The 144,179-nt window shown below is 31.5% G+C and overlaps 1 protein-coding gene across 2 annotated transcripts; it reads right to left on the reverse strand.

The window, feature by feature from the left end:
- Positions 1-1,451: 1,451 nt before the first annotated feature.
- Positions 1,452-81,756, reverse strand: LOC143190427 (very long chain fatty acid elongase 7). 2 transcript variants are annotated; one of them, XM_076394692.1, is made up of 7 exons: positions 81,562-81,756; positions 28,224-28,291; positions 9,364-9,554; positions 8,216-8,296; positions 5,637-5,799; positions 5,438-5,574; positions 1,452-2,025 (listed from the first exon to the last, which is right to left on the reverse strand). In XM_076394692.1, exons 2-7 carry the CDS (start codon positions 28,270-28,272, stop codon positions 1,768-1,770), a joined length of 879 nt encoding a protein of 292 aa, XP_076250807.1. In that variant the 5' UTR covers positions 28,273-28,291; positions 81,562-81,756; the 3' UTR covers positions 1,452-1,767. The 2 variants fall into 2 exon arrangements, with proteins under 2 accessions (XP_076250807.1, XP_076250808.1); XM_076394693.1 differs by lacking the exon at positions 81,562-81,756 and adding an exon at positions 47,924-48,208.
- Positions 81,757-144,179: the final 62,423 nt, after the last annotated feature.

The raw sequence follows: 144,179 nt of genomic DNA on the forward strand, positions 1-144,179 counted from the left end.
TACGTGACAATGGATGAAACGTGAATCAAACTCAGTCACTTCACTCCGGAATCAAAACGATAATCATCTTAGAGGCAAAGCACCCGAAAACACAACACCATAGAAACAGTTAAAGGAAAGTTGCTGCTCTATTGGGAATCAAACCCACGACCTTCATGTGTAAGCTTAACGCTCTAACTATTACACCATAGAAACAGTTATAACATAGCAATCGGCTAGAAAGGTTATGGCCTCGGTATTTTGGGACGTGCGTTATTTGAGCATGCGAAGGTCAAAATTTCACATAAACCACCGTATATGGCAAAGAAAATTTTATTATGTCGCCAAGACAATGCACTATGTCACAAATCAATCAAAACAATGACAAAAGTACATGAACTGAACTTCGAATTGCTCCCACAACCACCGTATTCGCCAAATTTGGCTTCCAACGACTACTGGCTGTTCGAAGACCTAAAAGGAGTGCATCGATAAGAAATTTGGTTCGGATGAAGAGGTTATCGCTGAAACTAATAAAAAAAACATAAATCGTTCTACAAAAATAGTATTGAAATGTTAGAGCGGCAGTGGAATGATTGTGTGGCTCATCATGTATCATCAATAAAGCTAATTTTGAATAAAAAATAACGCGTTTTCTTTGTTGCGCGCGAGACTTTTCAGCCCATGTGGACGTACCAATGTTTCTTGGAGGAGGTTTATTGTTATCCAGTTATTTGCTCGGTCTCTGCTATCCCTTAGTTACCAAAAGTAACGGAATTTAATAAAACAGCTTGTTATTCGAGAAACATTCACACATTTTTAAAATCGCCTCACACCTCTTAATCAAAGTGTTGATGACGATCGTGATGATGATCTATCAAACTTTCAATATTATTACAATACGTCAATTCCTGACATACCAACATTTTTTCTATATTATTTTCTATATAAGCAGTTGATAATCCTTTTTAGAGCCTTTTTTACATATTTTTACATTTTAAAGTCTCCTTTTACTAACTATGGGTTTATCTGGAATGGACCTACTATTTAACATGGGCTCCGAACCACGGTTCTCGGTATTAACCCTACCATCTGGCAATTCACCACCTTAGAAATTATCCCAGAAGACATCCGGTCTTACCCAACGTGGTTACTGACGTGACTGTGATAATTTTCCTCGTCGGATTTTACACTTTTACCTAGGACAATTACAAATATTAAACAGCCACAAACATAAATGTACGACCATGCCCCAGCAGGATTCGAACCCACGGACCGTCTACCGGCTTTTTACTGATTTTTAACTGGTTTTTAGCTGGTTTCATTAACAAAAAAGGATAATATAATTGTAAACTAGGACATCGACTTGAAAATTTGAATAGCTTGATAGCGGCGAATACGTATCTCTGCACTGTTAGTAACCTAGTACTTTTAGAAAAGGTGAAAATTATGAAATTATAATAAAACACGTCTTAAATTTTGATTCTTATTTATATACAAAAATACAGTTAAACCTACATTTTACAGACTTACCGATAACTATAAACGAACCGTATAACAGTTTCTTTACTTTCAATATATTTTATGTCTATAAGACAATATTCCCTTTACTGAACACAGTATGAAAATATCATGGTGATACCTACTACAGTCCAGTTCCTTAAATACACATAAATAATCCAGATTACTACTGTTATTATCCGAATATGGACAATTTCCAAACCGATTTAATCGACTTATCACCACGGGTAACTGAAATAACCTACTATTAAGGATATTTAATTAAATTTACAAGGCCTTCTTCGCATCGCCGTTCATGTATCCGTTCATTGTACCATTTAATTTTGGTGGGGCCTCCTTCATGGTGGTGTCTTTAATTATGGTAGTTTGAGGTTTCTTCTCGATGTATGCCCTCACATAGAACGAACCGAAGAGGTACATGAAGTATCCGGATTGTATCACCAGCAGGATGTTGAATATCTTTGGATATGAGCAATCGCGGGGAATTACTTGAAGGTTATGTACAAAGATGATAACAAATTGAACCTGAAATATGAAAATATATTATTAAAATATCACGCAAAATAAACAAATTAAAATAGTAATTTTAATATAGTGTTAGATGATTGCTTGTATTCTGATCATTTTTAACTTTAAAAAGGAATTTAGTGGTGAATATTTTTACGAATAACAGGTCAATTGGAAACTCCCCGGCCTGACATATTGATGGCGCTATTAGAATTAAATTCATCTGTTTTTAGTTAATATTGACCCTCAAAAAATGCGTGTATAAATTTGACAGCTGTCGGATCATTAGTTTGTGAATTATAACATTTTGAGTCAAGCAACATTTGTTATTGTGAAAAAATGGATAAAAATGGATTTGGCGTGTTGATACGAAAAAATACAGTTGAAGCAAAAGCTTGGCTTGTTGCCGAGTTTCCGGACGCTGCCCTAGCAAAATCAACCATCCAGTATTGATATTCTACGTTTTGACGTGGTGAAATGAACACCGAAGACGGTGAATGCAGTGGACGCCCAAAAGATGTAGTTACTGACAAGAACATTTAAAAAATCCACTAAATTATTTTGAATGCCTGTAAATTGAAATTGAATGAAATAGCAGACATTCAAGATATCAACTGAACGTGTACATCATATTATTCACTAATATTTGCGTATGAGAAAGCTAAGTTCAAAGTGGGTGTCGCGCGAACTCACTTTTAACCAAAAACAACGACGAGTTGATGATTCGGAGCAATGTTTAAAGCTGATCAATCGTAATTGACACGAGTTTTTGCGTCGATATGTGACAATGAAATGAACGATGAAACATGGCTCCATCATTTCACTCCGAAGTCCAATGGGGAGTCATCCGAGTGGACTGCACACGATGAACTCGCTAAAAGCTAAAAAGCTTGGAAAAACGCAACAGTCGGCTGGCAAGGTTATGACTTCTATATTTTAAGATGTGCATGGAATAATTTTCATTGACTACCTTGAAAAATGAAGGACCATCAACAACGACTATTACATAGCGTTATTGGGCCGAAAATCGCCGAAAAACGGCAGCATTTGAAGAAAAAGAAAGTGCTGCTTCACCAAGAAAATGGACCGTGTGACAAGTGTGAAAACGATGGCAAAAATCCATAAATTGGGTTTCGAATTTCTTCCTCATCTACCGTATTCTCCAGATCTGGCCACCAGCAACTATTTCCTGTTTTCAGATCACAAAAGAATGCTCGCTGGGTAGAAATTTTCGTTCAATGAAGAGGTTATCACCGAAACAAAGGCCTATTTTGAACCAAACAACAAATCGTACTACAAAAACGGTATCGAAAAGCTGGAGGGTTGCTATAATCAGTGTATCACCCTTGAAGGGAATTATGTTGGATAAAAAAAATTATTTTGCTAAAAAATGTGTTTTACTATGGTAGGCAGGCGACTTTGACATGTTATATATTGACATGTTATATATTAATCAAAACTGTTTTCATCACATCATTCTACAACTTTTTACCATCTTCTGTTGCAACGTTGCCACATAGTTTCTAAAGAATGATGTTGTTTTGGCAGTTAGTATTCAATTTGTATAACTGATATTGGGAGATATTTGCAGTAACAGATCTATTCAGTTTTAGTACGTCAGTTATGCATCGTCAGCCATAATGTGTTAAAGAAATTCCTTCTTCTTGTCTAGCAGGTAATGACCCTGCAATGGTATGAAATGTCTTTTACAGTCAATGCACGTGGCAGTCTTTTGAGGTCTTTCCCAATGCTGAAGCTGCCTGGAAATAGTTGATTAATCAATTGCTAAGTTCTCTGAAAGTTCTTTGAGACTTTGAGCTGGGCCTTCGTTCCAATGTGTCTTACAATTCATTGTCTTCGAACGTTTTTTTTTTCTTACTGATATCGAAATCGTCATTTTTAAATCGTTGTAATCTAAGATACCAATAGGGATATGACAAACCAGCATCACCGTTTCTTTTAATGAAACAACATAAATATTCGCACCATTTTCATCTATAGATACCATTTGTCAAAATAGATTCAAGCACCTTGTAATTAGAAGGGCTAGTTAGAATATCTTCACTTTCTTCAAAATAGCTTTTATGCTACGGTGTATGGATTAAATATAATCATGGTCAAGAAGAAGAAGAAGAAGAAGTCATCAAAATCTCTTCTTCTTGAAATAAAACGGTCCAAATAGAGGATAATCTATACAATGCCTGTACAATAGTTTTGTTCCATATATAATTATTTATACAATTGTTTATTCGTTTCATAATCGGTTCAAACAATTGTTCTGTTAAGGAACGAGGCATATTTTCGACCGCTTTTTGTTTCGACTATTTCGGTACAGTAGAGTTGTAAATTTATGGTGTAGATACACTTTAAAGAACCAGTAATAAGAATTAACCAGTAACTTAGGTTACTTTTTTTCCGTCATTTGTTGGTATTGGTTTTCTATTAAAATCTTTGCTACTACTATATTTTTGCTGCATTTGCTATATTTCGTATATTCTATATTTTCTTCATCCTTTTACAATTTTTGGTTCGTTTCTCATTCTCCACATCTTTGAGACTTTATTTTCTCTTTACTTTCTCTGACTGTCTTTGTGTTATTCTTTATATTGTTTTTGTTTTTGATTATCTTCTCTATACTGTTTTCTTTTGATCTCTGTCTATGTGAGGCTATTATAATTTGTATCCCTCTCCATTAATGATTTCCTCTATTCAATTTCCTTGTTCTGATTTTACTTTTTTTTTCTTCACCCAGATTATGCTGAATTCATATCTTAGATCCTTTCAACTTTTTCTTATTTTTCACAATTTCTGTTGTACTTATTTTTGTAATAAGCATCAATAATTTTTAAACATCGAGTTACATTTCCTCCTTTCCCATTTTTTCTATTTTTTCCATTTCATTTCTTCTTTTTTCGTCTACCTCACTCTTCGCCATGTCCTTTGTCTTTGTCTGACCTGTGTCCTCTTGTGTTATTTGCTTCACCTTTATTTTATTGCTTTGTTTCCTAAGTTGTGAAATCTTATTCCTATTTTTCGCACGATTTGTTAGTTGTTACGACAATTACGACTCTTAATGTACGATCCTTTTTCAATGCCACCTTTCTTGGTCTCTTATTTTTTCCTTATTCCTTTCATTATTTTTTTCTTTTTTTTTCAATTATTCCTCAGACTTCATTATAAGTATTCATTATCTTTCATCATGACGACAGTAGATTTTTGCACATTGGGACCGTCATTTATAAAAATATCTTAATGTTGACTTCAAAATAGTAGTTTTTTCTTATTAGATATTTCCGAGAATAATAATAGTGATGGATGTATGGTTTTTGATATATATTTGATTAGTGTATATAATTTATATAAATAAATTTGTCTTAGAATAGGTGAAAAAAACTTTTTTTCCAATTCCTTAATATAAATATATACTTACTAGCTGAAGTTTGGTTACATATTTTTTCCACCATAAATATTTTTGAATTTCAGGTCCAAATGCGGCTAAGAAATAATACGTATAAAGGATGACATGAATGAAAGCATTGACTAAACCTAACAATGACCCATGTCCACCTAAAACACAACAATTACGTTGAATAACAAATAAAATCGATAGGATAATACAGCAAATTTACCTGGCGAGAACGTCACTCCAATATAAGCACAAAATGGCATTAGAGTATGATGGTATATGTGCAAAAATGTTACTTGATTATACTTTTTCCTCAATACGAAAAAGACAGTGTCCAGTAGGTCTATAACTTTTATCATGTAGTAAAGCCAAACAGCTCTTCTCATCTATAAATTGAGTATAAATATATCATTCTTCATAGAAAGTCTAGGTGAGTGAAAAAATTATCCACATTTTTTTACTTTATTTTTTAATGAAGTAAATTCCTATCATATTATATACATTGTATACTCAAGTATTTCACTCATTACCGTTAAAAAATCAATTGAGTGCAAATTAATTCTCACATAAAACTAACAATATTATGTGTTTAGTGATATAAATATATTGTGACTTATAGGACATGTAAGTTTACTTTTGGTCCAGTGTTCTGGATGCATTGCCGTCTATTCACTCTTTTATTAAGTATTGTTTAACCGAGAGGAACAACTTTAGGTATATCATCATGAAGAACAAGTCACGAAGAACATACTTTCTAGCCATGAAGCCAGCGTTCAATTTATCACGAACAGATTGTAGTTTTCCAGTTGAGCTCATGTGGCACAGCAAATGTGGCAGTTGTGAAATATAATGTTCTGGGGAGTTCACCTATGTAAAGAGAGAGCACTAGCCCAAACACACTTCTTTTGGCATACCAGTCCTTATCAGTTTGGGATCAGAACATGTTTCTTCATGTTTAACACGAAATATAGGTTAATTAAATAATATTTTAAGAGCAGATAGAAATGCTTAGTGATATGATGAATGGTAGTACATTGTCCACTTGGTTTAGATGGAGTCTTTCTTCCAGAGGTTCTGCAAATATTTTTGCTTTTTCAGAACTATTTCAGATCCACCTCCTATCGGGCTTTCTAATAATCGGGTACTTGGCCACTAGGATGCTTAAGATGTTTGGATTAGTTAGTTTGCTTGAGATGGTTCCCAGAGTGAATGCTCGGCACGACTATAAACAGAGGGTTCCGTGTAACGATCGTTGTGTTGAAGATGTCGGAGAGATAAATAAGGAAAAATTTTAATTATTTTTGTTAAATTCTTAAATATACGACTTTTATAATATCTGCATTTTTATAGATTTATAGTGGTGTTTTTGGTCTCTCCGGCATGTTGATCATTTTTTGTTACTGCTACCTGGTCTGAACCGAGATGTTCTAATCCTGTTTCACTCTTTCAGTCTTTCAATTAAGTTCGCTAAACTCTATATTCGCGATAATTCGTGGCATCAGGGTCGAGTAGTTTAGTTAGAAAGAACCATGTGAAAGACTTTTTAAAAAAGTTTCACTTTACTTTCAATTCGCAAGGAAGTCTAGCTGAAATCATCAGTTGTGAGCAACCAGGGCATAGAGTGAATTAGCAACAATAAACAAAGAAAAGTGCTCCAACGGTAGTCTACTAAGGTAGTTATCAAAGATGTAGCAAACAAAGAGAGAACTCGTTAACTAGTTAGAGTAGTCCAGTTAGTTTTTTCTTATTAACATAATGTTTGTTTGATGTTTTAAATTTCTTATTATTCATTGTTACCTTTGCAGCTTGAATAAATTGTTGTCAACTATAGTTGATTCAAATACCTAACATTTTTGTCGTTATACATTACTAGCGACCCGCCCCGGCTTCGCACGGGTGCAATGCTGATACTAAATTAAATACACTACAGAAAAAATATGAACGTTGTATATAAAAACATAGCGGCCCGCTCCGACTTTGCACGGGCATAAAATATATATGCCTATGTCACTCAATGAAAACATGATTAAAATCGATCCAGTATTTTTAGTTCATTCATTACTGCCCTTGGCCTGCACGCATTAAATTTGGAGTAAAACAATTCCTCTTCCCCTATACTTACTATGAAGATTTCCTGCTATCTTTGGAATATCTAAATTCATACAATTTTTATTACATTACACATTTTTAAACGCAAATTTTAAATTTGTAATATCTCCGGAAATATTTGTTTAATTTACATGCTGTAAGGAACCATATTGATCTATATTAATTGCACACTGTATTTAAGGTACTTAATTCGATAAGGATTAATGCCGTATTGCTTAAAATAGCTTCGTAAATAAGCCATTTTCTCACGTAAAAAGTAAACAATAAAAATGGTTAATGTGGTTTATCCCTAAAAGATAAGCATATACCATCGCGGACTTTTTTGTAGACCTTTTTGTGGTGTACAATGCTGTAGTACATTAATTTGATCTAACTGGTAGGGTTAGGCAGCGTTTTTGCTAATTGCTAAATAAGCCTAAAAAAATAGGTTAATTTACGACATCACGTTAGAAACCTCTAAAATTAGCAATGTTGCCTTAGTATATTATGCATGTATTATACATATAAACCTTCCTCTTGAATCACTCTATCTATTGAAAAAAACCGCATCAAAATCCGTTGCGTAGTTTTAAAGATTTAAGCGCACATAAGGATATAGGGACAGAAAAGGCGACTTTATTTTATACTATGTAGTGATGTGTTATACAAATGTGGATTATTTTTCAAACACCTACAACAATTTTAATTACTTACTCTTAAAGCAGCCTCCGAACCAGAATAATCAATAGGTTCACACGCGTAGCTATATGTTGTACCCCATCCGCATTTAATGCCCTAATAAAACAATAACTCTACAGTGTTGTTACAAAAGCTATATAATTTACATAAGATTTGAATTTTTCACTTAACAAGAAACAAAATAAGCTGACGGTACAGAATTAGTAAAATAGAGCACGTACAAATATAATGAACTTGATGAACCTTCGCATCCAACATATTCCTGGTTTCGTATAAAATATGGTCGGAATATTGATATAACTTCATCACCTGTGAGGTAATTAGAAGAATCCTGAAGACCGGACGAAATCTTGGTGATGCTAAACCCATTGGCTGTCCTATAATAAATATTCGTATCGATGCCATTTATGATAGTTTTGATGAAGGCCCGGCGATATGAATCCGACACCGTAGACTAAAATGAGAAATTTCAGGACCCTCTATTGAGCATGTGCTTCATACAATGTACGTTAACGGACAACAAACTTTATCACAAATTAATATAACAGCCAATATAATTATTTGAATGAACTATTGAACTTTAACAAATAGATAGACCTTTTTAGGTAAATCATCTTACATACATTAATAACTTCATTATTTGTCATTGTTATTGATATTAATTAAAATTCATATTTAGGATCTAGATAAGTATGTATAATTAAATCATTTCCCTCTAAATTGGATGGTAAAAGGTAGTAGAAGACTTGTTCTTAAAAAAAACGCCACATGCCATATACATCGCAAAACAATTGAATTAATGCATCATGCAGACTATTGTGTGGAATTGAACTATGTAATTTAAAAATAGGATCATTGCAGCAGCAGATTCATTCAGCAGCTTGATTTGGTTTCATGGGATCATTTGAAGTCAAAGTTGTACTAAAGGAAGAGATTCAACGCTGTATCAGCAAAATTCAACCACATTTATACCTAACAGTCATGGAAATTTTCGACAAAACACTGTTTATATTCCAGAAAAACCGCAGAGGTCATTTATCATATATTATGTACTTCTTAATCAAACAAAAACGAACATTAAAAAAGTAATAATATTTTCTATTTAATTCATAACTTATGTAAATTATAGGACATCTAATATAATATTTGTGTCGTAGTAATACCTCATGAACCAAATATCCATTGAGAAACACCTGTATAACGTCATATACTTGGATAGTCTTTGTGAGATGGAATGGTTTTCGGTCCTTCATCAGTCTGGGGCCAATTTTTGTACAAAACTGAACGTATGCGAAGAGGATGAGAGCTAGTTTTCCTAGACTGCCTACGAGAAACCAATCTTTCGTCCATGGATCTGAAAAATGCATGAAATATAAATTAAGTAAAGCTATGACAAAAAAAATATTAATATCAGATATAAAAAATTTGTTAAATGATTTCTATAACTCAGAATATTTTATGGATACAAAATGAATTATTATTTCGTACAATTTCTTTATATATTTATTGGAATATTTATTCCAAAAAGTTAGTAACTGTTGTAAGTTAGTAAGTGTTGGCTCGATATAGTTATATTAGTATGTATACAGGTATTAGCAGAATAAACTAAGGAGAAATATAGTAATATCAAAATGTTTTTACAAGAAAACACTATACCGAAGGACACAATAACTAAGTGGTACAGGTAAATAGGTTCTCTAATTAAATTAAAATATATTATTTTTTGTATGCAATTGTTAATCAGGTGGATACAACCAGGGGCCTCCAGGGGATACAACTACAAATGCGCCTAGAACCCTAACTCATAGGTGGTATGAAAATGATATCAATGTAAATAAAATCAAATACAACCCTAAATTACAAACACTACATACACAGACAGATCTGAGACATATTAGTATTCTCAACACAAGAAATTCGAACTATATACATCAACTTAGGAAGAGATCATATTAAGACCAAAAACTTATAATATCACCCGTGTAATTTAATTTAAAATGTTAAATGAATCAAAATTAACGATATATAATCAATTGCGACCTTAAAACCAGATACTTAAACAGTCTTATTTTTAAAAATATATCTCAGGGTGGGTTTCCTTTAAACTAAATTTAACTGTAAACAAAGAAAAGAAGGTCGTCAAGAACAAAATATATTCTTGATCGGTTCAAAAATGTCTCGATATGGCACGTGAAATCGAATATGGTTCAAGGTAAACTTTAAGGAAGCTGCAATTATGCATACACATGTAAAAAACATGTACATGATAAATTTTTAATAATGTATTTATGTTCAATTAATATTTGACATTAGGAAAGCGACCTTTAATTTATATGAAAATCCATTACTATTTGAATGTAAATATATGTAAATTGGAGTTTAACTTGCGTGAATTCTTGTAAACAAAGAATTGAAAGGAATATTATTTAAATATTTTTTTAACAAGACGCATATAAAGATTAATAATATAGTAAATATGCAAAATATACACAAAGAAGGCTTAAACGACTTCAGGTTCAAATAAACTTGAAAAAGTCAAATCAATTAATTCGTTCAAATTTCGAAGGCACGTACAAACTTTTCACATATTTTTTATCTAAAATACTCAGATATGGATATAATGTTATTGCTGAGTTGATGTGACGGAAAATTGAAAAGGCAATAAGCCCTTCAGTTTGTTTTTTTTTACTAACTCTAGCGTATAAAACTGCGTAGAAATACTGTAGCCAACTGCTTCTATGGTGTAATGGTTAGAGAGTTTAGCTCTCGCACAGAGGTCGCGGGTTCGATTCCCGGCGTGGACAATAACTTTTTGTTCTTCTAATTTAGTTAATTTGTTAATTTGAATATTTGTTAAGTGATCTAGGCTAGGTAGCGGACCCTAGGGGCTGAAGAGCTCCTTATTTTCAATCATTGTTTCTTTATTCCTATTTTTCATCATACGGGTACATACCTTTACTTGACCTACACATTGTAATACTAAATGAAATGAGTGCGTAATTTGTTGAGTAAATATCTAACACTAACAAGAGAAAAATAAAATATTTTTAACAAAAAAATTGAGCCGAAAAAAATAAATAAATAACTCACTAAAAATTTAAAAATAGTCATATCGGTGACGAATCCAATGAATACAAAAATAATAATACAATTTTGTGACATATATAAAAAACTAAATTAATAACAAAATAAATCTAAATTAATATAACCGCTTGGGTTGGGCACCAATTTCAAAGTGATGTGATCAGTTGGTAGTAATAAAAATAATATTGTAAATTGATAAATAGGTTTAGGTAGGTATTTAGCTAAATTGTTTGTATATAGTAGAAAATAAAATATGTGTAGTAGATAGGTTAAGTAAGGTTTTTCGTTATTTTTATTTATTTAATACAACCATTATTATTTACTTATTTTATTTTAGAAATATTTTATAGATTGTTAATGCTGAGTACGAAATCCTGATTCCGACGATTCCTCTCCAGTTTCTTCACTAAAAATTATCCATTATATAGAACGAATAGTTCAAATTGATTTTTTAAAACTTTTGGCCATTTGATTATCTACGTTTTTAAAACAGTGCCTCTTTCGAGCTATACCACTAACCTAGTTATTTTTAAACCTTACCTTACCTTTATTTTTACCCTGTCTATTTAAAAAGTTGGTAGTCGAATGTGTCAGGTATGGAGGATATGGCGAGTGCGATAAAATGTCCCATCCAAGTTTTTTTTATTAATCTCTTAGAACTTTAACAACCTGCACGTGCAGTATCTGCAGTTTGTTGGACACGAAATATGGGGCATCGACGATAACTCACAACACTTATTCTGGAACCTCTTGAGGATATCAATATTAGATTTGCTAGTAGTACCCTACAGTTCTATACCATAGGTCCAAAGGGGCCTAAGTATTGACTTATATAGCAGTACCTTGTTATCCATTGATAATGTAGATTTACACTCTATCATCCAATGCATTTGATTTACTTTAAGTTCAATCCACTTGCGTTTTGTCACTATATGTTTTTTCCATGTTAAACGTTGATCAAAATGCATTCCCAGATATTTAACGTTATCTGCTTGCGGGAGTTTATAATGGTTTATTTTTACTGAGGGACAAGTTCTTCTACAAAGGGTGAATGTGATATGGGTAGATTTTGTCTCATTTTCTCTGATACGCCATGTTTTCAAACATAATTCAACATTGTTAAGATGAAGTTGGAGGTTGCTTGTGGCTGATATTGAATCCTTGTGAGGATAAAACCGGTGTATCGTCAGCATATGTTTCAAAAGTAGTGTTTTTGAAATCGGTTGGCCAGCTGTATACAATAGATATAATAGTGGAACAAGAAGGCCGCCATGCAGAACACCTGAATATATTGGATGTAGGTCAGTGTATTCGTCGCCCTATTTCACAGTAAAATGTCTGTCTGTGAGGTAGGATTTGAGTAATCTATTTTTAATATTGAGCTGATTGTCTAATCTATGTATTTGTTTTTTGTTCCTTGTTTATTACGGAAGCCAAATTGATTATCTGGAATAATATTTCTCTTTTCTATGGTTATTTTGAGACTTTTAATGTATAGTCTTTAGAGGTCATAGGTTAGAGGCTTATACGACGTTAAGAAGAGGCGTCTTCTATTTTTTCCTGTATTAAGAATCATGATGATATGAGCCATTTTTCAAGGGCTAGGAAAGTAAATCCGTTAATAAAGTCCAAACCAGGGGCTATTTTATCATTGATTTCTTTAACAATAGTTTGTTTTACTGCTAGGAATGATAAAAATAAAGCTAAAGATTTCTCTGAACACTCAATAAAAGTATTTAATACGTACCGGTCTGAAATATCCTCAACAGAAGAAAATAACATAGTTAACTTTCTTAACACTCCGCTTCAAATGGATTTTCCACATGAAAAATTTACTGTTAAAGATGGCTAAGAATTAAATACATATGTGGTAAAATTGCAAACAAAATTTTGTTATTCCACTATTGCAATTATATTTAAATTTTACTTAATGGTACGTAGAAGCTGATTGTTTTGTGTGCGAAGCTACGACTAGACTTTATTATTTATATCCAAAAGTATGTACAAAACAAAAATTTAACAATAATTCAGATTGATACGATTGATAAGAACGAATATATATATATATATATATATATATATATATATATATATATATATATATATATATATTTATATAATATTCACTATAGTATATACAATATCACTAATAACTACAACATTACTAATGGATTTCTTTGAAATAGACACTAATTATTAGAAACCAAATTTCATTCGTTGACTTTTAATATAGTTATTTTGATAAGCTAAAATTACAGTGATTTCACCTTATGGTAAACGTTAAATCTATACGCATATTACACATTTTCTATTGCCGTTTCACTTCTGACATATTTTACTGTTGCGCAAACTATCAAATGACCAACAAATACTGTACTATAAATATAAGACAGGGTATACCATTTCAATCTTAACTGTTTACCTATAGTAGCTACAAGGCATTATAAAACATTTTGTTGTGTTTGCTATATATATATATATATATATATATATATAAATAGTATATAATTAATAAATAGTATATATAATAATATATAATTTTTTACAGAAAAGAAATAAATTCCTTCAGATATTTAACGTTTACTTGTTTAATTTTTTAATAATTTGATTGAATTCAATTAAGATTTACACTCAACTAATAAAGAAATATGGTTCTATTTTATTTCGTTTTTCTCATAGAAAAGCTTCCTGTCATAATGCAAACGTAACTATGACAGGAAGCTTATTATTTAAGATTTTGTTTTATAAATCACTAACACTCCTTGGATATATTTACACTGTATATTTTGATTTTTAAAATATTATTTATGAAAAAAATAATTTTGCTCTCCAAGAAAATATTTTCTCACGTTAGTACTTTAAACTAGTACTTTACTATATACTTTAATATATATATATATATATATATATATATATATATATATATATATATATATAAATATATATATATATATATATATATAAATAGTATATATAATAATATATAATTTTTTACAGAAAAGAAATAAATTCCTTCAGATATTTAACGTTTACTTGTTTAATTTTTTAATAATTTGATTGAATTCAATTAAGATTTACACTCAACTAATAAAGAAATATGGTTCTATTTTATTTCGTTTTTCTCATAGAAAAGCTTCCTGTCATAATGCAAACGTAACTATGACAGGAAGCTTATTATTTAAGATTTTGTTTTATAAATCACTAACACTCCTTGGGCATATTTAAACTGTGTATTTTGATTTTTAAAATATTATTTATGAAAAAAATAGTTTTACTCTACAAGAAAATATTTTCTCACGTTAGTACTTTATCTTATAAATTGAAGTCACAAGTAATTATGTTTTATTTGGGGTTGTTCTTTATTATCAAACCTTGAAAAGTGAGTCTTAAAATCAACATCGTGCAGTCGCCACATAGGCAGATACGGAAAACTTATTTGATACGTTTAAAATGTACAGAATTTACTCAATAATGCTATACATATATACAAATAATAGCAATTAATATTTATAATAACCAATTATAAGAGGTTCTGTAAAAGCCATTCGTTATTTTTTATTTAATTTTAGTATATTAGTATAGTATTTTAGTATTTAGAGTATTTGTAACTGAATTCTGTTTATTCCGCTAGGCTGAAAACGAATATAATATAGAAAGAAAACCAGGACGTTAATATTTTCCTCAAAATTATTATATTATTGAGGAATTTTTAAGAAGGACTTTTTCTATTACTATCAAAATATTTCATATTATTTTAAATTAAGTTTCAGTCAGATTTCACATAAATATAATTTGATTAGTGCATTTACAGATATACATATTGATATTGAGACCCTAACTATAGACAAATCGTCAAAGGTGTGGTATAAGCAATTCAAGCTTTAGTTTGCCTAATGAGTCTAAATGTATATTTTCTCCATTTCGACCTCGACTAATTTCCGGAAAATTTGGAAGTCAGTGGCAAGGAAAGCAAGCATTTTCATAGGGAAGTTAAAGAGACGAAGAAAAAGAGAACAAGAGAGAAGAAAGAGACGAAAGAAAGAGATGGAGAAAAGATATCAAGAAATAATATCAGACTAACGTTGATGTTGAACGCTTTATAGTCCTTCCAAATTCTTCCCACAAGCGAAAATGTACAAAAAGAAGCCTCACTGTTAAGGAAAAAGGCTTAAGTGGGTGTTAGTAAATGTATATTAGAAACAAAAATATGTATCGTTAATGGCTTTTATTTTAATGTAATAACTGGTGTAACTTAGTTAATCAAATTCTCAAGAAACACCCAAAAACATAAGAATTACGTCACAACATCTAAACAGCTCTTAGCATATTTAGAAAGAATGAATAGAAACTAGAAACAACGGTTAGCTACTAGGCGTAAGAAACAGCACTTATGTGATGGTCAGTCCTAGTTATTTCCATGATTTTATCGTGTTAGTATATGGTATATTGTTGAACTAAAAATGAAGCTTCTTATGGCTGTTGCAGTACTATAATCATAAACATAACCATTTAGAATTTCAGACACACGGATTGCGCGTCCATTTTACCAAAGATAAACCAAAAAATATAAATTATTCTCTCTTTTCTAATGTCCATCGTTGCGGACCAATCAAAAAACTGTTAAACAAAATATTTTTGTTTGTACGAGAGTATAAGACAGTCTAATTTATTCATATTTCCTTAATAATTTATTCTTCTTTAAGCACAAAGACAAAGACCATTCGAGGAAATCATAAATGGTTTAAAATATTTATGGTGCGTACTTTTCCATCTGGTAATTTAATATTTTAGATCTTTTTTATATTTGAGTCATTTATGTTTAATAAGGTTAGAACCATAACGTGAAGTGAACCAGGGGGGATTATCGTTTATTTTTTAATTGTGCGATTTGTCACCCTTTTCTTAGGACTGTTAGATATGATATTAATAAGAATATGAACATATCCAAGGTACATTAGAACTTTCTAAACGTTTATTTGTGAAGGAGGGACACTCAAAATCACTACCATTTTTATTATGTTGAGCTTTCTGTGATTTACTGAGTTTCATCAAATGTTGAGTTTGTCCACGGAGTGTCCAAGTCTTCTCTTTACTGTTTTTGTTTTTACTGTAATTGTTTTCTACTGTACTATAATAATTTATTGTAGACTAACAATAATTTTATAGTCGCAACTACAAAGTATATATTAAACTTTACTTATAAACGAGAAATTCTGGCTAAAATGTGACGTTATTAATTTACTGACAATTTTAAACATATATAAACCCCACCGAAAGTGGTTTCTTCTGGTGACGGTTTTTAATAGCAACGTATCTAGATTGTTTGTTCATCATAGTTGAAATTAGGAGAAATGTGAGTGCACAAGAAGAAGAGCTTTATTTATTTGAGACTTTGGCTTTACACTAACGTGGCTTACTAACTTTAGTAGCAGGCTCTCTTGTGTCTGCTTCTTGCGTGTTGCCTCTGTTGTATGTTATTTGTTGTCTATTACACTTGCCTGCTATGATTGTCCCTCAGTGTTATTGACCACCATTGTAAGTGTCTGTTATTGATATTTTCAATACAGTGCTATTATTTATCAATGCTCTGATTACCGATCAGTAATAGCTCAATTGAAAAGTCCCCGGCCTACCAGAGTAAAACAAATTTTTTTGGCAAAATTAGTTTTTTTATTCAACATAATTCCCTTCAAGAGTGACACACTGATTATAGCAACCATCCAATTTTTCAATACCATTTTTATAGTACGATTTGTCCTTTGCTTCAAAATACGCTTCAGTTTCGGCGATTCATTCAACGAAAATTTCTTCCCAGCGGGCACTATTTTGAGATCTGAGAACAGGAAATAGCGGCTGGTGGTCAGATCTGGAGAATACGGGGTATGAGGAAGCAATTCGTAGCCCAATTCATGGATTTTGCCATAGTTTTCACTAACTTGTGACACGGTGCATTGTCTTCAAAGAGCAGCACATTCTTTCTCTTCAAATGCGGTCATTTTTCGGCTATTTCGTGCTTCAAACGGTGCAATAACGCTATCTAATAGTCGCTGCTGATGGTCCTTCCTTTTTCGAGATATTCAATGAAAATTATTCCATGAGCATCCCAAAATACAGACGTCATAACCTTGCCAGCAGACTGTTATTCCCAGGCTTTGGAGCGGGTTCATTTTGTACAGGCCACTCGGATGACTGTCGATTGGACTTCGAACTGAAATGATGGAGCCATGTTTCATCCATTGTCACATATCGATGCAAAAGCTCGGGTTTAATACGCTTGATCATCTTCAAACACTGCTCCGAATCATTAACTCGTCGTTGTTTTTGGTAAAAAGTGAGCTCGTGCAGCACCCACTTTGCACAGAGCTTTCTCATACACAAATATTCGCGAATAATATGATATACACGTTGAGATTATATCTTTAGAATGTCTACTATTTCATTCAATTTCAATTTACGGCAATTCGAAATTATTTTGTGGATTTTTTAAATGGTTTCGTCCTCTTTTGGACGCCCACTGCGTTCACCGTCTTCGGTGCTCATTTCATCACGACTAAATTTATCATACCAATCCTTGATGTTTGATTTTCCTGGGACAGTGTCCGGAAACTTGGCATCAAGCCAAATTTTTGCTTCAACTGTATTTTTTCCTTCAAAAACCAATTTTTATCCATTATTTTCACAATAACAAAAGTTGCTTCACTTGATATTCTACATAACACACACACTAATTAATTCTTTTTTACCAAACCTCATAATTTTAGGTTTAGGTGAAAATAATTCCGAACGAATTATTTTCCTAAAAATTACGAGACAATTTCATTCAGGAAAATTCGTCTAAGTTAAAAATAGTTTGTTAGCGAATAAATTACGATATACCCGATATTTAAATGAATATTAATTAATATAATGACCACGAAGCAAATTAATGTACAAGATGGAACTACTTGAAGTTTTTAGTTAATTATAAAATCAAATTTCTTAATTAAATATTGATTCTGAATATATTTACGCTATTGAAGTGTATTTCTGATTTCGGAATACTATTGCTATTATTTGAAATACTATATTTGGGATTTGGCATTCATACGAGCAAATATATATCGGTATCTTATTAAGGCCATCTTTGTTTGTCTATATATGTCTAATGTTATTGTAAATATACGTAAGTAAATAACACATTATCAAAGGAATTTAAAAAAGTTTATACAAACTTAAAAAATACTGCGTTTTGTTTTGGTAATTTATGGCCAAAACGAAAAAAAAAATATTCATAAAAAATATTTTCAATAATTTTAATAAAAGCTTGTGTTCGTAAGCTGCCTCCATATATAATAATTAGCGTTGGGAACTATCGACTAAATAGAGTCGAGACAGTCGATGGTCGAAAAATAGTCGAAACAGTGAATAGTCAAAAAAATAGTGATAACTGAAACAAAAAACTAGAAAATAGTAATTACTATTTTCAATCAAATGTACGGTTCGACTGTTTTTTTTTTAAATTCGTGATGTCAGTCAATGATGTACGAATCCTTTCCTGTATAAATTGTGATAGAGAAAGGATGAAGATAATTGCTTGGGGCAGTTAATTTTATATGTGGTTATATTTTCCAACGGTAGTATAAGCGAGACGGAGGTTCCTTCACGAACTAACTATAAAAAAGAAAAGGAAAAAATAATTACTGAATACTATTAACATGCAATTATAATTTCATTTTAAACGAAGTAGAATTACTTTTATATTTGAATATTCTGCAGATATCTGTAAAAAAGAATGGAATTTTTCTATGCAATGAAATAATACCCCACGACTGTTTTATTGTATTTTAATATGTTAATTGCTATTTTGAAATAATATACTATAATAAATATAGACAGTGCAATAGAACTTAAACATATACCTAATTATAGAAAAACAACCAATTTATTGCATAATTAAAATTTATCGCACAAAAACTACTAGAGTTTTTAGATAAAGTACATGCTTTATTTACTATTGAATGGAAATATGTTTTAACAAAAATTGAAAGAGTAATCGAAATATTACCTATTATTGCCATAAAAACAGTCCAAAGTATTTTACTATTTATCATGCACAATTTTAAACTTTTTACCCTATTACATTAAAAATCTTGAAAAATATCGTTCCAAAATGCTGCTCTATTGATATACAATATATTGCCATTTACAACTACCAAAAAATCATAAAATTATATATATTGCATATAAATCTAGGTAAGCAAAATTGGATACATTTTTATCAAGGTCGTGGCTAGCTCCTCAGAGCGAGAACGTTAAAAATCAGTCGAACGAAATTAGTAGAAGCAAAAATAGTAACTAAAAGTACACGACTGAAACAGTAATACAAACAGTCGATAGTAAACAGTAAAAAATCAGTCGAACCTAAAATGGCGACTGATAACAGTCGACTGAAACAGTCACTGGTAAAAAGTAGTAAAATAAGTCCAACCAAAAATAGCGACTGAAGCAGTCGACAGTAAAAAGTAGTCAATTACTAAACAGTCGATAGTCGTGTTTAATAATTTATTTTGCCATTTTCTTATACATATTTTCTATATACATGACATAAATAAGAGTACGTTGTGCATTTTTGTATGTTTCGTGACTACAGTAGAGAAAGTAAATAAATGGGACATGGTTTTCCTTTCCAGAAGTTTCGGAATCTATTTAAAAACTACTGCTTCTTTAAATAGATTACAAACCCTAAAAATCGAACAACAAATTGTGGCGCTTGTTGTCTAATGAGCCTGAAAGTCTACTTCCTTTTCCACTAAGTATATTTCATTATTTTCCATTATGTCTAATTTCCCTTCTATTTTAAGTTTTCTCTAAGAAAACTTGTGTACTAGAGATATAAGAATATATAATATAAATAATAACAACACAAATAAAAGAGATAGCGACATTGTAGTAGATTACTGATGGTCATTTTACATAGAAAAATCCACTACTATCGCATTTTTTAATATTGATATTTCCTAAAATTAAATTTAATGAATCATTCTGGAAACGAAAATGAAAAATGTTTTAAAAAATTTCTTTATTTCCCTATACAATTCTGCTTAGCTATATTAACTGTATTGGCAGAACTACTAATTGGAAAGCTTTCAGATTGATTTATGGTATAGCATCATCAAGTCCAAAAATCTATCTAGAAAAACATACATACTTTCTATAAGAATTTCTATAAAAAATGAGCAAAAGGTAGAAATATTTGATATAGCTTTAGCCTGAATATAACATCTAGCCGAACTATATACCCCGATATCACATTAAATTCTCCTAAAATTTAAGAAGAGGAACCAGCAGATATGAATAAATCTGTAACAATATAAAGAAAGCATCGATATATCATCTTATTACTGTTGTTGTTAAAACAACTGCTTAGAAAAGCGTACCAATTTATTTAGTGCTCCATTTTATATTAAATAAGCACCTGAAATAAATTTAGTTTATTATAAGAATTAATTAATTATATTATTATTATTATTAATATATAATTATATTAATAATTAATAAATTAAGTTGCAGTAGCTAATATGATACGTGTAAACTTATTTCACTATTGACAATTGACTCCAAACTTTTGAAATAGAATTACTTGAACGCCAATAATAAAACTGCGAAGCACAAGTTTTCGTCAAAGTTTGGCAACAAGGCTTGAAGACTCTTAAAATAGGCTTTACTCATCAACGTAATCTCGATCAAGAGCTACACGGTCATTCCAGCGCTGCTCTAACCTTTCATTCAAGCGAAATTTCTTAACAGGAAGCATTTTTTTGACGCATGTGAAGTGGCTAAGAGCCAAATCAGGTGAATATGGGGGATGTGGAATCAATTCTAAGTTCAATTCATGTAGTTTTGCCATTGGACAACAGCGAGCTAACACCGCACCACCTTTGAAAAGAGCCTTCTCATAGTCAACTGCTTATGCAATATAAATCCAACACGTTCTTTTAATATCTTTACTAGGTTAGCTAACTCATGCAACTTCACTTTTAGATCATTCAATACGATTTTGTGGATTTTTTTGATGATTTCTGGTCTAACCTTATATGGACATCCACTGCGTTCTGCATCATCGGTGTCTCTACGACCACGTTTGAAGTCAGCAAACCATCGTTTTATCGTTGTTTCTGTTAAAACGGAGTCTTTATAACAATTTTCAGACCATTGCTTCACGTGAACGGTATTTTTTTCCTTCAAGAAACAGTGTAAAATTAAAACATGAAATAGTTTTTATCCATTGTTTTGAAAATAACAAAGGTAGTGTCACAAATTTATTAGAAGAATATCATTAAATTTTAACAGCTTTCTTTTGAGGATTAGTACTAACTAAAAAAGTGGTGATTGCCGTAAACTAGCACCATTTTTGTGTTAGGACTGCGGCTTTTCAACATATGTATTATATCATGGCAGTTGACAAAACTAAAATGTTGCTATAAAACACTAGTCCTGAATTTAAGTCAACCTACTAAATATTGAATTATACTTATTAGATGATCTAATATAGTAACATTTTTATTCTATTAAAATTCTCTTTTTCATAGGTACTATATAGTCGAGAGATTTTTACAATTTTTATTTATTCTTACATTTGTTTAGCTTTATGGTGAATAGGACATGAATAAACTTTTTAAATTACGATAAGAATTTTAGAAATCTGGAAGACTCCACCCTACATTTTTCTCCTATTGAAATATTTACTAAAAAATAATTACATGCTATATATATTCTCTTAAAACTCTTGATCGTAATCATAATTAATGTATTATGGTATAAACAGTGTAATATATTTTTATTATATTAGTTTTGCAAAACATTTCAAGGTTTCGTTCACTATTGGATTCGTTATAACATAACAAATATTTATATAGTAAATAAGCTATAGCTTTGAATGTTTTAATACACCTTGAAAATATTATGTGTAATAATAAAGTGCTTATCAATTCGATATATAAAGTATTATGACACATGAAGTGTGTTTTTTCATCTGCTTTTCTATTTTGCCTTTTCTAACTTGGGCAATAACCTTCATTAAATATCTTTAATTTCTTAAATTTTTATAATTATAAGATTAAAATGCCTCTCTCTGGTTTCATCATTTATAACTGATACAACAATAGCACGATGTTTTGTTCTAAAGGGCTTTCCAGGAGAGTCAGGAAATCTGAAACACTAGGTAGTACAATTTATATGACTTTTATTAGCTTATTCATAGTTGAAATCCATCAACAATCAAATTATTATTCAGCAGCCGGCAAATCTTATTTTTTATGCCCAGTACCCATAAATAGTCCCTGTCATATTATTTATTTTTCATAACCCGCTATACTAAAAGTATAAAATTAAAACCTCACCTAAATTTTTAAATACCTTGTGCATACTTGAATGTCACTGTAAATGTATGTTTTTAGATGTTCAGTACTACTATATTAATTAAATAAAAAGCTTCTAAAGCAGAATATAGAGTAGATCTTCTATCTACTAAAAGGTCAATTGAAAAGTCTTCGGCTTGAGACATAGATAGCGCTACAAGAATTAAATCCGTACATTTTTTAGTTAGCCCTAACCCTCAAAAAATGCGTGTATAAATTTGATAGCTGACGGTCACTAACTTTTTTATTGTGAAATGAATTGTTAAAAAGGAATTTCGCTTGTTGATAAAATATTGCTTTTTGAAGGAAAAAATAGAGTTGAAGCAAAAACTTGACTTGATGCCTAGTCTCCGAACACTGCCCCAGGAAAATCAACCTTCAAGGATTGGTATGCTAAGTTTAGACGTGGTGAAATGAGCACCGAAGATGTGAAGGCAGTGGACGCCCAAAAGGGGTTGTTTCCGACGAAAACATTAACATAATCTACAACATGATTTTGAATGACCATAAATTAAAACTGAATGAAATAACAGACACTCTATTCACGAATATTTCGGTATGAGAAAGCTCTGTGCAAAGTGGGTGCCGCGCGAGCTCACTTTTGACCAAAGACAATGACCAGTTGGCTAGCAAGTTTATGGCATCTGTATTTTGGGATGCGCATAGAATAATTTGCATTGACTACCTGAAAAAAAGGAAGAATCATCAACAGCGACTATTACATAGCGTTATTGGATCTTTTGAAGGACGAAATCGCCGAAAAACGCCCGCGTTTGAAGAAAAAGTAAGTGCTGTTCTTTGAAGAAAATGCACCGTGTCACAAGTTAGGAAAACGATAGCAAAAATCCATTCGAATTGCTACCTCATCCACCGTATTCTCCAGATTTGGGCCCCAGTGACTATCTTCTGTTCTCAGATCTCAAAATAATGCTCGATGAGAGGAAATTTTAGTTGAATGATTAGGTGATCGTCGAAACTAAGGTCTATTTTGAAGAAAATGACAAATCGTACTACAAAAATGGTATCGAAAAGTTGGAGGCTCGCTATAATCAGTGTATCACCCTTGAAGGTAATTATGTTGAATTAAAACAAAAATTAATTTTGCCAAAAAATGTATGTTACTATGGTAGGCGGGGACTTTTCATTTGACCTGTTATATATTAGTGATATACTAAATAACACATGGGCTGCAAAATAAATTGAATGTATACACCTTAAAAATATTATGTGCTTATTGCTGCTTATCTATTCGATATATAAACAAAGTATTATGATACATGAACTGTGTTTTTCGCACCTGTTTTCTCTCTTTTGTCTTTTCTAACTCTGTCAATAACCTTTATTAAATATCTTAATTTTTTTTAATTTTTATAATTATGATATTAAAATTCTTCTCCCTGGACAATATTAAAATATTTGCAGTGCACATTAAAAATAACGACAATGAGGCATTAAGCCCAAAGTGTCTATCATAGAATACATAGTTTTGTAATTTTTTAAACCATTGTGCGTTAGGATAAAAAAATTTACAACATTGTTATAATAAATAACAATAAAAAAATATTTGGTAGCTAAAAAGCTCGAATTCTAAAATATTAGACTGTTTATTGACAGATGGTAATAGATATATTGATAGGTATATTGATTAAAAATTCTTGCTGTATTTGCAAAAAAGAAACACGTTTAATTTGTAAGAAATTTGTAATTTATTAAAAGTGTGCACTATCTTTGATTTATCTTCCTAGCATCTCTCTAAAAATTCGTGAATACCTTTACAGAAAAACTATACATGCTTTAAGGTTATCAGCCATCCAACCATTTTGAACGTGAATCTTCATTAAAATCAGGGGTTAATTAAAAATAACTAAGTAAGGTTATTCACTTTATATATATATATATATATATATATCTATATACAGACATATATGTATATGTGTGAATACCACCACCCATAGATATTTTATATCTGATTACCTTGTCTGTATATGATTAGGCCTTCTAATTTTATTAATGCAATTTAGTCTGGTTATAATTTTTAGGTTTATTACTTCAGTTGTTATAACAAAACCTTTATTTGTTGCATAGTAAGATACCTACGCCACCAGTTGCTCATAGCATACGAGTATTTAAAAAAAATACATTGACTCTCTTTCTCGATATGTTTACCACTCGAAACAATAGACGAGTTAATATGTTTTGCCTGGCGAACAATGAAATGAAATTAATTCATATGTCATACATTTATAAGTGACTAAAAACAGTTTATTCAATAATTGTTAAGTAGACAACTAGAAGTTCTTTATGAGTTTGAGCTAGGTCTAATAAAGTTTTCATCCAAGTCTTGCAATTCAACGTCTTCATTAATAGCGTCATTAACATCAATATCACCAATTATAATCGTTCAAAATTAACAATATATAATAAAGAATAATTATTTAAATAAAACAACAGAATGTTCCATAATTAGCATCTGTGAATATTAAATAACACAATAATAATAAAATGCAAGCTGTTATTTTAGATAGATAAATATGGAAACCATCAAATTTGGCAGTTAAATTAGGTTGTTGTTACATTTATTGTCAGTTTTTTACAATGCTACTTTGAAAGTTTACCAGTGGATATCGCTAACCAAATAGAATCATGCAATAAATAAATTAAATACCTGCAAGCACCTAATATTTCTCAAGAAATTTAAAAATGTATAACCGGCCACACCTACAGTTTCAAAATAGCACGCTTATGTTTAAAAAGGAGATTCTAAGATTTGTGGGCTTGAAGATAATGACCTTGTTCATGAACTGAGACGACAAACCCATCCGGATATATTGCCTACTACAAAGATTACAGATCTCCACCGACAATTCAAACAAATTGTACAAATAACTAATTTCAATTAAACTTTTTGTTTGTTAATTTTTATAATTCGGCTAACGCAATCCAAGTTTTAAAATTAGATTTCATCAATTTATGAAAATTTTATGAAATTTTTAAAAATGTATTTGTCGTCCTCCAGCTAGCATTCCATTTATTAATGAAATTGAGAAAAATGGGAAAAGCTTCGAAAACTCAGTTAATAGGGAACTCTTGGTTTCTATCGAGTTTGTACTCCATGATTTTTTACTTTAAATAGAAGCTCGTATCTAATCTCATTGGGCCTATTTGCCTAATATGACATACCCAGTTGATTGATAACATTTAAACAACAAAAGGGAAACAGGTATACCAGAAAATGCATTTAATAATTGTTTCAAAGTCTGAGATTTGAAGCAATGATCAAAATTTGGGAAAATAAACAAACTGTTAATGTTTTTCTTCAAAAGCCTAGACCACAGGGTTATTGTGGTGAAAAAGTTGTATTTTAAGAAAAACTTGACAAAAATACACTGTCAAATATTAAAGAATGGGTCAAAACTAAGACCTTTGTTATTATTGCTTAATCAAAACTCAATAACAAAAGTACTTATAATGGTAAATGGTATATTAAAATAAGATAATTTCGAGGACAAGCTTAAAAACGTAAATATTTAACGCTTTTTTGCTAATAGATGGCTTTAAAGATGCCTATTTCTAGTAATAATTACTTAACAAAGTTATACAACTGCACTTTCTGAAGGTAGCAGTCCATAAAATATTTTAGATATAAGGCTGCGTCAACTGCTAAATCAGTCCTTTATTGCACCTTGAATATAAAAATTCCAGAAGATCACTTTTATCGTATTTTGCAATTTTTACTTTTCGAAACAGAAAAACGCAATACAGCCCTATCAAAAATTGAGTAGTTTTTATGGAATACTTAAATAGGCGCCAGCATCAGAATTGGTTTGCTCGTTTTCATTCCAGATTTTTCGATGATAAATATCTGTTAATTCCTTGAAAATTAGCCTCGAATAACAACACCGTTACGCCACTACATATCGACAATTCAAGATTTTTGAGCCATTTTCATAATAATGAACGCCAAAAGAAGTTCGACAATTGTGTTCCAAATGATTTAAAATCTAAAAATGTAATGAAATGGATGCCGATCTCATACGAAGTGAGCTCAAACGGCGATCAAATATATGAACTGTATAAAAATGTTGACTAGTTTTTTTCTGTTCTGTTGGTTTGTAAAGTATCCATAAAAAATTTAGAGATATAGAGCTCCTTGAAGGATGTTGAACATCCTTTAATTCACTCTTGGGAACATGGGATTTAAATGGTGTAAAGATCACCGACAAAGATCTAATGGAACTTCCACACATCGATTTTAAAAGAGTACAATTTTTAAAAGCATGTAATAAAACCAAGAAAGACTTATTTCAATTTGTGGAATTAGACGAGATTGGATGGATATTTCAAAATGATGGGTCGCTCATGGCAAGATCATAATAAAAATAGTGTAAAGACAACAGAAGTTGATGGAGAAAGGTAAACTTTAGAATAACATTTGATTTTGTTACGTTAGACATAATATTTATTAATAACTCATTGCAAATATTGTTCTCATACTGGAAACAGGAATGGAATGGTTTTATTCCTGCTACAGAGTTAGTGTTTTTCTATGAATCCAAGGACAACTGCTATGTAGAAATGAACCGCAACAAGTTGCTACTCTGATTTGAAAATCAGCTCTTAAAGAAGCAGCACACATCAGTGCAAATGTATTAATGAGAATGCAGTGATTAGATCTAGTTTTAATTATAAAGAGACACACAGGTAGTAACACAAACTACGGAGAAAAAACAATAATACCAAAATGACTTGACGAGAAACACTGCAACGAAGAACAAAAACTAAATGTAAAAAGGTAAATATGGTTTGTAAATATACAAATATTAATTAGGTAGATTAGGGCTCCAAGGGGTACTGCTACATAAAAAGGCGCAACCTTAACCTACAAACTATTGTCTATGTAAGTCTTTCTCTAATATCTACATTAGACGTACACTAATGTTAAAATAAATTATATTTGATAACATTATGTTTGTTTTATTGAACGAACTACTATGTTAGTAACTGGGAATTGAGGGATTATTCGATTTATACTTGGGCTTTCAATTTATTCTGTTCTCTATAAAACTCTGTTTGGAGTGAAGAAGTTGCAAATGATGTCCGTGAAAATGGCCTGAAAATGGTTCAGTTTGAAATTTTCTTTGAAAAACACAAAAGAACCGTTTGTCCAACCCACTTCTTTTTGATAAAATACAACGAAACTATCAAAAAAATTATTCATTCAGTTCCTAATTTGTAAATATTAATCATACAATAAACTGTATAAATACATGGACACGCTTAATAAGACAGTAATAACATTAAAAGCACCTTGACTTGGTAAAAACAAAACAGAAAATAAATAACATATAATGTTTAATGAAATAGAAAAAAGGAAACATAAATCCATAAATTAACGAAAGAATTGAGGAAAAAATCAAACGCAAGGAGACATCATAAAAACGATAATGTATGTATTATTATGTTTTTTCAATACATTTTGATGTAAATATTTAATGTATCTCAACTAATCAAAATATACCAATTGAATAACTGAACAGGCTTACCTTGATATTCAAGCATGAAATTGGCATACCATCGAGATAAAGTTGCCATTCTGTTGTTTGGTTGAGATCTACGAAGAAAAACACAATATAGTAATTACGCCTTAATTTCATATATGCTATAAATATTAATATTAATGTTTTAAAATGCAGTATTTATTGGAAAAACATTAATACGAGCGTTCAGAATATTTAATTTAAATATTTTGGAGGTCGGCTTGGTGGCGCAGTGGTAAAGACGATAGCACGGTCCTCCTACTGTCGTGAATTTATGTTTGTGACTGTTTAAAATTTGTGATTGTTCTAGACAAGAGTGTAAAATCCGACAAGGAAAATGGTCCCAGTCACGCCAGTAACCAGGCTGGGTAAGACCGGATGTCTTCTGGGATGATTTCTAAGTTGGTCACTCGCCAGTCAGTAGGCTTAATGCTGAGGACCGTGGTTGGGAGCCCACATTAAACCTTAGTCCTAGTCCAAATAAACCCATAAAAAGCACGGTTTAAAAGCACTTCAGTCCATATACAAATTTAAAAGCAGTTTCCAGGTAAAGCAATCGAAAATCGTAAACTCTTAATTAGTGTTTGTTTAGAATTAAATATGTACCTAAGATATGAAAAATAGAGGAATATGATACCTAAACATAGAAAGCTGCCAAAGAAAGTCCTATACTGGCCCATCACCTCATTGATGCTAATTTCCAAATTATTCAAAAAAAAATTTACTTAAAATAGTGATATCTCTAACTGGAAAAAAACACTCAACTATAGACCTAATCCATAAAATGACGAATATAGTTATATGGCTATACGCAGATAGAATAATTGTACCGTTTGTCTAGATTATTTTATTATTATTTATTATAATATAGCAAATTAACACTAATAAGCTATTTGTTTCTATCCTAATTTGCTACAGCATAAAATTACGAAGTACTTCTTCCACGATAGAAACTTTGGGCTTAACATCTATGTCACTGTCTTTAGTGTGCACTAAATTTTACTTATACCTTCACTCAATTAGATCAAATCTGTAATCTTCTGACTAAGCCATCATTATCTAAGTGCTGGAGAACCTCAATACTGATGTAATAGTCCTTTATAACACCCTTTTATATTATCGACAGTTTCTACCTTCAGGTCCTATGCAGATTGTCGTTACGAATATACCACGGAGTATCAACAATAACTCGCAGTACCTTATCTTGGAATATTTATATATTTCTATTGCTTTCGCTGGTACAACCTCAGAGTAGGACACCATATCATTACGTACACGCTGGTTTCAATAATTGTGACAGTGCTGAATATCTACCCAATAACCTATACATCCCTTTATACTTTAGCTTGAGTTCTTCATAATTTTTAACATGCGGCTTCCACCTGGAAGGATACTGGCTTGCGCTTGATTCTTTCGTTGGTGAGATCAATATACACTGATTTATTTTGATCTGTTTTTATACGCCATTTTTATGACTTCGTCAATAGGTGTTCCAACTTTCGGGTTGATCCATGGTTGTTATCTCCAATTGCTCATCTTCTAATGTAGCAACAACATTTTCATTGAGTGTAAGCAAGTCCCGAGTGTACAACAGATAAAGGACTGTCTCCAATACATTTCCCTGTGGTATTATAGATGTGGCGCAGTTTTTTTTTATGATGTAACAGGAGCAGATTTTATTAATTATTATTATTTTGGATTAAGCAAGTTTACGTAACATTTAAATCAAGCAATGGAGAATAATTTTGAATGAGATATCGGACAAGAAGCTGCGCTGAAAAGCGCCTAAATATGACGTATTAAGGAGAAGAAATATGAAATGGACATTCAATTTACAAGAATCCATTGGTTATATGGAAGAAAATGTTGCCATGTCAACATATAATACAGTACTGCTGTATAAGCAACTCCTCAATTATATGTAGAAACCGACATACGAAAAAAAAAAACATACTGTATAACATACATAATGAAGAATGAAAATTTGAGATATTTCGGAAAATTTACAGTAGAATATGGAAAGAAGAACAAACCTAGCAGAATTGGAAAGAGCATTCACTATATTGACATAAATAGGGGACAAAAGGGATATAAATTATTACAGAAGGATTGCTGCTGTACACAAAGGATAAAGATAACACAAGACTAATTATGAACGAAAATAACTCAAGCTCTTCGAAATCTTAAACAGGACTAATGCAAGCCAGTCTAATCTTTCAACTTTGGTTGCTTCTATTTTCTTTGTTATTTATGGATGAAGTAACAGAGAAATGTCTAATCATCATCAAAAATGTATAAGAATATGAAACAATGGAAGTGTAGAAAGGCGATTTTGCTGATGATACACTGATGAAAATTGATAGTTCAGGCTACCGAAAATCTTAAAAAGATGGAAGGAATTACTGAGGGAATATGAAGTGCTACTGAACAAAAGAAAAATGAAAATGATGGTGATGGGAGTGCTAAAAGAGATTAACATCCAAATTGAAAAAATTAAGATAGAATAAGTAAATTCATTTGTTTTATATTTTTTAATAGCAGCAAGTAGGTAATATAGCCTCAATCGTTAACACTTTCGGTAATTCTCTAATATGATCTGATTAATAGACAGTAATTTGTCGAGAAATCATTGACTTCTTAGATACATTTATGAAAGTTGAAACAATTGAAAACAAAGGGTAACCTGTACTTGATACGTTATATTGTTCATCTAAATTATTATTTTCTCCTTAAAATATTGGCCTATAAATTATAAAAATTTCTTGTATTGTCCATTTTCCCCTCTTTCAGGCAATTTAAGAATTCCATGTTGAATGAACGAGTTTATTTTTTGGTATCTTCATAAGAAGTAAAGCGTTGTACAGACAGATCAAGAAGCATATGTCGGAAAAAGTAGTAATTAGAAGGAGCACTTCCATAATTTCCATATCCATAATTTGCATATTCTTCTTGTGATTCACACGGATCGTCATCAAGTAATGTCGTCAAGTCCCCTTTTTTTTGTTTGTTTTTTGGCCTCGTAGAACGCTCTCGGTCTTCGGTGTCACAGTTACCAACTTGAAAACGTCGAAATGAGTATTCACGTATTGAAATCGATAGAAAGCCATAAGCTTCACACAGCATTCGATGACCTCCAGCCGCATTTTTCTTCAAACTGAATTAAAAAGTAAAAATTCCCGCAACTGCGATTGACTTGGTAGAAACTGAAACATTTTTAAACCACCAAAAAACATTCTTATTAACATTTCGACGAAATGACACATACTAAAAATTGAAACCTGTCAGTGAAGCTTCAGTATGAAGTTGGCTACAAATATACCCTATGCGATTTAATACACAGTAACAATATCCATTATAAATCCTTTAGAATTAATTTATAGACCGATAGATGCCTTTTATAAACTAACTGGTTGATTAAAACTGGGTACGTTAATAATCTAAAACAAAATGTATTTAAAAAAAATTGTATAAAACTTTCTAAAAACAGTTATTCAGCATTATTTAAGATTATAGGTCATATATAAACATATCTTTTAATAAAATACTCTCGAATTAATTCGTATTGTTTTAACATATTGTAACTTGTACCTATTATTTGTTTCAAACATATAATAAGTATGCCAAATGCCTCTTCACAACACTAAAAGATTATTTAAATAAACGTAATATGTTATATGCTAATACTATGATATTTTATATAATAGTCAAACCTTTATCGAAATATATTAATAAACTTATAACTAAATTTAGGATTTAGAACAAACGGTAAGTTTATAAAACTCAACAATTCTATAGAACCATCAACCATTGTGGTTATTAGTGATAATAAATTGAAACACAAATTTATGAGTTACATGGCTCCCATCTGCTATTTGTAGTCTTATTTTTTTCAGGCATAAATTATGTTAAAAACTAAAAACCAAGTAGTTCTTTGTTTTGATATTGTCTGAATGAAAGGCATATTTTTTAATGTAGCCATATTGTGTCATATAAACCTATTTAAAAATATATAATGTATGAAAAATAGTCTTTTATATACATATGATTTATATTAAACTTTACAGTACAACATATGAAAATAATGGAAGAAAACCTTTGGACATTATTAAGCGAATATATTCAATAGGCATAATTTTAATTTATAATATATTTATATTTTCTATCTTATAATAAATAATTTATTTATAATTTTATTTCTCACAAATACAAAGAGAGTTATTTTAGTAAGGTTCTGCATACCCCAAGCAAGAATAACAAAAGATAAATATTACGCTAAGGAATTCGTGTCAAAATATAACAAAATCTACTATACAGCAACTCATTCACTGGTATCAAACTCAATCAAGAACTATTTTGCTCCAGTCCTATGAAGAGTGGAAATAATGGTTTATGGAACGTATCTAAGGAGACTCCTTTATTGCCCGATTAATATCTTCATATTTCTTATAATATTTGCTCAATTTTATTTAAAAACAAAACTACGTTTTGTTAAAATCACGATATGCTAGCAATCAATTCCTATATTTAGTATATTCAATTTATGATTAGAAAAGCTATTATGGTATATCTAAAAGTTTTTGTATAAATTGTTTGTATATAATGCTCTATATAATAAGAAAATACAGATTGCGATAGCAAACAAATGGTAAAATAGGTTTGTAAATGATAGCAGTATACAACAACTACAGAACATCGCTCAATATAATTAGCCAATGTCTCTGTTTATCTTGATTTCAATTAAAAATGCATTTATGTAATAAACTTTCCTTTGAAAAATTTAAAATGTCTTTCTGTTTTCCAGAAATTAATATAACAGGGAAGTTTTTTAATTACGATATTAAAAATTCTTTTACGATAAAAAAAATTGTTCAAAAGACTTATATAGAGTATAACATTATTTTCGAAGATGTAAAATTACGACTCGATACATACAAAACCAGGCAGTTTTAATATTTCTTTTAACTCATATAAATAAGTTGAGAATTAGTGCTCAAACAAAAAGAAAATGTCTTCGCTAATGAGAAGAGAAATAGATGCGATAAAACTTTTGATTAATAAATAGTTTTCTACAATTACTTTTTTTAATGATTAATTATAAGATATATAATACTTTAAAGAATTTAGAATTTATAATATTTTGAGACTTAAACTTTCGCGATGGTCACACTGTAGAAGTAAAGGTATGAAGTAATGCTAAAATTTGTTCAGTTTCAAAAAATGAGCCAACTAAGACAATAATTATAAGAGATATAGGTTTTTCCGATGTAATCTATGATAAAAAGATAAAAAATAGTTGATAACGCAGTACAACACTTAATAATTTACTTATTCGCACTAAAGTTTTGAATTTACATAAACAAACATCAACATTAATACCCAGTTCAAGAATACAAACTAAGCCAAATCTTTAATTGTCGTAACTTTCTGTCATTCTTGCAAGGCTGTGAGACAGTAGTAGAAATAAAGCGAATCTAACTATAATACTTCAATTGCCGAAATTATTTTTTATACAGTAGAAGAGAATCAAAAGGACTATTTTTTGCCTTGGTTTGTCTCTTCTTGTTTAATTGTTTTTAATTCATGTGGTGAGAAAATGTGAATGCTATTATCACACATATCAAAAGCTAAACTAAATTGTAGTGTTGTTATCAACATAAATCATATATATATATATATATATATATATATATATATATATATATATATATATATATATATATATATATATATATTAATTACTTTCATTAAATCTTCTTCTTTATAACATCTAGTGAACATAATAATATAAAGAATGTCATCTTGTCTACACCACTGGCTCTTACAGTTTATTCTAAATTAAGGTGATGAAGACTATGTCGAGAATTCGTTTCCTGTACTGAAATTTTGCTGGTTCTTTGATGATGAACATCTGATAGTGGAGTAGGCATTGCACGAAAATCCGCTAGTTCACCACGGCCTGCTTATTACTCGCTATATAACGTAATTTTAAAATATTAAGTTTACTGCTTATTATATTCATAAGTGCCTATGATCTATAAAATTATATTTCAATATCACAAAATAACTACTATATTTTGCCATTTTATTAAAAATAGTTTGTATAATTTATTACACTATTAATGGCATTTCTTGGCAATAAAATTAATCTCATTTATATCAAATTTAGGAAATACGTTCTGATGTATTAATCCCCGACTCGTTTTGCTTGGGTATGAATGCAAGTACTACAGAATAATAGTAATAAATTAATTGTAAATTAAAAATGTACTACGCATATCAAATGTAAGACGTAATTAATAAAAAAAAATTATATCAAAGGCTTTCAGAAATCTTATGCTGAGGTTGTTCTGCCATATTCCATTTGACGGTTTTGGTTTCAAGGATTTAATTCAAGAAACAAAAAAATTGAATAGAATGATTTGCAAGACTTATTGAAAGAAATTCCTGCTCAAATTCTCAAATAGCCTTCAAACGGCTTGATGAATTAATGGTTGTAACTGAAAATGAGAAAGAGCGAGAAAGAGAGTGAGAGGGAGAGAGGGGGGTGGGGGAAAGTAAATAGAAAGAAAGAGGGAGAACTATTCATAGATGAAGGAATGGAGAAGGAACAAAAGATGTAACGGAATGAGAATAAAAATAAAGAAAATATTTGTTTCAGACTACACAAACGCCAAAAAAAAACTAACACAAAAGCTACAGTAAACAGGACAAGAATACCGAAAGTAAGAAGACCAAGAAAAAGCAAAAAATAATAAAAATGGTTCACAAGACCGTAGAAAAAATAAAGCAAAGATTAGTGATTCCTGACTACAAAAGCAAAACAAATGACGAACTATTCATATGGAGGAAAACAAATATATTTAAAGTAGAGGGACAGCAGGTGAGAAAATACGGACGCACCCAGAAAAAAAACGAGAGACTAGGCCTAACAAAAAACCAAAACAGTTATGGTAATAAAATAACAGGTCAAATGAAAAGTCCCCGGCCAGACACACAGATGGCGCTACTAGAATTAAATCCATATATTTTTTAGTTATCCCCAACCCTCAAGAGATACGTGATAAATTTGACAGCTGTCGGATCATTAGTTTGTGAATTATAGCATTTTGAGTAAAGCAACTTTTGTTATTGTGAAAAAATGGATAAAAAAGAATTTCGCTTGTTGATAAAATATTGCTTTTTGACGGGAAAAATACAGTTGAAGCATAAACTTGGCTTGATGCCGAGTTTCCGGACACTAACACAGGAAAACCAACCGTCAAAGACTGGTTATGCTAAGTTTAGACGTGGTGAAATGAGCACCGAATACGGTGAACGCAGTTCGGTATTCTCCAGATCTGGCCCCCATCGACTATTTCCTGTTCTCAGAATTCAAAAGAATGCTCCCTGGGAAAAAATTTTCGTCGAATGAAGCGGTGATCGCCGAAACTGAGGCTGAAGGACAAATCGTACTACAAAAATGGTATCGAAAAGACGGAGGGTCGTTATAATCAGTGTATCACACTTAAAGGGAATTATGTTAAATAAAAAAAACTAATTTTGTAAAAAAATGTAATTTACTATGGTAGGCCGGAGACATTTCAAGTCTTTATATATGATCTTTTACTGAAAATATTGTTAAAACAAGTGACAAGAATTATAATCGAACCTTGATCACTGTAACCTACTTTTTCGTAAATATCAACACGATTTTGGGGGTAGATAGATCCGCAGTAATATTTGCAATTGCCCTGTACGGCTTTGGTTACACTCCACTATAATTTTCCAATATTGTATCACCTATTGTATACTAATAAAATAAGAGACTGCAGCACTGATGAGTAATCACGACTACAGTGAAGCAAAAGGTGAGAGATCAATAAGGACAGAAAAAATAAATAATTATACAGACAAAATAAAATAAGATAAAAATAAAAGCGTAGATACTTTGGGAGACACGCAGAAATGTAAACCCAGGTGTTTGTAGCCACTAAATGAATGAAAATACACGAGAAACAAGGATTCCCGATTTATTTTGATATGCGTCCATTGACAAACGTTACACCACTATTACCACACACGCGGTTCGAACCATAATGATCTCAATTTTCCTTCCTTTCTCTTTCGTCGGCTGATACAAAAAAACCTTTTTGTTTAGGCTGCGATTATTATGAAAATCGTTAGATAGAAACGGCCGGATTTCGGTCACCGATTTCGTGAAACAAGTTTCGTTTCATTTAGCGCACCCATAAAGGTCATTCTTTTCACTACGAATGGTTGCCGGGTATTTTTGTTAATCATCACCAGCGATTGAGCCCGTATTTTGCAAGATGCAAAATGGAAATGTTATACCGCATCTTGAAACAGTATAACGGCTTAGATACTGCTAATCGTCCTTGACATAACGATGAGAAGAGAAATCTGTATTTTTGGAAGATGAAGAAAATTATCGGTCAAGCAATATGTTGTTTATATTGTTTTGTTTTGTTTTGATTCGATATGTTGGTGAAAAAAACAATATTGGTCTTTCCATATTTTGCAATGCATGTTTATTCATAAAAATTTGATCTGATCAATGATATTGTGTCGTTTTGACTAATGCTACTTTTTTCGGTAAAACTGTAATTCTATAATTGTTTTACTATTTCGGCGAGAAAAATTAAAACAAGTCAATACGGCAAACCTCTTTTGAAGTCACTTTTATATCGTTAAATTACTTTTGAGATCGGAAGAAAACAGTTGAGAAGAGAATCAGTTTATAAAAGAAATGCTCTGTTAAGCATGGCCATGATGATATACAAGAAAATCATTGAAAATCATTTAAAGTCACTAGAACATCCTAATAGAATGAGAAAGTGTATTTAAAAAAAGGGGGAAGTATGTAAGATCTATTGCAAAATTTAGTGCAAGACAAATAGTGGAAAAAGTTCAACTTAAATAAACGGATATATGATTTCCATTGAATTAGAAAAAGCGTTTTACAGAATAGAAAGAGAAACAGTGGTATATTATTGTACAGTTGGTATATTATTTGTTTATATTTTCTTAATAATTTTTTCCTAAAATACAAACAGAGGCATGTACCATTGAAGGAAATTATAAATCGTGCCGAATATCTATGGTACTTAGAACTCTTCCTTCCCTTCCTCATTTCCTCCCATTTTGAATGTTTTAATTTCTAGGTCGTTCAAGTGTTTTTTTTTTCAAGTCTGAACGATAACGTAAAGGAACAAGGCGGTATTGCCGTTTCTTTATAATTGTATGAGTTGTGACTGTTGCGAATACTTATTAAAAGAAATAATTACCAGAAGTGGCAACATTATTGATTTTTCTTTAGGGGTTGTATTGGCCTGATGTGATCACATCCTAGGGATATTAGAACTTCATAGAAGTCCATTTCTAAGAACGCGACGTTCAGAGTCACTATGTTTTTCGTACTAAGTTTATTTTACAGTTTCGTGCCGCCCAAACTGAGTTTCATCAAATGGTGAGTTTGTTTAATGACTATTCCAGTTCTATCTTTTTAATTATCACTCATTATTTATTAAATCCATTTATATTCTTCACTTATAAATTTCAATTTATTATTTTATACTTTTTTATTTATTCGGCTATGCACCGTTATATATATATATATATATATATATATATATATATATATATATATATATATATATATATATATATATATATACCCTATCTTATTATTTCTCCGTATCGTCATATATTCCCATAATTCTTAAATTATTGCAAATCAAGGAAAATAGTTTTATGGTTTCAACTATAAATATAAATTATAACTAGTTCATTATCCAGAAACGAACGTCAACGTGGCTAAAGCTACTGATTCGTAGTTATGATCTATGGATAACTTGATGGATACATAAACGCCATCGAAAGTGGTTTCTCCTGATTCTTGGTGGAAGCGTATCTAGGGTGTAGCTTTTAGCTTTCTCCCTAGTTCGCATTGCACGTCCATCCTGGCTGGAGCAGGAGAAGTGAATTCAGTAGTCAGAAGTAATTCTAGTAACCGTACTGTTCATTTATTTATTTATTTTAGCGAGGCCTATTAACGTTATTATTTATTATTGTTAGTGTTAGGACATAAACTTGTGCAACGTGCGTTATTTTCCCTTCGTACCGTGTGCACATATCATACTTCATCCTAGTATAGCTTATCATTCGTATCAGTTACCGGTATTGTCTATTTTAAAATGACTGTCTATCAATTATTGACTACTATGGTCTTGTTTGAAGAATATTGTTTATTTTATTTCCTACCGTTGTAATCATCTTTTATTGAGTTTATCAATAGCATCCTTTGGCAGTATTTGTCGATATATTCATTTATCGATACCATTATTATCGATGATATTATAACTACCAGTATTTTGATTGCCAGTAAGGTTATATTTTATTTACATTACAATAGAAGTATATATCTATGTATGTATCGATTATATTTTAATTTCACCCTTGTCATTGGTTGCGGTTGGTATATTTTATTATGTTTGCAGAATTATCACCCGACCTCCTCGAACATCAAGATCTGGCACGCTTATTTGCATAATTTATTTTGCCCTTTATTGAGTAAGTATTTGTTATATCATTTATTTTGATCTCTGCTTTTATGTATTTACGATGTCCGATTATTTTATATTGTTTTATTAAATATAATTTTGCCCTGGGTATAAAAACAATCCTACATAATTTCAGTTAATTTGATATCTGGTGAACATTTCAGGTTTTATTAATTTAATAAATACGTTAATTTTTGCATCTAGAGTTAAAATTATATAATGTTTTAATATTTCATTTATTGGTAAGTGTTTAGTCCTCATATGACATACAATGCAAAGTAGAAAGGAGTAGATTAACGAAACCAATAGAAGATTAATTAAAGATAAGCTATATGTAATGTTGAGTTTCCATAATATTATATAAAATATTATATAAATTTACGGACAGGAAAAGAATATGACTACTGTTTTAAAAATTAAATAGTAATATAGTATAAATAAATAAAGAACTATGCAATTTTATATAAAAATGCAAAGCAAATTATTCTTTGATCAAATAAGCCTGCTTTTTATTAAAGTTATTGTTTTTGAATATATATTTTAGGTCAAAAATTTGTATAACAGATAAAAATTATATTAATATTAATATATAAATGAAAATATATGAAGATACCGAATAGATAAAATGAAACTAACTACATAAATTGTCTAGGTGAAACACATGGGACCAATAGATCAAATTACGAATTTTTAGCAGTGATTTGGTAAATATTTTAATTTATAACGATTAATGTAATAAAATATGTAACTATATGATGTGATTTATTCTTTGAACCTTTTATCAATTATTTTATTTATTTACTTTATAGACCTAAGTTTTGAGAATTAAAAAGTTCATTTAATGAATATAAATACACTACTTTAATGTAGTTTCTATATAGTAAAAAATAACGTACCTAAATATGTTATTATTTTAATTAATATAAAGATATGTACTACTTCATTTAACATTGCATGTTTATGATTATAACATACAGATAAATAAAAATGTATTTTTGATCTTGTATGAATATTGTCAAAACAGATTGACATATCATTTAAAAAATTTTCTCAATGCTCTATTATGAGACATGATTAACTTTATAAATTTTGAACAAATCTTAAAAATAGAAAAATCGATAGAAAATCGAACGAAAATCCTGGTGATTGAAGAAGCCAGAAGTATAAATATCCAAATTGAGGGTGTAGAAATAGAACAAGTAAATTAATTTAACTATGTGGGTATAGAAGCTGAAAGTAATGAATGCCAGGAGATGGAAAGTAATTCGAGAATTGCAAAAAACATGAATTTAATACTAAAGTAAAAAGACGCGTGGAATCGTCAAAGTGAGATAAAACCAAATTGCGAGAAACAGAACGTAAATTCATTCAATCAAATTCAATTCAATTCATTCAAGCCTCAGACTGTAACTAAGAGGGACAAGATTACAAGTAAAAAACAATACTAGACCTCATTATAACAGTTATTATGAATTAGCGAGCGAATACATAAAGAAGACACAACTTAGATGGTGGGGATTATACTTTTTCCTGAGTGACTAAAGATGGGTATGGCCTAGTTTTATCCTGAAGTAAGGCAGCTATTAGTCAATTCAGCGATTTTAGGAACAATCGATATCTCTAATCCATATACGTCTTTACTTCTTTTATTAGATGTTAGCAAAGTTACACTAATTTAACACAGCATTGGTTAAAGTTTAAGAATATAAATAGTTTTTAAAATATGTTTATAAATTATTAATTTTTTACAGGTAAAAATCCAACGACAGTAGTTAATACTATTTATGTTAATATATATATTTATAAGAATAGCATATTTAATATTATATATTTTATACAAAATTTATATTCAAATTAAAAACTTCATTAAATATTTATGAACACGCAGTTAAAAAACAATACAGTCTTAATTTTTCAGAGAGAGACAGGAAAGATTTCTTAAAATTTATAGATCTAAACATTCTAATGACGTCAAATATAACTAACATTATCAATTTAATTATGTATTTAACAAGTTTTAATTGACCAAAAAATATGTTATCTTTTACCCGTTAAACTTTTTCTTGGGTTTTCTGAAGTTCTAGATCAATGACAAGTTGATACATTTAAAACCAACATAACTCAAGCAATTGCTCTTTTGACTAGCATTATTTACATAAATATTCTATTAATTATAAAATATAAAATATAAATAAGAACGTAAATATTCCCAATTTTAATACACAAGGAGGTTATTTGGTTCATAAGGAGACTTGATTATGTCTTGACACCGACCCTCCATGATTAATACAAATTGCTTAAAAATTAATCATTTTTTGCCTTCTTCCAAAAATAATTTATCTGAACTGGACCTAGTGCTTAATGTAGTCTCCGAATTAAGCATGTATCTGGCAACTGGCCAACTTAGAGATCAACTGAGAAGACATCTGGTCTTACCCAAGCTGTTTACCAACGAGACTGGGATCTTCTTCCTTGTCGGATTTTGCACTCTTGCCTTTTGAACAATCACAAACACAAATTAACGATCATGCCTCAGCAGGATGTGAACCTGCGACTATCGCAACAGTAGAAAGACCGTCCTGTCGCTTCGACCACTAAGCGAACCAAGCCCGCTATTCTAGTCAGTTGTTTATTATACACATAGTTTAAATAAAAATTATAAAATAAATAAAATATAATGTTAAAAACAGTTTATCATGAAAAACTTTGAGAACTTTAATAATAATTGACATAGAATAATAATTGAAGTATAGAATGATTATTATTATTTCAAATTAAATTTTAGTTCTTCTTATCAACTGAAAAAGGCACCTAAAAGGAATAATTTGTGACTTGGAAAGAGAGAGCTGTCTACCGGAGCCGTATCAAGTGAGTAAAGTGGCTGGTCGTTCAATTATTGATTAGATTTTTTAAGAGTTTTTCACTGGTCTGACCTTTGCCATCATACCTCGATTACTTTTCAATGTATTGTACCATTCACATACACCTCTTTATGGTAAAGCCTAATGACTGAAAGGTGTCTTCACCATTTTCGGCGACCAGGTTCAGATAAATCCGTTTCCAATGCAAAATTCATAGTCTTTTTTAGATGAAACTGAAAACTCTAAATAAACGACTCGACAGATTCCGTTCAAATACCTATAGATTACAAGAATCACTACCCTACCAACAACCACTGATGACTCAACGTCCTACTCTCATTTGTTAACAATGACAAGAATGTACCAAATCATTTTAAATAAATTTATTTTGTTATAACAGTCACACTATAGCAAAAAGATGTTCATTCCTTCAATAATAGCATGAAAATTAATTCAAGTAAACAACAATAGTATTTATTTTACAAAAAATAATAAAAATATCATGAATGACGTATAATGAAATAAACCTATTGAGAAAAAATACTACTCGCTCTATACATACATAACCAGTGAATGAAATGATTTGCATATATACGGGTAATATGACTAATCAACACCAAACAAGAAACAAAACAAATTAAAGGTAATAGCTAGTAATAACTAGCCATGAAACAAGGATTTGCTAGAGTAAACAGTTCTAATTTGCCAGGAATTGCTGATCTTGTGGCAGTTTCTGATCGAAAATGAAGACTTATTGAGCAGAATATGAAAATTTTAAAACTTCGATGTAAGTGTACTGGTAATATTATATGACTAATTTAGTATTCATTTTCAACCGACTTCAAAAAAGAGGAAGTACTATGTTCGGCTGTATTTTTACATATTTTTTTATGTATTTTCACATATGTTTTAACTAAAAATATCAGATGTTTATATTTGTGTATATTGTTATTGCAGAACTTATGTGAGGAAATGTCGGAAGTAGTTCAATGTAAAAGCCATTCAGTTTGCTTTTTAAGCTTAACCATATGATATGATAAGCCATAGAAACATTGTAAGCAACTAATTGTAAGTCGCAGGTGCGATTCCCAACGGGGCAGCAACTGTTTTTGTTATAGTTTGATTAGGACATTTGTCAACCCACCTAGACTAGGTAGCTGATTCCAGGGCTTGAAAAGTTCCTTATTACAATCATTATTTCTTTATTCATATTTTTCCTCATAAGGGCTGTACTTTTACTTGGACTATCCATTGTAACACTTAATAAAATAACTGGTTAATTTATTGAGTAAAAGTCTAACACTCAAAAGAGAAAAATAAAATATTTTTGACAAAAAATTGAACTGACTTTAAATAACAAATAAGGAACTCATTATAAAGTAAAAAATAATCAAACTTAGATTTTTAACACAAAAAAGTACATTTTAACATAAAATGTGTACATAATAATCGCTGTAATAACAAAATAAAAATAAACAAAATCTTAATAAAACTAAAATAAACAAAAATTTAAGTAATCTACTATATACTTTATTCTGAAATATTTCTAAGGTCTCACTCCACTGATTATATTATTACTTGCGTTTCTCATAGCTTCCTCGCCACTGTATCCAAATACCGCAGTGTCAGCAGCAAATATAGCCATAGTAATTTTTCATATCTATAGTACGTCAAAAAGCTCATAATTAACATACAAAATAGCCATTTGATGCTTTGGTTCTCCATGTTCATAGTTTATTTAGTGGAGACTGACATCAAATGATACGTCACAAAATATTATAGTTTGGCCATTTTTATATAGTATTAATAATAATAGAATTTGTTTATATAATACGTGTTTTTGAAAACAAAATTTTAGATTTAGTGGGTAGTGGGTGTTTAAACAAGTCTATTACGTACAAAAAAAAAGATGGCAAGAACTCAATAAAGTAATAAATTGTCTGAGTTAAAACTGACGCAACAAATATGAATTTTTTATATTCCTTATTGCCGATATTTAAGATGAATTAATGTCATTTCTAAGAAATATTTATTTTCAGTTATAGAGAGTAACAGATTTATGCCCTTGTATTACAAAATTAGACTAAAAATGGATCACTGTCAAATCAATGCATGAAGAGAAATTGTAGAAAGTGATATGTAACATATTTTATTTAATACATATTGTATTAATATTTCTTAATAAATCCTTTTTTTATGTGAAAAATTTGAGAGATATCAGATATAATTTAACGGAAATCATGTTAAATCATTTTCCGAAAATATTTTCGCGATAATACTACTTATATTTGTAGATGTTTTTTAACAAAATAATAAAGAAAGATTAATTTTAATTAGTTTTACTTGATAGACATCTAAAATTTTTCAAGAAAATAGCTTTACAATATTACTCTTTCTTAATGTCTTAATATTATGTTTAATTAATCTTTATATTAAACAAATATTGATAATTCTATCTTGAGCTCTGAAAATAGAGACATCCGAAAGAGGAAAAATGCAGGGCAGTTAGAAATAATTTGCTCATTTTCGTTTTGGAAATGTCAGTACTAAAAAAGACATTGTCCTAGTAGGCATATCGTTGAAAAAGTCCATCAAATTCCTTAAAATATCAAGGTAAAGCAACATACTTCAACTACCTTCATGTCCTCTAGCACACATGGAGAGCGCACAGAACTAGCAGAGACAACAACGCACCCTACTGTGCAAGTAATAATTATCGCTTAGTAGTAAAGGACTGGAAAAAGGAATGAGCTTCATAACTATGAATTGAATTAAATTAGCTATTAAATAGATTGGTTGATTTAATAGAATAGACTCATAGGTGACTAAACCAAATCAATTTTGAGGAAACTTACTTATTGTAGGATTGTTTTGTCCATTTTCTCTCAATGCTAAACAAAACGTAATCCTAGTAGGTCAATTGTGAAAAAGTAGAAGGAATTATTAAAAATATCGAGGCAGAGCAACATTCCTCTTTTATGGATGTCGTTATAGAACTGAACCTCAACCATAAAACAGTTTCAAGCCATATTCAGAAGACTGAATATTAAAAGAAGCTTCATACTTGTGTTCCACATAAAATGCACGGAAACATTTAATATATAATGTGTAAAAAAGATGGCTGACAGAACTGAAAAAGTTTTCAAAAGGATTTCAAATCTGACAATGTCATTGCAAAAGAATTGTTCATTATGAACTACCCAAACGTGGCTAAAATGTTTAATTAATTTCAAAACTGGGTAAAAATGATTTGCCGCCATGAGAAAATGAATAAATAAATGCGATAAAACAAATACGCGTGATGCTGAAAACCCACAATAAATCCGTTAAGTAAAATTTCATAAGAGCTGACACCTTATAAACATCCGAAGGTAATGGATTTATAATTTTACAAGAAAATATTAGAAATATTAAATTCAGTAGGTAGTAAGTGCCATTACAAATCCATGTATCAAATAAATTACACATTTTCCCAAGATATTAATATTATTTTAGTCTTTATTTCGACCATTTAATGAATGTTTGTTTCAGTTTATAAGTTTGTATCAAGTTTAATTGATATTCATATCTAAATTAAATTTTTATAATATCATTTATGTAGTTCATATTAAAATAAAATAATAACCGTTAGAATTATTGCATAACTGATAGTAATTTTACTGATAATAATCAAAATATCATAATTTATCTATAATTAAAAATGGACTTTCACATTAAAACATTATATTTTTTTAAACACGATAAACAAATACTAGAATCAACAAAATAAAACTAGCGTTTAACAAATTGTATTTAATTGGGTTTCACTGATTCAAACTTTTTGACAAATGAAAAATTCAATCTTGAATAAGTTCGAAAAAAATTGATCAACAGAAATTATTACAAAATATTACGTAAACAGACGAATCTGTTAAAAAAATAAAGTTATTTTTTAAGAAAATATTGTTACTTTGGAACTTTATATTAGATACATAGATGACTCTTTTATAAACTTGTTATCCAGTATTTACTTTTTATTTAAACAGTTTATGGCATTTTAAAACAATATAATTACTGAAAAAAAACTACTTAAAAATGTGTGTCACGTTTAATTGATATTGATACCTAAATTAACTTTTTTAGTATATGATATATGTACATAATAAAATAAAATAGTAAACATTAGGATTATAATATAAATAACCACAATTTTACTCCAAATAATCAAACATATCATAATTTATCTATAACATAATAAATCTTAAAAAATAAATTTTATAGAGGCTATAGATTCTAATCATCTTGTAATTAATATTAATTTAAATACTAAACAAATACTACAATCAAGAAAATATAATCCGCGTTTGACAAATTGTATTTAATTGAGTAGAATTTCCATCCTCAATTCTTGTTCCTGAAAATCATTGAAAGAAACAGACAAACTAAAGCGAGATTGACCACAGATATTTCCCGTGACAGTTTAATTGTTTGTTTAAGCTATTGACAAAGAGGTCTTTGTTTCTAAATAAGTTCCAACAAAAATTGATCCAAGTATATTATTATAAAAGATTCTCTAAATTCAAGAAATTCAAAAACTTAAAATTAGTTTTAAAGACAATATTGTTAACATAATTGTTCATCTGTAAAAACATTGGCCAGTTTCTCACTCACCCAATAACCAGTATTTATTTTTTATTTACACTGTTTATGAGTTTTTAAAACAATAATTATTGAAAAAAAATTATGTCAAGTTTAAATAACATTGATATCTAAATTAACTGTTTTACTACATGGTATATGTGCATAGTAACATAAAATAGTAAACATTAGAATTATTATATAAACAACCATAATTTTACTGAAAATAATCGAACATATCATAACTATTCTATAATATAATAAGTCTCTAATAATAAATTATATAGAGGCTATAGATTCTAATTATCTTGTAATTATTATTAACAAATTGTACAAATTAAATCATTGAGAGAAACAGACAAACTAAAGCGATTTATCTTGAAAGATTCAACACAATTAGAGCACTGTAGATATTTTCTGTGACATTTTAATTGTTTAATTAAGCTTTTGACAAAAGACCTATGTTATTAAATGAGTTCCAACAAAAACTGGTCAAAATATATTATTACAAAAGATTCTCTAAATTCAAGAAATTCAAAAACTTAAAATTAGTTTTAAAGACAATATTGTTAACATAATTGTTCATCTGTAAAAACATTGGCCAGTTTCTCACTCACCCAATAACCAGTATTTATTTTTTATTTACACTGTTTATGAGTTTTTAAAACAATAATTATTGAAAAAAAATTATGTCAAGTTTAAATGACATTGATATCTAAATTAACTGTTTTACTACATGGTATATGTGCATAGTAACATAAAATAGTAAACATTAGAATTATTATATAAACAACCATAATTTTACTGAAAATAATCGAACATATCATAACTATTCTATAATATAATAAGTCTCTAATAATAAATTATATAGAGGCTATAGATTCTAATTATCTTGTAATTATTATTAACACATTGTACAAATTAAATCATTGAGAGAAACAGACAAACTAAAGCGATTTATCTTGAAAGATTCAACACAATTAGAGCACTGTAGATATTTTCTGTGACATTTTAATTGTTTAATTAAGCTTTTGACAAAAGACCTATGTTATTAAATGAGTTCCAACAAAAACTGGTCAAAATATATTATTACTAAAGATTCTCTAAATTCAAGAAACTCAAAAACTTAAAATTAGTTTTACAGAGAATATTGTTAACATAATTGTTCATCTGTAAAAACATTGGCCAGTTTTTCACCCACCAAATAACCAATATTTACTTTTTATTTACACTGTTTATGAGTTTTTAAAACAATAATTATTGAAAAAAATATTTATGTCAAGTTTAAGTAATATTGATATAGATACCTAACTTAATTTTTATAACCTGTATGGAGTATATATTAAAATAAAATAATGACCATTAGAATTATTATATAAATGAGCATAATTTTATTGAAAATAATCGAACATATCACAATTATTCTATAATTATAAATGAACTTTGCATTAATTAATTATGCTATCTTGTAATTAATTATTATTAACATCTCGCAGATCACTTGGTAATTATTTTTTACGTATCGGCTATTATTTATGTTCTCAAGAAAAAATATATCTATTACCTCAATTATTATGATTCAGAAAATAATATTTATAAGAAAACACAGAGAATATTACAAAATTAAGCTTCGTAACTAACTTAAAACTAATTCAGTGTTTTAATTTACCTTTTTCTCAGGGAAAGTCGCCGCCGTCTTGATTGTAATCTACACCCGGTCGAGGAACAACAACTGTTTTTAACAATGTCTATTTACGAATAAGAATACAAAACACAATTATTTCAAAATTTTATAACCGTTAGCCGCAATGGTCTAACCAAAACATCAACACCCACTAAGGTATATTATTAATCATGTATCCTAGAAACCCCAATATCAACAAGATGGAATTTGTTTAGTTTATTAAAATATTTTGAATGAAACTCTTTCTGATGCAGTGATTCTATTAATACTAAATTCACCGCTTAACTTTCGCAATTTATTTTTATGCTTCTCCCTCTACTGGTATCAAGTTTTGCAATAAATTAACATTGAAAATATTATATATTTATATATTATACATACATATATATACATACATATATATACATATATATATATATATATATATATATACATATATATATATATAAAAAAGATTCTTGCACAAATTTTGATCAGCATTATCTGTTGGTGAAAATTCAAAGAACCCAAGAAAAAAATTACATTAAAATAATTATTACTTGAGACAATATGAAATTGCAGGTGCAGGTAACGGGGCTATTGTGGCTATAACCATAAAACTTAGGAAGACACGAGACCATTAAATATCTTCTTTTTCTTAGAAGTCTTCTAAGAGAATATCTTCTCTTTCTTCCCTTCCCTTCTCGAAGAGTCTTCTTCGCATCAAAAATCTAAACGAATCGGCATGCCGAAAATGATTTCATGAACCTTCTTACCCGCTACCAAGAAACCGAGAGAAGAGCTTTAGCGATAAAACAAGATATAGCCACAATTTTCAGTTTGTGTGTGAAACGGAATTAAGAACAGTTAGAACCGAACAAGAATGAATTGAGAACAGAAACAAACATCAGTTAAGAAACAGTCAGAATAATGAATCAGTCAAGAACAAATCAAGAAGTTAGGCGATTTTCGTCAGAAAGCAACTCGCAAAAGCAGAACTTCCGTTCAAACGAAGCTTTCACAGAATAAGGTTACATCGAACAGTATAGTAGAGTTCTTATCAGTCTCTTTGTATAACCAACATAAATATTGGGCCCATATGATCTGATTTAGTAAGTCATTTTCAGTTCATTTTATAATTATCTTCACCATACCAAGCGTACCGGAAAATCATTACCAACAGGGGTCGCTAGATGATTTGACACATATCTGATATTATTCTACTCATAGAAAGCTTCAAAGATGTACATGTTATATTGTGCGAAATTAGCACCATCATAAATTTATACCTCTTTAAAAATATGAAGTTTTATACCTGAAACAGTGCATTTGCAGCACGCATTACTCTTTCAATTTAATCAAAAAAAAAAGCCGCTGAAAGTCATCGTTTCCTGGTAGAGACTTACGGTGAATATGCTCTAAACTTAAAGAACGTCCTAATAGACCCAAAAAAAATTGAAAACACGAAAGTGCAAAGCTTATTGTGTAAAGATTCAACCAAAACTCAAAACAAATTTGCAGAAGCGTTAAATGACGGTCAAGAAACAAGTAATGATAGAAATCCAAAATATGGGAAAACCCACCACATCAATTGAATTCCAGGTAAATGAAAAATTGAAAAATACTCTGTTAAATGCCGCTTAATATATATTATCAGAAGCATTTTTTAGACACTTCCGTCTCTATTATAAACGAATAGGTCTAGGATACGATATAAGTTAAATTGGTTTTTGTTAAAAAAAAATTGCATAAAACTTTATGATAACGTTAAGGTGGTATCATGAAGGTATTTTGGGGTTAAATCTTATCTTCCAAAACGTATGATAAGATACACAGCTTATTTATTAAGGCTAGTTTTTGATGCTAGAACAGGTGGCAAAAATATTGTTAACATATAAGTTTAGCTGTTTCTTAGCTGCTAGTTATTATAACATTATTATTAACTAAACGTTCAAAGAAACTGGTTAACGTAAAACTAAAAAAAGTTTTGTTGTAAATTCAACACTTACATACTCGTTTATTATAAATGGAAATTGTGGCAAACTAAAAACCTTTTAAAAGCTCATATCAGTTTTTAGTAGATTTTAGCAAAATATATCGGTTAGAAGTTTAATTAGGACAACTATATTTTAAATATTACTTTTACTAAGCTAACAATAATCTATTTAAATACCATAAATGTGTAACAGAATAAAATATATGTTTTTTATGAATCATGATCATTTATCTACGAAAAAATTAATACTGATAAAAATGATGTGACGCATAATTTATATATCATTAATAAAGTATTATTTAAAAAGTATATAAAATGTATACCCATTTGTTATTTTTTCATATTAACTAATGAAGCAATTATATATGCTAATATATGCAAAATTAATCGATATCATTTTAAATTTTCGTTTTTACTTTCTAATATATCACGAGACTGCATTGAAATATCCATAATAGAATCAAAGAAGAAATCAATAAACTGTGTTGTATAAATAATTTATAAAATAGGTATATGAAGATATAATATATTAGGAGGTTGCATGTAGGCATATACAATAACCGTTATATAGAGTATATGAATGCTAATCTTGGAATGCTCAAAATTACATTTTCGACATTCCTTACTTTTGTTGTTTAATTTTAAGAAATCTGCTATTGAAACCCCTCTAATACTTTTAGAAAATAATGGCAATGTTGATGTTAGCAAAGAATTCATTATTTGATTCAAAATACTGCACCATCTCAGACTCTCGGAAAGATTATCAGAACATTTGTACCATCTCAGAATCACATTTGCAACTACTTCTCAAGGAATTACTCCTTAAGAATATAATATTGAGATATTTTAAAGTATTTATATAAAAGATGTGTAAATAAATGTGCCACTTCATGTTATATAACATATACCGTATTCCTGGTCGTACTCGATCCTCAAACACTTCGATATTTGTTCTAAGAAATTCAGAGATGTATTTTTTTTATTTATTGTTACGTTTCTCATCGCACAATGACGATTAATTTAAGTCTAATCAAATTTGTAGTGTAGTTTATTTTTGCAACACATTTTTTCTGACAGGAGAACCATTTAATTTTAATAATTAATATTGATGATTATGGTGATGATGTTAACTAAGTAGAGTTAAGATGCTTTTTGTGTTGTGTGTTTCAAGAGATATAACTTCATACTTTATAACTGATTGTTTAATAGATATTTAATTAGTTTATCAATAAAAAGGTCAATAGGTTATAGCAAATTCTAAAATATATAATACATAACATAAGATAAATAATTCTATCGACAAACTTTTTTAATTAATTACAAGTACGATTATTCAGTCTCTCTTACAACTTGCTAACTGCTTTTTTACTGTGATGTACTATAGGTACTGTGATATACTATAGGTACTGTGATATAATAATAAGTGAGTTAAATCCAGCGAATAAAGTGACTAGCAATAATTGATAGGTTCTAAACTCTATAACGTTGATTTGACGGAAGTTTATCCTTTGAAATAAAATTCTCTAAAAGTAGTTTTTTCTGATGATCTTTATGTTCAGTGCAGTGTTGACATAACAGATTAAAATAACAATATAGGCGTACCTTCTATCATTTAGAAAGTAAGGAAGACTTTTCCATAAGCCCTCTGCTCTGGAGTGACTCATTTATGATAAGAAACTTTCTAGAATGCATAAATACAACACCATTTCTGACGAATCCACGCTGTATTTTTCTCTTTGCAAAGGAAAATATGACATAAATTACCTTATAAAATCTACATTTACGAAGCGCAAGGCATTTGACTAACTAAAGGAATGACGCTATCATAATTTGATATATCTAAAATGCTTTAAGACCTTATTTGAAATACTTAGTTATTATAAATTGTATAGTTGCTCAACTTTTTACAGTAATATTTGAAAATAATATGCATTAGTTATAATAAATAATTATAAAATATAATTAATTCCTCCAATCAATCACCTTAATTCAAGAGTTTCGTCTCTTCATCTTTAGCATTTGACTTGTCATATCCAACTGCATTTTTTAAAATCACTAGATTTCTATTTTCTTTTAAGTCGCAACATTGCAGTCTGAATTACAAATCGGTGTAAACAAACCCAAAATTACATTCTTGCCAACCTAATCCTATAAATGCCTTCGATCTCTGTTATGCTCTGTTAAGAATCATGTTTTCGTTCACATATTGCATCAATTACCTAATGTGGTGGTTGAATACACAAAGAAATAACACGTGTGCATCAAGAAAATTATTGTGTATAAATGGAAGTCGAAAGAGATTACTGAACAGCGGAAATTTATTGAGAAATGCGATTTTCTATGTTTGTTATAAATTGAAACTTAAAAATAACGTTCAAATTCAAAGATGCAATACGTTTACTATATCGTAAACTCTATATGTCGGAAAAAATAAATAATAATATAATATAAAAAATAAATATAAAATAAATAAAATAAAAAAGACAGAAAACTTATAAAAGTTTAATAATAATTCTTAGCCTGGGGTAGTAGGTAGGGTTGATTTAATTGAGAAAAATTGTTATCAGTAGTTTCAAAGAATAGAATAAGAATATAGGATTCAGTAACCCCGTCATTCTAATTGAACATTTTCTTCTCTCCCCATATTTGCAGTACCAAGATAAGTTCTACAAACTAATATCTGAAGTCTCTATGGGTTATCCTGTATCACCTAGCTGTTAAACCTTATGGAATGCTTCTGATACCTAAAATAGTATCATAACATCATTTCGACTTCCAGCTCTTTATAAAGACCGAGAATACTTCCAAGATCTCTCTCTGCCTCTCTTCAGCTCGATGAAAGAACAATAAGGAGCTAAAAGTTAAGTTACAATAAGGCTTCTTAAGACCTCTGAGCTTACATCATATCTGAAACCAACTTATTCAAGAATCAACTCTATTACTTCGGACTTCCTTCTTTCACAGTATAGATATAGCATGTAACACAGGATGTGCATATGAATATATACCTAAAAAAAGCAACAAGATAGGTAGATAATAAGAATGCTGAAATACTCTAAAAATGGACACACAACAAGATAAGATTAAAGCTTTCCTTTAATTTACTTTTATCAGGAAACAACAGGTCTTATTGGCAGGATACTCTAACGGACAAAATTAATATCATCTTTAATTGACGCAGGAAGATGTCTCAAGTGCTCACTAACCTCAAACACAAAAGAGATATTCTGAAGGCAACAACGGCAGATCATATTTGGCACACTGTACTGACGAATTTCTAGTTCATTAAAAACCCATGAAAAATCTAAACAGCTTCTATTTTACAAAACAAACCGTTACAAAACAAGTAATTTTGGAACACGGCAACATTTAATTACATTTTGCATCTGCCAAAATCTGCGTGGAAATATTTAAATGAGACCTACACTGTCCACCGTATTTACCAGACATTGGCCCTTTTGATTACTACCTATTTCCATCAAACGTGTATAACATTCTTACTACCTTATATCCTATCAAAATATCGAAAATTTTGTCGCCAGTTGAAGCATTCTTGAGATTTCAGATAGAGGGGAATAACCAGTTACCAGTGCTAAATTGTTCGGTTTTTTTTCACAATAAAAACAACCAAATATGTCCAATATTAAAATAAAATCCTTATTATCAATACGCACAATTACTCGTCCTTGCAGTAGCATCAGTTCAAACCAAATTATACTACGTTATTAACACAGATGTAGAAATAAATGATTCAATAAACTTTGGTTTTACAGTTTACACTTGTTTAATATTAGCAGATGATAATTGAATAGGTGAACTTTGTCTGATATTTAACATAAACTTATTACTGCTTTCATAACATGCAATTAAGATATTTATATTTTTTTCAATGGTGTGTAAATCATAAGGAGGACATGGCCATAGTTTTCTCTATTTATCCGTATTCTCCTATGTGTGATTTTTCTAATAATCTTAAACCAAATACGGCTATACCCAAGATATACGTTATATGTTACTTTGATTGAATAATACAAACAATACGTTTTTGTAAAAGCAAGATACCTTGGGATTAAAATCATATATTCTTTTTATAACTAACAATAAGAGATCTGTTTGATTTTTTTTTAATACAGTCACTGAGTAAACTTAGACATACGAGGAATGATCAGAAAATAAGAACCAGATGATGTTTATTTTGATACGTTGTGCATAAATCTTCTTTAAAAAAATGCGGTGACAATAACATTATTATTACATGAGATAAAACTTGTATTAGTCTGGGTTCATCGATTATTCGGTTATAACTTTTGCCATAGGATGGGAAAAAATATATACTGCAATTTAGAACAAAAAGTCCTTTTGGAAGAAAGTAGGGTAATGATTTCATAGTCAGTTTGATGGACGTATTTTGCAAAAAAAAATTAACAATAATGTTAATGGCGTATTAACACGGATAAAATAATCGATATATGTACTGATGTTGAAGAAATAATTTTTAAAGTCTACAAATATATATGTAGTATATAAACTAAACTATCATCTATCCAAAATAGTAGTGAACTCGCGTCATCAAGATATACATTGTATTGTCTATTGCAATTTGTAAATTGGTTTTAATATCAGACAACAACAGGTCAATTAAAAGTCCCCGGCCTACCTTTACTACGGTACACAATTTTTTGGAAAAACTAGTTTTTTTCATTCAACAAAATTCCGTTCAAGAATGATACAGTGATTATATCGATCCTCCAACTGTTCCATTCTTTTGAGATTTGAGAACAGGAATTAGTTGCTGGGGGCGAGATCTGGAGAATATGGTGGATGACGAAGCAAACCGAAGTCCAATTCATGGATTTTTGCCATCGTTTTCACTGACTTGCGACACGGTGCATTGTCTTGGTGAAGCAGCACTTTCTTTTTCTTCAAATGCGGCCGTTTTTTTGGCGATTTAGTCCTTCACATGGTCCAATAACGCCATGTAATAGTCGCTGTTAATGGTCCTTCCTTTTTCAAGGTAGTTAATGAAAATTATTTTATGCGCATCCCAAAATACAGACGCCATAACCTTACCATCCGACTGTTGCGTTTTCCCACGCTTTGGAATGGGTTCATCGTGTGCAGTCCACTCGGATAACTGTCGATTAGACTTCGGAGTGAAATGATGGAGCCATGTTTCATCCATTGTCACATATGGACGCAAAAATTCGTATTTATTACGCTTGATCATCTTCAAACACTGCTCCTAATCCTCAACTCGTCGTTGTTTTTGGTTAAAAGTAAGTTCGCGTGGCACCCGCTTTACACAGAGCATTCTCATACCCAAATATTCGTGAATAGTATGATATACACGTTCAGTTGATATCTTTAGAGTATCTGGTATTTCATTCAGTTTCAATTTACGGTCATTCAAAATCATTTTGTGGATTTTTTAAATGTTTTCGTCGGTAACAACCTCTTTTAGGCGTCCATTGTCTTCACCGTCTTCGGCCCTCATTTCACTACGTCTAAACTTAGCATCGCAATTCTTGAAGGTTGATTTTCCGGGGGCAGTGTCCGGAAACTCGGCATCAAGCCAAGTTTTTGCTTCAACTGTAATTTTTCCCTCCAAAGAGCAATATTTTATCAACACGCGAAATTCCTTTTTATCAGTTTTTTTCACAACACAAACAAAAGTTGCTTCACTCAAAATGTCGTAATTCATAAACTAATGTTCCGACAGCTGTCAAATTTATACACACATCTTTTGAGAGTTAGAGCTAACTAAAAACAGATGAATTTAATTCTAGTAGCGCCATCTATGGGTCAGGCCGGGGGACTTTTCAACTGGCCTGTTATATTCCCTATTCTTTCATTCTAGTTAAAAAGAGACACATTGCTGTCTGATGCGTACGATCATGTAATTGAATACAGCTTTCAAAAACCGCCGGTTGTCTAATGTCTGCAAAATTATTCGAAACGTTGGTGATAATTACAGGTTATAAATCGGCAAGCATTGATTTGGCGCTTTATTTATTTTTGTAAATTTTAAATAGCTGCTTATTATTACTCTGATTGGAAATACGAAAGATGGCCATTTCTTACCATCAAGAAATATAACTTCGTTAAGGATATAAGTATTAATACTACCTAATATTAAGTTACTGGAGTTTTTATTGCAAATAATTTTATTGTGTTGCAGCTGCACACTTAGTACTAAAATCTCTCAAAAAATGGAAATAATTTATAACTAAGTGACAGAAATATTTCAGAGAGTTATATGATAAATATAAATAAAATGTTTAATTGCTTTTTATGTAATTTACTTTTTTAGAAATAGGCCTCAAAAAAGTTGCATAGTGTAACGTCATCCTCCCTATCGCTGCATATTAAATCAGAACGAATTGTTATGGGATATAGTAAATATTTACTACAACAGACATGCAGGACAAGAAATATATACAAACAAGAACTATTTAGATATGTAGAATGAAGGATTGTTTATAATAACACTTTTTGATTGAGATGAAATTATCAAATGGTAGAATTGTGAACTAGGTTCAGATTGGAAATTAACAGTAGTTATTGACCTGAATAGTGGCTCAGAAGTCACTGAACCCTTCTGGATATGGGATTGTGCTTCAGTGTTGATAATTACTAATATGTTTTGATTAGAGTGATAACAACTAATTGTAGAAAGTCGTACAGCATGAAGCAACAGATTTATGTGCGTAGATATGTGTGAATTTTTCAATATACACATGAGTTTATATAACTGTTTCGCAGATATAAGAAACGCATTAAGGAGAACACAATAACTAAATATACTTTTATCAACAAAAATTTACACAATAACAGAAGAAATACATTGATATTAGAACGACTTAACAAGGAAACACATCAACGAAGGAATCAAAAACTAAACATGAAAAGGTTAATATGCTTTCGAATGAAATTAAAATACATTACTTGGCTATACAATTGTTACTTAGGTGGATTAGACCACCAGGAGATACCATAGGTCGTTTGGAGAAGAGTTTAATGTAAATATAATAAAACAACTCTAACCAACAAACTGCTAATTAACTGTAGTTTAAGTCCTTTTATGATATATGCATTAGATGTATTATTGTGCTGAAATAAATAATATTTCATAAATTTTGTTTCATTATTTTAATTAAAGCCAAAATAAACCAAAAGTCAAAGATAAATGCGGCAACATTGCGAAGTTTCGACGTCACAAATTTAGATGAGGTGTGTTCAGTGCTATTTTGGATAGACCATATAAACTAAACACTAAAGTGTTATTATGACTTCTTATATATTGATTTATTGTAGATTGACTTAGTATATATGAAATTACAATTCCGTAAAATAATCCATCTTAATTATTTTATACGCACATTATATGATTCCATGTTTTCGGACCATTTCTTCACTGTAATAAGACACTTACTGGTAAAACTAATCAAAAAATTTTTCTACAACCTTTTCATATAGTTCAGGAAACATCGCGAAATAGTGTCGAAAAAACAATTTTGTTTTAACATTTTCACAATTCTTTAAGATTTCTAAGCTGTGTACCAGCCAAGCCACGCTATTTAGATCAATTCACTAAAAAGTAGTAATCAGAAAGCACTGGTGTCTGGTGAGGGCGCTAGATGAGTCAGGACTTCCCATTCCAGCTGCGATAGTGTATATTTCACAACTGTTGTAATGCGTGGCCGAGCAATTGATATATCCTTCAATTTAGTCCATTAACGTTGATAAAAAGATGCAGTAACAGTTTCATTCTTCGCACCTGCTGATCTTACTATATGCCTAACAGGCCTACTGAAGTATATTACCGCGTTGGTGAAGGACTCTTCTGGATTAAACCATACTGGTTTGAGGTTAAAATTGTAATAGATAACTTTTCATCGCAGGTTACAATGCACTACAGAAAAGTCTCCTTTTGCAAACAATAAAACCGAATGATGATGCATATGACAAATGAGCATCAGCTTCTAAAGATGCTTGATGAGTTTCGGAATCAGATTTCTTCAAAGGAAGCAACAAAACTAATGAATGTCGAAAATTTAATTTAATAATATTGATATTTTATGTGGAGGAATATAATGAAATACTATTAAATTTAACTATTAGATTAAGTTGTTTAAGAGCTGTCTATGTCGATACTTCGTATTCCATATTCTCCATCAAGCACACACTTTATAAATACCATACCAAAAAGAAACTTATTTTTCGAGCTGTTTCAGCCTCTCAACTGGATTTATAATGTCTAGATTTTAAGCACTTAGTAAAATCAAATTTATTCTCGTATTTGACGTAGACATTGATCCAGAATCGATTCCATAGTTGTTAGCATAAGCCGAACATTCTCTGACTTTTGGTGTGGTTTCGCACAAATCTTCCAAAAAATATGACGACATTTTGCATGAACTATTTTATAGTATGATTATATTCGTCAGATTTCATTTCATCTTAGTTTCAGAGTTTTTTTAACCTTTATAGATTGTCTCCAGCACTGACCTTCAGATTGATAGTTCTTGCCATTCTGCTAAACGATCCGAAAAATCTAACATTTCTTTGGTAATCACTGAACTTGAAAAAAAAGCGAAAGTTCAACATACAATAGCAGAGTTGTGATAAAACCGGTTCTATTACATTTTGCGGGTTTTGTTGTTCCTAAGATCCAAAGTTCAAAGATTCTGCATCTGGTATATATGAACAGCGTAGAAAATTAACCTCAAACTTTTAACCATTTTTAAAAATTCGTATCTGGCTTATCTGAATATTATATCATCATTTTTTTAAATTCCGTAAATGTATGCATATATTAAAAGGTTAGTATATTTTTCCAATGTTCCTGGTTTATATATTATTTTATAAAAAAAAACATATTTTTATTCAGTAATCAATATTGTATTAACTGTATGATGTAAATCATCAAGTACCAAGGTTATTTGTAGAGGTCTTAATGGTTTGCGTATTTATGTAATCACACCTAACGTTCATATATAGTAGTTTATCATTATATAGTTATTATATTGAGAAAGTATCCCACACTTAAGTGTCGGACAACAAGTGGCGTTTTCATTTTAATATATTTGACCATAACCTTGATAATACATAATTGCCAATAGGTGCAATAAATACAATATACTTCTAATTTGGACTATCAGAGACTAGCATTCAACAGTCTTGAATAATATCAATAAAATCAACTAGAACCACAGTTGGTGGTATGTGAAAAAACTTCCTATTCGACAGCGTATCCTTTGCAACTCTTGTAATATGTGGACGAGCGATACTTAAATCAATGATCCAATACATTCATGCAAATTGCAGATTATGATTCTCAATTATCGTTCTTAATTTTCTTAAAAAATGACTATAACAATACCTGTTCTATCAAACAAGTGGTAAGAAGTCATTTTATACCTTACTAAAATATATATAAACAATAGAAAAAGTGTAAGTTTTTAGTATTTTAAATTTTAAAGTGTTTTAACATTTAAATATGTTTTTATAATAACCAATGAATATTTCAGGGCTTTTTAAAAATATAATGCATAGGCATAATACCGCAAAAAAGCTAAAATTACTAATTCATAATAATCACTGCATTTTCAATGTTAGTATTAATTGCACAAAAACCATAAATACAGTCAAACTGCTAGTTTAATAACGACATATTTGTGAAATTGCAATCAAATGATAGAATAGTAATCACTCTCTTGTAAAATTAGATTAAAAAAATAATGATGCTAAAATAGAAAGAGTGAAAATACATAGTTATAATGGTAAAGCTCTCTACTAACAATATAGTTTGTAAATCTTGTTTAAGCTGTTGCAACTCAAGATTTGGATCGATTAAAAATACAGCTATTTTTACTAATTGAATTGTAATTACAGCAGACATAATTATTCAATAATGAAAATTGCGCTAATATACGCACACAATTCGTACATTCGCTAATTTACACAATTTAAAATTGCATATTATTTTTCTTCAAAAAAATAATTATCATTGTTGTATATCAACTAAACAAATATTAGTTTGTGATAACTATATGTATATGTATTAAAAATGTTTTAAATTTTAGATTTACCTCCATAAATAACCAACACATTTTTATTTAATTTCAGTTTTCTTGACATGTGATTTGCTCCATCCAATGAAGTTTTGCTTCAAGATTCATACCAAGATACTTAGCATTGTTACTGGATCGGATTATATTAAGCTTATACATTAAAGTTAAAGGATTTATAACAGATAGAGTTACTGTGTATAAATCCCACAAATATCACATCGGATACGTTCGTAACTAACTTCATGTTGAAGTGTGAATATGTCTGAATATGTTCCTAGGTAATCGCATACATCAATTTGAAGTGGGCGGTTGAAAGTCATCGAATGCTGTGTTATGGCAATTACGGTATGGTTAATTTAAATATGTGAATACTGGTTTGGACATTTTAAAAGTGGCGATTTTAATACCAAAGTCAAAGAGCGTTGAAGAGCGTGAATATTAGAATTTGAAGAAACTATTCGATTAAATTATCAATGAGAATCGCTATTAACCAAAATTATTGAGTTTAACCCGAGCACTGCGCGAAAAATGGACCGAAATACGAGCAAAGAAACGACAATATTATTTTTCAACATGACGACCCTCGACCACACGTTTCAAAACCGGTGAAAATATACTTGGCAACATTAAAATGGAAAGTACTACACTACACGCCGTATTCTCCAGACCTAGTTAATTCTGATTACCACTTGTTCCTATATATGGCTCGTGGTCTGTCTGATCAGTGCTTCACTTTTTACGTAAATATCGAAAATAGGTCGATTTGTTGATAGCCTCGAAAGATACATCGTTATTTCAACAGGGAATTTATAAATTACCTTAAAGATGGACAACACTTTGATTAAAATACATAATAACGGTTTTTCATAATAAAGCTTCAAATTAAACCAAAATCCTTCAAAACCAATTTTAATATGCACTGATTTACTCTATGAAAACTGGAAAACTGAAAACTGCTAAATTACATGATCGTGTAGGTCAATTTTCATCATCATCTTGTTGAAACCAGATATCATCCTCATCAATAGCACCTAATTTACACAAAAAAAAACTCCTATCTTCTTTATTCTATTTATCTTAATTCATAACAGTGTTCATAATATATCAATGATTAATATATACAAATATAATACCAAATATAATTTATATATCATAACATATTTAGTAATTAGCAAATCCGAGATGATTAAAATCAGTAGTCTGATGTGTTTAGAACATTTTTAAACTGTTGCTTAAAAACACCCTTTTGACTTGACTATTGATAGTTTAGTAAACAATCAAACTACACTCGTAAGTTTCCAAAATGCGAGATCTGAAAATAAAATGTCTGCAGTAAACCAGTGTGTGCAAAAAAACCCAAGGCGGTTAATTAACTCGTCTTGACCAAGAACTTGGATTGTCGCGGTCCTTAACTTGTCCAATTTTGTGTCGAGACTTAGACCTTCGCCAGTACAACATTCAATTGTCCTAGGAGCTGAAGGCTAGCGTCCATCTGTCGATGATTTCGATCTTAAACAGTTGAAAGTCGTGCAGTATAATCATAAATGACCGGATATTTCTTTACAGCGAGTTAAGTGAGAACATTTCAACTCAGATTGGGGACGGTACTGATAACGTAATAAAAAAGAAAACATGATATATTAAGAAATAATAAAATTAAAAGAAAATCTATTTTATAATATAGATACTGGACGACCTGGTGAACATCGTATCACCTGCACCTATGTTGTACTGATTTTTTTTATTAATCTCTTAGCATTCTACAATCTGCCCAATAGGCAATAAGTATATAATGAGATTTATGTTATAATTATTTTATGTGTCTATTAATCAGATCTACAGTACTTTTACACTGGTATTTCGGATTACACTCGCTATGGTTTCCAAGAGGATGTTGAGCTGAAGTAGGTTATTAGTGACATAATATTGAGAATTTATTTTAGAATCTCTGAAGAATGGTTAAGTTGGATTTATTAGTAGTGCCTCACAGTTCGATTACGATTTACGCCCTATAAGCCAACGCATCTAATTCAGTTTAATCCCAGGTTGTTTAGGTTTCATTAGTACATGTTTATTTCAATTTAAGCGTCGATCTAGAGGCATTCCTAGATATATAACATTATCTGCTTGCGGGAAATCATGACTTCTAAGATTTACCGGATGACAAGTCCTACTTAGAGTGAACGTCAGGTGAGTAGATTTTGAAACCAAATTGATATCCTGGAATAATATTTCTTTCTTCCGTGTTTACTTTGACCCTCTTCATATATAGTTTCTGGATATCACAAGTAACAGGCTTATAGGACGATAGGAGATATCATAATGATTTTAATGATAAAAATAAATGTTAACTTGAAGTACAACGTGGGCCAAAAGTCCCGCTACCATTGTGATTGCCTATAATACTGCTCAAAGAAAAGATAAGTAAGTTTGGTTTTAACAAAAAGTTTACTTGGTCTTTGTATTTTTATTTCGTTATGATTGAAAAATTACATCGGGTAAATGGTGACCGCAATTCTCTACGCTCTTTTTAAGGCACCTGTCATGCCATCCCGCAACATCTGAAATCGAATTACTTTTTTCGTGACGAATATTGCCTTTAAAATGTTGAATCGTTTGGGGCTTATTCATATTATTCATAACTTTTGATTTTAAAAAACCCCATAAGAAAAATCTGGTGCTATTTCCGAGATCCGGAGATCTGGCTGTCCATGCTAAGTCGCCAGTTCGCGAAATTAGTCTTCGTGGAAAAACGTCATTCAATAATTGAATTGCTGAACGAGCTGTATGTGCTGCAGCCCCATCTTGTTGTAACCACATGTCCTCTAGTCCATTTCAGCCACAAGAACATTTCGAATTATGTCTTGGTAACAGTCTTAAGCAGTAACAGTAACTGTAACATCTTGAATATTTTCAAAAAATAGGGACCAATGATGTTTTCAGTATGACATCACGCCATACATTTGTTTCTAGTGGATGCAATAAAGTTTAATGAATTAATTGAGGACTCTGTGTTCCCAAAAACCGACTGTTCTGTTTATTGACGTGGCCACTGAGAAGACATAGTATTACATTACTGTACTCAACTCGTTGATCAAGATCTCTCGGTTGCAATTTTGGTCTGCAGAAATGTGTAACTAGGATACACGACTGTGCAATACTAATGCGAACCAAAGCCTCATTTTCCGCGTTACAAGAGGTCCGTTGTCTTCCAAAACAAGGTTTATCTGCTGTCGTACCGTAGTGTCGAAAATTCGCGGTAAACGGTAAATTGTGGTTTTGTGAGGCAATGGGCGATCAGGGCATTTTTAACCCAATTTCCACTGAGTGGCAGTAATGGAACGATTATTTTCAATAAATACTATCACTATTTCTGGTCAAAGCATTGACATGAAGCATTGAAAATGGTTAAAGCGAAACTGAGCTAAACATCACATAACCAAGATGGCGTGCAATCAAAATGGTAGCCGGACTTACCCCACTTGTTGACAGCTGTAGCTGATTGTAATATTCTTGGGAATTAATTTCATTTTTTATTGGTCATTTTACTTCCCTATCAGTAATTTTTTCCTGTGCTAAATCTATTTGAATCTATTTGATTTGAATACGTTTTTTAGATGTTTAGAACATTCGGTTAACATCGGTTATTTTATTCATTTTTGTCCAAGGGTTATCACTATGCTTAATCGATGAATTATATTGTTGAGGCTTTTTTTTTCCTTGTTATTTCTATTCCTTACTTGTTGATCTTGTATCAATGTTAATATCAATATCATTTTCTCATCACATAAACCTTTACTGGACTTCTAGATATATTTCTAAGCCAAAATTAGCCAAATCGATCGAGCCATACCTAAGTTATAGTAACTAACAACAATTTAACTTTATAGGAGTATATAAAGATTAGTATTAGATAGAAATATTTCGTATACATATGCAACCTCCAATGTGTATCACAGCTTAATACTGATGTTAATGGAACTATGAACTTATCATTAATAAGCCCAAATTTAATCAGTTGTTTATCAACTGACTAGCAGCTGTTCGTCACTTTCTGCAAGGTCAATAATGTTATTTAATATATTAAGAAAGTTTGGTAGTTCTATATGCTAAGTTATTTCAGCACCAAAAAGCTAATTAATGATCAGATATATTTTAATTTCCAAATACTGTTTATTAGTAAGTTGAAGTACATTAAAATCAAACAGAAAGAAAGAGAATTGATATACAAAAAAATAAACTGGTTAATTGAAAGACATTTATAATAAATGATAGATAATAACTATACATAACAACAAACATAATAACTTATTATAAAAGCAAATTCTAAAACTTATATCGACCTACAGAATCCAGTTATGGAGATATTCCACAAGTTAACCCACATACTATATAGGCCCTCCAATACTCACCATGACGTCAAATGCATATTACAGTTTATAAATTCGTTCTAGAAACACACAATATTTTTTCTTCTTATTTTTGTTAAAAAGTGATAGAATGTAATCTGAAATATATAAAGGAATCAACCTATTAATTTCAGCTGGTTGTCAAATGTCTGCCAAATTCATATTAACGACAATACTTATAAGTTTTGCCAAAACATCTAAATTATATAATTAATATAGGATAATTGTAGAAAAACGTATTATATGTAAGATTTGTATACCCAGATATATGTGTAATTGTTCAAAATATACATATATGTTAGATGAAATCGGTAGAATAAGAATGTACACATATGGTAACAGAAGAAAATAAGGTAAAAATAACTCATATCAAAATGACTTAACAAGAGAAGATGGAAACGCAGCAACGAAGGAAGCAAGAACTAAATGTAAAAAGGCAAATATGCTCTCCAATGAAAATAAAGTACATCACTAGGATTCAATGTTGTTAATTAGGTGAGATTAGTTTGAAACAGAAAAAGAAGCAGTTTTAACTAACACATGACAATTCCTACGGCATATATTAAATAAGGACCTATAGAAAGTATACCTAGTTTTTAATTTATTGTAAAAACAAGTAGTAGGATAACATAACAAATTAACTAGGTATCTGATGGAAAGTTTTGTAGATAGCACACTGTCTCTCATTATCATATTTCAATTTTTAATAAAATAACCCATTTACACAACAAAATGACCTTTTTAATATTATTTTATAAGGTGTTTTGTTATTAACATATTAGCTTAACAAAAACAATAGTCATGATATTAAACAAAACAATACGTTTATTTTCGGTCTGCTCGTTATATTTACATGAGGAATTTTTAAATTTTTTAATTGTTTGTTAAAAAAATCAAATTTAAATTGCTAATGCTGTAATAGCAAGTAATAGGGAAACAATTTAACAATGAATTATAGTCAAATAATAATTATACTATATGGGTATTTAGATTTTTTCACTACTGATAGGTATAGATGATACTAGCTGTGTGTATTATGTATTTGTTTGAAAAGCTCGTGAAAATAATACCTTTTAAATGTTGGCTGAGATTTCTCATGATGGGATAGATCAAATCTTCAATACAAATAGGAGATAAAATAATAGAATATATTAGGTTTCTACAGTCAAGCAAGGGAGAGGTTTCGTCATGATTTAGGTGGCAATATATTCAACTGGTCCTCTTATTTCCATCATTGCTATTATATTCCAGGATGATAATACGTCCATACTCACAACCAAAAAAGTTCTGTCTTGGTTTGAGAAGCATCAGAATATTATCAGACATCTTCCTAGGCCAGAGCAATCGCCAGAGCTCAACATAATTCAGCCGCTATGGAAAGTTTTAGAACAGGGAGTGCTGAGATAACCATCGTCACATTATTGAAGAAATTGGCGGATGCCTTGATACAAGAATGGGTGAGCATTTCATTGGAAACTATTCAGATACTATACAAATATATTCTGCGAAGAAATGCAGGTATTTTAAAAGTAAATGGTAGTTCAACCCCTTATTAACAGATAAATAATTTGTATATATAAATATTTTGTCTATCCCTTGTAGATCTGATTGAATTTAAGCGTTAATTTTTTAATATAAAATTGGAGGAAAACCAATTTCGATTTTTCCCGAAAGATGGTTTTAAAAGATCTCGTAAATATGATTATAATTTCGTTAAAATATCTAGCAACATATACTCAATGAAGCCATACTACGGCACATTTGACATGCATCAGCTCTTAGAACATTATACATGAAAATAGGGTAAGAAATGCGTTATCAGAATGGCAAGCTAGACGAGGTAAAATTTTGTTCAATAAATAATCGAAAGCCGAAGCAAGGACCAAGTTAAAATTACTTACTGATGTGGCTCATATTACTAAAATGAACAGTCGATTCATCATTTGTAGTTATCATTCCATTTTTATATCTCGATTCAAATATAATATATAATGTAGGGTTTGTCTGGCTATTAAAAAAATAACTGTATATTGCTTCTAGATTAAAAATAAAAATTTACAGGAACTGAATTCCTAAAAGCCGATTTAAAATACGACAGGCCATAAAATATCATTTAATATCGATGAGGAACTGCCTTATTTATATAATATTCATAGCTTCTTCGGCTCAAGGTGAACAACAACAACGAAAACAACCAACAATTGATAACATTCTGATGAACACCTACTATTTAGAAATTAACATCTGACTTATTTAAATGCAAATAAAAATATTTTCAAAAAATTTATTCTCTGACAGTAAAAAATAGTTAAGTGGGATATAGTAAATGTTGAGTCAAGTTTAATGCTAAATATTTTTGTATGTATCTAAAACGACGCATAACCTGCAATAAGCACATACTGGCTAAACGAAAACAACTTGGCGCTACATTATATCAAATGTATTGGTTAATCGAGCGCAAGTCCAAGTTATTATTACATAAAAGGTATTGATGTAATAATCTGTAGCGACCTTGAGGCATGTCGAATTTTACATCGTGGAATAACGTTCTACAAAATATCCAGAAATATAATCCCAGATGTTGAACACGGGCGGGGTGCCAGCAGCGCCAACTAGGACCCGATAACGAATAGCCGGTGGCAACCACCAGACGTTTATCTGGGATGTGATTGAAGGGTATTTCGATTCATTCAGTGATCAACCCTCGTTTGGTTTAGACGTGCCACCATCAACTGTCCAAGCCTCGTCTCCAGGTAACACCGCTGCCATCCGTTTTATCTAATTGTATTTTTCACATTTTTTTATATAGCCAATAAATAACGGTCACATAATGTAAACACCACTGTTTCAGTTTTACCTCCATTCACTGAGCCACATCATTTACCCTAAGAATCAATGCTTAATCCTCCTTGATAGTAAAGAATTCAACTATAGGGTACTCCTAATAAGTCTAATATAACGAACACAACGTTCCAAAAACAAAATGTTGCGTGCCATTGACCATGCTCCATAATATATTTCTAACGAAGTGATAGAACACTATATCCCTCTGAAACCAATAACGAGTGTTATTCATACTGCTTGCGTTAAGTACTTTAAAGGAGTGTTAGTGCACCCAAAATTTAGAATAATACTAGCTAATTATGATAATACTTTACACAGAAGATCACTAACTGAAGTGATTTTCTACATGTCATGCATAAAATATAATCATACGGAATATTTATTGCCCACTGGACAGATTCTTAAACAGAGAGTAATAATTAAAGACCAATAATTGGAAAAATAAAATTAAAATATGTAATTTAATATATATGGAAAGTTTATTTACTATATTTCACGTGACATTGAGCACCCTTTGTCATTCTGTGACAAAACATCACAAAGCCAAATAAATCAATATATTATGTTCCGTATTGTCTTAAAATTAATTCTTATTGAAAATAAGTATATTTCCTGAATTGTTATAAAATAGTATGTATTTTATAACAATTCAAACTTTTATTTAAATACAATGGAACGTTAAATTACAATTAACTGAAAGAGAAAATAGAAGAAACGACATATATCTCTTTTAATATTCCAACGTTGTAATATCAAACATAATAATTGATTTCAACGCTTCTTTAAATATGAAGACACATAATATAAAATGTTCCTGCATAAATGTAAGAAGAACAATAGACAAACGTTGAGAATAACTAAATGTAGCACATGAACTGAAGTCCAGAGACGTTGAAAGCTGTAATACGCTGTTATTCTATATTTCTGTTTCGGTTCTAATTCGCATCTTAGTCGAATGACTCTAATAAATAATTTTGTAATAATACTGAATAAATACTGAAGGGATATATTACATGCAAGGGTCCGATTCAACTAATTACATCAGCAATAGATGCTATTTTCCTCTTCTGTATTACCAATCTCAAGTACCTGAAGAGCTATACTTGCTCTAACTGCCATATTATGCTCTAAACACTATCATAAAAAAATCTCAATGAAAAGTAATTTGGCCTTTCGCAAAATATGTTGAGAAGCAGTGAAGAAATTTAATAGTTTTTAAATGAATATGTTCTGATTCCAAACGGACTAATGGACTAACTAGAATGATTGGTAGGATTAGAAGTGTGTAATGAATGTAAGAGGTGAGAAAACCAAAAAAAAAATACACTAACTTAGAGCTGGACTAACGAGGAGAAAAAATAATGATAATGATATGAATTTCGAAAATATTTCTACTTTTCTGATATTTCTAATTAATAAATTAAAATATATTACTGGTCTCTAACGAACAGAATTTGTAAACAAGAGTAATAATTTAACAAGTATGTATTTACTCAGAGAAAAGGTTCGATACATTTTGTCAAGTACGCTGCTGTGTCATTTCTCAATGAAAACCAAAATATGCATCATACCCTACAACACTAATAAGAATGCGAATAACCAATAATGTAAAAGGAGTAATAACCCAACGCAATAATTGTAAAGAATATCCATAAAATCATGTGTATATATGCAAGGTTGTATATATTGATTTTTGATTACCATTTATTTAAAGCAAATGAAACAAATCAATAAAGATGAAGATATTTAACGAGTCCTATTTAAGTTTTTGTTAGAATTCTTCAAATATAAATTACACCATCTTTTGGTCTTGATTTTAAGGTACACATTATTTCGACATTGTTAACACAACGAAACTCGGCCTTGACAGATATATTAATTGTCAAACATCTGCTGAATCGATCTGTTTACTCTTCAAAAATCTTGAAAAATATTGGGTACAATACCATATCATTTTTATTATAAAATAAAAAATGTATTAACGTTGAGTTTCTCGAAAAAATCTGTATGTGTAGACACCACTATAATCTATTCAAGGTTTTTTTAGTAATGCATCGTGGATATTTGTGACGTCTAAACATTACATTGTTGCCGCATCAACTCTGAGTTTTAATTCAGTTTGGCTTTGACATGGAAAAAATTCTAATTTAAATAAACTAATTGAACAAAAATTTTACGAAATATAATTCATTTTAACATTATACTATATCTAAAAACTACAGTTAATTATACAACAACAATAATTTATAGGTAAGAGTTAAAACCTCTTATCGCTATTGCTTTCAAGAATTTTCTATACGTCTGACAGCTGATCGCCATCCGATTGTCAGATGTACACTAAATTATTGAAAATCGACTGAAATCGACTATCGACTGTTCAGTAATTGACTACTTTTTACTATCGACTGTTTCAGTCGCTATTTTTGGTTTGACTGTTTTTATTAGTAACTGTTTTCAATTGACTGTTTTCAGTCGCTATTTTCGGTCCGATTGATTTTATTACTATTTACTATCGACTGTTTCAGTCACTTACTTTTAGTTACTATTTTCGGTTCTACTAGTTCATTCGACTGATTTTTAACGTTCTGGCCTTTCGTCCTAACCGCGACCTTGAAAGTAATGCGCCGCATTTATGCTTATATAGACTTATATGTAATATATGTGCCTTTATGTTTTTTTTGTAGTTTGCTTGTGAATAACTATATATTGTAAATTAATATAGCAGCATTTTGGAACGTTAGTTTTCGAGGGCAAAAAAGTTAAATTGCAAATCATAAATAGTAAGATATTTTTGACTGGCATAATAGGTAATACTTTTTTGATAAACTTTCAGGATTTTTGTCCAAGCCTCCTGTTTGTCGAAACTTTTTTCCTAAAAACTTGAAAACTAAAATTAGGCTCTAAAGGTTTCAGAAATTGCATAGATCTAAAAGATTTGAAGAGTTTTCTACAGTAGCAGTTGTTAATTTTTTTTTTAATATTAACGATAAAGAGGTGAATAAAGTATATTAAATATTTGTCATAAATACATTTTCTGATAGGAAATCTCTACTTTCATATTTTGTTGGCTATTAAGAGTAGCACCACAGTTTTTATTTATTAACGAATGGACTATCTTAACAGAATGTGTTCAACTTTTAAAACCCATTGAAATCATGACCACCAAGTTATCTGGTGAAAGATATCCCAACGATGTATTTAATTAAACCGTTAATAAGAGGACTGCAACATTCCATCAAATCCAGGATTTTAAAAAGTGAATGGGGAAAAAGTTACAAAATTGTCTATTAGATGTCATCAATAAAAGACTGGCATGGTGGAATGTTGAACATGTTTTAGACAGATTAGAAATTAACAGCTTAATGATTGTATTGGACAGTGAGTCGTAAAGTGAAAGTGACTGAAGGAAACTTTCAGGATTTGTGATAATGCTCTGCTATGCTGGAAATTCCTGAGACAGAGTGATGAGAGTGGAAACAACTAAAGCACATAATTAATTGAATATAACTATAGAAAATGGTATTGTAGGGCGTGAAAGATTTGTGTACATAGATATGATTGAAATTGTTCAAAATAAAACATAAGCATCAGGTTATTCATATGGTAAATGCATTAGACAGAATTCAGTGATTAATTTTATCAATAATGGTTGTATACAGATAGTAGCTGAAGAAATAAAAATACAATGATACCAAAATGACTTGCCAAGTAAACACACCATCGAAGGAAATAAGAACTAAACGTAAAAAGTAAATATGCTCTCGAATGAAAGTAAAATACGGTTCTCAGATATACAATTGTTAATTAGGTGAATTAGGCTTCCAGAGGGATACCACTACATAAAAAAAACGCGCCTAGAAGCTCTAGCTCATGAATGGTGTGGAAAAGTAAATGTAAACAAAACAAATCTAACCTAAAAACTATTATATCTGTGTTCTTAATTGTAGTTTTAAGTCCTTCGATAATATATGTATTAGATGTATGTGTTTTGACGTCAAAAATATCCATGACGCATTACTAAAAAAACTTTGAATAGTCTATATATAGTGTGTTATATATAGTGTGTTATATATAGTGTGTATATAATTATATTAAGAAAATAGTTCATAAATTAGTCTAAACGTATTTTTTTAACATAAAACTTTAGTGTGAAAAGTCGGTAAAATGTATTTAATTCAAAGTATATCAATAGCCGCTGCTTTTTCTCATCTTTCAGCAGCAATTAAAACCCTCAGAATTGTCATTATTATTTCCTCAGGGCAACTATCCCAATATTCAAAATATCATTGAGGCATCTAACCCACGCAGTAGGCATCCCCGTATGTAGGACTTTTTATGTTCTTTAAATAAAGAAATAAAACAAATGATATTAAATTATCCTAATTATATTCTTTCTTAATAATTGTAAAATCCAACACCAAACTATAGAATTACTAAATGTTTGTCTTCTGTGTGTTAATCACTCGTTTCAGAAATATTGACATCTATGCCACATTTACCCTACTGAAATAACGCACTGTCAATGAGGCTTCAATAAGAAGTTGATTATAAATGTACCCGATGCGATTTAAGAAACAGTAACACCATCAGTTTTATATGCTTTAAATTAGATTTACAAACCTCATATAGAAGTATCACTAAATTTTACTAATCCTAATAAGAAACTATCTAAAATTATTCATAAGGAGCTAAAAAATTAATGATTCAGTACAGATGCTTTTGTAACATAATCTTAGACCGTATCAATTAAAATGATGAAAATAATGCATAATAACGCAACACTTAACTAGAAGAAAACATACGGCTCCACGCTGATTTAACAACGATGTTAGATTTTCTGATTAATTTTCTCGAAAAGAAATCTGATTTTACCTACATATGTTTTCAACATAAAATATAATGTCACGATTTTCCGGAGTTTTTTAATTTTAATTTTATATTGTCGTAAAAGTAACATAGCTACTTATTTATTAAGCAAATTTAAATAAGAAATATTTTACTACTTATTTAATTTCATATGGTGGGTTTAGTAAAAGGATGTCCAACATTTTTCCAATTTATAGCTTTTAATAAACTGTATTTCGCGCTATAGAAGTGCGAATTGGTTTATATCAGATGTTTTTACAAGGCTACAATTACATACTCAAAACTTATTTGACGGTTTGGTGAGTGGTTGAATCAGATTGTTTTAGTTAATTATTTAGTTAGTTAGTTGCGGTGTTATAAGTTCAACAAAGCAAGCAAGAGTCTTCAACTTCTATATTAGTTTCTATTAGACTATGTTGGCTATGATTAGCGTTGGGAACCATCGACTGAAAACAGTCGAAACAATCGATAGTCAAAAAACTAGCAACTGAAAAAAGTAATTACTATTTTCAGTCAAATGCACGGTTCGACTGATTTTTTTTTTCTATTAGTGATGTCAGACGAAGATGTACGAACCCGTTCCTGTATAAATTATGCGAGAGGAAAGGACGGAGATAATTGCTTGGAGCAGTTCATTTTATATGTGCTTATATTTTCTAACGGTAGTATAAGCGAGACGGAGATGTACATATTCCTTCACGTACTAGCTTTAAAAAAGGAAATGAAAAAAAATACTCAATACAATTAACATGCAATTAATAAAACATATAAAATTATTCAATAAATCATTTTAAAGAAAGTATAATTACTTTTATATTTGAATGTTCTGGTGATCTGTAAAAAGGAATGGAATTTTTCTATTTAATAGAATAATACCCCACAAACTTTTGTCGTATTTTAATATTTTAATTGCGATTTTTAAAGAATATACTATTATAATTAATATAGACAATACAATAAAACTTAAACAAAACCTAAAAATTAAAGATATACAATAACCATAAATACTAAATAAATATTAAACATATACCTAATCATAGATATAATTAAAAATGATCGCACAATAACTACTAGAGCGTTTTTAAATAAAGTCAATGCTTTTTTATTATTGAAGGGGGATATTTTTTATCAAAAATCGAGAGAGTATCGAAATATTACCTATTACTGCCATAAAAACAGTCAAAATTATTTTAATAATTATAATTCACAATTTTAATCATTTTACCCTATTACATTAACAATCTTGAAAAATATCATTCCAAAGTGCTGCTATATTAATATACAATATATTGTCATTTACAAGCAAAGTATCAAAAATGTCATAAAACTATATATATTATATATAAATCTATGTAACCATAAATTAGGTACATTTTTGTCAATGTCGCGGCTAGGACGACAGAGCCAGAGCGTTATGTTAAAAATCAGTCGAATGGAACTAGTTGAACCAAACATAGTAACTAAAAGTACACGACTGAAACAATCGATAGTAAATAGTAACTAAATAACAGTCACTAGTAAAAAGTAGTAAAATCAGTCGAACCAAAAACAGCGACTGTAACAGTCGATAGTAACAAGTAGTCAATTACTAAACAATCGATAGTCGTTTTCTGTAGGTAGTTCCCAATTCTAGCTATATAATTATTAAGGCTATAGTTAAGTAATTTCGTATGATAGAAAAACTAAGTCACAACTTCTTTAATCGATATTCAAGACTCATTTCCGCCTCTCCACTCAGCATTCAGCATCCAGCCATGAGCTGTATAGATAGTTTTCTATAAAATTATAATAAGATTTTCGTTCATATGGATATGGAACACAATATTTACATTATGTACGACTTTTTCATTATAATTTGCTAAACCAGGATAACAAATAACACAAGAATTAGTTTAAATTATTGAGAAAGTAGAAGATCAATGTTCAAATATCTTCGCATGCGAGAAAATTATGCTAAAAATATAGTAATATATGATAAATAAAATACGAAATAAATACATAATTCATGTTTCTACATCTGTTTGTCAAATACTCGTGGTATATCGAAAAAAATTAACGTAAACTTTATATTGTCGTTTATATAGTCCTTTCAATTTTTTATATTGTATTGTGTTTTACATATCAAACAATCGATTTTAAATTATTTTTAATTTTATATATTTTGTGTAGGAAAGGTTTACGCAATGTTTTTGTAGTCCATAACGAATTAATTAACTTTACTTTGAATTGTTATATTAGATAATTATTGTATACATACAAAGGTACGACTTTATAGCACATTATAAAAATTGACAGGAATGTCACATCCTATTGTTAAGTTTAATGGGAAAAGTTATTCATCTTATGTAAAATGTTAAGTCGCGATAAAAAATAATTAAGTATAATGACTAGCCACCCAATATTTTTTTATAAATAAAACCCTAATGAAATGGAACTATGTCAAATATTAAATATTTACAACTATATAGTATACAATTCTAATGGTTTTACAATTCTTAATAAAAAACATAATGGTGTTATTTTATAAAAATTCCGTTTTTTCATTTTTCAAAATAGATGCAAACCACTGATTCCAACAAATGGTAGTCAAATAGAGCAATATTGGGAATATGGGAGGTGGAACAAAGTTGGACAACAGCATTCAAGGTTATTCATGTAATAGCGTGAAAAGATTAAAATTGTTTTTATGGCAATAATAAGTAATATTTCCGTTACTCTCTCGATTTTTGTTAAAAAATATTTCCGTTCAATAATAAAAGCATCGATTTTATTTAAAAAGCTCTAATTTATCTAATTTATACAGGAAAGGGTTCGTACACCTTCGTCTGACATCACGAATTAAACAAAATACTATTTTTTATACTATTTACAAATAATAATTGAAAATAGTATTTACTATAGTATAGCTAGTTTTTTGACTATCTAGTAACTAGCTAGTTTCAATTGTTTCAATTGTTTTCAGTCGATAGTTCCCAATGCTAATTTCATTTATTATGAAAGTATTCATTATTTTGTCAATTTTTTATACTAAATTGTCAAAAAATGCCACTTGCTAGGTAGTTGGATCTATGGAGCATCAGTTGGTGCGGAATATTCCATTTTCGTAACGTTAACACCATCTCTTTTGGCAAACCAAGACTATGAATGGGATAAATCATCACCAATAGACTCAATTTATGCGATTGTTAACATTTTAACTTGAAATTCAGTTTTTTGGATGTTGAGCTCACTTCTTCCGCACCCTCTTCTTTTTTTACACCCTACTCATATATTTGGAGATTAGTTAGAACTGGCAAACTGTCTGAATGTGACGAATAATTTTACAGTATTTTTTTTGCTTTTCTCCATTTCACAGTACAATTGAAAATAAACTGCAATACCTCAAACAGTGTCAATTTCTTCACCAAAGCAACAAATATTGTTGACCCATATAGTAGTACATATTTCCACGACAACCTACTATTATTATCATTATTACTATCAACTATTATAACAAAGTAACCATGTCTAACCTTCAAGCAACTAGATGCTTAGTATTTTGACAGCTAATAGGTCTGTCAATATTAAAAAACGATGTTTAAACTTAGATTTTAAAATTAGATTATAGAGATTACGAAATATTACTTGTATATATAGAGATTATTGTCCACTAATACTTGCTATGGTGATTTTTGAAGATACATAAATATAACTTATTACTGAGTTCCAAACAGTTTCATTTTCAAACCATTATCAGCTGCTAAGGCAGCCAGTTTTCTACACCATACACCATCAACTACACCATGTTTTATAAAAGATTAAAAATTAATTCCAACACTATCCATTTGATAGTAAAGGCAATAATTCATAGAATCAGGTGAAATAAAAACAATATCGCTCATGCTTATTTTTATCTCGAATGTTTTAACTAATGTTTGGTATCAAGTTTTACCGAATACGTTGAGTCATTAATTTCTTTTAAAAAAACAACTTTAAATACCAGTCTTCTTGAATTGTCAACAATAGTAAATAAACGCATATTAATTAGTAATCTTATACAATTAACAAATCGTTTTTGTATCAAATTTTAGTTAATAATGCAATATTAGGTGGTAATTTTCATATGTAAGAATGTTCAAATATTGAGCGCTTGAAAAAGTAATTACTTAATTAAGTCACTTTTACCGTTCTGTGTCCATATCTTTAAGTTTTCTAAAAGTATCTTCCATAAATAACGCATAGATATAAAGCCTTGAATAAAACAATATTCCGTAAAAAATATATAAGTGTTCACTATCCATTTTATCCATAATAACAATGTAGATTCAAAAATATATATTAGATACTAAAACTGCAAAACGCAAACTAACATTAGTTGACAATTAAGATACAATTATTTTGTTCTACTTCTAAATAATATAAAATATTTTAAACATTCGATTTTTTAGATTTTATTAGTTATTTACGAGTTTTACTTTTTAAACTCATTATATATAATTAATATAATGTTTCTATTAACAAAAATAATTGAGTAATATTTTAATAAAATTACTAAATATTATTCAAGTAAATTAATAAATTTATCACTGTTTGTAACAGTTATAAATAGTGTCTTAAAACTCTGTAACTAGATAAAAATACATCAAAAAATCAACAATCAGAAAAACAATTTAATGAATTTATTCACGGTAATCTGATGTACTATAATTAAAATATGTCCTTGATAGAATAAGAAGAAATGAAATCTCGATTCCCATATACATATAACCAGATGTAAGGAAGGAGACGAGGGGGGGGGGGGGGGGGGTATTAATTGAATAAGAAGAAAATTTTATCAGTTAAAGTAAGACAGACCATTTTTGTAGAAACGTGTTAAACGGATTCATCTAAATCATATGTATGTTTGGTTGCTAAAACCGAATTTTAGATTTATTTATCACCTACAATGTTTTCAAAATCGATATTTTAAAAGTAAGTCACAATTTTTACTTATAATAAAATTTTTATTTTTTTATTTCCTTTGCTTTTTCTCTATAATGTTTCTTGTATAGCTTTTGCTCCGAAGTGATGATATTTGTTATTCTCTGTCAAATTGAGTCCTTCATCCATGGTGTCAGTTCCCCATCTTATTTATGTCCTGATCGAACTGTTTCCCTTGTCCTTTACTCATATATCTATGTTAATATCCAATTTCAATGATCACTTACACAACTCCAGTATTTCTTCAGATTTTCAAACTGATAACTAAGAGTTCTGAACTTTTCTTTAACGATTTCGGTTCGATACGATTTCCCAAAAGCTTAGTCACAAGTTTTGGAAGAATTTTCTTATTAATTGTTTTTTGGATCAATGTTCATTTCATTCTTTGTACTCATATGTAAAACACGGAAACTTTGTAAATCCTTTTTGTAGACCAATGAGCATGGAAAAATTCTATCATTCTATATCTCTACACATCATCCGATTATGTTAGCTCTAAAGTTAATTTGCTGTAATGAAAAGTTCCTTTGCTCCATATGGACTGAATAAGCAATATGTAATGCAGCACAACAAGCACATTTTAAATCTGCTTTTGATATTAAAATTAGTTGTAGATTGTGTGATAATTTTAATAAAATTATTATTCGTTATGCTAGTATTACTCAATCTCAATAATGAAGGCTTTGCGTTAATGAAAATCGTACCTTTGGATCAAAGGGAACCCGCGGTAACTTAAACAATATCTATACCCGTTGATGTAAGCAGTTCTTCGTATAGACAGCTGTCTATACCTACAGAGAAATTGTCACTACAATCAGAATTAATACAACAATTAATTCAGCAATAGACAAACAATATATTTCTGAAGTGGTTTAACAAACACTTTGCCCCTCAGATATTAATGATTTCGTAATCTCAAATATTTTTTCTAATCTATTCCTAATATAATGATATATGTATTTAATTTGTACGTAAAATATTTTCTAATAGAGTTCTTTCAATAAAACCGTTGTTACTGTTAAATAATGCACCTAATCTTCCAGAAAAGCAACTGAAGAGCGAGAATTAATCATTTTTTGTCATATATCTGCGAATCTAATGGAGTTACGATTAGACCGACCAATGAAACACAAAGTGCTACTTTCATGTGTCCTATAAAATAGCACTTATCCTGAACACTTATCTGAGATTTTGAATCTGGAGACACTACGAGAAGCTATTTTATATTTCCGATGTCAGAACAATCTTTGTTTTTACTAATGTTGAAGATGACAATATTGCCTTAAGAGTAATTAGTGAACAGTTGCGGCCAAATGCGGATATCCTTGTAAGTACATCTTTGAATGTCGTTAACTTATTGAAAATGGTTATATTATTATTATTATATTAATTACTGACATTGATTACCAGACAAATGATAATAAGGAAAAAGATATGGACAGCGAGGGCGTTTTCATTGGTGTTAGGAACGTAGTGAACGACTCGCAAGCAATACAAGCTTTCGATTTCAGATATTTTACCTCTTGATAAATTACAGGCAATAAAAGTTTTAAAAAGAAAGAAATAAGAGGAAAGAAATTAAACCTACTAAATATTTTAAGGTACAATAAGGACGGAATGGAATTTTATCCATTAGTGCAATTTATATGATTCAATCCATTGGAAGGCAGTTCTAACCGCCAACAACGGCAGATTAAAACTACAGATTATTTTACTTCTAATTAAAAAATAATAATCGTTGTTGGAATAAATTTATAGTTAATTATAATTGCATATGTATTAATCGGTAATTTTAATCAACCCTTTATACAAACTATACTTTGAATTTCTCTGTATATATCAATAAAATGTTTGTAAGCCCCAGGCTAATGTCTTGGAACCACTCCCGTATCTGCAGTACACTGCTGATATCCCAACAACAAAAGAAACAGTACTTTTTCCGGTGATAAAGTCATCATCGCAAAAGATATATCTCTATTTGAAGCTGTAGAAAAAATACAAATAGCAGTTAACAAAATTTATTAATGAACTAGAGACTGGAACTTTCTAGTTTTTTCATTGCGGCCAAATTACAAAAAACTAATTATATCACTTGAACCGCGGTATACCTCTCGATGGTAAGTTAAATTTAAAACATCATGTTAGACAAAAAGCAGAGCATATTAGACTCAACGTCAAACAACTCTACTGGTCAGTTGGAATAGTTAGTAAAACTCTCAACTTGACCTACTGTCAAAGTGAATCGTTTTTGAGTTAATCATAAAGGCAATTTAAACCTAAGGAGTTCAAATATAAAACATCGAACCAAAACGAAGCCAAAACAAAGTTCTGCCATTAATTACCAATGCTTATCTCTACGTAACCAACGAAGAGCTGTACGAGGACCTCGAAATCAAATGGATATATGAGGTGATCCAAGATTTCGCCTTAAAACACGAAATAAGGTTGCTAAATAACACCAACGTGGAAGAAATATCAGAAGATTGAAGCGAACCAAACCATACATTTAGATTAAGTAAGTAGTTTAGTTTTATTTAGATTAAGTAGCTTAGTTTTATTTTAATTTAGAAAATACATTCTTATATATTAATCCAGTACTCGTCTTATTTGTCTATTCATATAATTTGTAATATATATATATATATATATATATATATATATATATATATATATATATATATATATATATATATTAAAAATATTCCCTAGCACCCATGTAATTAGTCGGGAGAAACATATACAAACCAATAATGAAATGAATTAACTGTGATATATTTCATGGAATGAGTTTCCTATTTAGAATCGCTGCTGAAGTGCAATATGGATCTATTCTTGAAACCACTTATTATTATGACGAATTCCACTTTTACACCAAAGAACGAGATGCTAAAAAACGGTCAGAGTGATATTTCTATCAATCAATTCTTGATAGAAGTTTTGTTTACAACTGATTACGTTAATTGATCACGCTGACTGTGCATTTTTAGCCATTAAACAAAAGTAAGACCGATTGGCTGGGACATATTGAAATAACCACCGTATAGCTCGGACCCTGCCCCATTCGATTACTATTTGCTCAATTCTCCGCAAAACTTTCTTGTATATGCTAGATTCAGAAAAACGTCTGTGAATATCCCTTGGTGCACTTTCTCATCCAAAAATCTAGAGTTTCCAGAGTTCTACAACGAGACAATTATTGTTTCACCGAAGAAATAAATAAACCAAAGAAATATTAGTGTTTCAAATGTTTATAAATAAATGCACTTTGAAAAATTACTCCTTTCCCAATGCATTATCATATAGTAATTAAGTAATTTGTTGAAAATTCATATGACATTAAGTGATATCAAGGGGTTTTTCTTGTTAGCTCCCTAACGACACGTATTAAAAAATCAACTTGTTCTTTGTATTGATTTAACTAAGAGAACAAAATAGAAAATTAAATAATACATTTGCAAGAGAACTACAAATCATTGGCAATATGCTGATGGATACAGACAAAATTTTTAAATTATTTTTCTCCTAATAAAAAATAATTGTAGCTTTTGAAATATTTTTTAAATGTTTTAATGTCTCCTTTTTACCAACGAGGGTTTATCTAAACTGGACCTACAATTTAACGTGGGCTCCGAACAACGATCGTCGGCATTAAGCCTACCGACGAACGAATGACCAACTTAGAAATCATCCCAGAAGACATCCGGTCTTATCCAGCCTGATTACTAACGGATTTTACGCCAGTGCCTAAGGACGGCCATAAACACAAATTTACGACCGTACCCCAACAGGATTCGAACCCGCGACTATCGCAACAGCAGAAGGACTGTCACTCGCCTTTAGCACTGCACCAACCAAGCCGGCTTATTGAAATATTTGTTTAGTTTGTTATAAATATACCTATTCATATCAATAGTTTTGTTTTAATAAAACTTTAATTATATTTATCACTTTAACATTGTTTATAGTCATTATACAAATATATAACCGGCGTAATAATAGAAAAATAACAAAACAGGAAGGAAATATCAGCTGTTTCAATCAAACTATGTCCTTAACGCCCACAAAATATTATGAAACTTTATATATTTCATAGAAAGAAATAAAGTGTTGACTCTAATACATATAATAGAGCACAAAACCCACAAGAAGAAGAATATTTTACAGTTGGATGTTGATTTTAAGTTGTTGTATCATCAGAAGGCGTTAAATCTTATAAATTTTATTAAATTATTGTCATCTAAAGCTAGATTATTTAATCATATAATTAAATAGGAAATGGTTATAGAAATGACGGTTTTATACAAGAATATTGTGGAGATATTTAATTTTAATAAGCGGAAATTTCTATGGGAGTATTAAATATTAAATATTCGCTGGCACACATGTAATTAGTAGCGAAAAAAATAATAAACAAACCGACCAGAGTTTAATTAATCAGCATTTTTTTTAAATGTCGCGGTTATAGAAGTGTAAACATTTCTTATCTGGGTCACTTACCTAAAAAGGGAGCGTATGAACCGTGTTTCGTTTAGTCCTTAGCGTCCGCAGCAGCAGGAAATGTCGATTAGGCCGGCGATCAGCGGTATTGGTGCACTATCGTAGACGGAAAAGGACTGTTGAAGCACCGACGGTTTAGGCAAAAGGTGAACCGGCCACAATCTGGGGGAATTATAGTGTGTTATGGCAAAAAGCGAACTTGCTTCACCCGATGCATTTATATACCGAGAATTTTGACGTCATTACCTGTGTGTTTTTATTTTTTCCTGTTCGTTGCTGCAAATACTTTCAATCTTTTGTCTCGGTGCGCGTTCGATATATTCGAGCTTTTTTGTGCTTTTTTTCAGTTTTCCCCGATAGTTTAACAATATGACCAGTGGTCAATAAATATTTCTTTTGATAATTATTTTATATGTGTCTATGGGCAATTTTTTTTATTTACATTTTCTTTATACAGTTTCTAAAGACAAAGGAAAAGATGTATACTTGAAATAATAGATGGTGTCCAATATTTATTATATTTGAAATCCAACAAAGACCAATCGGTAATTGGATATTTCAGTTTATTATTTGTCTATTGTGTTATTTACCACTTATGTTTACTGGAAGAGTTTATGATATGAAATAAGCCGGATCGCTTTTTTCCTTTGTGGGTGTCCAAAAACAAAGACAATTAACATAAATGGCAACATCGTTTAAAAATGTATTACTGTGTAATTACTAGTCGTTGCTCATTAATTTATAATTTCTCTTTACAGTGACTTAAAACTAGCTACTTATCTAAAAGAGTCATAGGCTCTTACTTAGCCTCTAATAAAAATAAAAGGTAATAACACTTTTTATTGTTTTTACCATTGTGGCGATAGCCACGACCCTTTAGGCCACCACGAATTCATCAACAAGTACAAAGGTTGGCAACGCCGGTGGATTGATACCATGCAGTTCCAGGCTTTAAAAGACCATCACGACGACGTCTCTTCTCCGTCCCCTTGTAATAGTATCACTTCCACAGCGCTACCGTACTTCGTCTACCTAACTTAATATCCTTTCAATTCTCCCGTCGACCACATGTATCATTTAACATTGAAATAAACAGTATTTCTTCAACCAGTGTTTTCAGTTATCGTGCAGATTCCTTTAAAAAATAGTAATGAGTGTTCTGACAAATAATCGCAGCGTCAGCCACACATTTTGCCCGACAAATGCCCCACGACGAACATGCCTACACCATTAAGTACACTTCACTACCTAACTACACAAGATCGCACGCTTGGGTTCTCTTGAGTGCGCATCCTAGTTCAGTGTTATTCAAGAGTTGTAGCACTTGAGTGTTTAAATGTGAGCAGCGTCTTTCCTCATGCCTTGTTGCAGATATCTTAATTTCATCTATGACAGTTGGAACACGAATGTGCCAGTGTTAGTAATTGTTCCTGCAGTATCCAGATGCATCCACTATTTTTTTCTGATCTTTTTATTATAAAGTACTTACATTGAAACCACTTTTCGCAGAACATCCCCATAACAGCATGCTGTAGATCCATATAGGTTTTAGGATCTACTTGTACAGCAGCAACTTAGGTAATTTAGATATTATTCAAAATAACCAAATATTTCCTTCGGTTTTAATGTTAGCTCTTTTCCTTTTTTATATGCTCCTTCCGACAAAGTTATGCCTCAAGATTCAAACCAGGGTATTGTTGCTGTATGGGAAAATAGTATTTTTTATATTTATTAGTATATGAATAGTTTGGTTGTGGGTGAATTCAATATGCACTGACTTTTTTTCATTTACTTTTATTCTCTATGTCTGGGTCCAGTTATATTCTTATACGCATGTTACAATTTTTTAGTTGCTGCTTCTTCGCAATTATCACCAATAGCAATTATCGTAGTGTCATCAGCAAATGTAGCCATGGCAGCATTTCCTATTGGTGGTATAATCAAAATCATTGTCCACCTAAACGCAACAACAAGGCGAACAATACCACTGTTTCTTTAACACGCTGGGTAATAGATCCATTGCCGGAGGAGACTACAATGAAAAACATGTAATGTGGGGTTCTAGATTAATAACAGTAAGATGCAGAGAATTGGTCAAAGCAATGAAGGTACATAACTTACAGCATATCTCTACTGGTGAGCCAACATATTTGCCGTCAGATATAAATAAAATTCCCGATACCATAGACTTTTGTGTTACAAAAAGCCCTGACAACAAAACGAGCAAAGCTGAATCATGCTTCGATCTATCATCTGATCACTAACCAGTTATTTTAACAGTGAACTCAACTATTCTCAACAAAACAAAACCACCAAAGCATATCACCAAAACCAACTGGTCATTATTTAGAGGGAAATTAGACAGTTTAATATCTCTAAAGTTACCTCCCAAAACACAGAAAGATATACAAAAATAACAGCAAAAAATATAACAAAATCTATAAAGAGTTTAACACATGCCAAAATTTAATTATATTTCATCTATAAATAAACAAAAACTTTCTGAAAAGAGAAAAGCGGTAACAAATCAGAACAGAAGAAAACAAGAGAAAATTTAACAAGGCGACAAAAGTGCCGAAACTGCTAATAAATAAGGAACAAAATCAAAGAATTTAAAACTATTTAGAAATAAAAATAAAAAAATCTCAACGACATAATCCATCCAATAAAATTACAACAATACCTGGGCTAGCAATGATAAAGATAAAGCGGAAGTTTTCTCTAAATATTTAAAGACAGTATTTAATCCGTACCTGTCTGAAATATTCGCAAGAGAAGAAAATAACATAGATGACTTTATTAACACTCAGTTTCAAATTAATCTGCAACATGAGAAATTTACTGTTAATGAAGTAAAACAAACAATATTTTAAGTATCAATGATAAAAAAGCTCCTGGTTTTCATATAATTACTGGAAGGATCTTAAAAGAGTTCACAGGAAAGTGCATCAAATGAATAACATTCATGTTCAATGCCATGCTAAGACTTAATTACTTTTCTAGCACTTGGAAAGTGGCTCAAGTTATTACGATTCTTAAACCTGGGAAAAAATCAGAAGACGTCTACTCTTATCGTCCTATACGCTTGGTACCAAGGTGTGGCACAATGGCGAAGCTTTTGCGCCATTCACACTTTCAACTGCTGAAATCGTACCTCACAGAGAGATATTTTATTGTCAAACAGCGTGACGAATACACTGACCTACATCTAATATATTCGGGTGTTCCGCAGGTCAGTGTTCTTGGCCCATTATTATATCTATTGTATACAACTGACCTACCGACCTCAAGAAACACTACTGTTGCAACATATGCTGACGATACAGCGGTTTTATCATCACACAAGGATCCAATATATGCAATATATAGCTGCATATCCTCTTTCAGAAGGTGATTCTTTATGTTAGATCTCTTTAGTCGTTTCTTCATAAGGCATTAATGATACGAAACTAAATCAATATGTGTATTAGAATGGGAATTATATTAGAAATTGCGTAAAATATTAATGCATTGGTATGTCTATAATTACTCGGAGTATCAAACACAAAAAATATAATATATTTTGTAAACATATGCAAATATTTCCAATTAGCATTAGAGCATTGTTTGTTAATATGTTTTGTAAAGTAAAAATTGCATTCAAAAAGTGACTATATCATTGAAGGGGCGTCATTAATAAATTATGTTAAACTTGGATGACCTAAAAGTTTATATCATAAGATTAAGCATTTGTCAACAACCTACCATTCACAATTTCACTTAGTCGTTTCTTTATTTCTAATTTTTCACTTAAATTGAATGTTACCAGCTATCAGTGAAGATACTAAACGGTTTATGAAAATATACCAACTGAGTTAGTGAAATAGATTTGATTGTTAGGAATGTCCTTTATAGAAATTGCGATTCGCAATCTAAATCTATTCTATTTCAGTTATAAACAGGTGTTGCTGGACGATTAATTCAACTTTCTCATCACTAACACACTTTTCACTTGTTGTCGTGATAAATGTGCAAATTCGAGTACTTGACGAAGTAGACGCTGATCGTCGTTCGGTCGTTCTCAAACTCAGAAACTGAGCCACCATTCAAGTCCCACTCACAAGATTCAGAGAAAAGACCGACTGGAAGAACTACCAATCTCTTCTCCTGGAATCCGATCCAATTCCCAACAACAGGCCCATCAACCTTCTCAGTACCATTTCGAAGCTTGCCGAGAAGGCTGTACGCTCTCAACTATTTCACAAAGGAAAACAACATCATTCCTGATGAACAATTCGGCTTTCGCCTTAACCGGCGCTCTTGACCAATGTAAAAAGCTTGGAGCGGTCCTTCTGGACCTAACCAAAGCCTTCGCCAAGGTCTGGCACGACAGCTTGATCGCTAAATGCATGCGGTTAGGCCTTCCAGAAGACCTAACCGCTCTCATCAAGTTCTAGTTATCGGCCAGATCTTCCCAGACCAAGATCAAAGAGTCCAGTCAAAAACGAGTCGATGCTAGCGTACTTCAAGGTTCCCCGCTGACTCCAGCCTTATTTAACCTGTTTATTTCAGATCTGATGATAAAAGAGCACTTTGACGTCGCGTTTTACGCTGACGACACTGCTCTCTTCACGACCGCCACGTTTGAAGTTACAATTTATGAACGTTTACAGAAGCAGCTGGATCATGCCATCACCCAGGCCATCATTTTCCATAAGAAGCGTTACGCGCTGTGCGTCTCGCAACTTAAGATCAACACCGCAATAATTCCATGGCTGGATAACGACCGAGAGTTCTGTTGGCATTCACAAATCCAGAAAGCAATCCAGAAAGTTTCAGGGATAGCAAACCTGCTGTCTTCTCTGATATGCCCTTCTAGCAGACTCCATCAAATGCTTATTATATAAGATGTCAAATGGGTCCGTACTTATCTAATACGTATCTAATGTCTACTTCAAGTTTGTTACAGCCAACTAGATGAAACGGCTTCAAGTTTTCCAAAATAAGCTCCTCAGGAGAATCTTTAACGCTCCATGGTTTGTCAGAAATAATCAAATGCATAGTTAAACTGACACTCCAGAAATCAAGCACTTCATATCTCAATCATTCCACAAACAGCAACTCAGCACAAGTTCTTTTGAAAACGCGCTTGTTCGCGAGCTGGTTGACATGCTGGGAGCTTAGCACTGCGTTACCGCTAACCTCCGTCCACTTTTTTAGGCTGAAACGGCCTCATTCGTCGCTGCAGTCATAACTTTTGCCCCCGTACGACAGTATCCAGTCGTGTGCTCCAGTGTGCGAACTCAAGTTCGCGAATTAAGAGAATCGCCGGGTCCTCGTGCCCAAAAACGGCTGCCCGATCAGCGGGTGCCATATCCCCAAATGCAGTAGCACTAGCGATCCACAGGGGTAAACTGTGAGGCGGTTTCAGTTTAGTGGATTGGTAAGCCCAGAGGCAGTCCTACATAACCCGATCCAACTTGTCACTCCAGGGTAAGTGTCCGCGACCAGGTATGCGTCATGCATTCCACCGCCTGGTTTTAAGCCAGAACAAAAAAAACCCCTCAATTTTCTAGCGTTTTTAGTTTAGTCTAGCGCTGTTCTATATAAAGGGGATAAATGGAATAATATTGTCACCTACCAGTAACTCATTGACCTGGTCATAATCATATCTCATTTATATCACCAGCCGTCTTACTGCAAATAAATATTTCGGCATTATCAATGATTAACTTCTTATTATAATTAGCATATTTACTGCCAGACATTGCCATATTCTAAAATGATAATGCGCTCATACACATAACCAAGAATGCTTAGTGTTGCATGGTTCGCAACAGCATTATTATCCAATATAATTGAGCCAATATGGGAAATTTTAGAACATAGGATGTGTGTAATTTGGCTTAGGATGTGTTACACATCGTTCATTATAATTATTAGGCATCTTTAACTGAATAATATGTTACAAGTTTAAATAAATAGTGCTTTAAGAAAACTTTTATCTATTAGCCCTTATTGAGAAATCATAGATAATGAGAAACATAATTATGATTTTATTTTAAATTAATTTATTAATTTATTTTATGTACTTATATTTATTTTATATCTAATATATTTTTGTATCAATTAGTTGATAGCTCAGACAGCATTTTAGAAGTAATATTTTATTGCCAACCTAGCTTATTGTTAAAATCTTATATAACGTGCGTAAATAGGAACTGTTTATCAATGGCAACATGGAGAAACTCCAATGCCACCAGAAATGTCCTATTGTGGAAACTTGTAATAACCTAGTTTGTGTCTGGTTCTTTCTAAGGAAGAATTAAAAAAGGAAAATGTATAATTCCACGATTTATATACAAAAACACATATCTATGATTTATAGTAAAAACTATTTAAACTATTTTTTTATTACATTGTTACTAACCGACTAACTTACAATTTGTCTCTACACTAACTTAAAATTAGATACTTCTCTAGGAAAACCCATTAGCTGTTAGTCTAATAAAATAAAAATTAGTGGCACTTTTCACTGTTCATCAAACAACATCACACGGTTTGGTTCTCTTGAGTCTGCGTCTTAGTTCAGTGTTCACCAAGTGTTACAATATTTTGATGTTAAAATGGGAATGAAGTCTTGTTAGGAATTTCTTAATTTCCTCTATGACAGTTGGAATTTGAAGGTCTAATTTTAATTAATCGTTCCTATGGTACCGGAGCCCATCCACCATCCTTTTCAAGACTAATCTGAAATTTTCATATGTCCGTGTTGGTTTAGTCTGACTGTACGACAACTACATAGAGTCTCTCCAAAGTTATTTTGTACATACGTCATCAAGATGTTTAATGTATTGCCTGTCGCAATTAAATTCGTTTTAGAATCAAACAATAATTTCTTTTTCATTTTATTATAGTTAAAAGGAGACACAATGCTGTCTGATAAGTACGAACGTGTTACCGAACCAGCCTGCCAAAGTCGTCCGGTTATCAAACGTATGCAAAATTCTTCAAAACACAGTGATAATAGGTTATAAACTAAAAACAGAAATAAATTTCTATTCCCTGCTTATTATTACTCTAAATGAAAGTTCCAAAGCCAGACAGAACAGATTGCCCTCTAATGACTTACTTTGAACAGGAATGAGATAATGCTGTTGACAGTAAAATTCGTTAGAGAGGTAAGTATTTTTACAAATATTAAATAAATAATGTTAAATATTATTTTGCTGCAATTTTTATTGAAAACATTATTTAGGGTGTTGAAGCTGCACTGAATATTAGTATGGATACGGTCACTGAAAGATCTAATAAAATGAAAAATATAATCAAAATCAGCTTTGTCAGCTCTATCAGAGATCAAATATATGAAATGTATAAAAACAATGAGTAGCTTTTCAATACAAACATGATTTAATACAATTATTTCAAAGACATGGATATTTCAGAATGGAACTAATATACCCAATGGCCACTCATGGCAAGATGATAATATAAATAGTGCTATGACAACAAAACCTCATGGAAAAATGTAAACTTTGGCATAATTTTTTAGGTTTTATTAGTCATAACACTTATTAATAACTCAGGCATTTCGAAGATGGCGGAAATTATAATGATACTAAAACCTGAGAAGTCACCAAACCAAATAAAAGCCTATAGACCTATATCACTGCTGCCAGTAATATCTAAGGTTTTTGAAAAACCCCTGTTTAAAAGAATAAAACCGATGAAAGAGAGAAAATACCTAACACCAAGATACCAGTTTGGGTTTATTAACAAGCACTCAATAATTGACCACAGAATAACACATGTTATTGAAAAAGCCTACGAAAGTAAAAAACTATGCTCAGCTATATTTTTAGATATAGCACAAGAATTCGATAAGGTTTGGCATGAAGACCTTATTCATAAACTACAGAAAATGTTACCAAACCAAAACGCCGAACTATTAAAATCATACCTTGCAACCAGAATATTTAGAGTCAAACAAGAAGAAGCTTGCTCTACAATAAAAGAAGCTAAAGCAGGTGTACTACAAGTAAATGCACTGGGACCAATGCTTTATCTACTCTACACTTATGATATACCACAAATGGAGAATATGACGATGGTTACATTTGCTGATGATACTGCGATTATAGCTGTCGGAGACAATAGTGAAGAAGTCTCACGAAAATTACAACAGGCAAGTGACAATATAAATTATTTGGACACAAGCTTACAAAATAAGAATTAATGAAAGTAAATCTGTACATATGCATGGGTAGTTCACCTATATACAGACCGTACAAGCACCAATAACATTAAATAATACTATAATTCCATATAGCAACAACGCTAAATATCTCGGAATGAATCTAGATAGAAAACTTCACTGGACGGAACATATAAAGAAGAAAAGAAAAGAACTGGAATTGAAATATAGGAAAATGTACTAGCTCATTGGAAAAAAAATCGTATTTATTAGTACATAATAAATTGCTATTATAAAAGCAAATACTGAAACCTATATGGACATACGGAGGTCAATTATGGGGATGTTCTGCACAGAGTGACATAAATAAAATACAAATATTTCAGGACAAAGCCCTGAGAGGTATTGTGGGCGCACCCAAATACTATAGGACTGATTACTTACATTCAGATACCAACACTCAGTCAAGATATCAAGAGAATTGCAAGAGCATGAGGAAAGACTCCATTCTCATGCTAATATTGAAGTATTGCAGCTTTTGGATACTACCAAAACAGGACACAGACTCAAAAGAATCAAACCATCTGATCTTGTGTAGTGTTGTGTAGTGAGGTGCATATAATAAAAAGTCACTGCTGTATGTATAAACATTATTTCACCAGAGACTGAGATAGGGCCGATGGGTCCTCCTAGTTATATATTTAGATTTAAATTGTCATAAAGACAAATTATAGGTTAGACGGAGACGACTAGTAACAATGTAATAACCGAATAATAAAAAAAAATATTAATAATTCATTACAGATATATTGTACTTCATGCTAAAAACAGGAATGGTTAATAACACTTTCGGTTTGGATGAACTCGATCAGAAACATTGAAGAAGAAATTGACAATGGTAGATAAACTTCCTGAATACGATGTGATTCAATGCTGCCAATGTCTAAAGCAGGTTGATGAGAGTGGAAATAAGTAAAGGTAAGTATATTGTAGGAATGTTCGTCGAGTCGGTCAATCGGTCGAAATGTGTGGCTGCCGCTGCGATTATTTGTCAGAACACTCACTACTATCTTTGGAAGGAATTTGCACGAGAACTAAAAACACTGATTGAATCAAAGTTGTTTATTTTAACTTACGATTGATACATGTGGTCGATGGGAGAATGGACAGGATATTAGGTTAAGGTGAAGGAAGTACGGTAGCGCTGTGGAAGTGGTACTGTTACAGGGGGACGGTGATAAGAAAAGAGAGCGAGACGTCGTCGTGATGGCCTTTTATACTCCAGAACTGCATGGTACCAATCCACCGGCGTTGCCAACCTTTATAGTTGTTGATGGTGAATTGGTGGTGGCCTAAAGGGTCGTGGCGGTCGCCACAATATAATTAATATATGATAACTGTAGGAAATATTATTATAGAGTGTAAATGATTTATGTGCTCAGATATGTGTAATTGTTCAGAATATACATAAGCATTTGGTTAAAATGTGTCAAAAGATAAATAAATAAGTGTTTTGCAGATATGGTAAATGCATTAAGGAGAATGCAGTGATTAAATCTAGTTTTATCAAGAAAGATGTATACAAGTATTAACCGAAGGAGAAACGAAAGAGAATTACAGTGATATCAAAGTGTCATTACAAGTAAACACTCTACAGAAGGATTCAAGAACTAAGCATCAAAAGTAAATATGCTCTGTAATGAAAGTAAAATATATTACTTGGATATACATTTGTTAATTAGGTGGATTAGGTCTCCAGGGGATACGTGATATAACTACAAACGTGCCTAGAACTTTAACTCATAGGTGATATGGAGTTCAATGTAAATATAATCAAGCACAACCCTAACCTACAAACTATTATAACTGTGTACTTAATTGTAGTTTTAAGTCCTTCCATAATATATGCATTAGATTTTACTATACTGTTAAAATCAATTATGTTTGAAAATATTTTTTATGATTCAACCTTTTATTTAGATTTGAATGTTGTATGTCAAAACAAAATGAACTAAAATTCAAAGTTGATACGGCAACATTGCGGCGTTTTAACGTCACAAATTTCGGTGACGTATGTACAAAATAACTTTGGATAAACTACATTACGCACGGATTATTTTAATTTTCTACCAAATAACCAATATATTTTTGGTGTTTTAATTTTATTATAAATATAATTTAAAATATGATTTTACTTCATACACATTATGTAATATTAGATGGATTTATAGTAAGTACATTAATTAAAATATAAGCTTGGGAAAAAACAATTTCGGTTTTTGCTTGAGATAGCTCTAAAGTCTCATATCTTTCATAATATCGACTTAATGAAATGTGGCGTCATTGATTTACTGAGCCAAAAGTTATTGTATTTCACAATTAAAATGCAAAGGAAATTATTTTGATCACATTTTAATTATTTGGCTTCTTTTACTTGAAGTGTAGATGAGGATATACTAAGTAAAGGAGGACCACCCATTTTTAGAAACATTAAAACAACCACCATATTTTCCGGACCTGACTCCATCCGATTACTACTTATTTCAGTCGCTGTAAAACTTTCTAACTGGTCTACAGCTAACTTCAAACAAGGCATGTGAAAATCAATTGGTTCAATGTCTCTATATTGTCTAATATATATATATATATATATATATATATATATATATATATATATATATATATATATATACATATATATATATATATATATATATATATATACATATATATATATATATATATATATATATATATATATTAATTATATATATATTGCTCTTTCCTCAACCTATTGCTATATAGTATATAAATTATTTATTGAAAATTCATGATATGACATTAAGCAATATCGAAAGGTTTTCCTTGTTAGCTGTCTAGCGACAAATATTAATAAATCAACTTGTTTTTGTATTGGTTTAACCAAGAGAACAAAATGGCAAATTAAATAATAAAATTGTAAGAGAACCACAAGTTATTGTCAATAAGATAGACACATTGTAATTTTCTAGTTTCTGATAAAAATCGTATGAATCCCAACAGTGAGTTATTCAAGGATACTTAAACGATTATCTTACCATCTTAGAATTGTTTACTAGTGTTAATAAGCATAAATAAATTGCTTTCTGTTTAAATTCGATTAGGAGAAAAATATACACAGAACACCTGTATTTTAGTGATAAAACTGATTTTAGCAATCATCTACATTCTGAAAATATTATACTATTCTCCAATACTATAGCGTACTTCATGATCGTTATATTGTAGCGACCTTGAGGCATGTCGAATTTTACATCGTGGAATAACGGTCAACAAAGTACCCAGAAATATAATCCTAGATGTTGAACACGGGCGGGGTGCCAGCAGTGACAACTAGAACACGATAGCGAATAGCCCCGAGACGTTTATCTGGGATGTTATTGAAGGGTATCTCAATCATTCAGTAACCGACGATCGTTTGGTTTAGACGTGCCAGCAAGGACTGCCCAAGCCTCGTCTCCACGTAACACCGCTACCATCCGTTTATTTAAAATATGCTGACTAGTTTCACTTTTAGTAACAGATAACACTTTAGTAATCATTAGGTTCTAAAACTGATTCTACTTTACGATACATCCGCATAAATTGATCTTACGTTGACATTCAAAGATATACATGTTGCAGTTGCAGTGTTGTATTGAATGGGTTCTCAGATTTTATTGCGTCCTTTCTAGACACTTGTTTGAGTGACTGAGCACTTACTACATCGTATATTGCTTTTTAATACTGTAGTAATGTATGCTGAATCTTATTAGCAACTTGTTTTGGAATTATTTAGTTTATAATTTCTATGATCTTATTTATTCTTTATCTTCCTATACGTGAAATACGTACAATTCATATCCATCGACAAGGTGTGGTTAAAATATATTTCCTAAATTATCAATAAATAATTTCGCTTTCTCCCTATTTTTTAACCATCCCCCGTTTTCTTTACGTCCCTGCAAGTTTTGGTATTTTCATCGATTGAATTTTTTTTATATATATTTTAAAGTCTCCTTTTACCAACTATGGATTCTGGACTGGATCTAAAGATTAACGTGGGCTCCGGACCACGGTCCTCAGCATTAAGCCTACCGACTGGCGAGTGACCACACCATCATGGAAATCATGATAGAAATCATCCCAGAAAACATCCGGTCTTACCCAGCCTGGTTACTGAGATCATTTTTCTTGTCGGATTTTACACTCTTGCCTAAAACAATCACAAATTTTAAACAATCACAAACATAAATTTACGACCATGACCCAGCAGGATTCGAACCCGCGGCTATCGCAACAGTATATTTCTTTTTCTAACTGACTTCAAAAAAAGAGGAGCTTTTATGTTCCGCTGTATATATTTTTTAATATGGACCGATTTTCAAAATTATTTTTTATTCGAAAGAGTGCCCTTCCGAGGTGGTCCCATTGTAACCAAATCAGGATCCGTTGGGGGGAAGGGGGGAAATCGAGGCAAACGTTCAAATTTCCAAGGCACGTATAAAGTTTTCACATATTTTTTGTCTAAAATAATCAGATATTTGGGTACAATGTCATCGGTGAACTCATGCGGCAAAAAATCGGTTCAGTGCAAAAGCCAATTAGTTTATTTTTAAGCACTAACTGTAGCATATAAGACCTCGTAAAATATTTTTCACATTGTACTACTGCTTCTATTGTGTAATGGTTAAAGCGTTTAGCTTCCAAACGGAGGCCGGCCGCTGTTCGATTCCCGGCACGGGGAACAATTTTTTGCTGTTCTAGTTTAGTTAGAATATTTGTCAAATCATCAAGGCTAGATAGCGAACCCCGGGGCCTGAGGCGTTACTTTATTCTTATTTTTCCTCATAAGGGCTGACCTTTACCTGACCTACCCATTGTAATATTAAATAAAATCGCTACGTAATTTATTTAGTAAATATTTAACACTAAAGGAAGTAAAATAGAATGTCTTAGCAAAAAAATTGAACCGACTTCAAAAAATAAATAAGGAATTCGCTAAAAATTAAGAAATAGTAAAACTTAGATTTTTAACACAAAATAAAAACATTTTAAAATAAAATATGTAATAATCGTTGACTCAACCACTACAAAAATTATAATATATTATTGTGACGTACACAAAAAATTAAATTACCAACGAAACAGAGCTAAATTAATATAACATTGGGTTCGGTACCGACTTCTCATAACATGCAACGGCGCACGTCTGATGAAGCAAACCCAGTCAAGGAAGCATTAAAAACACTTGGATGGGATATACTATCGCATCTGCCGTACTCTGCAGACCTTACCCCTTCCGACTATCAACTTTTCACATCAATGGGACACGCGCTTGCGTAGCAATACTTAGCCAATTTCAAAGGACAGACAGTTTTTCTGGGATGGCATCCATAAATTGTCTGAAAGATGGACAAGATGTATAGATTCAAATACCAAATACATCAAATAAATACATTTTTCCATTTTCTTGCAAATCATTTAGTTTTTTATTCTGAAAAAAAAAACTGTAATGACTTTACGGTATACCTCGGATTATTTTAATATAACTATGTAGTTCAATTGTTCAATATGTCAAGACAATATATTAAATAAACATAAGCTTGTTTTTTTCGTTTCCGATTTTTTTGTTTTGAATTTCTTTAAATTATTTTTTATACAAAATAAAATACATATTTTTGTAAAGCTATTTCGTTTTGTGAGAATTCGTAAGTGGTTTTATCTACAATAGACACTATATTACAATACAATACTCAACGATCTTTGCACCACAATCACCTTGATCGTGTAACTTTAACATACGATTATTCATTTTTACTGACACTAGTCTATTTCGAAAGTTAGTTAAATTTAGTTTAATGATTTTGAAAAATAACATAATATGCTTTTAAATCAACAAAACCAAAATATTATATGATCGGTATACGTAATATTGCCGAATGTAATTCAAATTTTTAAATCTGCAGTTTAAAATAAATCAAGAAAAAAAATAAATAAAACAGTTGTAGATACGGAATCTCAATTTACAAGTTTCTTTAGAGTATAGTGTTTATCAAGATAAACACTAAAAAGGCTAACAAAGTATCATTTAGCTTAACACATGACAAATCTAATTCTTGGTTAATTGATAAATAGGAATAGGAAAGGCATGAATTCATATATTTAAATAATGATGCTATTTCTAGCCTTTAGTATCTGTTAATCCTAATCTTTTCATTTTCTCTCTTTAGTATTTCTTTCAAGACCTCAGCCAAAATTTGTGATTTCAGAATATACAAGATGCCAATAACTAACAGGTTAATTAAAAAGTTCCCGGCTTTACACATAGATGGCGCTACCAGAATTAAATTCATATGATTTTTAGTTAGTCCTAACCCTCAAAAGATGCGTGTATAAATTTAACAGCTGTCCGATCATTAGTTTGTAAATTATAGCATTTTGAATAAACTGATTTTGAAATTGAAATTGAATGAAATAGCAGACACTCTAAAGATATCAACTGAACATGTACATCATATCATTCACGAATATTTTGGTACGAGAAAGCTCTGTGCAAAGTGGGTGCCGCGCAGCTCACATTTGACCAAAAACAATGACGAGTTGATGATTCGGAGCAGTGTTTGAAGATGATCAAGCGTAATAAACCCGAGTTTTTGCGTCCATATGTGACAATGGCTCCATTATTTCACTCCGAAGTCCAATCGACAGTCATCCGAGTGGACTGCACATGATAAACCCGCTCCAAAACGTGGAAAAACGCAACAGTCGGCTGGCAAGGTTAAGGCGTCTGTATTTTGGGATGTGCATGGAATAATTTTCATTGACTACCTTGAAAAAGGAAGGACAATCAAAAGCGACTATTACATAACGTTATTGGACCGTTTGAATAAAGAAATCGCCTAAAAGCGGCCGCGCTTGAAGGAAAAGGTAGTGCTGCTTCACCAAGACAATACACCCTATCATAAGTCAGTGAAAACAATGGCAAAAATCCATGAATTTGGCTTCGAAATGCTTCCTCATCCACCGTATTTTCCAGATCTGTCCACCAGCGACTAATTCCTGTTCTCAGATCTCAAAAGAATGCTCGCTGAAACTGAGGTCTATTTTGAAGCAAAGGACAAATCGTACTTCAAAAATGGTGTCGAAAAGTTGGAGGGTCTCTATAATCAGTGTATCACCCTTGAAGGGAATTATGTTGAATAAAAAAAATATTTTCCCAAAAATGTGTTTTACTATGGTAGACCGGGGACTTTTCAGTTGACCTGTTAGGCTCGGTAAAGCCACATGTTTAACGTTAACGTGTAGTGGCAAACTCAAATTATCTAAAAATACACATAAATAAAGATAATTTATTATTTCCGTAAATTTATAAGATTTTTTGTTGTTGTTCATGGTAACAGTAAAATTTCCAACGAAATATTTGGCCGGAATAAACTCGAGATTAATCACAAAACCACGTCGAGTATTTTTCATAATTATTAGGTTTTATTCTTATCAGTTAAATCTTCAAACGGTCTTCTTCCGTTAATTTTTGAGACGATTCTACGATACATAATATTTCAATATCTGGCTTGACAAGAAAATAATAATAAATGTTCGGCATTAGATTGCCTTTGTATATTTCTATCGTTTAGAAAGATATTGTTATATACAAGGTGTAAGTGAAGACATCTCATCCTGGCACAGAGATGGCGTTACAATCAACACAAGTCACAGGTACAAGATAGAGTTACAATCAAAATGTGAGTTTTCTATCTGAGTACACGTACTATTAGTTCGTATAACAAACCAGCTTGGTTGGCGTAGTGGTAAAGGTGACAGGACGATCCTCCTGCTGTTGCGATATACCCGAATCCTGCTAGTGCATGGCCATAAATTTAGTAGACAGGTGCATTTAAATGTGGTCGTATGTCTCTCGATGTTCGTAAAGACACCAAAAAATGATGTTTTTGGAAGAGTGGAGGGTATCGTGTTAAATGATAAATGAGTGTAGATGAGAGAATATTATTACGTGAGACTGAAGTATTTCATTGGCAGACTAAGAACTTTTCATCTTATCCTCGTATGATAGTAAGACCTATATACATTAGTTAAAATTACTAATATATTGTTGACAATATGGCGCATGAAAAAAATTTGATTTTGTATATTTATAATCATATATAAGTCATAATCATAGAGTAATAGAGATGTAACTCAATAGAGTACTCTGACGCAAAGTTTTGCTTTGCTCAACATCCAGAGGGCGTCATAATTGAGTCTCATCCCTCTTAAAATTCTGTACATGTGTTTTACTCAAAAGTTTGTTGGAGTCTGGGACACGAGATATTGTCTTGCCTCTATAAAATTAGTCTCAATTTGTAGGTATACTGATTTATTCATAATTGTATGCAAACAAAAATCAGAATTAATTCTTTTTTTTTCAGAAGTTTTACTATATGACCTGAGATGTACACTACGGCACAACATAAAACTTTGTTTGCTCTTATAGGAACAACTGGAACTGAAGTTAAATAGTCAAATAATTAAGGATAATAATGAGCAGAAAGGGGGGTCCTGGCAGAAATAATACAAACTTTACTATTACCGTCTGGAGTTTGTTCAAATGTCGATGACACTTGCTTCGAACACTGGTTGTGGGCCTGGAACGATGGAAATAGGGACTACAAATATAGTAGTAAGACAGTTTAGAAATTAATGGTAACAATTATGAACAGAAATGTGACTGACTCCTTCAATTAACCTTTTATATAATTTTTATTTTATCCACCTCGATTTGTACATATTCTGGATTCGTGGTATTATTTTCACCATCAGGAAATTGTTTATAAGTACTTAAAAAAAAGTTTAAATGTATCACCAAAAAGGTCTATGACACACGCGATAACCATCATAAATCTGTTTCATGTTTAATCTAACCAGTTTAGGATTTTTTATGTTTTCTACCCATTTCTTAAAGATCGCCGGGTACTTTTTTAACGGAAAACGATGATGCATTTCCTTCCTCACTGTCAGTGCATTCGGATACACAACACTTACTAGAACGAAAATGTATTTCAACTACCGACTTACGATAACTCACAATTCAGTTGCTGATTAACATTTGAGCTATATTGAAATACATTTATTGGTTATGATGGTAAATTATTATTAAATTAATGACGTAAGATGTTATGACGTCAAGTATAAGTAGCACGCTTAAGAAACGTCGAGGATATCAGGCTATTGAAATAGTGATAATGAAGGTGTCTATTTAATAGATATATAAAACTAATATATGATTTTAACAGGTTAGTATAAATACATCAATTAATTTATATTGCACTATTTTAAAATTTACCTTCACCATACTATCAAGATTATGGTTACGATAATGGATGTATTTTAATAGGCTCAGGATGACGTCCTGCTATTCTGGTCGCATCCGTATTCACCGAAGCAGTGCCCGGCCCATTGATTACAAGATGTCTTAAGAACTTTTAAATACAGTTAACCATCTAAAATGGTAGCAGGATAGTCGACCTTCTGAATTCTCACTTCTGCAGATTCAACAGGATTTCCACGACAATCAGGTTTTCAATTCAGCTGGAAAGAGTGGGTTTTTGCGAAGGTACCCTCAGGTGTATTCGGTTGAGTACACATCAAGTACCTCTCCGTTGCATCAGAGGGCGTTAAAAAAATTCTTTTACCTCCATTACCGTTCATCATTCTATTAACCATATAATTATCATTCGTGTTGTCATTAGATAAATGAGTAAAAATTAACAAGTATTCCTTTTTCCGTATTTCCTTTCCATGAATTAGTAATGAATAATGAACAAAACCAACAATAGCGTACAATCTCCATTACTAAGTATTCAGTAAAACCATAAAATATAGAATTTTCTATATAGAAGCAGGCCAGTAAGTAAACAGCCAGAATTGATTTATAGGAAAGGTATCATCTTCCATCGCGACGTTGTTAGACCACATATTTTTAGATACTTGGTAATAACTTAGAGAGATTGGCTGAAAAGTTTTGATACACCAACCATACATGCCTGACCTTAACCCGTTGGACTACCCTTGGGCATAGTTGTGTAAAACAATTGTCTATAGCTGACTTCAATAGAGGCTGTATTTGCTACTATTTTTGCGCTAAATAAAATACGTTATTTGCAATGGATAGTTTAAATATATTTATTAAGAGTATTTGCGAATTTTACCATTCCTAAAGAGCAATTTGTCTATGAATTAAAAGAAAAAAATCGAGCCATTTTTTTACTTCGAAACTTGTTATTTGCTTATGATACTTCCTTATCATGTTTTGGAGAGTGTTATTGGATATTTTTGGAATAATATACAGTTTCAAATTGATCACTTATAATCGATAGAGATGCATATTAACTGTTTCTGCAGGTTTCAACAGTGCATAATAACAATACCAACCTGGCCTTACCAAATACAGAGCATGCCCTTGTAACCAAACCAACTTGGACTTTCAGTCGATGCCAGTTGTTTACCAAGGGTTTATTCACTTGAGATTTTCAAAATAAATCCACTTTTCATCACTCTTTACTATTCGATGCACAAATGACTTTCTTCCATACTTTTGAAGAAGTAGTTCAATTAACCTGGCACCTACCTTCTGAATATTTCAAATCCATTCTAATCCTTGGTTAACAAATTACAATGTGGCGCACCAACCAATTTATCCAATAACTTCTGCAATAACGAATATTTAAACGTTTTCGGCGCATGAAAAAGGAAGCTTGAAGTGATTTCCCTATAATGCTGACAAAACAGCGTCCACATAATCATTGTTCTTAGATCCATAGGTGTAGGTAAAGAAATGCTCACGGTATCAATCAGTTTTAATTCGGTTAAAGAGGGAGTATAAAATATGCTGTTTTTCTACTAAATGTACCTCACTAGGTTACACTACACCAGATCAAATGGAGTGTGTATCCTCTTCAGGTGTTATTCAACAGTTGCATTACTTCGATATTAACATAAGAATGGAGTCTGTCCTCATGTTTCCTTGTAATTCTGTTTATTTTATGAATGACAGTCGGTACCTAAAGATCTCGGTATATGTACAGTGCAATACTTCTTAGGATTTTATTCTGGAATACTTGAATTTAACAGGTCAATTGAAAAGTTACCGGCCTGCCATAGTAAAACATATTTTTTTAGCTAAATTATTTTTTTATTCAACATAATTCCCTTCAAGGGTGATGCCATTTTTGTAGTACAATTTGTCCTTTGCTTCAAAATAGGCCTTAGTTTCAGCGATCTATATCTCTTATATCTCTATAATAGACCTCTTTATTCGACGAAATTTCTTCCCAGCGAGCATTCTTTTAAGATCTGAGAACAGGAATTATTGGATGGAGGCCAGATCTGGGGAATACGGTGGACGAGGAATTCGAGGCCCAATTCATGGATTTTTACCATCGTTTTCACTGACTTGTGATAAGGTGCATTGTCTTAGTGAAGCAGCACTTTCTACTTCCTCAAATACGGTCGATTTTTCGGCGATTTCGTCCTTCAAACGTTCTAATAACGCTATGTAATAGTCGCTGTTGCTGGTCCTTCCTTTTTCAAGGTAGTCATTGAGAATCATTCCATGTGCATCTCAAAATACAGACGCCATAACCTTCCCAGCCGACTGTTGCGTTTTCCCATGCTTTGGAACGGATTCATCGTGTGCAGTCCACTCGCATGACTATCGATTGAGCTTCGAAGTGAAATAATGGAGCCATGTTTCATCTATTGTCACATATCGACACAAAAACTCAGGTTTATTATGCTTGATCATCTTTAAACACTGCTCCGAATCCTCAACTCGTCGTTGTTTTGGGTCAACAGTGAGCTCGCGCGGCACCAACTTACGGTCATTCAAAATCATTTGTGGATTTTTTTAATGTTTTCGTCGGTAACGACCTCTTTTGGGCGTCCACTGCATTCATTTCACCACGTCTAGACTTAGCATACCAATCTTTGATGGTTGATTTTCCTGGGGCAGAAGTTTTCGCTTCAACTGTATTTTTTCCCATTACATTTCTATTTTTATCAATTTTTTTCACAATAACAAAATTTGCTTCACTGAAAATCCTATAATTCACTAATGACAACTCGACAACTAATGATCCGACATCTGCCAAATGTATACACGCATCTTTTGAGTGTTAGTGCTAACTAAAAAACATATGGATTTAATTCTAGTAGCGCCATCTATGTGCCAGGCCGGGGACTTTTCAATTAACCTGTTATAAACACACGTACTCTACCATCTCTTATCTTCTAGGACAGTGTTCTGAAAGCTAAATATGTCAAATTTGGCTTTTGTGCCAAATTTAAACTTCAAGCCTCCTAGCCGCGTATGAACAAACTAAAACACTGTTCCACATGCGCCCATATAAGAGACCCTTCTAAATTCTCAATATTTTGTGATGTAAAACTAATCATATCAAAAACAAAGCAAGCATCCGCATGACAACAAAAATCCACGAGCTCTAAATAAGAACGCGGAAAACCGCAAGACATCGCGTGTAAGATAGGAGGCAGGGCAGTTGACTGGCAACCATCCGCGGAGGTGGCCAAGTCGGGCGTCGCGCGTCGCCTGAGACCGGCCACACTTCCACGTTCCCACGAAGAGCCCCGCACCTCCCATGCCGCGGCCCACACCAAAGACCGACACGGACACTAAAAAACCCCGTGGACGTGACGGATTTTTGTAGCTGATGGAACAATTCCAGCGTCGTAGCAGATTCGTACTTCTGTCGAGGCAATACGAAGAAGATCCGCTCAACACGATCCGTTTGAAATTTTCATCAAATATTCCTATTACTAAATTAAATTTATTTTAAACTCGTCGGTAACTTGATTTGTTTGTTTATGGTGATACAGTTGTAAATGAAAGCACCAAAATTGTAACAAATTTCAGTCCTTGCGAGATCAGGCTTCGCTCAAACATTATCCAATACTACTGAAGAATCTAATTCCTCTGCAATTTTTTATTCGGTGGGATCTAGTTTTTTTTATTATTATTTAATTATTACATTGTTACTAGTCGGTTCCGACTAACCTACAATTTGTCTTTATGATAACTTAAATTTAGATATATAACTAGTGCCCATCGGCCATATCTCACTCTCTAGTGAAATAATGTTTATACATGTAACTGCTGTATTTTTTTATTATATCCACCTCACTGCACAATAGTACACAAGATCAGATGGTTTGATTCTTTTGAGTCTGTGTCCTGTTCTGGTGGTATCCAAAAGCTGTAATATTCTCATGAGTAGGTATGACTGTGGGTATCTGAAGGTCTCGATGTAGGTAATCAGTCCTATAGTATTTGGGTGCGACCACAATACCTCTCAGGACATTGTTCTGAAAAATTTATATTTTGTTTATGTTGCTCTTTGCAGAACATCCCTATAATTGAACTCCGTATGTCCATATAGGTTTCAGTATTTGCTTATATAATAGCAATTTATTATGTACCGATAATTATGATTTTCTTCCAATTAGCCAATATATTTTCCTATATTTCAATTCCATGTCTTTTCTTTTCTTCTTTATATGTTCCTTCCAGCGAAGTTTTGCATCAATAGTCATTCCGATATATTTAGCGTTGTTGCTATATGGAATGATAGTATAATTTAATGTTATTGGCGCACATGCGCTGATTTACTTTCGTTAATTTATATTTTCCAAGCGTGTGTTCTAGTTGTAATAATGATTTATCAGTACCTAACTTAACAACACAAATGACGTGGACATCCGTAAGATGTAATCCCCAGATTTATATCATAACTAAGGATTGCAGTCAGAGATGTTAAATAAAGAATAATGAGGGAGACGAATGGTAAAAAAGCTACCAGATATGATTTAATAACCAGAATAATTTTACAAAAGTCAACGAACGCTGTAAAATTATTAACATTTGCATTTAACGCAATACTATGAATTAATTATTTTCCTAGTGTTTAGAAAGTAGCAATAATGATTCTCAAACCAGGAAAAACACTAGAAGATGTTACCTCCAATCCAAGTTTTTGTGAAAATATACATAAAGAAACTTAATAATATAATTAAATAAAATTATTCCAGAACATAATTTGAGATTCATCATAAGCACGGGCTATAAAACAATTGCAAAGAAGTTTAATGGAAATATGTATGAAAAAAGTATGGCACATAAATTAAAGAAACTCCTCCCTCATCCACATGTTCATTTACTAAAACAAGACGATGAACTTCACTGAATTACATCCAATATATTCAGGAGTTTCGCAAGGCAGTGTACTGGGCCCGATACTATATCTTCTATATACAGCCGATCTGCCGACCACTAATATCAATCACTGTGGTAACGTATGCGACTGCCATCTTAGCATCTTACGAAGATCCATTTCTTTTTCAGAATCCTTCTTTGACAGAAGACATTACATAATAAAGCAAATAAAACAAAATCTACCTATGTAACATTCCCTTTCCATAAAAGAACATGCCAACCAATGAAAAGCAACAATTTTCAACATCCCCAAGCCGATGATGTTAAATATCTTGGTATGCATCTGGACCGACGCCTAACGTGGAAGAAGCACATACTTGCTAAACAAAAACAACTTAAAATTAAAACTATATCAGTCCCTCATCCGGACTTACATCCGACATATTCAGGAGTTCCGCAAGGTAGTGTATAGATTACTGTATCTGAGTCCAATACTATATCTTCTATATACAGCCGATCTACCCACCACAAAAATAATTATTGTGGCAACATACGTAAACGACACAGCAATCTTAGTGTCTCATGAGGATCCATTCAAAGCATCAATGAACCACAAACAACAGTAAGAGTAAATACTACTGCGGTTAAAGACATGACGCTTTAAAGCCAGTGAAACACAATCCTCCCATATAACCTTTACCCTGCGTAGAAGAACTTGTCCACCAGTAAATATCAATCATTGTCAACTCTCCCAGAGGATGTTAAATATCTTGATATGCATTTAAGTCAACGCCTAACCTTGAATAAGCACATACTCACTAAACGAAAACAACTTGGACTTAAATTATATCAAATATATTGGCTCATCAGGCACAAATATCTAACATATCCATCATTCAAGGGCTCCAAAATAAAGTGTTGCGTGCCATTGTTGATGCTCCGTAGTATGTTTCAAATGAACTGATACAATGCGATATTCCTCTAGAAGCCATAATGAGTGTAACTCAACGTGTTTTTGTGAAGTACTTCGAAAGAGTGTCAGTGAATCCCAATGTACTCGCTAATCAGCGAAATATGCGACGTGATAGTGAAGTGCATAGTCTAAAACCTTTAACATCATCTGATCTGATTATTGGACATATAAAGACTTTAGAATAAGACTAACTAATTAAGATAGTATACACGAGATCGCTTAATGAAGTGATTCTCTACATGCTATGTATATATATATATATATATATATATATATATATATATATATATATATATATATATATATATATATATATATGCATATATATATATATATATATATATATGTATATATATATATATATATATATATATATATATATATATATATATATATATGAATTATTGTATTGTATCAGTGAATGGAGGTAAGACGAAATGAAACAGTGGTGTTTATATTATGTGACCGTTATTTATTGGCTATATAAAAAAATGTGAAAAATAGAAATGATAAAACGGATGGCAGGGGAGTTACCTGTTGACGAGATTTGGGCAGTCGATGGTGGCACGTCTAAACCAAACGAGGGTTGAGCACTGAATGAATCGAAATACCCTTCAATAACATCCCAGATAAAGGTCTAGGGGTTGCCGGCAGCTATTCATTATCGGGTTCTAGTTGGCGCTGCTGGCACCCCGCCCGTGTTCAACATCTGGGATTATATTTCTGGGTATTTTGTAGACCGTTATTCCATAATGTAAAATCCGACATGCCTCATGGTCGCTACAAAGGTATCCCCTGGAATAACAAATCTCAACCTCATCCAATTAGATCAAATGTAGGATCATTATTATGTATTACTCTTGGTTCAGAAACTTGGGAATAGAAATACAAGATGAGAAAGTGACATCTACAGCTGCATTATTAACTCGAAACAACAAAGCTCAAAGCTGCAGGGGCTTGCTTCTCTAAGTTGGTGCTTGTGCAAGAGAGAAAATGTTATTATCAAGATTAAAATTAGACACTTTTCGTTTATTTTACCAATCCATTTTTGTTATGCTATTTTTATAAGGCTCCGAAACTGGGACATGGACTGGCAGTCTGACATATTAGCTTGAGATTTTTAATTGAGATGCTTTTCATTGCATTTTTCTTTTGGAGATCGCATTAATTTGTTCGCAGTTGAGAAACAAATATGGAGATGCAAATTGTATACATACACAAGTCAATGTTTGCCCAATGAAAGGTGAACGAATTTCTTAAAGTGTTTTATGGCCAAGTCGACCATTAGAATTGAGAGCACAGTGAATGGCTCCAAAGTGACATGGAGAAAGACGATAAGATGTTAGAGAGAGATCTGAATAAGGAGCCACCAACAACGTATTATTTGGGATTGCACACTCTTCCTAAGCGCCGGCTATTAATAGATAAAAAAGAAAATTGCAAAGTTTTTTGAGAACATAGAACATAGAGAAGGTGCTAATAACGTTTACCTAAAAAATTAAACATATTAGTCGGAAGGGATTGATTATGGAATAGCGCAGATGACTTCCTTTTAACTTCGAATGTATTATTACAATGTAGGCCATCCATTTATATCCCTCAAAATTAATTCACAATGCTACTATATCTGGACAACTCGCCTTAACTAAAAAAAATGACCGTGGGTAAACCGTATACGTCGGTATTTGGCTACGCCACTGCGTTACAAAAATACCTACCGTGATGCTGCACGAACCGTGATAGACCCCGCGCACTCGGCAGCATCTCCGTCGGAGTACCGAGCGGCGGGAGAGGCCGAGGGAGACGCAGCTCGTGGAGGCCAGACACGAGCGGCGGGTGTTCAAAGGCCGAAGGAATTCAAATAAAAATGGGTACCGGTCAAGCGGACTGAACCGAAGACTGCTTTGTCATTTTACTTTTACTACTTGGATATGTATTCAACAGAGCATAGGTGCAATTATTAATTCGTCATAATATTACGAAGAATTCCGTATTCAGACATTGATATATTGATGACAAGAAGCAACATTTACAAAAATATTGTATTTATCTAATGATATCGGATGAATCGGTTTACAAAAATGTATTCATGTTCATATGTATCCAGTGGACAATCGACCAAGTTCATAAAGTAACAGCGGCTGTTGAAAAAGACATTCGAAGAGAATAAACACTGTCGTGCAATATTCCTGGGCATCTCACAAGCTTTTGACCGGGTATGGCATTTGAGGCGAACTATCGACATGTCTTTTCGAAAGAAAATTTGAGACTTACATGACGGGACATTCTCAACACTTAAACTTATTTCGACTTGAATTCAACAGTATCTGTTATTTACTGCTGGTATCCCAGCGACAAAAGAAGTACAAGTAGCGGTCAACAAGATCTACAAATGGACTAGAGACTGAAATATAAGCTTAATGGCTCCAAATATGTCCATGTTAATTTTGACTAGCAGCGAAATGAAAAAAAAACCAATTATATCACTTGACGGAAGCCCTATTCCTAAAACAGAATCAGCTAAATACCTCGGCATACATCTATTTGACAGGTTATGGATGGTATTTGGAAATATTATGTTCGACAAAAAGCAGAGCATATCAAAGTCCAGCAACTGTACTTGTTAGTCGGAAGATACTCCAATAAATTCAAAGAGATCGATTTATTAGTCAGTTATAGAGCCAACTTGGACCTATGGGGTGCCAATATGGAACTACACTAAAACATCAAACCAACTAGTAATCGAACGCAACCAAAACAAAGTTCTTATGCTTATCGCTACGTAACCAACGAAGAACTGCACGATGGTCTTGATATCAAATGGATATACAAAGTAATCCAAGATTTTGCATTAAAACATGAAATAAGGTCGCTAAATCACAATAACCTGGAAGCACTATAGCTGCTGAACAACATGCAACAAATCAGAAGATTGAAGTAAGCCAGGCCGCACTTGTTTAGTGGATAAGTGTAATCTTAACTTTAGCTTAAGTTGTTTAATTTGTGAAAAACATACTGATGTATTAATCCCGTACCCGCTTTGCTTCTATATTAATGCAAGTACAACAGAACAGTAGAAATAAATTAATTTGGAAATTAAGATAATATTAAGCATATCTAATGTAAAATGTAATAACCAATTAATAAAAAAATATATATTTATATCCAGATTGGTAATTTGTTTCATAAATAATTCAACGCCAATCAGAGCCAATTACGCCCGTCTCTATTTAACAGACGTAAGCTGGATTTTTGCAGAATTATTCGTGGTATTTAAACGTCACTTGTTTAATCTTCTAGCTCTTAAAGCAAAAGCTAGCCACAGAACAAGAATTTACCACAACAAACTTCCGATCGCAAGACTGTTGTACGGCAGTATTTAGAAACTTTTACACTTCCAACATATTAATATATGTTAGCGATTTTGACCAGAACTATAATTTAAAAACTAAAAACCCGCCAAATTAACTTTTCGGTAGCATTTTGGTCTTGCGAGTGAGGTGTTGTGTTACAAGAAAGATGGTTAACAGCGACTAATACGCAAAATTATCGTCCTGCATGACGACGCTTGGTTAAACGTTCTGAAGAATGCACTGTTGCAGCTCGAATGGGAAGATCTGTAGCACTCACTTGATGTAGTATGGCTTGGCTAGTGCACGGTTTCAAAAAACTTAAGTTTTTTCCACGGAGTATGACCATGTTGCCAAAAACATGCAAAAAATTTGTTAAAATTATGGAAAATGGTTTTTTTACGTGAAAAATGATCAGAATACATGTCTATGAAAATATATATCGATTGGCTATTAAGAAGGACGATTTTCCATCAATTTTTCGTCATTTTCCTTGTCGGATTTTGCACTCTAGCCTAGGACAACCACAAATATTAAACAATCACAAACATAAATTTACGACAATGCCCCAACAGGATTCGAACTTTCTTGTCGCCTTTACCGCTGCGCCAACCAAGCCGGCAACTACACTACCTTATGATTGAATGATAAATCTTGATCACCTTGATTTTAGGTTAAATTAACTTAAGAATATCTACCGGTTAGCCGGTAGTACAATTGGTTGATTTTGAGTCTTAAAAATCCACTTTTCATTATCCCTTACAATCCGATTCAAAAAGGACTTCCGCTCATACCTTTGAAGAAGCATTTCATAGACTACTTTTTGATTTTCTATTTTTTCCACACATTTTTTAGGTTAGAGCATGTTCATCCTAAATCCCGACCAGAAAATGATAACTTCCAGCGGCTTTTTTCTTTTGATTATATTAGAAAAGTAGGCCGCAAACGCACTTCAGGTACAAAAGATGTTTAACAGGGTAAAAATATATGACGGTGATATTTACGGCGAAATATAATATGTATGGTTTTGAATGTCATGTCAGAATAAATTGACATATGTGTCAAATCATAACATTGCATATTTAAGTCGGTAATTAATTTCCAGTACATTTGGAATACAACTACTTAGAAATACTGTCGTACCAAAAAATTAAAATGTTAAAATTTATTTTAAAAAGGATTGATATATAATAACTGTTAGCGATTTTTCTTATGCGGTTGCGATGAACATTCCGGTTCGTACTTATTTTCTTATATGGTGTTTCTGTGCTCCTAATACTCATATACTCGAAATCGCCTGACGACTACGAGTCGTCCTCGTGGTTTAAGAGACGGAACAAACGAACGAACCAGAGGAGGGAGAGAGGAGAGAGAGAGTCTTTTGTTTCGATCACATTAATATTGAACAGCTATCGATTTTATCTTGTGCTTTCTGCTTTCCTATTGAAAATTAATGGAAAATCGACGGTTTTCGATATGTTTGTTGTTTCCTTTCGTCAAGTCGAAGAGTTTCCTATCTCGAGTTTGCAAGTGGAGTGAGTGAGTTTTGATTTTGCTATCTATAATGTATTTATTATATTTTGTTTTGACTTGAAATTTGTTTACACTATTAAATTTTAACCCAATACTTTTTCATTCATAAATTCCAATAGAACCCGGATATTTTTAGTTGTTCACTACTTCTAAATTACTTTGTAAATCGACTACTTGATTGGTTGATTTGCTGTTCGCTGCTGAACACCTTCCTAATCTTGTATGTACGTACGTACATTATGCATTTTAAAAAGGAATCCCTCACAAAAAATATCTTTCGGTTAATTTTTTCCTGATTACGACTATTACGATTACGACTTCGGGTTTTTCAATCAGGCAACCAACATAACATGATGACACGCTAATTCTTCAACTTCTTTCAGTATTTTCGTAGTTCTTGTCAAATAGCTAAACTTCCACTTGCTTAATATGGCTTTAAATTATAGCGAAAACACATATTTGTAGGCTAAAAGCGTCCTTTATTAATTTTAATACTCTGTTTAGGTCTATATCACAAAAGATCCTCTTTTTCCCCAAAACATTCATATTCCATATATTTATATCAATTATGCCACAAACAGAGAATGTTACTATGCCTACATTTACTGATGACAATACGGAACTTACTGTTGTCGGAAATAAGAGCGAAGAAGCAACCAGAAAACTGCAAAACATAAATAATACAAGTGGACCAAGACATGAAGAATAAAAGAGTCAGACACAGTAAATCATTGTATATTCATCTGACCTACCAAATTATCAAACTGTTGAGCTACCAATAAATATGAATTATTTACTATTATCTAGTGTTGAGAACTATCGACTGAACCCGAATATCAACTGTTTAGTAATTGACTGTTTCAGTCGTATACTTTTAGTTATTATTTTTGGTTCTACTAGTTTCATTTCACTGATTTCTTTCTATCAAACGTTTTGGCTCTGTCGTCCTAGCCGCGACCTTGACAAAAGTGTACCCAATTTATGCTTAAGATTTACATGATGTACATGTTTTTATAGCAATAATAGGTAATATTTCGATTACTCTCTATTTTTTTTTTTAATAATTCCATTTAATAATAAATAAAGAATTTACTTTATTTAAAAAAGCTCTAGTAGTTATTGTGCGATAATTTTTAATTACGTCATGGATTAGTTTTTTTTTTTCTATGATTAGGTATATGTTTAATTTTTATTTAGTATTTATGGTTATTGTACATCTTTAGTTTTTAGGTTTCGTTTAAGTTCTATTGTATTGTGTAAATTTATTATAGTATATAACAATTAACATATTAAAATACGATAAAACATTACCAACTTTAGGCACCCTTGGTGGTCAACTTTTTTTGGTCCAGTGAATATGCTCGGTCTCTTCCTTCCCATAGACACAAAAAATAAAGAAAATTGGTAAACTCAGCTTGTTGTTCAAGGAAGGTGCACCAAATTTTAAAATCGCCACACAACTACCAACCATGGTCTTTATATTGTTATTTTCGAAGAACCAAAGTTCTAGATTTGTTTGATGTGTACGAAATGACCTACAGAAAGCATAAAATTCACTGATGTGAAACAGAATTGCTTTAAAGGCTTGTTTTTAATGATTCCGTTAAAAGATGCCGCTTATATCTTAAATGAATTTCAAAAATTCAGATGTCCTAAAAATGTTACTTGTGTTTTCATTATATCAAAATATATTGAAATCAGATTTTCATGTTAAATTAGGCAATTGATTTACAGCTCGCCTAACGGAAACAACTTGGATTTAATTAAATTCTACCAAATATCTTGTCTTATCGGGGACAGATTCAAGTTATCAGTAGATAATAAGATATTATTGTATAAATCAAGCCTATTTGGTCATATGGAATCCAACTATGGGGAACTACTAGCAAGTCTTTTAATAATCATAATCCATCATACAACGGTTCCAAAATAAAGCATTGCTTGCCAGTATGTTTCAAATGAAGTGATACAACTCGATATTCCTCTAAAACCAATAACGAGTCTAATTCAACGAGTACTTCGAAACAGTTACTCTACTAATCAGCTACATATGCGAAATGACAGTGAAATGCGTAGACTAAAACGGTTAACACCATCCAATCTGATTATCGGCCATAAATGGACATAAATATAATAATAAAAATAAGCTTCAAAATAAGACTAATTAATTAAAATAGTAGTTTGTACAGGAGATCACTTAATGACGTGATTTTCTACATGCCATGTATATAACAGAATATATATAAACAAACATAACAGATATTGATTGCCCTCTGGGCAAATCGTTGAAATTGAAACTACAAAGACAAATAATAAAAAAAAAACGATAAAATAAAAACAGTCATAAACAAATTATCCTGGCCATATAAAAAAAACTTCTAGAACGAGAAATTCTTGTGCGGCACCATTCAAACCAATCGACAAGTGCAGGTTTTTCTATCAGGGGAACATAATACTTCGATACGCTTAGGAGAGACTGCTTTATAAACTTGCTTTACCGTTTATTTCTTGGTCCCAGACAAAAAGATAAATTGATTTCTTAGCATGCACATTTGAAATATAAAATATCTATTATTTAAATTAAAATTCCAACGACCTTACATCATAATAATTGCGTATATTTAAATACATATATAGTTAACATTAATTAGAACAAAACATTAAAAGTTCAAAAATCCAGAAGGTATAAAATTATACATTGTTTTGATGAAATGTAGAATTTGTTTTAATTTCTTTCTTCTTCCAGTGGGGCACTCAATAGTCTCAACATTAATTTTTAAACATGTTTATAATATTGTTCATCAAAAATAACAAATCAACTAAATTATAAAACTGTTAAATAGTTTCAAATAAGTTTTGTGCTCGTATATATTTAGTTTAATATAATACTTATGCGAAAAGATTTTACAACGTTTCGTAACACCGAAAAACATATATGGCGTTCAATATGATGCTACACATTTCTTGATAGATGAGCTCTATTCGCTGATACAGATGTGAACACTATCAATTCCTAAAATGTGCATTTTAATTAGTATTTAATTTAAAACATTTCATAAAAAATTAAAGATAACTTATTCATATATATTATCTTGGCTAAACTTTAAATGAGTTCCCATCACTTAAGGAAGTATTTTAGCACTTTCTTTACTATTGTAACATATGGTTTGATTATGGCTTCTTAATTTCATGGGGCTAAATTTTTCTGTTGCGGAACGATATTCGAGGAAAAAATATATTTATTTAATATATTTTCAACACCAGTTACAAAACGAAGCTTTGGCAGAGCTTGCCAGAAGAACCTCAGACTATTTAATTGTTGAAATGAATAAAAATGCGCATATATTAAACCAAAATTACCTTTACTGTAATCCTGAACCCACTGCATTTTATGTAAAAAATAACGACAAATATACAAAATATAAGTTGTAGTAGGTTAAGATAAAAACATTCTCCCATATTGACAGCCCAAAGGCATATGTGGCCATCCTAAATAAATAAATGTCGTCTAGAACCAGCCAATTAAAGGTAAACTAAATTAAATGTGCGCACCAACGAAACCAAATTTTCAGGTTTTTCAATCAGGCAAACATAACACGGAGACACGCTGATTCGGCTTGCTTCACAAAATATTTTTAGCTGGAAAAAAGCATTGCAATACCTTAAATAAATCAGAGATTTAAAATAAAAATATTTAATTGTTTTAAGTTATAATAAACTATTTTAATATTTAAGAGCATATAACATAATGTTAACTTCATTTTAATTATTAATAATAAATGATGTGTTAACATAGTATTAGCTAATTTCTTCTTAATATGTTGTCCTTTTATTTAGAAAAATTATTATGTTATTTAATCTTTATTTCTGCCAAACTGTATTACTTTATTTTCAGTTTATTTGACCAGCAATTTCATGCTCACTCATTAAAAAAATAAAGAGTTTAATGTATAACTAAGTTAAGTTAATTACAAGGCAAAGAATCTTTTTTCCCATTTCAATGATTACATATTAGGCAATTTTATTTCAAAGTTTAGGTGACAAATATGGATAAAATATAAGGACTATATGAATAAATAATGAAGTGTAGCTACCTTGGGCATGTCGAATTTTACATAGTGGAATAACGGTCTACGAAATACCCAGAAATATAATCCCAGATGTTGAACACGGGCGGGGTACTAGCTGCACCAACTAGAACCCGATAACGAATAGCTGGCAACCCCTAGACGTTTATCTGGGATGTTATTGAAGGTTATTTCCACTGATTCAGTACTCGACCATCGTTTGGTTTAGACGTGCCCCCATCCACTGCCCAAGTCTCATCTCCAGGTAACACCGCTGCCATCCGTTTTATCTATTTTCTATTTTCCCCATTTTTATATTACTTCAATAAATAACAGTCACATAATATAAACACTACTGTTTCATTTCGTTTTACCTCCATTCACCGAGCCATCTAATTTACCCTAAAGAAGTAATGAAAATATTCAGCAGTTAAAATGAAGCTAACTACATAATTTGCATAAATGGAACATATAGAACAAATAGAGGAAATTTAGTAGTAAATTAGTGAACGTTTCTAATCCTTGATAAATATTAAAGTATTTAACGATTAATTTAATAGTTAATTTAATGATTGTAAATATATTCTTTTAATAAACATTTCTAAATTGTAAAAACAAATTCCCTAATTGTGTTCGTTATTGTTTTAATACACATGTTAAAGTCAAATATCAATTTCAACATTGTTTTATTCATAAATTATCTGTTTCAGTGTCCAAACATATATTAATTCAATTATTATACTATATGTATGTTTATAACATAACAGTAAAGAAATATAATGTACTTCTTATACCAGCCATCCTGAAGTTGTTATAGCTCTGAAAATAATCTTACTTATGGGGTACATTGTTATAATATTCAGTGGCGTAAGATCAGTACACATTACACTTATTAATATTTTGTTAATTATCGAATGTAGTGTTGGGAACTATCGACTGAAAAGAGTCGAAACAGTCGATAGTCGTAAAACAGTTGAAGCAGTCAATAATTAATAATAATTACTATTTTGTGTCAAATGCACGGTTCGATTGTTTTTTTCAATTCGTGATGTCAGACGAAGAATTCGTGATGTCAGACGAAGATATACAAACAATTTTATGTTTAAAGTGTGAGAAGAAAGGACGGAGATAATTGCTTGGGGCGGTTAATTTTATATGTGTTTATGTTTTACAACGGTAGTATAAGCGAGACGGAGATGTACATATAAAATACTACATAAAAACTTTAAAACTAACTTTAAAAAAGAAAAGGAAAAAACGAAAACGTAAAAACTAAAGATGTACAAGAACCGTAAATACTAAATAAAAATTAAACATATACGTAATCATAGAAAAAAAAACTAATTCATGACATAATTAATTTTTAATTATATTATTTATCGCAAATTAATTTTTAATTATATTATTTATAGCAAAATAACTACTAGAACTTTTTGAAATAAAGTAAATGCTTTATTTATTATTTAACGGAAATATTTTAAAACAAAAATCGAAGAAGTAATCGAAATATTACCTATTATTGGCATAAAAACAGTCAAAAGTATTTTACTATTTACCATTCACAATTTTAATCATTTTACCCTATTACATTAACAATCTTGAAAAATATCGTTCCAAAATGCTGCTATATTAATATACAAAATATATTTTTATTTACAAGCAAACTACCAAGAAATCATAAAATAAAACTATATATATATTACATATAAATTATGTAAGCATAAATTGGGTACATATTTGTCAAGATCGTGGCTAGAACGACAGAGCCAGAACGTTAAAAATCAGTCGAATGAAACTAGTAGAACCAAATATAGTAACTAAAAGTACACGACTGAAACAGTCGATAGTAGGAAATAGTAACAAAATCAGTCGAATTAAAATTAGCGAGTGAAACAGACTGTAGTAAAAAGCAATCAATTACTAAACAGTCGATAGTCAATTTCAGTCGATAGTTCCCAACACTAACTAATTGAATGTTAATGGACATTAGATATAACTAAATGCAATTTAAAAAATGCTAGTAGAATATTACTTATATTGAAAATAATGTGAAAACAAGTTTAATAACATATCATTTTGTAAATTAGTCCTTTAACTTATGAGACATGATTCATTTAAAAATATTGTGGTCAAATTTCGACCACAGAGCGATCACTAGTTTTTATTATTGGATTAATTATTTATTATATGTTTTTAAGATTTTTTTAAATTTCCATCTAGTTCAGTTACAAACTTGAATATTTCGATTTTGAAATTAACTGAGTTAATTATATAATAAATAAGATTACCCGACAAAATCTACTAACTAGCAAGCAGGGCCGAGATAGATAAAGAAAACAATAAAGCGCATGTACATAAACGAAAAATGTCTTTCAAGGCATGGCTAGGATTTTCTGTCGCTAGAGCGGCGGAAGCATCCATCCACCCGTTTCACCAAACCGTTACCCGTACGTGCTCGCACCGGTGCAAACTAATCGGGAACTGCAGGTCTTTCGACCAGGAGAACATGAAACAGCGACGGACATCTGGTAGTCCTGCTGACGCAGAGCAGTAAGTAGATAGATGCAGCAGGCGGCACAAGTCGATTTGTTTTCTTTCTCATTTCCGTTTTCCTGCAAAGCGATGCCGCTAGGACAGTGAGAACGAAGGTTGTGGCAGGTCCATTACCAGGCAACTAGAGGATGCGATAGATATATCGCTTGATTGTGAGTATACGCATCAAGCCACGAACCCATGCAGTCTGTTTACCCACTAACTAAATGTATCCATTTATATATTTTAAATATAATAGTTTTTCAATAATTTTACAGTTAGTTTTCAGAATATCGATAATTAAAAAATAATAAATCACTACATAGTATAAAACAAAGTCCTTTCTGTCCCTATATCCCTATGTGCGCTTAAATCTTTAAAACTACGCAACGGATTTTGATGCGGTTTTTTTCAATAGATAGAGTGATTCAAGAGGAAGGTTTATATGTATAATACATGCATAATATACTAAGGCAACATTGCTAATTTTAGAGGTTTCTAACGTGATGTCGTAAATTAACCTATTTTTTTAGGCTTATTTAGTGATTAGCAAGAACGCTGCCTAACCCTACGAGTTAGATCAAATTAATGTACTACAGTATTGTACACCATAAAAAGGTCTACAAAAAAGTCCGCGATGGTATATGTTTATCTTTTAGGGATAACCCACATTAACCATTTTTATTGTTTACTTTTTACATGAGAAAATGGCTTATTTACGAAGCTATTTTAAGCAATACTGCATTAAGCCTTATCGAATTAAGTACCTTAAATACAGTGTGCAATTAATATAGATCAATATGGTTCCTTACAGCATGTAAATTAAACAAATATTTTCGGAGATATTACAAATTTAAAATATGCGTTTAAAAATGTGTAATGTAATAAAAATTGTATGAATTTAGATATTCCAAAGATAGCAGGAAATCTTCATAGTAAGTATAGGGGAAGAGGAATTGTTTTACTCCAAATTTAATGCGTGCAGGCCAAGGGCAGTAATGAATGAACCAAAAATACTGGATCGATTTTAATCATGTTTTCATTGAGTGACATAGGCATATATATTTTATGCCCGTGCAAAGTCGGAGCGGGCCGCTATGTTTTTATATACAACGTTCATATTTTTTCTGTAGTGTATTTAATTTAGTATCAGCATTGCACCCGTGCGAAACCGGGGCGGGTCGCTAGTAAACTATATAAATGGAGATCAAATTCAATATACTTTATTTAATTTTTTTAATTATCAATGCCGTTACAATAAACATCGTACTGTTTGTGTAGAAAATTAACTGATCAGTTAGTTCTATTGTACTTTTGTAACAGGGCAACAGAGCCGACTAGATCCATCTGGTTGTTTCAAAATGTATAAGAAATACTCGATTTTTATGTAAATCACCTGTTACTTCTGCTATCTTAGTAAAAATCATTTGCTACTAAGTCCATCATGTTAATTATAAAATTATACTGGTTTAAAAAATAACTAATATATAAATAAAGGAAAATAAAGAAATTTGAGATTTTTGTCTGCTCTTTTGAAGAAAAAAATTGACTGCTTTTGTAAAGTTAGTTTAAACTATATCAGATTTATGGTTTCCTTTATAATTAATTACATTACAGTAGAATATTTATTTATATAATTTGTTATTGTTATTATTGTAATTATTGTTTCAATGATATGTTGTTATCGATCATGAATTACCATTATCGAAAGATAATAAAACTAGAGAATCCAAACTTTGATTTTCAAATTTTCAGAATATTTCTTTGATGATCAAAGTAATTTATCGTTACAATAATAAGATTAACCATTATCATATATCATATCAAAATTATTTGAGAAACCGCTGTTAAAACGTATTAAACCATTTATAGAAATACCAGATTTCCAGTTTAGATTTTGAAATCACCACTTGACAATCGACCAAGGCATTCGAAGAAAAAAACACTGCCCTGCAATATTCCTGGACGCCTCAAAAGGTTTTGACCGGTTATGACATTTGGGATTAATCTACAAAATGAGCAAATTGCTACCGCGGAATTACTGTCGACTGAGGGAATCATATATTTTCGAAAGAAAATGTAGAATCTCGCATGATGTGGAATTCTCAATACTTAAAACCTATTTCGGTTCCAGTTCCACAGGGTACCACTCCTGTATCTGCTCTATAATGCTGATATCCCAACAATAAAAGAAACTATACTTGTTATCATGGCAAAAGGTGTATCTCTGTGTAAGGCTGTAGCAAAAGTACCAGTAGCGGTCAACAAGATCGACATGTAGAGTAGAGACTGAAAAATACAGCTTAACAGCTCCAAATATATCCATTTTAATTTACGTTGTGGCTAAATGACTAAAACCTAATTATATCGCTAGAGGGATGCCCGATTCCTCAAGCTTCTGTTAAAATAAACCAACTACAACCATTCTACAACGATCAATGTTCATCTAATTATATTAAAATATCCATACGTAGTTTAAAATAACCAGATTAATTCTCAGATCTGTAATTAATTTGTATTGCGAAAACAAATTCGAAGAGATAATATATTTAAGCCAATTTTAACCAATAAATTACGGAATGAACCAGTGGAAAAGTTTATCAGATGTACGATTGATATTAGTGACTGAATTCGTAAGTATATTGTCTTAATTGCTACGGAAACTTCCAAACATAAACAACATAAATGAAGAAATGTCAAGGGTACTGACCCAATAAATATGTATTATTGGATATGCTTTATTACAATTTTTATATTACACTATATTTTATAGATTTAAATTAATTTAGTATGAAAAAATATAATCTAGATTTTAAAACTTACTCTAATAGGCATTATTGCGAAAAATTTGGACAATATATATTATTTAAAGTATTTTCCATCATTTTCTACAACTAATGATGTTGGTTCGACATCAATACAATTTCGCTCTTTTTCGGCATTTCAAAATCGTGTGTTATTTTCACTGGAGCTGGAATAGTTTTCTCTATAAATCTCTTATAATACGAGAAGATGAACATGCGTTTGTTATTCTGTGTTGCTATTGTACCCCACAAATCCAAATATATTTTATTGATAATTGATTAATTTAAACCAGTATCTTTGATTTTAGGTCAAGTAGGGAGTATCTTCCGACTAACCGGTATAGTTCCTTGATTTTGAGTCTGATTTGCTCTACTCTTAGTCTAAGCAAATCAATCTGGCGTCTGTATACACTCAATAACTAAATTAAAAAAAACTGTTATCTTGTATATAGAAATGTTTAAATTATCGATTTTAACATTTAGGTTAGGCTGTTTAATAGTTGTTTGCGTTAATACTTCTCAATTGCACTAATAGATGTCACTGATTAAAATTAATACAAGCAGCTAATATAATTATAAGTTCCTTAAATATAATTCTTTTCTAATATTGTAAAAGCAGTGATATTCTTTGATTGAGTGATTAAGAAAGTTGTTACTGATTTAATAGATAATAAGTTCTATGATGTTACCAATGTCATTCTTCTTATTTGGTTCTTCCTCTACTCCCTGTGTATATTTTCCTTGTAACATTATTTTAATTTCTTTTTTATCTTGCGATTAAATATTTGTATTATTTCCTAGAGCACCTGCTGCACCATCTATAAAAGAATTAGTGCCCATTCTCTCGTGCATAACAGGTCAATTGAAAAGTCCCCGGCCTACCAGAGTAAAACAATTTTTTTTGGCAAATTTAGTTTTCTTATTCAACATAATTCCCTTTAAAAGTGATAAACTGATTATAGCGACCCTCCAACTTTTCGATACCATTTTGTAGTACGATTTGCCTTTTGCTTCAAAATAGGCCTCAGTTTAGTCGATCACCTCTTCATTCGATGAAAATTTCTTCCCAGCGAGAATTCTTTTGAGATCTGAGAACAGGAAATAGTCTCTGTTGGACTTCGGAGTTAAATGATGCAGCCATGTTTCATCCATTGTCACATATCGACGCAAAAACTCGGGTTTATTACACTTGATCAACTTCAAACACTCCTCCGAATCATCAACTCGTCGTTGTTTTTGGTCAAAAGCGAGCCCTCGCAGCACCCACTTTGCAGAAAGCTTTCTCATACCCAAAAATTCAAATATTCGTGAATGATATGACGTACAGGTTCAGTTGATATCTTTAGAGTGTCTTCTATTTAATGTCATCTTTCATTTTCAATTTACGGTCATTTGAAATCATTTTGAGGATTTTTAAAAGATTCTCGTCGGTAATAACCTCTTTTTGGGCATCCACTGCGTTAACTCTTATTGTTAACTCTTATCTTTAGATGTGGTTCTCATTTCACCACGTCTAAACTTAGCATACCAATCCTTGATGGTTGATTTTCCCGAGGCAGTGTCCAGAAACTCGGCATCCAGCCAAGTTTTTGCTTCAACTGTACACTTTCCCTTCAAAAAGCAATATTTTATCAACACGCGAAATTCATTTTTATCAATTTTTTTCACAATAACAAAAGTTGCTTCACTGAAAATGCTATAATTTTCAAACTAATGAACCGACAGCTGTCAAATTTATACACGTGTCTTTTGAGGGTTAGGGCTAACTAAAAACATATGGATTTAATTATAGTAACGCCATCTATGTGTCAGGTCGGGGACTTTTCAATTAACGTATTAGAGCTGTAGTATCATCTTTATAAGCTTAAAACAGCAAGTTTCTCGCAAAATTTAATATATGTCTCTTGTCTCTAAAACTAGAATTAATCACCACTTGTTAAGGTGGTTTTTGAATTTATCAGATAAAAATACGCAATGGTGCGAATAATATTTAGTTCGGAACATCATAAGTTTAACAGCAACTTACAACTAAAATACGTGGATTACTTTTTCACCGACCTATTATTTCACCGAATATTTTATTGTCGCTTAATGGACTTAAAATTATATCCCAATAGAATCGTTGACGAACAACAAGACAAAAAAGGAAACTTAATCTTCCGATGTGGTCAGAAGATAAGGGTTTGTGGATGACAACTTTTATGACAAGCCGAACGAGAAGTCTAGTGGGACTCCTTTGAATTATGGGTATTGTGAAAGAACCGTCTCCGAGGGTGGGCCGCCAAATGGGTACCGTTATTCGGAGGATTACTCGATGCCAGCGAAGAACGAATCTCCGCCTTCAGTTTCAGAGAACAAGGGTGACCAAATTTATATCCGTCTTAACGTTTCTCGGCTTCAAGAAATTTATGACAAACCGACAAATTATAATCTGATAAATAAATAGGTGTTGTCTATCTTAAACGACTCGAAAGGTTTTAAAACTTTGACTACAATTGTTGATCATTTATCTTGTAATTTTTACCTTTATAATTGATAAAACTTTAAGTATTTTTCTAGGAGTCAACCGATAAGCTTAAGAAATAAATAAGCAATTGGTTGTTGTTATTGTTGGAAGTGTTGTTTCTTGAAAGCAACTTGAACTTCAAAACTTTTTTTCATTAATATATTATTACTAGTCGTTGTCAAACAACTTATAGTTTGTCTCTAGAGTTACTTAAAACTAGGTACTTATCTAGAAAGACCCACTGATCCTTACTCAGTCTTTAATAAAATAAAAGTTAGTGATCTTTTTCAGTTTAGCTTCATGAAGCAGTTATACAAGATCACATATTTTGATTCTTTTAAGTACCGAAAAGCTTAAGAAATAAATAAGGAATAGTTTATCTGTTTGGAATTTAAGTTATTTCTTGAATGCAACTTGAACTCAAACACTTTTTTTAATTAATATATTATTACTAGTCGTTGTCAAACAACTTACAGTTTGTCTCTAGAGTTACTTAAAACTAGGTACTTATCTAGAAAGACCCACTGACCCTTACTCAGTCTGTAATAAAATAGAAGTTAGTAATCTTTTTCAGTTTAGTACGCTTCATGAAGCAGTTACACAAGATCACATATTTTGATTCTTTTAAGTACCGAAAAGCTTAAGAAATAAATAAGGAATAGTTTATCTGTTTGGAATTTAAGTTATTTCTTGAATTGAACTCAAACACTTTTTTTAAATTAATATATTATTACTAGTCGTTGTCGAATAACATACAATTCGTCTCTAGATTGACTTCAAACTAGGTACATTGACTCTTACTTAGTCTTTAATAAAATAAATGTTAGTAGCCTTTTGCAGTGTTCTTGCTATATAGTACACTTGATTACATAACTACATAAGAACACACGGTTTGGTTCTCTTAATCTGCGTCCTAGTTCAGCGTTATCCAAGAGATGTAGCACCTCGATATTAACATAAGAATAGGGTGTTTCTTTATGTCTTGTTGCGAACTTCTTATTTTTACCTATGACAGTTGCAATCCGAAAATCTGGGTGCATCCACTATTCTTCTCAAGGCTTTATTCTGACATACTTGTATTATATTGATATTATTTCTCGGAGAACATCTCAAAAATTGACTTCCATATATGTTTAAGTATTTGCCTGTATAGTAGCAACTGATATATGTGAGCATCCATCCTGTTTCAGAACAAATAGCGATAACAACAATTACTTTTTTCTAAATAATACGGAAATCCAGAGGAGACAAAAGGTTTTTCTAGAACCATGGAATTTCCATCACTAAAAGATAAAAAAGAAGAATTAATTAATTAATTGAGAGCCCAAGGAAGGAGCTTGACCTATTAAAAACCCAACACAGATACTGGAAAACATTCCATTTCCGAATTTCCTCTATTAGCCGTGTTAGCAACTGTAAATTATCAATTACTCAAATAAATCATAAACAATCCCGGTAGTTTCTGTTAATACTCATCACGTGCCCACCCGTAATTCTTACGTGTACAATCAAAATAACCAATACATTTTTTCGTATTTCAATTCGTGCCTTTTTGATATACCCTTTCCAACGAAGTGCAATAAAAGTTACCCCAAGGTATTATATATAGAGTTTGAGCTGAATTTTAGTCCAACAAGTATTTGTTTTCAATTCATTGTGTTCGTACTTTTTTGTCGTTCCAGGTCAATCTCGTTGAATACAAAATTAACAATAGGGATATCACGGAGCAGCACTAAGATACGTTTCTAAAAATGTTTGATTGGATTCGATAGCCCGATTTCTTTAAATCAAACAACTACAAGTAACGAATGTTTAGTAAGTTTCTTCTTATGTAACTCTAAACATCCTGCCTGAGAGGTAGGAGTTTAAAAGTTCGGTTAAGAATTCGGCTATATATTTTAAATTTTAGTGAGTTCCTTATTTATTTTTTGAAGTCGGTCCAATTTTTTTGTTAAAAAATATTTTATATTAAGGTTAATTCAGATCATGTTTCCTTTAATACATCAGATCTACTTTGCTACGTGATCAGCTTGTCAACTTTTCTTTAGTAGGTTGTGATTTTAAATGGGATTAAATGAGAAGTATCAATGTAGACAATCTAAAGTTACTAAAATCAGTGGCTTTAACATTTCTCTGCATACAATAATGGTTTTTCATTTAATATTATTGAGTTATACAGTTAATACTAGTCATGGAACACTCAAATTTGCATTTTCGATCTTCCTTATTAACCCATTTCGAAAAAGGAGTGGGTTGGTTCTATGTTCGAATGTATATAATTTTTTAATGTATGTTCGCTGATTTCTCCGTGAATTGTCGGCCGATATTATATTAAATTTTGTTTTATTTGAGAGAGTGCACTTCGGAGGTGGTCCCATTGAAAATAAATTTGGATCTGTTTTGGACGAAAGGGATATTTGTGTATATTACTATTGCTGAGCTGGTGTGACGGAAAATCGGAAGTTGTTCAATGCAAGAGTCATTCAGTTTGCTTTTTAAGCCTTTACTATAGCATGTAAGACGTAGAAATATTGCAGACAATTGCTTCTATGTTAATGGTTAAAGCGTTTAGTTCCCAAAGGGAGGTCGCAGGTTCGATTCCCGGCGGAGACAATAACTTGTTGTTGTTGTCTAGATAAAATATTTGTCAAATCACCTAGGCTAGGTAGCGGACCCCGGGACCTTGAAGCATTGCTTATTTTTAATCATTGTTTCTTTATTCCTATTTTTCCTCAAACGGGCTGCCTTTTTACTTCGCCTACCCATTGAAAATAAAATAATTGCGTAATTTATTGAGTAGATACCTAAGACGGAAAAGAGAAAAATAAATGATTTTTAACAAAAAAATTTATCCGACTTCAAAAAGCAAATAAGGAACTCAATAAAAATTAAAAAATAATCAAGCTTAGATTTTTAACACAAACAGGCTTTTTAAAATAAAATATGTACATAATAATCGTTGTAATAACTAAATAAAAATAATCAAAAACCTTATTTAACCTATCTACTACAAGTGTTTTATAGACAATTTAGCTTAATCTCTACATAAACCTATCTATCTATTTATAATATTATTTAATTATTACCAACTGATCAGTTAGAAGTCGATGCCGAGTCCAAACAATATAAAAATAATAATATAATTTTGTGACGTCAACAAAAATTGCCATCTTGGTGGCGCAGTGGTAAAGGCGATGGGACGCTCCTCCTACGGTTGCGATAGCCGCGGGTTCGAATCCTGCTGGGGCATGGTCGTAAATTTATGGTTGTGATTGTTTAATATTTGTGAATGTTCTAGGCAAGAATGTAAAATCCGACAAGGAAAGTCATCCCAGTCACGCCAGTAACCAGGCTGGATAAGACCGGATGGATGTCTTCTGGGATGATCTCCAAATTTGGTCACTCGCCAGTCGGTAGGTTTAATGCTGAGGACCGTGGTTTGGAGTCCACGTTAAACTTTAGGCCCAGTCCAGATAAAAACATAGTTGGTAAAAGGAGAGTTTCAGTTTTCAGTTGATAGTAGTTAAAATAATATTGTAAATTAATTTGTGTGTATATAGGAGAATATAAAATAAGCTAGTAAAATAGGTTCAATCAGGTTTCTGATAATTTTTATTTAGTTATTACAACGATTTTTTGTGTAATAAAACTAAACTTGATTATTTTCTTATATTTAGTGAGTTCTTTACTTATTTTTTGAAATTCGTACAATTTTTTTGTTAAAAATATTTTATTTTCTTTGTTTGATTTCAATAAATCTACTGCCAAAACTCATCAAACACTTTTAGAAACTTATGGTGATGTTGTTTAGTCATATTTTAGTTATCGGTTTTGATTTCAACGATTTAAAAGTGGCGATTTTGACGTGAATGGACATCCAGCTTGAACAGCAGCTGAAAACTTTCAGACAGCTTAGCAGTTGACGAGTGAACGATTTCCAGAGGTTTCATGCGATATGAAAGATCCAAATAAAGAGAAAATGAATTATGTTAAGTTCAGTAAAGTTCACTCGACCGAAAATCTGTAAAATGCTTAAGAAAAGTTGTGGAAAATGATTGAAAATACTTTTTATTTAATTAATGCCTTTTAAAAGTTACTAAGCACCTAATAACAAATGCCTTTTCACTTCTTTATTCTAGGGCCATAAAAGAGCTGAGAGATCTAATCCAAATCGAACAGAACCAAGGCATTCAAGAATACCTAGAAAACTTGACATCAACTGAGGCTACAGACTATTCGTTGTGGAAAGCAACAAAAAAGCTTAGGAGATCCCAGCAGCATAACCCACCTATTAAAACAAGCAAAAATAATTGGGCGAGAAGTAATAAAGAGAAGAATCCATTTCAAATGGATTTACCGCACGAGAAATTAACGGTTAAAAAAGTTAAACATACAATAATGAGAGAGATTAATATTAAAAAAGCTCCTGGTTATGACTTAATTACTGGCAAAATTTTAAAAGAACTATCAGAAAAGGCTATAAAACTATTAACATATATATTTAATGCTATGCTAATTACTTCCCTAGTATCTGGAAAGTAGCTAAAATATTAATGATACTTAAACCAGGAAAAATATCAGAAGATGTGACCTCCTACCGACCTATAAGTTTATTACCAATAATCTCGAAAGTTTTCGAGAAATTATACATAAAAAAACTAAACTATATAATAGAAAAAAGAAAAAATATTCCAGAACATCAGTTTGGCTTTCGCAATAAGCATGGGACTATAGAACAAGTGCATAGACTTGTAAACCAAATAAACGCTGACCTAAATGCCAAAAGATATTGTTCGGCTGCTTTCCTAGACATATTTCAGGCTTTTGACAAAGTATGGAATACGGGCTTGCAGGTTAAACTAAAGAAACTTCTCCCTCATCCAGACTATCAGCTACTAAAATCGTATCTCACTGACAGACATTTTATTGTTACTGTAAATCAAGGCGATGAACATACCGAATTAAATCCCATATATTCAGGAGTTCCGCAAGGTAGTGTACTGGGTCCAGTACTGTATCTTCTGTATACGGCTGATCTGCCCACCACAAAAATAACTACTGTGGCAACATATGCAGACGATACAGCAATCTTAGCATCCCATGAAGATCCAGTCACAGCATCAATAAACCTACAAACCCACCTGGAGCAAATATAATTATGGTTGAAGACATGGCGCATTAAAGCCAATGAATCAAAATCCACGCATATAACGCTTACCCTGCGTAGAAGAACATGTCCACCAGTAAATATCAATCATCGTCAACTCCCCCAAGCAGAGCATGTTAAATATCTTGGTATGCATTTAGATCGACGCCTAACCTGGAAGAAGCACATACTCTCTAAACGGAAACAACTAGGACTAAAATTATATCAAATGTATTGGCTCATTGGGCGCAAATCCAAGTTATCATTAGATAACAAGGTATTGCTGTATGAGTCTATACTCAAGCCCATTTGGATATATGGAATTCAACTATGGGGTACCGCTAGCAAATCTAATATATCCATCATTCAACGGTTCCAAAATAAGGTGTTGCGTGCTATTATTTTATTATATTTCAAATAAAGTGATACAACGCGATATTCCTCTAGAACCTATAACGAGTGTAATCCAACGTGTTTGTGTGAAGTACTTCGAAAGAGTGTCAGTGCATCCCATTGTACTCGCTAACCAGCTAAATATGCGACGTGATAGTGAAGTGCGTAGACTAAAACGTTTAACACCACCTGATGTGATTACTGGACATATGTAGAGTTTAGAATAAGCATTAGAATAAGACTAATTAATTAAGATAATATTTTATACAGAAGATTGCTTAATGAAGTGATTTTCTACATGCCATGTATATATAATATAAACAGAAGAAACACTTATTGCCAATAGGGCAGATTGTGGACTCACGAAGAGTAATAAAAAAAACCGGTTTATTCTTTACTTATTATTTTTTCCTGATTTAATATATCTTATTCACAGCACATTTATACTCACTGTCACTTCATTCTTTATCTTTGCCATCAAATGCCATCTATATCCAGACTTTATCGTAAGATTGACCAAATATTGTGCTTCTATCACAGAAAATGTGTACTATATAAAATGTATGAAAATAAAATAAAATAAACAAATATAATGTGTTTTCTATATATTAAAATTTCGTCCACTCGCAAATGTTTAAAATCAATAAATCTTGTGTTACACGTATTATAGCTTCAACATGTTAATGTTAATTTATTTTTCAGGTGACTATTGTTTAAACAATGGGGCTGATCCTTGTACTAAATGATACGTATTGTTTTGAGTGTGACGTTTAATGAGTATAGTTATCGTTTAGTACATGCAGATTTGTCAAATTAATTCGATAATAAAAGATTCTGTCAATACAAATTTGTTTTTAAGACGTCACCAGAGTCGCATGGTATTGTGCAAATATTATTTTGTTGTCACATCGTTTCAGGTCTACACCTGATAAACAAAGTCAATATTAAAGGAAATTCTGGCTTTTTTTAGTAAATTGATCTTAAAGATATTCCTATTTGGCTGACAGTCTCGAACCGTCTCAAGTTAGAAAACTTATTAACGGCTTATCTCTGTCCTCTATTTTAGAATTATCGGATGACTAAATTTGCGACGTCAAACCGTCGCAATGTTGCATCAAATCTGAGTTTTAGTTCAGTTTGGCTTTGATATACAAAAACATTCTTGTTTAAATAAAATAATGAAACGAAACTGTTAACAACCTATTGTAGTTTATTTTAGCATTATAGTACAGCTAATGGATATATTATCGAAGGACTTAAAATTACAATTAAGAACACAGGTATAATAGTTTTTTTAATACCCATGAGGTAGAGTTTCTAGGCGCGTTTTGTGGGTATTGGTATCCCCCTGGAAGACTAATCCACCTAATTAACAATTATATATCAAAGCAATGTATTTTACTTTCATTAGAGAGTATATATACCTTTTTACGTTTAGTTCTTGTTTCCTTCAATGGTGTGTTTACTTGTCAAGTCATCTTGAAATCAACGTATTTTTTTTATTCTACTACTACCTGTGTACAGCATTCTTGATAAAATTGGTCACTGAATTCTGCCTAATGCATTTACCATATCTATAAAACAGATATCATCCCTTCCTCATATATTCCAAACTAATGCTCATGTTTAGTACTGAATAATTACTCTATTAATTATGTGCAAACCTGTTTTAGTTGTTTCCACTCTCATCACTCTGTCTCAGGAATTTCCAGCATTGCACAGCATTATATCATATCCTGAAAGTTTCCTTTAGTCACTGTCACTTTCCACTTTCAACTTTTCCATACCTAGATATATATTAAGTCAAGAATGTATAGGGAATTGGTCAAAATTCACTTAAAGACATTGTCAAGAAACTTTTAGTTGTACAACCGTCTTTTAAATCTCTTTTTTTGTGTCAGACATATAAAAAAGTCTTATTTAATAAACGACCATTTGCATATTTAACTTTAGCCTATTCAAGACAGCAGTGAACTCACGTCATCTATAAGTTTTTTTTATAACATTTTTATTAGATACGCTTAGTACAATCATAATTTACAATTAATTTATTACTACTTTTCCTATGTACTTGGAAGCAAGACGAGTGCGAGAAAATATATCAGTATGTATTCCTCAATTATAAAATTATAATTATTTATTAATTATTAACTTATACCTATAGTTTACACTAAATGTATACACTTTATATAAGTTCGTATGGTTTTGTTCGTTTCAATCTCCTGACATCCTGCTCGCTGTCCAGCAGTTGTATTACTTCCACGTTAGTATGATTTAGTAATCTTCTTTTGTGTTTCAAAGCGAAATCCTGCACAACTTCGCAAATCCATTTGATTTCCAGGTCATCGTGCGGTTCTTCATTAGTTACATAGCGATAGGCATTGGTAATCAATCGAAGAACCTTGTTTTGACAGCGTTGTATGACTAGTTAATTTGAATGTTTAGTGCAACCCCATATTTGCACCCCATAAATTCAAATTGGCTTTATAATTATATTATAGATCAACCTATTTGATTTTAGATCAAGTTGAGAGTATCTTCCGACTAACCAGTATAGTTGTTTTATTTTGATTCTAATGTGTTTTGCTTTTTATCTAACGTGATGCTTCCAATTTAATCTACCCTCAAGATGGATTCCAACGTATTTAGCTGAGGAATCGGGCATCCATTGAGTAATATAATTAAGTTTTTATTATTTCGCCTCAATGCAAAATTAACGTGGACAGATTTGGAGCTATTAAGTTAAATTTTCCAATCTTTCGTCCATTTGTAGATTTTGTTGACTGCCACTTGCACTTTTTCTATTGCCCTAGGCAGTGATATATCTTTTGCCATAATAATTGTGTCGTCAGCAAAGGCTTCAAGAAGTGTTTCTTTTGTTGTTGGAATGTCAGCAATGTAGAGCAGATACAGGAGAGGTCCTAAGACGCTACCTTGTGGAACTCCAGCCGAGATATGTTTAAATGTCGAGAACGGTATTTCGTGCGATACTCTAAATTTTTTTCCGAATGAATATGACTCCAGCAATTGACAACAGTTACACGGTAACAATTTCCTCATCTTACAGATTAATCCCATATGCCATCAATAAGTGCCTGTCGAAAGTTGTAAATTCGCAAGCAATATTTTCGTTCTCATTTAATTATATTTAAAGAGAGATAGAATGCTGTTTGACAAGTTTAAAATTCTTCAAAATATTATAATTACGGGTGATAACCGGCAAACTGTAAGAAGTACTTTTACTTCTTGGCAAATAAAATAAAAATATTCAACAAAACGTTATATTGGTCATAATCTAGAATATATACAAGGTGTTACAACGGCGATTACAATAGCGTTTGGCTATCAAGTACGTCAATAACATACTCTTCCAGAGACTCTAAGAAACTATATAATTTCCAGTCAAGGTGCCGGCCTTTTTATCCAAAAAGTTTACATCTACAGATACCACGTCCACCTCAATTAACATAATCAGGTGCCCTCTACGTAATTCGTCAACTATGCCGTTCTGTATTTTCTTACAAAACGTTGTTTTAACGCTTTGTTTTAATACATTTCAGATCGACGCGGTTTTTATTGAAAATAAATGGCACTGAATATTAGTACGAACACGGTCACTAAAATATCTCAAAAATTAAAAAAAACAATATAACTTTATATTTACCAAGAAGAAACCCTCTTTATAACAAACGGGTGAGGAATCAAGATCAGTATGATGTTAGCTGTATCAGAGATCAAATATAGGAAATGTATAAAAACAGTTGTAGTTTTTTTAATTGAAACATAATTTACGAAAATTTCTTCAGAGAAAATTGTTAGTCTGAAAAGTATCCATAAAAAGCTGAAAGATATGCAGCTCTTTGAGACATATAGAATATTCCTTCATAAACTGTTGGGAATACAGGATTTAAGTGGTGTAAAGATAACCCACGAAGGGGTTTAATGGAACTTTCAGACATTTCTTGATATAATACAATTTTTAAAAACATACAACAAAATCCAGGAAGGGTTATTATATCAAATTTTATATTTAGATGGGCCATGAATATTTCAGAATGTAAGACAGTGTATGACAACAAAAGTTGACGGAAAAAGGTAGATGTTGGTATAATTATGGGTTAGGTGATGTTAGTCAGTTAGTTTAGTGATGTTTATTAATAATTCATTTAAGACATATAGTTCTTCATGCTAGAAACAGAAATAGTTTTATTCCTGGTGCAAAATGAGTGTTTTCCTCTAAGTTCGAGGCTAACTACCATGGAGAAATCAACCATAAAGTTGTTTTTGCAGTGGTTTGAAAATCAGCTTTTAAAGAACTTAAAAGAACCATCAGTAATTGTTATGGACAATACACCATATCATAGTACACTGTAGAGAAGGTCCTAACAAATGCATCAATAAAGGCTGCAATTAAGGAATTGCTTAAAGTACATAATTTATAAATAAATTAATCATAAAATAAGTTTTGAATGAAAAATGTTACAAAGAACTGTGATTGACAAATTGATACTGAGTAAATATAAATGAAATGTTTAATTGCATTTTATGTAATTTACTTTGTTAGAAATAAGCCTGAGAAAAGATACTTGGTAGATCAGATTACTGAACGTTATGGCCACATAATATTAGGTATTCCTCGCTATCACTGCATATTTAGTCCTATTAAGTTGATATGGGGTATTTCAAAGAATTATTTCAATAAATATTAAGGTCGAGAAGGATATTCTAATAAGAACTGTCTGTATTTATGGAAAGAAGCATTGTCGACAATAATACCTTCGGTTTGGAAGAGCTCGATCAGACACACTGAAGAAGAAATTGACAAATGGTGGAACCGTGAGCAAGTCTTTGATAGATTGGAAATTGGAAAACAGCTTTGTTATTCACTCTAGTAGTGATTCGGAAAGTGACAGTGATTGAATAAAACTTTATGAATGTTGGTTTGTGATTCAGTGCTGATGAATACGAAAACAGGGTGATGAAAGAGGAAGCAACTAATGGTCATTATATAATTAATATACTTTAACTGGAGGAAATTGTATTATAGAATGTAAAAGCTTTATGTGCATGTGTGTTATTCAGAATAGTTCAGAACGTTCGGTTAAAATGTATAAGTAGAGAAATAATGCTGTTTTGCAGAAATGGCAAATGCATTAAGGAGAATGCAGTGATTAAATCTAGTTTCATCCAGAACGATGTATACAGGTATTAACAAAATAAACTAAGGATAAATTCAGTGATATCAAAATATGTTTACAAGAAAACACTACATCGAAGGACACAAGAACTAAGCGTAAAAGTTAAATATGCTTCCTAATGAAAATAAAATACATTACTCAGATATACAAGTTAGATTAGGTCTTCGGGGAATACCACTACGTAAAAAACGAGTTCAATGTAAATATAATAAACAACTTTAGCCTATAAATTATTGTGGCTGTATACTTAATTATAGTTTTAAGTACTTATAATTTTAAAATAATTTATATTAGATAACATTTTTGTTTAATTATTTTATTTAGATTAGAATTTTGTTGTACGTCAAAGCCAAAATGTACGAAAACTCAGAGTTCATGCGACAACATTGCGTCATTTCAGATGACGTGCATTGCAGTGCATGCGGTGCTGTTTTGAATAGACTATAGATACTTTCTATTCCAGAGAGTTGTTGCTTCACCTTCGTATTACATTACACATTAAAATTCGAATACTAATTAATATTTAAGTAAAAAAATTCCCGAAAGCCACGCTTCGATAATATCGTTCGCAAACACCACATGTATGTTTAATGCAAAAAAAAAGTAAGTAAACAGGAGAAATATCGTAAAAAACGGATTTCAAGAGGCGAGCCAGTACCTGCTTTATGATATCGACGTGATACCACCTTATTTATGGTTTTTCCGAGGCGCTGACGAAAGGAAAACAAGCGGCGAGACAGAAAAGGTCAAATATTTGTCAAAGCAGTGCTGATAATTTGAATCGTAGCCGTGAGAATGAGGGCGAGCGGCGTGGCGCGTCAGGTTGCGCGTTGTATTTGAAAAAGTCGGATAATATTTACTTCCTGTTCTTCGACCGCGTCAGGTTGATAAAATAATCTTGTCTTGGAGAATCGGCATGGCACGGCCTTAATTGTCGTTCTATTTGCTCGTGCCTTTTAAAGAAAATTGTGCTGGTATGCTTTCATGACGATTTATTTGTTTAACATAAGATCAAAATCTGTTTAGTTACAAAAAGTATATAATAAAAGCAAAGGCTGTGAAAGTAAAACAGTATTTTTGAAATTTTTTTTTAGAAATTTAATATTTCAAATAGGTCGTAAATTTTGTCCAATAAATATTAATTCCAATTTCTGTATATCCCCCAGTGTACAAAATTCCTAGGACAGGGTAATTTTCAAAGCCCACATAACAGGTCAATTGAGAAGTCTCCGGCCTACCATAGTAAAACACATACCATTTTTGTAGTACGATTTGTCCTTGGCTTCAAAATAGGCCTCAGTTTCGGAGATCACCTCTGCATTCGACGAAAATTTCTTCCCATTCAGCATTCTTTTGAGATCTGAGAACAGGAAAGAGTGACTTTTTCCTCTTCTCAGATCTGGAGAATACGGTGGATGAGGAAGCAATTCGAAGCCCAATTCACGGATTTTTGCCATCGTTTTCACTGACTTGTGACACGCTGTAATTTCTTGGTGAAGCAGCACTTTCTTTTTCTTCAAACGCTGCCGTTTTCGACGATTTCGTCCTTCAAACGGTCCAATAACGCTATATAATAGTCGCTGTTGATGGTCCATTCTTTTTCAAGGTGTTCAATGAAAATTATTCCATATGCATCCCAAAGTACAAACGCCATAACCTTTCCAGCCGACTGTTGCGTTTTCCCACGCTTTGGAGTGGGTTCATCGTGTGCAGTCCACTAGGATGACTGTCGATTGGACTTCAGAATGAAATGATGGAGCCATGTTTCATCCATTGTCACATATCGACTCAAAAACTCGGGTTTATTATGCTTGATCATCTTCAAACACTGTTCCGAATCATCAAATCGTCGTTGTTTTTGGCCAAAGTGAGCTCGCGCAGCACTTATTTTGCACAGAGATTTTTCATAGCCAAATATTCGTTATTGATATGATGTACACGTTCAGTTGATATCTTTAGAGTGTCTGATATTTCACTCAATTTCAATTTACGGTCATTCAAAATCATTCTGTAGATTTTTTAATGCTTTCGTTGGTAACAACCTCTTTTGGACGTCGACTGCATTCACCGTCTTCGGTGCTCATTTCACTACATCTAAACTTAGCAAACCAATCCTTGATGGTTCATTTTCCTGGAGCAGTGTCCAGAAACTCGGCATCAAGCCAAAATTCTGCCTCAACTGTATTTTTTCCTTCAAAAAGCAATATTGTATTAACACGCGGAATTCCTTTTTATCCATTTTTTTCACAATAACAAAAGTGCCTTCACTCAAAATACTATGCACTGTGTGTCAAGACAATGGGGACTTTTCAATTGACCTGTTAATTGCTCTTTCGTAAAGTATGTTAGGTTCGTGTATATTAATAGTAGTATCATTTATTAATGAAGTGTAAGACACATGTTTTGAATATGTACGTTTAGGGAATATTGTTTGTGTAAAAACAGCAACAAAGTGTATATAATTGAATATAGCAATGCGTTAGTGAAACTGTTACTGCGATAGTGAAATACTCATCTAGAAGAATCCATAGCTCTTTGGCCAGGGAAAGCCGCAGCAGATCCACTTTTCATCGCTAGTCACAACACACTACCAAAAACTCTTCTCTTTTCATTCAATTTGTATGGTAGTCACTTTCCCTCCTTTTTTATTCATCAACTACAGAACCGTCTGAAAATTATTTGAGAGTCTGAACTGAATTTTGATCCAATAAGCGATGCAATTCGTTGTAATTGAATAATGTGTTTTAGGTCCTGTAAAGATTGAAATATGATGGAACAGCATCTGCATAAGTGATTGATAAGCTTCGTCAGCAAATGTCTTAAAATCCATCAACAAAAATGAATGTCATGAAACTTTACTTTGAGCTTTCCAAGTGTCAGTATACACTGAATAATCCGATAATTTGAAATGGACGATTTTTAACAGATATTTACATTGATATTTCGCATACTCTCCAACAGATATCGCTGATCAAAATAAATACGTGGAATGCAGGGGATGTTTCTACCCGAAATAGCTGGAGCGGCGGAGTTAATGCTAATTGAGTTCATTTTGTGTTTATGTAGAAGTACACCTATTGATAAATATTTTTTTATTCATGAAGAAAAAATGGAAGCTTGAAACAATCAATAAACATTGTGGTTATTAAGCAGTGTTTTCCAGTATCTAGTCCATTTGTAGATCTTGTTAATCGCTACTTGTAATTTACCTACAGTCTTAGACAGAGATACATATCTTGCCGTGATACCTGCGTCGTCGGCAAATGTATCAATTACTGTTCCTTTTGTTGTTGGGATATCGGCACTATAAAGCAGATACAATAGTGATCCCGAGACACTACCCTATGGAACTCCAGCGGAAATAGGTTCAAGTGTTGGGAATGACTCTTCATGTGAGACATTTTCTTTCGAAAAGATATCACTTCAGCAGTCGGCAGTAATTTCGTGGTAGCAATTTGCTCATTTTGTAAATGACTCCGAAATACCATACCCTGTCAAAAGCTTGTAAGACGTCTAGGAATATTGCAGGTCAGTATTTCTTTTCAACAACCGCTGTTACTCTGTGTACTGGAAGGCCTATCTTAAGCATAATTATTCGAGCCACCTTAAAATATTCCGAAACATGCTGTGATTAGTGAATTTATTTCATATCTTTTAGGACAAAAATTTAGAGAGATTTGTAAATCCATTTCATATCGTGATCCTCATGCAGTTCTTCATTGATCACATAGCGATGAGCATTGGATAAGCTTTTTTGGCAGCGCTTGATTACCACTTGGTTTTCTCTTTTAGCGCAACTACATATTTGAACCGCATGAGTCAAAATTGGCTTTATAATTGAGTCATACACCAATCTTTTTGATTTTAGTTCAATTTGGGACTATCTTCCAATTTATTTTATAATTAATCGGGTATAGATGATAAAGATATACTTAAATTACTTAAATATACTTAAAAATTGACTTGTTGCACTATAAATTCAAATCAACTAGTCATACAACGCTGTCAAAACAAGGTTCTTCGATTGATTACCAATGCCTATCGCTATGTAACCAATGAAGAACTGAACGATGACCTAGAAATAAAATGGATTTGCGAAGTTATCCAAGATTTCGCCTTGAAGTACGAAAGAAGATTACTAAATCATACTAACGTGGAAGCAATACGACTGCTGGACAGCGCGCAGGGTGTCAGGAGATTGAAGCGAACAAAACCATACGAACTTATATAAAGTGTATACGTTTAGTGTAAACTGTAGATATAAGTTAATAATTAATAAATAATTATAATTTTATAATTGAGGAATACATACTGATGTATTTTCTCGCACTCGTCTTGTTTGTTAATTAATCCAAGTACATAGGAAAAGTAGTAATAAATTAATTGTAAAATCTTCCAATTTATTTTATAATTAATCGGGTATAGATGATAAAGATATACTTAAATAATAATATAATTTAAAGAACATAAATGGAAATATTCAAAGTATTTACAGAAATTGAATACAAATGGAACCGGCAAACCGTTTGAAGTTAATATTTCTCCTCCAAGGTGGACGTATATGAATTCCTCCTTCGACGGTGGTTGTTGTATTTTAAAACATGGCCGTAAAATTATGGTCGGTCAACAACCAGTTAAGAGTGCTATTTAAAGTAAACTGAAATCTTTATATGCTGCCGTCCGAAACGAGTCAGCACGGAGGAGAAAAAAAAAACAAACGAGACGAAACACAACACAAAAGCAGTCAACAGGTCGCGGAATGTATTTTCATGTTTTCCCATCGTCTCCATCTGAAGCAATCTCTGACATCGACGGGGCCACACATCCTCTTCGACGGGCGTGGGGCTCGCGTGTGGCCTCCGCGAACCGCCAGCGACCATGACGTCTGGGTCTACCGGGCTACCAAGGGTGACCGAATGCCGCGGTACCGCCTCGCTACGCTCGACCTCGTCCTCGCGTCGGTCGTGAGCCGAATTGGGTAGTTGGGGCCTGGTATCGCACTAAAACCTGACAGGGTTAACGGCTCTCTGTAGGTAGCGAGTACCATCATTATTAAGATATCGATATCTCGTTAAAAATGTTAAAAAAGAAACAGAAAAATACCACAAGGTTTGTAGACGCTATGTGGCCATATAGTATAATAGGGGTATGACTTATGGCTAGTGTTGGGAACTATCGACTAAAATCGATTATCGTATGTTTAGTAATTGACTACTTTTTACCATCGACTGTTTCAGTCGCTATTTTCGGTTCCACTGATTTTGTTACTATTTACTATCGACAGTTTCGGTCGTACTTTTAGTTACTATTTTTGGTTCTACTAGTTTCATTTGACTGGATTTTAGCGTTCTAGATCGATCATCCTAGCCACGACCTTGGCAAAAATGTACCCAATTTATGCTCACTTATATTGATATGTAATACGAGGGTCACTATTTATATTTCGGGAATTGGCAACGCTGTTGTCATGTGAGTCCATCTGACAGTTCCATCGTAAAGTTTGACATTTTTGACAATATACGTACCCAGAACATACACATGGACGCTATTTGTTTATTTTATATTTAGTTGAAAGTTTCGTCTCGGCAAAAAATGGAACTGAATCCTGAATATTTCCGTGCAATATTTTTTTACGATTTTCGACGTGGATTATCACAACAAGAATGTAAAACTACCGGGTATCGCTGTCCGACGAGTTTCATGAAGGTGGTCTAAAATCGGCCGTTGTGCCAGAAAACATCGATGCTGTGTGCGAAATGAATAAGCAAAATGGGTATGTCACCTATTGTGAGATTGAGGCGTCCCTAAGCATTAGTTCCATCAGTATATATGTGATTTTACATGAACACTTAGCTGTGCGAAAGCTATAATCACGTTGGATTCCACATAATTTGACAGTCGTTCAAAAAAAGGCTCGTGTCGATTCCAAATCCAACAAAAGTTGTTCGCGCACAAAGCACTTCAACGAAAATGGTGACCTGTTTCTTCGGGAAAACTGGTCATATTGAAACAGTGCCTTTAGAGGATCGTAGAACAGTAAATTCTTATAGGTACACAACCATTTGCTTGCCAGAATACTTCAGTGAAATAAGGAAAACAAACAAGAGACGTTGGATTGTTCTTCATCATGACAAAGCGAGCTCCCACACATCGGCTCAAACAGGAGACTATTTGAGCACTCAAAACATCGAATTGATGGGTCATCCGGCATACAGCCCTGATTTGCCACCCAATGGCTTCTTTTTGTTCCCATCCGTGAAGAATAAACTGCATTGTCATCGCCCGAAGAAGCTATTGAAGCGTTCAAAAATCATGTTTTGAAGATACCTCATTTGGAATAGAATAAATGCTTTGAAAATTTAAGCGTATGGCGAGTACTTTGAAAAACAATAAAAATATATTGGCAGCTTCACTTTTTGTTTCTTTTCCTATTCCCGAAATATAAATAGTTACCCTCGTATATATAGTTGTATGATTTTTTTGGTAGTTCTCTTGTAAATAACAGTATATTTTATATTACTATAGCAGCATTTTGGAACGATATTTTTCGAAATTGTTAATTTAATAGGGTAAAAACATTAATTTTGTGAATGATAAATAGTAAAATACTTTTGACTGTTTTTATGGCAATAATAAGTAATATTTGGACTACTCTCGATTTTTGTAAAAAAATATTTCCGTTCAATAATAAATAAAGCATTTACTTTATTTAAAAAAGTTCTAGTAGTTATTGTGCGATCATTTTTAATTATGTCAGGAATTAGTTTTTTTTCTATGATTAGGTATATGTTTAATTTTTATTTAGTGTTTATGGTTATTGTATATCTTTAATTGTTAGGTTTTGTTTAACTTCTATTGTATTGTCTATATTTATTACAGTATATTATTTGAAAATAGCAATTAACATATTAAAATACAATAAAACATTTGTGGGGTATTATTCCATTCCATAGAAAAATTCCATTTTTTTTACAGATCCACAGAACGTTCAAATATAAAAGTAATTCTACTTCATTTAAAATTAAATTATTAGTTGCATGTTAATAGTATTCATTAATTATTTTTTTCCTTTTCTTTTTTAAAGTTAGTACCTGAAGGAATATGTACATCTCTATCTCTCTTATACTACCGTTGAAGAATGTAAGCACATATAAAATTCAAATGCTCCAAGAAATTATCTCCGTCCTTTCCTCTCTCACAATTTATACAGGAAAGGGTTCGTACATCTTCTTCTGACATCATGAATAAAAAAAGAGCCCAATCGTGCATTTGACTCCGCTTAAACCGCTAGTTTTTTTACTATCAACTGTTTCGAATGTTTTGCGACTATCGTCTGTTTCGACTGTTTTCAGTCGATAGTTCCCAACGCTACCTATCACCTATGGTGCTTATTAATTTAAACTAGTGACCGATCGAAATATATTAAGTTAATATTCCTCGCGCAATAGAGTAAAATAACAAATTTAAAAATGATATGTTACTGAAACTTATTTTCGCAGTTTTCACAGTCAATATAAAGCCAGAAATGTATTTGATATATAAATTCACTTTAAATTGACTTGTTGCACTATAAATTCAAATCAACTAGTCATACAACGCTGTCAAAACAAAGTTCTTCGATTGATTACCAATGCCTATCGCTATGTAACCAATGAAGAACTGAACGATGACCTAGAAATAGAATGGATTTGCGAAGTTATCCAAGATTTCGCCTTGAAGTACGAAAGAAGATTACTAAATCATACTAACGTGGAAGCAATACGACTGCTGGACAGCGCGCAGGGTGTCAGGAGATTGAAGCGAACAAAACCATACGAACTTATATAAAGTGTATACGTTTAGTGTAAACTGTAGATATAAGTTAATAATTAATAAATAATTATAATTTTATAATTGAGGAATACATACTGATGTATTTTCTCGCACTCTTCTTGTTTGTTAATTAATCCAAGTACATAGGAAAAGTAGTAATAAATTAATTGTAAATTAAAATTTTACTAAGCGTATCTAATAAAGATGTTATAAATATATATATATATATATATATATATATATATATATATATATATATATAAATACCTATATCTACGATATTGTAAAAGCAAATTTTAGATAATCACTAGTAACTGAGTAAGAAATGTGTTAAATAAAAAACATTTAAATTGATGAAAAATCTAAATGATGAGGAAGTAAGAGGAATGTAACATATCAACTGTTTTTAGCAAATTTGATAAGTTCCTAACCCAGATAAAAATCAATTCACCCGACAGCCCTTATAAACCGACTAATCACATAAATTATCCCTACTCTGTATCGGAATCATACATTAAAAATTAAATTTAGACAAACAACTCTAATCTACCAGGACCCGCATGGTTGTAATTTAATTTTCTACAGCCCCCTATCATTACGGTTTAAACGGTCGTCTTCAAAATTTGTACCCTGTTCTTAATGTTAACTGGATGACACTCATCTAATTCGCAGTATCGTCTTTGCGTATTCATTGGCGTGCTCTCATATTGTTGTAAATTAAGTTGGTAAAAGTTAGTTAGTGAAAAAAAAAACAGATCAAATGAAAAGTCCCCGGCCTACCATAGTAAAACACATTTTTTGGCAAAATTAGTTTTATTTATTCAACACAATTACCTTCAAGGGTGATACATTGATTGTAGGGACCCTCCAACTTTTCGATACCATTTTTGTAGCACGATTTGTCCTCTGTCTCAAAATAGGCCTCAGTTTCGGCGATCACCCATTCGACATAATTACTTCCCAGCGAGCATTCTTTTGAGATCTTAGAACAGGAAATAGTTGATGGGGGCCAGATATGTAGAATACGGTGGATGAAGAAACAACTTATGGATGGATTTGCATGGATCCAAATGGATTGGATTTTGGACGCTGGATTATTGACGCTGTGCATTGTCTTCGTGAGGCAGCACTTCCTTTTTCTTCAAATGCGGCTGTTTTCTTCAACCATTTCCTTCAAACGATCCAATATTGCTATGTAATAGTCGTTGTTGACTTTCTAAAGATAGTACAAAATACAGACGCCATAACCTTGCCAGTCGACTGTTGCGTTTTCCCACGCTTTGGAGCGGGTTCATCGTTTGCAGTCCACTCGGATGACTGTCGATTGAACTTCGGAGTGAAATGATCGAACCATGTTTCATCCATTGTCACACATGAGCTTTCTCATACCCAAATATTCATGAATGATATGATATACACGTTCAGTTGATATCATTAGAGTGTCTGCTATTTCATTCAGTTTCAATTTACGGTCATTCAAAATCATCCTGTGGATTTTTTTAATGCTTTCGTTGGTAACCTCTTTTGGGCGTCCACTGCGTTTACCGTCTTCGGTGCTCATTTCACCACGTCTTAATATACCTTGAAAAAGGAAGGACCATCAACAGCGACTATTACATAGCGTGATTGGACCGTTTGAAGGACGAAATCTTCGAAAAACGTCCGCATTTGAAGACAAAGAAAGTGCTGCTTCACCAAGACAATTCACCGTGTCACAAGTCACTGAAAACGATGGCAAAAATCCATGAATTGGGCTTCGAATTGCTTCCTCATCCACCGTATTTTCCAGATCTGGCCCCCAGCGGCTATTTTCTGTTCTCAAAAGAATGCTTGCTGGGAAGAAATTTTAGTCGAATGAAGAGGTGATCGCCGAAACTGAGGCCTATTTTGAAGCAAACGACAAATCGTACTACAAAAATAGTATCGAAAAGTTGAATAAAAAAAATATTTTGCCAAAAAAAGTGTTTTACTCTGGTAGGCCGGGCAATTTTCAATTGACCTGTTACAGTCACAATGCGAGTACAACAGAACATTAGTAATAAATTAATTTGAAATTTAAGATTGTAAAAGAAAAAGAAAGATGTAATTAATTTTAAAAAATCTTAATTAATTTTAATGTTTTTGTATGATATTTCAAGGCGACGTCGCTGGGACCACCAACGACAGCGTCAACATCGCAAAGTTAGCAACAGAAGCTGCGTCTCGAAGTGGCAGGTGACCGGTACGGCTCATCGTCATCTAGCTCAGGCCCGATTTGGGCACGGGGGCCACGAATTCGACAACGACCTCGCATGAAATTGAGCAATTACGCCATTCAGACCACACAGTGTGACGATGAGTGGCGCCCTGATAAAGAATTCCAAATTCATTAGAAGCATGAATCAATTTGTAAGCACCTGCGGTAGATCGTCTCGCTTGAACCTCTCTCAGAAGTCATTTGCGATAATTATCCGTCTAATATCTGCTATTATAAATGTATTTTTACTCTAAATAAGCGTTTTTTTAATACTAAATGTTCAGGAAGGTAATTTGCCGAATTTTGTCGACTTCCAAGAACGAATAATTTAAAATTATTTCAGTTATGCTAGTGAGACCTTAGAGATTATACTACAAGGTATAAGTTTATATTTAGGGGACTGATTTAACGTCAACTGTAACGTAATTAGAACAATTACTAAAATTAAAATTAAAATGGTCTTATTGGATTTTTTTTCTATTTATTTATTAAAATATATGTCTAACTTACAAAACAACAGTTCTAACAGTTTTTCTTTGTAAATAATATAAACATATTGTAAATATATGTGATTAGTCTTAGTTTAAATTGGCGTTTAAATTATTTTTTTTAATATATTCAAATTTCCTATTTATCAAGGATGGTTTATCTGAACTGGACCTACAGTTTAACGTAGGCTCCGAAGCACTTAGAGGCCATCCCAGAAAATATTCGATCGTACCCAGACTGGTTACTGGTGTGACTGGAAAGGTTATTCCCTGTCGGATTTTCCACTGCTGGCTATAAAGACATTTACATTTACAATCAGAGGCATAAAGTACATCCATGCCTTAGTACGTTTTTTTTTAAGAAAAATTATTATATATTCTAATATACACCATATCTTTGTTAAAAATTGTACAAAATATCTGTTCAAAATTCACCAATGGTAGGTTTGCTAGAGATATCCAGGCATTTGATAAAGTATGGCATATGGATTGTAAGTTAAATTAAATAATCTTCTCCCTCATCCTGTTTATGAGCTACTATAATCTTACTAACGTTTACGATTAGTTATATTTTTGTACTGGCAGTTCTGCTTATTTATATGTTAATCAAAACACAGCACAGAGTGATATATATATATATATGTACTTTCCTTTGAGACTTTTTTTCTATATTGAAGCTGTTTTCCACGAAGCTAGATAGTTTTAAAGATTCCGCTTGGACTTGAATCTGCTGTCAAACATAATTGAAGATAAGCTGAAAAGAGATAATAAAAATTAATTTCCACCATAAAAATAATCAGTTAAGGATGTTGAGCTTTTCAATAATTGTTCTTAACCCTAGTAGTGTATTGCAATAGAAAAATCAGCTTTTATAGAATGACATAGGTTTGGAATTCATGTAATTGTATATTAATTAAAGGTTTTTAATGTTTTTAAATCATTTTTGGACCAAAAAATCGACCTTACCTCATATAGTTCTTCGAATACATCCTGATATGGTTCTAATGGAAGTTGGGCATATAACATACCTTAAAAAACGTGGTTTCGAGAAAGACACCTTTAAAGTTTCAAAACAGTGGCAGATTTTTTAAATTAATGTAGTTATTGATATGATATTATAGCTCTCGTAATATGTATGGGCATCTAATAAGTGGTGTTT

Source organism: Rhynchophorus ferrugineus, unplaced genomic scaffold (assembly GCF_030347505.1).
Source record: "Rhynchophorus ferrugineus isolate W39M unplaced genomic scaffold, kcgeb_rfMv2 rfM2, whole genome shotgun sequence".
Taxonomy (NCBI): domain Eukaryota; kingdom Metazoa; phylum Arthropoda; class Insecta; order Coleoptera; family Curculionidae; genus Rhynchophorus; species Rhynchophorus ferrugineus.

Excerpts from the sequence above, each read along its gene's own strand:
- LOC143190427 (XM_076394692.1), bottom strand. The coding sequence starts at position 28,272 with ATGGCAACTTTATCTCGATGGTATGCCAATTTCATGCTTGAATATCAA. Across the intron at positions 5,800-8,215 it reads GTTCGGAGGCTGCTTTAAGA|ATGAGAAGAGCTGTTTGGCT; the intron begins GTAAGTAATTAA and ends CTCAATTTATAG. Across the intron at positions 2,026-5,437 it reads ATGTAACCAAACTTCAGCTA|GTTCAATTTGTTATCATCTT; the intron begins GTAAGTATATAT and ends TTCATATTTCAG.